Source organism: Larimichthys crocea, chromosome XIV (assembly GCF_000972845.2).
Source record: "Larimichthys crocea isolate SSNF chromosome XIV, L_crocea_2.0, whole genome shotgun sequence".
NCBI classification, from domain to species: Eukaryota; Metazoa; Chordata; class Actinopteri; family Sciaenidae; genus Larimichthys; species Larimichthys crocea.
The window spans coordinates 11,458,537-11,584,111 of NC_040024.1; the positions used below are offsets into that span (position 1 = coordinate 11,458,537).

Sequence of the window (125,575 nt, forward strand, 5' to 3'; positions counted from 1 at the left end):
CAGAGTTATGAGGCTAATAAATTTCTTGCTCCTGTCCAGTAGGTGACATTAACATCTTCCATGTCATGAATAGAAGTACAAGAATTATATGTGCTCAGAGGCAGCCAGCTAACATCTTGTGTGGGGTAAACAAGGCTTTGAAAAACACAAATGGGTCCTCTCTAAGGCCGGAAACATTTGTTCCAGCTTTTCCTCGCCAAAGTAACCATCCTGTACTCTGTAATAACGCCAAAGAGCCACATTGGTACAACCAACAGTATGTGTCACACACTCAAACACACACACACACACCCAGGGTTATATTTAGAAAGCTCTGCCTCAGCAAGACAACGGGAGGCGAAATTAGCCATGGCAGGGAAGATGGGAGTGTGTCATGGATGATGCTGAGATGATGACATAAGGATACACACATATGCAGTTTATTTATGGTCAGAACAATTCTAAAAACAACAAACAATCAAATCAGATGGCAACTGAAGGCATTTATACTTCTGTTAGTATGCAGTGAAGAGTGGCAAGAGGTGTCTGTGTGTGTGTCTTAGATTCAAATCCCTGATGAAGTAAGTGCATGGTATGTGTGGTATGTACCACCAGGAAGAATCTAGAGTCTATTGTCAAGTGACAATGAATGTTCAATAATGTGTTTTGTGTTGAGGAAGAGGAGAGACACAGCACAGTGGGGGTCTTTATGACACTGGGAGGCAGTGTGCTTGTATATGGTTGTTTTGTTTTTGTTTGTTAAAGGCTGTGTGGAGACATCAGCACATACACTTCTTACAGAACTGTATAGTAAGCTTAACTGTAAAAGTGTGCTGGGCAAACTGGAAGCCTTTGCAGCTGCTAGTGTGTCTATAAAAAGTGTGCAAAAATGAAGCAGCCACTTTCATTTCAGAGTGACTGTGGAATAAAAGCGAGTAGCAGCTAACAAAGTCCTCTTAGTATGTTGCTACGCAGTAAATTTCCTCTGGAAATGGGTAGAAGTTGTCAAAAAAAGCCAAACTGTAAGGTAATTAAATTCCAGATGATATAATTACATACTTAGAAAAAACCTGCAGCCATAATGTTATAATCAGTATGTATATTATAATACATCAAGTCAGCTGAAGCCCAGGACTTTTTATAACATCATCTGGAAGCTATTACACCCTGAATCACTGCAGTCCTTAATTACCTATCACAGAGTTGTAAACTGGTGCGTTCTGTATGTAGGCTATATATCATCTGCTTCTCACAGTTGTGTATGTCGTCCATTCTATTTCTGCACAGGTCTCTCCTGCACACAATAGACTGACTGACTATTATCTATGTAAATGTTATTCCTCTGTGTATAAAGCTGTTTTTTATTTTTGTTTCATATTGTATTCTCATTATTCTTCCAGCGTGAGAGACTACTACACCACATCTTCCATTCGGTGTGCTGAGAGAGTGTCTGAAGTTTCTCAAGACTTTGCTCGACTTTAGGCATGAGTGTGTGTGGTGGGAGACCATTAGCCCTCAAAATTGAACAGGAAGAGGAGTGCTGATTGATGTGGTCATGGGTGTGACTACTCTACCACACACATGGCCCCATACACACACAGCTTCTTCCACAGACTCCATAGATGTATTGTACTGTATATAATAATGGTCTGAGAAAATTAAATGTATGTCAGAGCTCAATTCCCATCCTTCCTCTCCCACAACAAGGGAAGCTAAGGCATTACAGTCTGTCCCGGGGGTCGAAAATGTGTGTGTGTGTGACAGGAAGGGACAATAAAGGGGAAAAAAAGATTTGTGAAGCACTGTGTGTTTAAGTTCTTACAGCTCATATGAATGGCTAGCAATTCTGTATTTATGTGCGTGGAAGCAGGCGTGTGTGTGTGTGTGTGTGTGTGTGTGTGTGTGTGTGTGTGGTTGTTGGGGCTGTGTATGTGTAATTAAAGAGAGGATGGTTCAGTTCTCACACTCCATATATATATATTTAGCAGCTCTCCCATGGGTACGAGCCCCAAAATTCCTGTCATACCAGTTACACGCACCCACACACACTCTACTTACATACTCTCTCTCACACACACACACACACACACACACACACACACACACACACGTTTAAAAAATAAACAGCATGTACTGATGAGGTCCAGACAGAGCAACAGTAGAAGAAAGAAAGTATGCATGGGAGCGTGTGTGTGAACGTGCTCTGCACTCGTAGGAGACTGTGTCCGTGGTACAGATTGTACTTCTCAGCCTCTGATATGTAGGCTTGTGTGTGGGACTGTGTGTGTGTACATGTGGCATACCATGAGTCAGCCTTTTGGGTACACTGAGAGACCGACAGACACGATAATAATCACCTCCACGCGCATACTCACACACAGTCACACCACGAGGAGACAGAGAACCACACAGGCAGTCAGACAGACTGGCTTAGCACACCCACATATAGCAGCCATGTAGACGGCTGAATGGAGCACTACAGCCCTGATAATTAGGGACCATATTCAAAGAGAGAGGGGCCGATAGGGAGCCCGGCTTTCCCTCTAGTTTCTCAAACAACCAACTAATCCCAACTGTAGCTTTATGATAAGCTAAGCTCTCCAGTCCTGCTTAATATACTCACTATCCCAAAGTTATACACAGTGAAGAAATAAAGTCCACTTAAAGGAGCTTAAAAATCTCAGGTAGCTCTTAAAGGAATACATCAAGTCTTCACGAAATTCTCTCAAGAAGTGAAAGCATGGACACCAAAATCATTCAAGTGTCCCTGGTTGGTAGATAATTGGCTTTGGTGCCACATGCTAACAGAAAGCATAGCTCAGTATACGCTATTACATTCATGGCGGCTAAACTCATGTGTCTACCCTTCACATTAAAAGCCTTCCACAGTACTTTTATTGTGAAGTCGTTATAGATAATGAACTGTGTTGATCACAAGTTAGCAGAGCTTCATTAGTGATTGTGTTCTTAAATAAAACTGGCTTAGCATGCTTCTGGAGTGTCTGGTTCACAGCTCAGCATAACTACACCTCCACTATGAAAAGGCTGTATGCTGTGTTTGTGGCAACAAACATGTATAAATGAGCTTACAGCAGCTCTGAAGCTAAAAGGTGACTATGATATGGATTAAGTATCTATCACTGTAACTGCCGCAGATCATCCTTTTATTTTTTTACTCTCGTATGGCTTTGAAGAGCAAAGAGGTGAAAGTTTGAGCCTTAAAAGTACACAACTCCGCTTTGAGAACTTACAAAGGACACATTATTCAAAGGCATTGTTGATTTCGTGAGAAAAGTAGCAGCTGTCCACTCACACCCATGATTTCACAACCCACTACCTTCTTAACTAATGAATAAATGCGTGTGTGTTAGAAATGTACTGTGTTTTACTCCTACTCCTGTCTTACTCACTCTATTTTGACACATCTTGCCATGTTGCTCTACCTGTTTAACCTACATTATATACAATGGAGCCAGTGTGAGTGTGTGTACCGACTGAACACTGAACATGTGCTTAATCAACTTAGGTATTACCCGTCATTACCCATGAAAAAAAACACACACATGAAACAGTACTAAATCATACTAAAAGCATACACTGCAGTACGTATATGTGTAGGCACAGAGCTGTGTCTTTGAAAGAAGTGACAGTAAGGCAGAAACAGAGGAAAAAAGATGAAATCAGAGGAGATGAAAGTGTGAACTGTATGCTAAAAGAAAGCCTTACCTGGTGATCATGGGCAGTGTAGTCCGTCTCTTTCAGCAGGCCACCATGACACGTCCCACCTCCTGAAACCACAACATGGAGGAACAAAGGTCAGTCTAGAGGTCGAACAGTGCCAACAAGCGAGCAAGGAGCAGGAAAACTTCAAAAGCATATTGTTACTTCATCAACATTCATACAAACACACACACAAAAGTGAAATCAAATAAGCCCTTTCAGTATAAGTCAGGTAACAATACTCAGCCATTTTAGTGTGGTTTGAAATCTGTGTGCAGCGGTGTGGTGTGAGAAGGATGAAAGAGAGTTTCTATTGTCACCTTCTGTCAAAACTAGGTCAAAAATGTCTGTGACATTCCTGTGTGAGTTGAAGCAGTGGTCAGCAATTCATCAGCACTCTAGTCGAGATCAACACCTCGTTCTGCCTGCTTGAGAGAACCAGAGCGCATTTTCTTCCATTCCCTTGTTTCATCATGCATGCGTGACGTCCGCTGACTGTCCTGTGGTCATGATGTTGTCGATATGTCACTCGGCGTGGCTTATGAAACCACGCTTGTGTCAGCCAAAATGCACAGCAGGGCCTGGACCAGGGATGTGGCCATCTGTGTGTATGTGTGTGTGTTCCTCATGTGCCGCCTGTTCAGTGATTCACAGTGTCAGTGCTGGGCCACATGACTGAGAACAGGTGGCACTCTGGTGTACACCCCACCCCCAACACACACATAAAAAACACACACATGCACACACCTCCGCTTGCACCCTGAGAACACACAGCACCTGTGATGATGCTCCAACACCAAAACGAAAGAGAGGAACAACTTGCATACACACGTTCTATCTCTCCTATACACCCTTAAACAGAAAATGTATTAAACAGATAGTTGTGGTTAACACTAGTCCCAGCCTAAATGTCATCACCTCTCCTGTCCTCCTACTCACCCTTCACATGTAACCGTTCAACCTGTCCTCTCTTCTTCTGTAACAATTGTGACCTTTGACTTATACATGTGACCATTTTGCTTTCATTAAGAATGCACACATACTTTGGTGACTGTCCAGTGGGTTAATGTCCATGCTAAGTGTAAGCATGGAAGAGCAAAGTGAATGATCGGCTAAACCCCCATAGATGAATTTGGTGTTTGTGCCTGCAAACCAATCTGTCTGAGCTGAAAACCTTTTGCTCTTTCATTCCTCTCATCTTTCCTTTCTTATTCTTCTATTTTCTTCCTCTCCTGTCTTTCTTTGTCTCGTTCTGATATTCTACCTGCAGGGCGGCAACATAAAACACGCCCACACATGGCGGCTTCCATATGTTTCTCTATTGAGCCTGTACGCACAGAACCAACGCAATACACACCGCCTAAGGCTGTGTGTGTGTGTGTGACAGTTGTGTCAATAGCAGGCAGATATAGCTGGCTCAGCCTTCACTGATCTTGGAGCCTGCTGGTTAAGGCCCCAAACCTTTGAACTCAAAGTCAAAGGTTACACCCCCTAAAAGGGCTACAGCTGGCCACACTGTAAAGGTGGACTGAAGTGAGGGAGTATGTGGGTGAGCAGGGCCACCTTAAAAGAAGGCAGAGACAGCAAGTGTGTGTATTGAAGGCTGAATTGTTGGGAGGCTGGAATATACTCTTTCATGACTCATCGAATAAATGTCATGAGCTTTGACATAATCATTTGACCTTGATCAATATCTGGACTGTTGGGGGAGAAAAAGAGGGAGAGGGTTACAAGAAAGATAAAGAGAGTTAAAGAGAGACACACATCTTGAGTGGGGGAAGGGGGAGTGTGGCATGGCCTTATAGGAAGACAAAATGTCAGAAAAATGTGATGAAATACACTTTGAAGTTACAATTGTGTAAAGACAGAAGACGACAGAGGGCATGTGACAGAGAACGTGAGCGAAATAATGAAAGTCTGAGTGAGAGATAGAAAGATAAAGAAAGTGGTGTAAAGGTTAACCAGTGGGTGCCTCTCTCTGTGTGTGCTGGTTAATGTCAAAGGGACATACTCAGGGGTGGAGCAAAAGAGACTCTGCCTAGAGGTGGAGAGCAGAGGAGATGTAGAGTCTGAGAGAGATGGGAGGAGGAGGAGGAGGAGGAGGATGGAGTAAAGGCCTTGAGCCAGACAAAAGATGAAAAAGGAGGAAAAACCAAGATGAGCTGAGAGAGATAAGGAGAGAGTGAAAACAGAGCAGGACTGGTTTGACAGAGACAGATAAAGGAAAGAGAGAATTTAGTGTTTGATTGTGAATGATTTAGAATGAACAGCAGCACTGCATTTAAAAGCAACAGGCTCTGATGGAATTATATTGCTGAAGGTACAGAGAGAAGATGACATAGCTTGAAGTCAATCAGTCAGCCACAAGGTTAGAAATATAGAGTTCATGTAACAAAGAAATCAGAAATAGCCCCCTATTTGATTGGCCAACACAGTTGGCAGTTTCTATTGCCACAGCGTGACCCTGCAACCTTTTTACAAGAAATGGTATATTTTTCTAATAATTTAAGGGACTTTGTTCTTTTAATGCTGTGTTAACATTTGTCAGAACAGGCCTTGTTCACTTATTATGTTTCAGTGCTATTGTCCAATAGTTGAAAAACATATCTCTAGACAATTGAAGGTTGTCTATTAGCTCCCCAGGTTTGTCAGAGAGCAGAATAACACATACAATACAAATGAAAAACTCCAGTTTAACCTTCTTAATTATTTTAAATTTGATTCGATTGATTTTGGGGGCATTTCTGCCTACTGTCTTTATGTGATTTCATTAGTTATGATAGCGAACAGTGAAGAGGCAGACAAGAGGAGAGAGAGAGAGAAGTATGACGTTTGAGGTAAGAATAGGTAATGTAGTCTGCACTGTAAACATTGGTGACCAGGCAGCCTGTAAACAACCTTTACAATGTATATGAACAAGTATCAGAGCAGTTCTCTATGTACATTGATACTGGGTAAATTATCCAGTCAGAGGACTGCTAAAACTGGTGAAATAACCACCTTTCGAAAATATACACAGTCATCCAGGTCATTAGGCCGACACACTTCATCTCTCAAAAAAAATCAGTCAACAGGCTACAGGCTACACACCAGGTGTTCACACCCCTAAAACACACACATCAACCTGTACACGCTGTGCCTATGCAATTAAACACACACACTTCTGAATGGATGCAAAGGCTTATATTTGCACAACCTGCTGTGTGCTCTGTGTGTGCAAATCCACCCATTGTACAATAAAAAAAGCTCAACATATTTACGTAACGGCAAAGACACATGCACACACATGTCCCCTCAACATGTGTAAGCCTGTATGGCGTGAGTAGAGTAGCCATGCTTGGGCTGCTCCAGCCCTTAGTCACTGGTGATTCAGTAGTGTCTCTTCAAGTTAGGGCAGCAAGCTTCATACCTTTACATATGCACCACACACACACACACACACACTAGCAGGCTGCTGCAGGAGTGGTGATAAATGACAGGGTTTTCTCCTTCAGTATCTTTTAGTCTACATTCACTGTCTGCCTGTGTGTCTCTCGGGACAGGTTCAATCCTTAAGTGAAGCTGTAGTGAAGTCAGCAGCGTGTGGGCGTATGCTTCAATATGAGCGCTGATCAGCATGCATGAAGGAGCTAAGCATGAGCGAGAACATTTTGTTTTGTAAACAACTTTAGATCTCCTTGGAATGCTGTCACACCATAACCTGAACTTGTGTGGGTAGACATTTGTTAGAGCGTAGTGCTGTTCGTGTTGTCTGAATGACAGGAAGATTACTTAGGTTACAATTAAGTTAAAGTTCCATGTAGTGTTGGAGATCATTTTTCCTTCCTCAAGTGGTTGGTTAAAACTGTACAGACTGGATGTTCTTCACGTATTTCCATATTTCTCTTACAAACCTCCAAAAACTGAAACAGAAATATTAAGACTGTATTTTCTTTCAGATCTATTACTATTTTTAAAAAAGCTACATGGCTAATACATCAAATGCCACATCACTCAAGCCCAATAAACTTGGTTCAAACTGGGTGGAAAATGTATTATTTTTGTGTGTATACATGAGAGAGAGGCAGCAAGTCTGTTTTCTGTCCCATTTGCTGCAAACATGCATGTGTTTGTGTGGCCAGAGTTGGCAGAGCTACAGACAGTGAGGAGGAGTGTCAGGTTGACTGTGGTTGGGGCTCTTTGGCTCAGTGAACTCTTGCCACATGGCTTCAGTAAAAGGTCATGGTCAAAACCAAGCCTGGCTCACAAACCATCACACCCACTCTGACTCCTACACACACACACACAAGACATAGATGGATAGATGAACTGACAGACAGACTGACTTCCTCTTTGGGGACAGGCAGGAAAATGACACCCACTTAAAGAGGAGGGTGACAGACAGACTCATCGACTAGACGCACACAGACAGTCTGAAAAATCCAGCAGGCAACAAATAGGAAGACGGTGAGACAGAGAGAAGGAGAAAAGACAAGAATGAACAGTTGGTAATAAATCGTGTCTAGACAGACGCTAATGAAAGCAGCCGGCTCTGGCTGCTGCCAAAATCAAGACCTGTGAACAGTATCATTATGTGTATGTGAGAGAGAGTGTGTGCGTGTGTTTGTGAGAGAGTGTGTTAGGGAAATATATTTGTGCAAGCATGTGTAAATGAGTGCTTGATGAATATAACCTTTTTAACACTCGTCATGTTTTTACCCTTGCTGTCCTTTCTCTTTCTCTCACACACAAACACACACAGAAACCTCGCCACAGCAGCCAAGCAGAGTGCGTCCCTCACAGCTGTAGACAGCGTTCAGAGCCACAGCAGTCGACGCCAGCACAGTGCTGTGACGTCAATCCTCCAAAATTAAACATGGCTTTGCTGTCAAAGCCTCAAACTCTGAATTGTCAACTCCATCCCTAAAAACAGCATCTAACTTACCCGAGTGCAGAAACACAAACCTCTCTGGCAAAACATGAATAACACAGCAGCGGGATACTTGAATACTTCTTTCTCTACCAAAGTTTCCACTTGTACAGAGGAATAATCAAACATTTGAGGTGTGAAGTTTTTACAGAATAAATCGTTACAGCATGCTCCTGTGAAATTTGCTGAACATGTTCATGCTTCAAAGGGGTTGAAATCCTCAAGAAAACTTTGCTTTATTTGCCTGCCAGCAAAGGAAATCTAAAAATGCACATCTGGCTGCATAAATTACAATAGGTCTTCTTTAACAGGCTAAAACGGACTTCGTAATAAAAATAGTGGGGCTTCAGCTTGTTATGCAGATCACTAAAGTTCATGACATGCAGGTTACATTGTCGTCAGCAAGACAGCACAACACAACTCCCTGTGTATGCTGGCAGTTCAAAAACAACAACATTAGAATGAAGGTGAGCAGGCAGCCAGCATGCCTAAACTCGCTCCACACACATGCAATGAGATATGTGGCCTGAGGCGTCCCCTTACAAGCTAAACACACTGGAAAAAGAAGAAAAGAAATGCTTGTTTTGTTGAAGGTGATAAGTGGTAGGACTCTGATAGTCATAACAGCACCCTTTAAGGAACACTGTGTGTGTGTGTGTGTGTGTGTGTCTTTTTGTGTGTATGTGCATGGAACATGAGAAGGAATTAATGTATTTGTGAAGAAGGTGTGTTTACGGTTGTAGGCATTAGCTCAGGATGCACTGTCTCTGGGTGTGTGTGTGTGTGTGAAGAGTGGTCAGGCAAGCCCTGCCAAGCTCACATACCAGTGCAGAGGCGCTAAACTGTACTATCCAGTTGCACAATGCCATTTAAGTTAACCGTCACATACCAAAAAGACTGACTCAGGCCTTTATAAATCACACCGCTGTGTGTGTTTGCTCCAAACCACAATGATTTCATACCTAATAAATATAAAAGGCTGAAAATGGAAATTTCTAATTTGCTACCAGCCACACTGGGTGAGTTTAACAATGAGTGTGTGTCTGCAAGCAAACAGGACCTGAGAAACTTCATGTGAAAGAGCAGCAGTGTGTCCATGTCTGTGTGTGTGTGTGTGTGTGTGTGTGTGTGTGTGTATGTATGTATATAATGCGTGTGGGCGTGTGTGCGCTTGGGCTGCATCTTCAGCATGTGCTCACAAAGACACCCTTTATCTGCTGTGGCACACGTGATCCCCACATGGTGGCTCATACCGTCTTCACAGGACCACACACACACACACACACACACACACACAATATGACAAGCACTCAATCACTTTCATGAGCAAGTAAGCATAAAACCCCATAATGTATACATAGCAGCCCTCCTATGGTACGTCTCTTCCTATAGGTAGAGTTCTTAAAGGCAAAGTATCAGTGTCTGGGCATTTAAAGGGGCGGGAGGCTGTCTGGCTGCCCTCCAGACACTATGACCCCATACTTCCTGCACTGGGTAGGCGCCACACACACACACACACACACACACACACACACACACACACAGATCCAACCATAATCACACAACAGACCTCAACACATATATAGAACACAGAGTTTACCAACAGTGGAGGGTGTGTGTGTGTATGTGTGTGTGTGTGTGTGTGAGTGCTTGTCACCATTCAGCGTGCAATATCTATCAAGGTGGAAATGCCATAAAGAAACTAAGTCAAGCGAGGCGACAGAAAGCAGAAGAGAACAAAACAGAGAGAAGCTTTACAGAAATCTATTTCATGGTGTGGATGAAAGACATCTCACATCCCGTATCTCACCCTACCAAACCTGAAGAACATACGTGAAGATAATAAAACCTGGCTTTAGAAAATCCAGGGTTTCATTCTATCCACAATGAAGAGAAATGTGACCCAATGATTTAATCTTGCAGCCCTTTTAAGCACATTCTGTTATATTTTTACATCTCAACAGAAACAAAGCAGTTAATTTGGAAACTCTTTGCACTCCCTACTGTTGGCTGATTGTAATACTGGTGATAAAAGGGCTGAATTTCGCTCTACTGTAGCACTTTAAATAAATCAGCTAACTAAAAATGGTAAATTAAAGTGGGGAAAATGCTTGGAGTACTAGAATTATTTTGACCAAGTCCTCCTAAGGCTTATAAAATTGTGCCCTGACATCAACATAAGAGCTGCTGATGTCAGCGGGAGGCAGTGGTGTATGTGTATGTGTTCAGGAGTCTGTGCCATGCTCATAATGTTCCTTCAGTGTTGATAGACCTGATATGAGCATGAAAAATGGACAGCCAATATGAGCTCAGTCATGTCAAATATGGGTGAATGTACTGCTGTGTGTGTGTGTGTGTGTGTGTGTGTGATACAGTATGAACATAACATTGTCAGTGGGAGGGACCTAAGCGACTTTATACTCAAGGCAGATTTCTACCATTCGCAAATCTGTCAGCGTCGCCATGGAAATACTCTGCCAATCGTGCTGTAATCATTGCTGTAATCCTCTTCCATAGGCATTCAAGTGAAGGCTGCCTTATAAACATAAATGCACGCACACACGCACACACACACACAAACACCTAGTTTATGCTAATGCTGCATTTGATCCTCCTACATCTTGGATTGTGTCTTTATTTGAAGTGTGTGCAGTATGCATGTTTCTGTCCTTGTATTTGAAGTGTGTGTGTGCATAACCATGTGTCAAAGACATGCCTGTGTGTGTGTGTTTGTGTGTGTAGATGTGTGTCCTTGACCAGCTGCACAGGGCAGAGGAAATGAGGCGGAACTCAATCTGGTCCACACCTGTCTGTCTGTCTCTCTGGAGGGAGGAGCCTAGGGCCTCACACACACACACACGCACACACACACACACACACACACACACACACTGCTCAGTGCGCTGTTCACATTCTGTATGAGCAGATAGATTATGCATGCAGCAGCAGCTAAGGAGCGTGGATCTATTAATGTATGCACCGAGACAGTTTTATGTTTGTGTATGCTTCATGAGAGCGAGGGGGGAGAAAGAGAAAGAGAGAGAGACAGAGGGTGAGAGAGCAATAATGTGTATTTGGGTTTGTGCTGCATTATAGGATGAGAGAGAGACATAAAAAGAGTGACATACATTAAGTACAGGGACAGGGTGGATAACAGAGACTGGCGAAGGAAGATGTCTTTAGGACAAAGACAGGAGCAAGGGATGAGGTGGATGGAGAGAAAATAATGAAGAGATCGGGGATGACAGCCTGAGCCACACAAGGACAGAGAGAAAGAGAGAGAGAGAGAGAGAGAGAGAGAGAGAGAGAGAGAGAGAGAGAGACTTGCACTGGTATGGAAGGGTGGGTGAGGGGGGTTACTCTGGGACGCCAGAACCCAGTGACATGACACAGATGCAGTGTGCTACTGTGCAGAGAGCAGAGGGGAGGAGGGTGTAGAGCGAGAGAGGAGAAGGAGAAGAAGAAGAGGGGGGATGGGTGTGTGCGAGCTTGCTGTCTCTCTGCTCTGTTTCCACACTGTTCTGTGGAGAAGATGGTGGTGGGCTCACTGTGGACATGAAAATGTGTCTTTTCATGTTAAATGAGCTACATGTAACATCAGCTCATTAATATAATTACTGTACACCTGGTACAAGACACAGCTGCTAGACTTTCAACTATTTCAGTGAAATGAGATCATATCATCTGATGCCCTCCTCAATAGTCAGTTTTGGAGTTTAGACAGTTGCGAAATCTCAGTTTTTCAGTCAGCCTTTTTTAAATATGAATCTGAATACAAATGTGACCATTGCTATCAGCAGTCCATGGACTTTATAATGTGTGTCATCAGGTTAGAATATAACTGAAAAATCTGCTCTGATATGAGAAGATCAACTTAAAAATGTCATACACAGTGTTTATTAAACTGAATTTATGCCTAAGAGATGTTGACTGAAATCTCTGTTTAAACTGGGTAGGGCTTTGCTATGTTAATTTGATCGCATTCAATAGTCTTTGAAGTGTTACAGAAATGTTACTAGGTTGGACACAATAAGATTTTTCCGTAGAAGTGATTCGGATGCTCATTTAGACAGCAGACCTACATATTTATAATTGCCAACAGACTGGCATAAATGGGTGCATATCTCAAAAGGAGAAATTGCCTCCAACATGTTTATAGCGCTCTTTGAAGCTTCAGCAAACATCAGGGAGGGATAGGGAAAGAAGAAGTAACATTTATCAACGTCTTTGTGGCAGGGTGTATAGGAAATGTAGTTTTAATGATAGTCATAGAAACAGTGCGACATAAAGGCTGCCAATCATCTCCACCATTACTCTTATTGGTTTACAGTAATTATACTGACATATTACAATGTGACAGAAATGCTACAGGCGACCACAATGAGATGCACAGGTTGTGGCATATAGAAAATTATATATGCCATCTCGTCTGCTTGATAACACACACCCACTCACATGATCTAATTTTCAAGTCTCATGTAGAGGACCTTACAGCACAAGAATGTGCTTCCACCCACCCACACTGACACACACACACACACACTCTCTGTATTTCTTTTCACTACAGAATGCCAAACATTACCATACATATATGTATGCAGGCAGGATATCAGTCTGCCGACATATAACAACAGAGCCCTCCCTTCCATCCATCCATCCATGCATCCCTCCCTTCACTGTCTCCTCCCGTTCATCTCATCCCCTGTTTCCCTTCATCCCTCCCTTCACACCTGCCAGGCCTATAGCAAGGTCACACACCTCAATTACCCTGCACACACACACACACACACACACACACACACACACACAAAGAGCGAGAGAGGGTGTGTGATAGGGAGAGAAGATAAGAAAGGAGGGGGTGAGAGTAGATTTCACGCTACCCTGAGCACTGGCTAGCATGCACCAGTGTTTCTGACATTATTTATGATGTGCAATGTTCACTACCTGCCCTCTCCTCTCTGCTTTATCTTTCTCTTTGTGTCTCTGGTTCAGGCGACCATAAGCATTACTCTTTGATAAATACCTCTATCAGCCAAACACATGGATAGAAAGAAATTATAGTATCTGCACATATTCTGACACACAGGAATGCAGCTGTTACCCTCACAGATTTGTATAGCAGCATTTTAAAAAATATAAATAGCAACAATCACTTAATATTTCAATAGGTTATTCTTGGGTTTTTTTCATTAGAGGATACATTTTTAGGAGTCATGTTCATATTGCAATGCTCACAATAAAATGTCTCTCCCTGCAGCAATGTAACGTGAGCAGCCATAGACAGACTTAATAACCACCAGCTTAACGTCACTAATAGTCTGGATATCAGGCTGCAACATCGACACTAATGTGCCTTACAAATAACACACCATGAATCCCAATGTGCCTAATAGCCATATTAATGTACTAGCAGTGAATGTGATCCTCCTATTAGGGCTTTCTGTATCTGCAAGCAGACTGCTGTTCACCCATGCAGCCACGGGAGGCAGCCAGCTGTGTTTACACTGTGGGCTAATACAGCCGCCATATGGCAACAGAGTACAGGACACGCACACACACACACACACACACACAGCTCCTGGAAAAAACACTGCCCAACTAGCACACAGTGCACGTTCAGCCTCGTATTAAAGCTCTAGTTTGATTGGAAACTTTGAATAAAAGACTCAGAAGAGTTGGTCTGAGCCTAAAATGTATGAAAGAGCAAAAACAGATTTCTGAGAGAATATTTTGCAGCAGTGGGCGGTGGGAGGGTGGAAGACTACAGTTTGGGCTGTAACGCTCGTTAGAACCACAACAGTGCTCCAATATATTACAACCACCTACACATGTCGGCCTGTGGCCATCAGCTGATGAATGTAGGAGTTTTTAATGTCTTAGCCGTCTCTTATTAAAGGCTTTTCAACTCCCAAAGCCACTTGAACGCATGGACTTGTTTTAGTTTAATGCCCGAGGAATACATTTCGGGTCATAGTTTTTCCTTTCTGCAGATTTTCGATGTGCCTGTTGAATGAAAAGAGAAGGAAGAGAAACACTGAATATGCAGTGTTGACCCTCTGACAGAGAGGAGATCGAGTACACACACTGTGAAGCTTGTAATTCTATACATCAGTGATAGAAATCCTGTGGGAGAGAGTCAGCCTGTCTCATGACCTCCTCCATCACCCTGCCCCACCCAACCCTCTCACACTCACACACACAATCTATATCATATCGTATCAGTGCAGTACACTATAAGCAGCTACCAGAGTGTTTCCAGACATCTAACACTAGTCAAACAAAGGAAACAGAGAAAATCAATTACAACACCAACACTGACCCGCTATCAGACACACATACACACGCACGCAACTTCTCTGATCTCTGCAATCAAAGCCATCTGATCACAGTATGTCACTCCCTGACTCTCACACACACAAACAGACTCAGGGAGAGAAAAAGATGACAAAAGCCAAAAGGGTTTGGATGGATGTATTTCTAGATTTTGGTTGACACAGATTTACAAGTTTAAGGCTAGGAGGATGAAAATGGGACATGTTGAGGGAAAGAGGGATGAAAGACAGGAAAAGGGGCAGACAGAAAGGAGAGACGGCTGTGAATGGACAGGAACATACAGGAGAGAGAGAGAAGGAAAGGCAGGGTGAAGACAGACAGAGGAGGGATGGAGGGCTCAACTCCTCGAGACAGATCATGTTACAGGTCTGGGGGCAAAACACACACACACACACACACACACACACACACACAGACCCATAAAGGTCACAGTGCACCCGCTGCCCTCCAGACACACTCATGCAGAGACACAGAAATCCTCGTAAACACTCCAAGACAGACACAGCTTTGATTTCTCACACTCTGTTTTATACACACACACTGAAGGCACACCTGTCATTTCTACAAATGCATAACTGACAACTGCAGTATGAAATAATGTCTACAAAAACACACACAAGAATCTGTTAAAACACACTAAAAAAATGAGGCTGTTAATAAACTTGATAGTTTTAAGTGGATCTTGACAGCTCAGCTATGATTTGTGACTCACATATTGTAAAAAAAAAAGTGGATCGACAGACTTTGTGGGACACACACACAAAAGCAGTTATCATAGAAGTTACACAAGTGAGAAGGGTCAGGGTTCAGTCTGCAAGTGGGTTAAAGAAAAAGGCAATGTAACACACAAGAGGGACAGAAGGGAGGATAAGACAGCAGAGAGGGGGTAGCAGGTTGGATAGAAAAAGAATTAACAAAAAAAGAAGAGAGGGAGAACAAGAGGGTGGAAGAGGAACAGGTGGAGCCATAGTACAGGAGAGGAGAGGAAATGCAGGGTGGAAAAACAATTCAAAGTAGAAGAAGCGATATAAGAAGCCAAGTTAATCAATTAATTACTGCTGTCAGACTCTCCAGACAGAGACACAGACATCTTCATCTTCCTCCTCATCTCCTTTTACTAACCCCCATCTCCTTAGAAACATAATCGGGTTAATGCATTACTGTAAGTCAGCTGGATCGATTGAGGTCACTGTGGGGTCACTTATCTCATAACTAGTGTGTGTGTGTGTGTGTGTGTATGTGTGTGTGGGAAGGGGGGGGGGGGTTCACGTGAGACGTTAATGAGCATCCACAGGTATACTAATCTGATTACTGGAGTCAGATGTGGAACTTAACTTGTGTGTATGACGGTTTTCTCTCTCTGTCACGCACACATCATTGATCAGCTGTACATGGCTTTTTAAAAAAACCCATTATATATTACATTTTCTATTCTTTATTACTATTTTACTTCAATAACTGGTAGGACTGATGTTACATTTACACTAGGATTTATATGTACGATAATATGTAGCAATTAAACTTAACTTGAACTTGAACATGCTCACATTAAACCAGTAAAACCAGTGAGACCAGATAAGGCAGGAGTTCTGCATCATTAAGCAGCAGGAGCCAAACATATTCCTGTCAGCAAACTCAACCTTGAAAGAGGTTGTGAAAGACACTCACCTTTTTCATTCACAAAGATTCCCAGGCGCATGCGCATACACACACACAAGTGCAAAACCTAATACACACACATTCCCCTGACTCAAGTATAGAAATAACATCCCATGTACACACAATGAGAAGCTGGGCACGGTCACATTACTTGATAAATAAACAAATGAGACAACAAAAAGGAGAACAGGATAAGAGCAGAACACTTCAAAGAGCATGCACATTTGCTGCATGCACAATTACAGAGTGCAGTAAAAACACAGAGCATGGGCCAATTTGTGTGTTTATGTGAGGGTGTGTTTGTGCACTTCTATTATACATTCTATTTTATGTGGTTTACATTTAAAAGGCGTTTAACAGCTGCTCATACCCAGAATGCAACAGTAAGATAAGCTTCAATGCAGATATCGCTAACATAAGCAGCCAATAATGAATACAAGTAATACAACAGAGGGGGAAGAACACATTCCTTTATCTGGGGAACATTCATGCATCATTAACAGGGAAATAAAGACGTTCTTGGTGCAGAAGGGAGACAGGACGTCTAGTAAGAGTCATGCACAATCAGATACCTGACAGATTTCAGTAGAAAAACTAGACACTTTCAAGTGTTTAACCCCCCTCAACATGTCTCTTTCTTCTTCTCTTCCTCATTGCCTCCCCTTTCATCATGAGCTATAAAGAAGTCTGCGTCCTTCATTACAGAGCAAGCACACTTTAACAATCTACAACCCTTGACACATATTATGCAAGAGATACTATAAACATACACAGTTCCACCACTGACCTTTGCCAAACAGTGATAAAATCAGCCATGAAACGAGGACTTGTGCACACACACACACACACACACACACACACACACACACACACCTGTTTCAGTCAGTCACAAGCTCCATGTTACAGAGGCCAACACAAGAAACCCATATAATAGTCACACAATCTAAGTGTGTGCATGTGTGTGTGTTAAGGATTTCGACTTCATGCACGCTGCCAATCCCCTGTCTATCCCCAGCAGTAGTGACACAGCCCTCAGCCCTGACTGAGACAACTGGAAGCCATTACCTTAAATCAACAAACCCCAGCCCGTCTCCATCACACAAAGAAGCCATGTGCACATTCAGCATACTACCTCTGCCAATGGCTAAGTGTGTGTGTCGTTCAAAATGTCTCAGCATTGCTATTTTTCTTCCACTTTCCCAGATATCTCTTCTTGTCCAGACCGTTTTCTTTCCTCTGTCTTGTTTCTCTGACTGCAGCACAGATCCAGAGCAACTGGAATAAATCAGGAAGTCAGGCTGCAGAACGTGGATCTGACCTTCCACCAAACTGCCTGGTCTTTCTGTCTCTATCTTTCAGCACGTCTCTGTCGCTCACTTTGTCTTACACTCAGCTAATCAAATACAGCTACATACACAGGCTAGTTTCTATGGTGGATATTAGCTTCAAGGCCAAAGCTAATCTGCCTGAACCCTTTGACCCTGCATAATAGAATTAACCACCTAAGCCTTATCCCTCTGTGCATTATCAAACTCTGCTTTTGGATGTAAAACTGGTGTAGATAAATATATATATATATACATGAATATATGTCTGTGCCGCAGAAATCCATGCTGAGCAACAGAGCTTGGATCCTAAAGGAATTCACACAAATTCTGGCAAATGTGCTCTCTGAGCAGCTGACTGTTGTGCAAGGAGAATGCTGTTAGCACTCGCACCAATGTATATGCGTTATTAGTACAGCACATTGCACCTTGGAAATCTTTTGGAGACAATACAAGCCAGCTGGTACCACCCACTATACATACACAGTTCACTAATGCATGTATCCTTCCAAACTAAATAAATACTGGACATCTGTGTAATATCAGTTTAGTACAAACCGCCAACACAGTCCTACACCAATGCAAAATACGTCAAGCTATACTCGTGTTGCGTATTATAACCAAAATTTGCTTTAAACACACTGTTTAAATAGTTACTTGTAGATCGGAATATAGATACATGTCTGTTTCATCTGCTCTCTGAGAATACAAGATGCTGCACAACAGCTGCTTTCCTAAAGTTTTTAGATTTCCTGATCAAAACATGTATAAGGCTTTATCCCTCTGCTGCAGAAGTACTGATGTGATAAACAAAGCAGGGCTTTGAGAGCAGTAGCCATCATGGCTCTGATGTGGTCACAGCGAGGTAAGCTCTGACTCTGTACTACATATTAGAAAGAGATTGAAATCAAATCCACTGATCTAGCACCTAAGGCAACTAAACAACTTTTCAACAGGAATTTAACACACATCAGCTCCTGTTTAGCATGTCGGGGAAGCTCTACATCATGCCATAAAGTTCAGAGCTGCAGAAAAAGATTTCATGAGCTGGCTACAGGTTTCAGTCAATCAGAGATACACGTTAACAAACACACATTTATTAACATCAAAGTGTCTCAAATTATCACTTGAACATGAGCTGTTTTTAGCCCAGCTGCAGCCCCTCTATCCACAGACACAACCCAGCCACGGCGCCAGCCAGCCAGCCAGCCTCCCCTCACCTCCACCCCTGAACCTCCTCTCCTGCTTGTCTGCTCCTCTCCTTCTCCTCCCCCTTTTCTCCCTGTTTTTTAACACAAGGCAGACCACCCCTCCCCCTCTCCTTTTCTCTCTCTCTTCTTTCTGTCTCCCTTTTTCTTCTCCAGGCAGCACACTCAATCACCCTCCTCCTCCCCCCTGCCATCTCAGCCTCCATTCCAATGAATGCACAATCTCCCCCCTTCAGCCGTGGGAGGGAGGGGGGCTGCCCCGGGGCTGAGGAGGGGTAAAGAGGAGAGCAGCACACATGCAGACACAAATTCAATCACAAAACTCACTCCCCCCGACCTCCTCTCTATGTGTGGGTTTGTGTGTGCACATCTGCAGAGGAACACAGGAGCATGGTGGGTGACAGACGGGGGTGGGCTTGGGTGGCGTCCTAATGGCTCTCAGTGCAGGAAATGGCTTGTTGCTACACAGACAGCTCCAGAATCAACTGTCATCACGGGCCACATCCCCATATTTCATCTGCATCGGCAAAACACACACGTTCACTCACAGCTGGGCCGGGTCACCCCCTCCCCCAACTAATGACTATGCAAAACTGCAGCCTACAGAGAAAAAACAAGAGCAGCCATGAGGGAAAATAATGGAATCTGTCTCACCCCATTATAGATGCTATTACACTGTAATACTTTTGTGTCCAACTAAAAACACAACCCCTTTGTTTTATGCTGTATCTTATATCTACCAGTATATTTTTATATTGTTTTGTTTTCTACAGAAGAAGAGACAATAAAAAAGCACTACATCAGGATAAACTTTAGGCATTTGTTTGCAATATCTGCACATAGACATGATTTATTTTGAAAGTATTTAGAAATATGTATGTATTTATTATGCACCACATGGGATTATGAGACACCACTAGATGTCAAATATCAAATGAGGACACAGAAATAAAAACAAACTTAACAATGAAAAATGAATTTCCATTGTGATAGTCTTTTCTGCCATACATACTTTATACTATCAGTTCTACCACACATCATAATGTTCTCTTGTATGCCAGATGTTTTTCATCTCAACATACAATTTCTTATTATACAGTATAATATTCCCTTGTCAATTGTATTCACTTATGAATCAGTTATGTTCTACTGTTCAACATCTTTGTATCATATTACGCTGTCTTATAATAAAAATCTATTTAACTGTACAGAACATTTTATGAAGTTACTCTCTTTGATCAAACATACAGAACTCTATCAAAAAGTAGTCCATCTTAGCATAATCAATTCTGCCATACCATAATAATAAATCATGTCACATCATATTCTCCTGTAATACACTACTGTACACTCTGTATTCAGCATGGGAACCAGCAGCCCAGTATAAACAGATTAGCACAGCATTAGAGCTGGCTGTGTCCTGTATACAGTATTTCCTAATCAGGGCAAGGCTATGTCAGGTAGTGAGCGAGCAGCTATGATGTATTCCAGCCCACAGCAGGCGACCCTGGCTGAACCGCGCCTGGCATGCCACTATTGGATAATCGCAGCTGGACAGGAAGTGGTGGAGTCATAAAAAAAGAAAGACAAGAAAGAAAAAAAAGGAAAAGAGAAATGTCAGAGAGTAGAGGATGCTCTTCTTCCGCTGGTAATGAACTAATGAAAAGAGAGAAAGGAGGAAATTCCCTGGAGGCGGTGGGGGTGGGGGGGCAGGAAGGGTGGGGGCGGCAAATGGAATAGTAACAGTAATTTTGCCTTGTGTGTGTAAGTGTGCGTGTGCGCATGTGCGGGCCGGGCGCTCACGTGTGTGTGTGGAGGAGTGCTGTAGGGATCAGTTTACAGTAGTACGCGTGAGATGTCTTTCTAGTGAGGCTTTTATTCGAGGAATGTTTGTATTGGTTCAAACAAGGAGGGGGGGTGGGGGTGCATGGACTTAATTAGGGCAGGGATGGATACACACACACACACACACACACAGTCACACACTGACACCAATATTAGCTCCAGGCAGACGTCGGCACAAGTGTGGTGTTTCTCACACACTCGTGCAGGGAGGAGCATGCAAACACATGCACACATACATACACATACACACAAACGATGCAGAAAGCCGGCTCCTATTAGCTCTCTATACATCAGTAACACACATGAGCACATGCATTTACAAAACGGATGCCGACCGCAGAACAAACTACTAAAAAGAGCAAGCTGAAAGCCCCCAGACCACAGCACACTGGACGGGACAACACACTTTGTAGCGCTGGTCTCTGAGTGTTTATGTGTGTGTTTAACTGTGTGTAAGAAGCTAATGGGACCCGGCATCTGTGTGTGTTGTGCAGATGAGATAGGCAGTCACTGATTAATGCTTAGGCAGCAAAGTCACAAGACCTATGTTCAATAAAGTCACCTGTCTATTTCACGATGGAGAGATAAAAGAAGAGAGATACTGATGGGGAAAAAAGGAAAGGAGAGATAAGAGGAGACGAGGAGGAGAAAGAAAGAGAGAAACCTTTTGTGCAAACTGGCATTCAAATCAGCGAAGAACGAAGGGCAATGATGAAAGAGAGCGAAAAGACAGCAGAAGGGCGCTAAAGGAGTGAAAATGGAGACAAAGAGATTGAGAAGTAAAAATTAACTACTTTTGTGTTTTGTTTTCCGCGCCGGTGAGCCAGCTGGCTGTGGAGCTGCCAGGGGTATTTAAATCGCCCTGCTCTGACATGAACCACTGGTTTTTAAACTAACGTGTTGGGACATTCAAGACTGTTCCTGATGGGGTTTCCTTTTGTTTCACAGTAAAATGACATTTGCTTTAATTTCTCAACATTTGCTTTCATGTGCAGCACTAGCAGACACTATGACTATGACTAATCTGAGAGGAGATTTCAATTTCTCCATCTGCAGCACACAATCAGCCAGGACAGGACAAATCTACCAAAAAGGAGCTCTGCAGTCCGGTGCTTGTCTATTTTGGGGCATCCTTCACATGCAAAAGTTTGGGAAGCCCCGTGACATAAACATTCAAGCCTGTCCACAAAGACACACACACACACACACACATACACACAGCCCCAGCTGGAGCACACAAGCTCCCTTTGTGCTGCATTCCTCACGCCTTTTAGCCTTAGCTTCAGCCTTTAGCTTAGCTCCTTTCCATCTGCACACACACATACACACACATACACAGCAACTTTCTCCTGCTTTTGTCTGCAGAGCGGTAGCGGCGAAACAGCTGAGAGCTTGTCTTACCGTGGCCGGGCTCAGGCTGAGCTCAGAAGGAGAGACAGGGTCGGCTCGGTGGAGTAAAATCCAAAGGAGGTTTGTTAGTTACAGCGTCAGCCAGCTCAGCAGATTTCCACTACCTTTTCCTTTCCTTGCTTTGCCTTTCCTGCTGCCTGCCTGCCTGCCTGCCTGCGCTCCCAGCTTTGTGTGTGCCTTGTATTTTCCCTTTAAATTGCACAGGCTGCCTCCCCCCACCTCCTCAGTGCACACACACACGCGTACCGAGCCAGCACACAAAACACACACTGCTCCTGAATATGACACTGTTGTCAAAAGCATTCAGTGCTGTTGTCGTTGTTGTTGGTATATATTTTTTTCTTATTTCACAACCTGCAAGGGGGGGAAAATTAAAAAAAGACCAAAATAGAAATCCTTTGTCTTTCTTCTTCTCTCCCTATCTCTAAAAAAAAAAAAAGTGACTCTCGTTTTAGATTCTCTTCTTCTTCTCCTGTGTCTGTTTCTCTTCCTCACTCTCTCTCTCAATCTCTCTATATTCTGTCTCGCTTTTTTCCCACTCAGTAGTCAAACAAAGAAAGGAAAGGAACAGAGCAAACGCACACACGCGCACAAACACACAGACATACACAACACACATTCGCGTGCTGCTTTCTCTCTTTCTCTCTCTCTCACATACACATGCACAGGCTCGGAGCCCAACCCCCCAGCCTGCCTCCCTCCCTCTGATTTTTTTTTCACTCCCTGCCTTTCTCTAAACAGCACCTCCCCCCTTACCCCCCCACCCCTCCCTCAGCCTGATCTGGCCTCGTTCTCATTCGTCTACCACCCCTCCCTCTCCCCCTCCCTCTCTCACCCTCTCTCTCTCTCTCTCTCTCTCTCTCTCTCTCTCTCTCTCCATCCTTCCCCTCCCTACCTCTGTGTGTCAAACAGATGGGATTGGAGAGCAGAAGGAGCCTGTGTGTTCACTCTGTACCTCAGTTTCTCTTCTTCATTAGTGTGATGTAAGCCTGATGGAGACATGCTTTGACCCACAGCACACGCACACTGATGATTTCAGAAAACTAAACGAATCGATACGGATGCAGATAACCTTCGATCAGGGTTATAAAACTCTGCAGCAGATCTGTAATTGAGCAGATGTGAATTTATTACACCAACATCTTTGCACCAACAGATGTGTGAAGCCAGTGATAAGGGTTTAGCATAAGAACCAGCTAACATGTGGCACGATGAGAACAATGGCTTCCAGGTTCAGTCTCCAGATATGGTACAACATAGCCAGTGGAAGACTTCCTCACTTCTGTCAGCATGCATTTAATGTTTTGATTAGATCTACTACATGTACTCTCTGCTTCTAATTAAATGGATTAGATTAGATGATTACTCCTGTTTCCTCTTTGCAAACTGAGTTTTGTGGACTTTTTTGGGTCAGTGTCCGGTTCATTACAACATTCATGATTACTCTGTACTTACCAGAGTAACTGTTGAGATGGAAAAATGAAAACACAAACAAACATATATTTGGAGGTGAAAACCAGAAGTGATTGCACCCAAAATGTCACAATTGCTCACTGCAAAGAAAAATGACTAAGTAATACTAATAAGTCAAGTTGAATCAGGAAGTCGTTCTGTTAACTGGATGTTTACGACAAGCAATTTGGGTATTGTTTCCATTTTCCATCCTTTTCTCTTCCAAGTACATTTGGCTGGCTTAGGGGTTGTCGTGCATGTTTCTTGCTCAGTTGTACCTCTTTTTTAAAATTATTGATATGAATACTATGAATGTATCCCTTAAGAGGATGATTGTCTGTTCCTTTTGCGTGGCATTATGGATTTTTTCCCCATTCTCCCACTGTTTTATCAGTGGGTGATTTCTAGTTTGTCTCCTGAAGGAAATCACTTGACATTTGTGGAACAAAGAAAAAGCTTTCCAGATCAATATTACTTAGCGTGCGATTTGAGAGGGCAGATAAATGAACTCAAAATGACATTTAGAAAGTCTAATATAATATTTCCTTACAAATAATCTTTTGATTCCCTGTACTAAATGTGTGTGCACAAAATGTACTATGTTTACAGTGGGCACAAAAATTATGAGCTCTACAGAGCTATCAGGCTGTGGAGACAGTGGAGCAAGTAGTGCCCACCTGTTAGCAGGCTATACACACACAAAAATGCATGGTTCATGTTTCCTTTTCTTCACCAAGAGATGTTTCCTATAGCTTGCATTCAGACACACAAACCCTCACACATGCGCGTACACACACACACACACACAGCATGCCCTCTTGAGTCCTGGCCACGTGCAGGAAGATGGAATTCCAGAGCAGAGAGAAAAAGTACAGTCGGAAAGCCAGGAGAGAGAGAGAGAGGGCGGGTAGGGGGTGACGGTATGGAAAATACAGCATGAAGCCGCTGCACTCTCTGACCAGGGCATAGGCTGGAGGAAATATAGGCACTATTACTGCACTCACTGACTCCTATAGACTGCCCCCCTCCCCTCTCTTCATAAAGAAGCCAGGGCACCAGGAGCCACAGCTGCAGACTGCATGACCAGAATGGAAAGGTAACAAAGAATACTGAGACAAAAACCTCGAGGGCAAAACGAAGGAGTTTCCATAAAATCAACAGCTGAGTTTGTGCCACTTGCCGAATGTGCTGCCCTCAAAAAGAGGTTAATGTAATTTCAGTTCCTGCTGTATAGCATGCATGCATGTTTAAAAGCTGTCTTTTTGAAGTGAAACCTTTCATCAGAGAACATCTGCAATGGAAATGTATTACAGCTGATAGCCACTTCTAATGAGTCTGATCTCATACCATTGAGTCAGAACACCCTTGAACTTTGAAGTCTGCATTAACACAAATGTATTATTGATTCATTTTTTAACCTGCTGGTAAAGCTGTTGGTATCTAATGCTGTGTCAGTTTTCATCTGATGTGTACCCACTCAATGATAAAACTTATTTTCCGTCTTGCTTCTTGCTACCATTTCCATCAGTTCATATGTCAATCAACATTTTAAAGCAATATATGTAGAAATAAAGTATCACTTAAAGTTTTTTGTTCTACAGAGTAAAACAGATTTCAGCTACTTGTAGTATTGTTGAATAATTCATTAGTATCGACAGTCCTAGACATTTAACTGAGATTTCTGTAGTAAGCTGACAAGCCTTCAACAACTACACAAGGGCACTAGTGGAGGCATTCATGATTGAGGAGTGCAATTATGAAATAGTTTTGCTGTCTGTTTACATGGAAAGACTAGGAATCACTGGGTGTAAAATGTTACATTTTTGTATTGAGTTCAGGCTTCTGTCAAATAAGTGTTTTCTGAGTTGGGTAGAACCCAAAAATAAAGTTAAACAATGAACCAGTGTTTCATTAAGTTTGATTAAATTATTTAAAAACTGCAAGAAAATCAGTGAAGTATTGCTTGGACAGCATCTAACCCACCCTAACTCTTATCCACCAGACCCCTGGAGCAGTGAGCAGGGACCAGCTCCAGGCTGAAGCCAACACTTCTGTCAAGGAGTGTGTCCCTAACAAACATCAGGAGAACCTGTAAACCTCACACAGAAAGGTCAAAGCCAAGATTCAAACCTAGAAAAATGTTCTTTTCATTGAGCCACCACTGGCCAATAACATCTTTGCTTCAGGTGAGGCTTAAACTCACAACATAATCTTGCAGATGATTTTGCACAAACCCACTGTACCTCTAGAGCATGTACACCAGCCTGTAGTTCATGTTTTCCATGTTTCATTTCTGGTGTACTGCCTGGGGTGCTGGGTGTACTGTAATTAAGCACTGCACAATAACAAATGAACCAGCATAACACGGAGCACCTAAAAATCAAAGATCACAATGCTGTTGCCTTCTAGACAAAGTGGTTGGTTTCTAAAAGTTTAGTAAAACTTTGGCTTTAAATTTCTACTTTTTAATGATTCCCATTGCTGTCAGATTTATCACATTTACACTAAGATGTTTCCTCATTCTCTGGTAATTATTCCCCTATCACTTCCAACAGGTGATAATTGTTTGCCGACAGTAGTTGTATGAACCTGCATGTCAGCGTACAGAAAATGCCTTCACCCCAAGACTAACCCTGAGGCGAAGGCTGCAAATAAGACTTTGACAATTTATCTTGTTAAATGAGGACAAAAGGCAAACAAAGGGTAGTAAAACAAGGTGAGTTGATGACAGGAGTAAGGGAAGGAGGAAGAAACCACCCAGGGAGGAGGGAGCAGGAGGAGAGAAGACCGGTCAATATGGTGGCATGTTACATAATTCTCTTGCTGTATTGATTTATCGCCTTGCTGATTTGGCCTCTAGCCAGTACGCAATAGCATTTGTAATATTTGAGCTGGAGCCCAGACGGAGAGAGAGGGAGGGAGAGACAGAGAGACTTAGATGGTGAGGGCAGATAGATGGCGACTGATAGAGAGGACAGTGAAAAAGAGAAAAAGAGGTAGAAGGAGAGAGAGGCTGGGAATTTTGGGATGCAGCCAAAGTGACATAGATAAAGAGAGTGAAGAGAGAGGAAGTAGCGTTGAATAATCAAAAGAGACAGAAGGAAACAAAGCGTTTAAGAGAGCGTTTAATTGGGCGAGATGGAAATAGCAAGTGAGAGCAGGGATAAAAAAGATAGCGACAGATCGAGGGAAGGCGGGAGAGAAAGAAAGTGTGTCAGCAAGTGCACTGCAGGTTATCCCTGTTGCTGTAATCAGTACTGTTATATAAGAGCCAGCAGCACTGAGCAGAACAGTCCGACACAGTGGATCTGCAGGACAGACTGGGTTTACTGCACACACAGTATGTCTTCAAACACTGAGAACACAAAGTGCCTGTGGCCACATATGTTCGGTATAAACTTCAACAGCAGAAGTTCATCCACACTAGCTGGCTAAATTTGTTTCTCTCAGTTTTGGCTCTCTCTCCACACACCTTTTTGACATTGGCTTGGGGGGCCGTGGGGGAATGCATCTTTTCATTTTTGTAGTTTCTTAAATTGACAGTTGAACACACATGTACATTTCATGCAGTGACTGGTCAGGTGGTCAAGCTCTCTTTTTTCTCCATTTTTTACACAACTATTTCTGACTTTTCATAACAGAGCCCAACACTTATCCTCATCTGAATATTGCATCTCACCAATCTGTATGACAACAGGCTGTCACCCCACCTTTGAGAGTGGCTGTTAGGAACAGACGTGATATGACAGCATGTTGTACGAACTAGTATCTTTCAGCAAGACCAGACTTTTGTAAGGTAAAGAATTACATCAAGCAAAGACCTGGTTGGGGCTAGCATGTATGCCCTGTGATTAAATCCCTAATTTCTACTTATTGACTTGTAAAATATGTAAATGAGAACAACTCAACCACTTATTGTGGGTTTGGGTGTATTAAAACACAGTGTGGATGGTCATGGAGAGCAGATGGAGACAGAAATGAGGTTTAACAAGCTAGGACAGTTAACTGGGCTATGTCTGTCTCCTACTTGTTGGCTTGCAGGACTAAAAGTAGGACAAAGAATACGCACTTTAGCAGTTTTCTTTCTGAAAACAGCCTCACAACCCTGCAGGATGCACATCATTTTCACATGTAACATGAGCAAAATGAGCTGAAGTGTGGACGTAGTCACATATAATATCAGTGAACAGCACTGGTATTCCTGTTCCTCATGATTCCCTTCATGCCGAAGCATCAGGGCCTCTCCTTCCTCCTCCTCCTCCATCCCTCCTTTCCCCTCTGGCACTTCCTTCTTGTTGTGACATCTCTCTTTCACTCGCTCTCTCTCCGTCTCTGGATGAACTACAGACGGGTGAGTAGAGGGAAGCGGAGATAAAGGCAGAAAACTAGATTAATGGGCTGAATGGAGCAGAGAGAGGAGAGAAAGAGTGAGAAGATGGAGGAGAGAAAAAGTAGAGTGAGAGAGGGAGAGGGAGGCTGAGCTAGAACAGGCTTTCCTTGTGCTACTGTGAATAATTTACTTTATTCCCCACTCTCTCTCTTTCTCTCTCTCTCTTTTAAAAGATATATTCAAGTTACATTCAACTGTGGAGGGGGGGAGGTGTGAGCTGATTAATTGCCAATTAATGTTTAACGAGGTACAGCTGTGTTCAATTAACACTGGTTTAGGCACCATCTCTCCCGACAACCCCTCCCTTCTCTTCCTCCATCAAATATCTCACCCCCTCTTCCCTTCTGCTGTTGATTCCTCACTACAGCAAATCTTACTCGAGGGAGATGAGGAGAAAAAGAAAGGTTGATCTATTGAAATTAAGAGGCTGACAGCAACGTTCGATCAGTTACTGTGGAAACTTGACGCACTGTTTAGTCAGTGACAGAATGCTTCCAATAAGGATAAGTAAATCTGTCAGAAAAGGGCTGCGACATGCTTGTCTGAGTTTGCACTGAGGTGGATGTGCCTGGTGTTGCTTGGAATTGTCTGCGTGAGCGTTTGTTTAAATACTTTATTTGAATATGAATATTTATATAAATTTGAGTGTAGTGTTGACCTGTTTTTCCTGTCCCACATCGGAGCTGCCTCGTGACAGGAAGTTGGCTCAACCAGTCAGCTCTGTTTGACATGCAAGGCTGCACAATGCATTGCTAAAATTTTTACCTGTATTATCTATCTCTGTCAGGAGGCATGTAAATGTCTGTGGACAAAAAAACTTAATAAGATCCTTAAAGCAATAGTTTGGGAATTAAGCATATTTCGCTTCTTAGCCAAAAGCTTCAAGTATAAGAATGACAAGTCGTGGTTTTACATGGGTTATGTTCCACCATTTCCTTGCTTGGAGCAGTAACCTTCTGAAGTCTGTTGGTTGCTTTTCATTTATGCTAGGCAACGGCAACCCGCTACTGGCCGTAGCCTTCGGCCCAATTCAGACCAAATCCGACAATGCAGCAAAAATGCAGGTTTCCTATTCATCTGAGTGGGGGTAGTGTGTTTTGGCTGTGACTGAGTTGACCACAGGTGGTGCTGAAAATAAAAAAAGCAGTGACCATTGGTGGAGAAACTGAACGAGATTCAGCTTTGAAAAGAAACACAACCTGGTGACATGCTGCGGTGGCCAATCAGACTGGTGTCACTGAAACTATCCAGGTGGAGTTCATGGACTAAACTCTGATACTCTACCTGTTGTGTTCTGGTTTGGTTTTTCTTTCACGCATTATCTTCTACTTCTTTGTCAGTCTGAATACAGCCTTATGTATAGACCAATATGAGATGATAAGTATTGATCTTCTGATGCAAATTCTGGCAAGAAATGATATATGTGCATTGCCAAAAATGTCAAAACTATTCCTTGGACTCTTTGGTATTGGTTGTTGCAGTAAAGTTAAGGGATGGTTTGGAGGTTCTGAAAGATTTTAAGATATCATGTCCAAGAAACGGCAATACTAATCAGTTGTTATTGAAAGACTTTCCAGCCTTCTAGTGGATGTTTCACGAAGCTTATTTTCTTCACTTGAAACTCACTGATGTAAACACACCTCTTTTGCATTCCAGTTTTTTGTAACATTTTAAAAGTTTGCATAAAATTCACTTGACAGCTGGATGTAAACATAGCTAGATTTGAGCGAGAGGGTGGTCTGGACAGAAAAAAAGTAAATCAAACTAAACTTGTTTGACTGAGAGCACAGAGTTCAAGCTGGCAGTACATTTGACCACCGTGACCGGCAGAAAGCTCACAATGTATAGACTCAGTGACCATAGAAGCACACGTACACACACACACACACACAGACACATACACACACCTGTAACTTGTGGTCAGTCAGACCGAACACATTTCACCATGCAGACTACTTCTTGCTGCACTATTAGAGAAACAAGCACTTATTTTGACAAAATGTGCCCAATTTACCCAAACTGCATGTCTTCTAAATGGTACAAGGCAACGGCAAGAAAAACTGCCACGTTGCAAGTGCTGTTGAAACAGTTTTGCATGAAATACAGCCAACCTGTCAGCCTAAAGTGAACACTCTTGCAGTTTTGTCGTATTTGCCTTAAAGAAATACTGCTGTCATAAGTAAGAAATCACCATGTAAAAGAGACAATCAGCTGAATTAGTTTAAAAACGTAGTTCAGCTTTTCAAAGCTGAATTTGGGGACTCATCTCATAGCTTAAAAACTAGGTTAGGTTTGATCACATGAAAACATCCAACTGCTACTGAAGTTAACTATAGTCTCTGATACAAGACTATGTACATACTATAGTACAAGAACTATTATTACTAGTATAATATTTGTATCCACAACTGTACAAGCATCTCAAATATTCCATTTGTCAACAATCCATCTGACTTCTTCGTTATCTACTTGCATAGAGCAACTGTACTATGTACAGTTTACTGATGTGTTAAGGTGAAGTTCTTAAATGCCAAACTGTTACCATTGTGTCATATCTGAAGCTGTCAACACAGAAAAGTCCCCCAGTGCAGCTTTAAAAATGCTCACACATCAAACACAAATTTCATCAGTTCCAAGCTCACACAGGACTTTATGTTGTGACGTGTGATGGATTCAGCACAGATTGCTGGTGAACCCACTGACACAGACTTTTGAATTCTCCACCATGTCTCCATTTGCCCTCCACCCCTCCGCGAGCAAAAGACCCACAGGGCTCACAAGTTTGATGCCTTCTTTTTTCTCTCCCTCTCATCCTACTCTTTCTTCATCCTGCCTTATCTCTTTCTTCCCTATGTTCATCTGATTCATCATGTGCCTGGAGCCTCTCCCTCCCTTTCTGTGACCGTCTCTCTGTCCAGGGAAAAAAAAACAACATTTACATCACTAGGGCTCGATTCAGATTTGTTGCACTGTGTGTACAGTGAATTCACTGCGGGAATCAGATTGCAGAACTTTGTAGTCTTATCCATGATCACTACACACACAAACAGACACACACCGAAGTGTACTCATATCATACGTAAATATGATCGTATGGAAAAATGAGGAGCAACAAGGCATGCAAATTACTGCATCTGTTTAGTGGAGTGAAAGTGTGTGTGTGCAGCTGTATGTACAGTATGTATGTGTCTGTCTGTCCATCCATCACTACACTTTGGTTTTCCTCACAATCTGATACCTCCACCCATCTGTTCACAAAGGAGAGGGAAAGAAGAAGAGAGGAAAGGAGGGAGCATGCAGAGTTGGCTATCACTCTTCATCCCTGCTCCTCCTCTTCCTCTTTATCTGCTCTCTTTCTTTGTCCTCTACCTCTCTGCCCATCTCCCTCCTCCTCCACCTGCTCTTCCTCCTCTCCTCTAATCCCTCCTCCTCCTCTCCCTCCTGCCTGTCTCTCCTCTTCTTCTCCTTTCATCTTCAGATAGAGGCAGAATGGAGCTCAGCTTCCTCTAAAGACCCAGCAGGTGTGTGGTGTGTCTAATTGTACGTAAGTGTGTGTGCGTGTGTGTGCAAAATGTGCTTTAAAGTCCTGCGCATGAGAGCTTTTCTTTTTATGAAGTCACATTGTGCCTGTGTTTGTAGCTACTGTATGTGTGTGTTAGCTGTGTGTGTATTGGAGATATCTTGTTTCCTCAGGGGAGTCCAGGCCCATTTCCACTGTCTGCTGTAGCCAACCAACCCAGCAGTGCATCGATAATCTATTAGGGTAGAAATACACACACACACGGACACACACACACGGGCATGCTTGTTCCTCTTACCTGCCACTGCTGAGCACACTTTGGGTGTGTACTGACTGTAACTGGGTGGGCCAGATATTGGCTCTACCTGAAAAGCAAGCACACCACAGAGTTAAGAAATCATACATACAACATTTATCAATGGCACTGGTAAATATATGTAAACCAAAAAGGCTGGAAGCCACTGTTTTAATCTTTAATGATATGTATGTTATAAACATATTTTTCATCTTAATCTGAAAAGCAACTAGTAATTGTAGTTGTCAAATGGAGCAAAAAGTTAAATATATATTTCTATCTGGACTATTGTGGACTTTCAACCACAAGAGCATTGGTGAGATACAGCACTAATGTTCGGTAACAGGGCATAGCTCACAGTCGGTGCTCCAGTTCATGTAAAAAGTTGTTGGGGACGAAGTCAGAGCTAAATTTTTTTCCCCATACCAGGCTCATTTCCTTGCTTTGTAGACAAGACCTTAAAAACGTCCAGGGACGAAACCTTGTTACATAGTCTGTCATGTACTACAATGTCATTTTCTACCTCATCACCACTGATATCATGGCAAACTGGCTCAGGCGTCATGACTGAAGATATCATGCTGAGATATCAGTTTCGATGCGTATTTGTGACTTAAAATTCTAATCAATGCAAACAATAGCAATAATGGGAGCACTTTTTCCTTTTCCTCCTTTTTCTTTCAATAAGTGACCTTGATGACACACATGCCACACATGTACACCCACAGTCAGACAGTCAAAATATTAATCAATCACAAAGATACAGAGAATAGAGCAGAAAGTACGCAACAACATTTAAAAAATACACAGGATCTGATGCAATTCTCCTTGTACATATGAAAACAGACAGATTCCACACAGAGTGGTAGTGATTACAGCTACCAGACAAGACATACACCCACCGTCATTATATCCTTAGACATCCAAAACACACACGCTTGGAGAAACTATGATGGACACGCACAAATGCACGCACAAATAACACACGGCCAGACAAAACACAAGATACCAGCATGATGTAAGAAGGCGCAATATCAGACATCACCATAATTAAAGCTAAAGCCTGTTTATCGACCAGTTAAGTAGGACAGGAGAAGCTTAGCCCCAAAGATGCAGCTTGTTTACAATAACACAGCCATACACAGATAGTGTAACAGCATTTTAAACGCGGTGCTGCTGCCAGCCTATATTTATTGTAGCCACATATGGAACACCACCAGGTTTTTTGTGCCATGTACAGACGGTCAAGTAAAGTCCAGAAGGATTGTGCAGTAGTAGTGGAAAAACACTACATATTCAATACACATACACAAAACATAATCATTAAATGCAAAGACTAGAATGTATAGTGGTATAGTGGTTTGGGATGCGAGAAATAATTTTTATTATTTATTAATTTGGTGATTATCTTCTGTCGGTTTTCTGTTGATTCTTAGAAATTGCCAGTAATATTTAAAAAATGTCTCATTACACTGTCCCAGAGCCCAATCAACTAACCAGTCCAGTTCTATTTTGGTTTCAATAAATTGACTACAATACACTGATATCTAATTACCTGACAGCTAGAAAGCATTTAATCACTTCTCACTGGTGAAATGAATACCGGATTACTATGATTGGAACCGACTTAACTGCAGGTTTGAGCAGATGCATGAAATATCATAAAAGTATTAAGAACAATATTGATCAGGATACACACTACACAATTTCTTATGTTAAAAAAAAAACAACTCACAAAATACTGGATATCTACTTAAAAAAAAACCCCACTTTGCCTGAATTTAGAAAATATAACATCCTGTCCTGTATATGTTGTTCCATTATTTTTTTATCACCTTATTTGTAAGCTGAAATTCAAACAACCAAAGCCAAAAACCCAAGCAATTATTTCAAGTAAGCCCTCAAATATTCCATCATCTACCATTTTCCTCAATGGATAATCCCTGGATTCCTGCCTTTTGGAATTCCTCCACAGATTATCCCTTCGCTCAAGCCACTCCAGGGCCAAAGAGAAGGAGAGGAGGGGCAGGTGGAGGACAAGGATGGGGAGGGGGAGAAGAGGGAAGTCTTGTTTTAAGAAGTTGGATGTCTCTGAATCTTGCTGGGCTTGCAGTTCCCCCTGCGGACATGTTTTGCGCATGTCGAGGAATACGCTCACTCCATCCCTGTGTTGTAACCCCCCTCCTCATATCCCCTGTCTACCTCCTTTCCTTCTCCTCCTTTCTTTTTTCCTTCTTTAGGAAACAGAGGCATGTAGGTAGGCACAGACAACCGGGCTAACTCACAACAGCTCCCATGAACTGCCTGACAACAGCCTGAGGGCCCACACATGGGCTCACATACAGATACACATGAACACAGTCACAACAGAGAGGGGAAAAAAGCGACCAAAGAGGGGCCCCGGGACTGAGCCTTGAGGCACTCCAATCCGGTGACACAGCAGCAGCAGTAGCTTCCCTCTGGGCCCCCGGCCGGTAAGCCCAACTAACCACCGGTTGGAAGCTGCTCCACTCCTGTTTGCTAAATGCCTTTGTTTGGCAGAAAACAATGACTAGTCCCCCACTCTTTAATTTACAGGGGAGTTGTCTCATTCCACTGAGTGGAATGTACAGTGGGAGCAGCTTGCATTTCATGACGGGGTGGAGAGATCCGTGATGAGGGGGGTGGTTATCTGGCCAGAGTGGGGCTGCATTGAGGGAAGGGTGAATGAGTTTAGCTGCTATTTTTAGATGACATGTCATTTTAAACTCGTGGTCTGTTCCTGTACTGCGGTCAAGGAATGAAACACTAGTATACGTGGACGTGTACTGTACTCACAAGTCTGTAGAACTAAGATCAACCTGCAAACCTACAGCGACCAAACCTGCTGTACTCTGGCAAAGCTGCAGTCTTACCCAAAGCACACTGAGAAATCCACTTTCAAACAATAAGTAATGTAAACAAAGGACAAGTTAAACAATGAAAAAAGGAAAATGTGCTAGACAAATAGTGAAATCCGTATCTAGAGCACCAACAGCAAATAGAAATCCCCAATAAACACACCTTAGATTGTGAGGACAAATCGTGGAAGCTATTGAGCCTTGCTCACAAAAGCATATGCAAACAGCCATACAATCACTCTGTCTCACCACCGCCCACTCAATCCCACTGTCACCTTACTTAACCTGCAGTGCATTGCATCTGCTGACAGAATGTTGTGGAAGATGTGTAACAGGGGGAAAGGCAGTCTGAGATCAGCTTTTCTCAGTGAGCTACTGCAAAGCCAGAAATGAAAGGGAATGAAAGAGAGTAAGAAGAAAGAGAGGAAGATGGAGAACATATGGTATATGGGGACCTAGTTTCCTTCCCCTTCCCTCATCTCCTCTGTTTCCCCTCATCTCACACACCTGGGACCATTCCTCCTTGTGGAATCAACACCCAACTAAAACTCTACTTTCTTTAATTAGTTCTCTCTCTTCCTCCCCCATCCATATGCTCTCATCTCTCCATCACCTTTTCTCTCTTTGTCTCTTCTCCAATATACTCCATCTCTTTTAGTCGCCTGTTGTTGTGATGTCTTGCTGACTTGGATTTGTTTTCCTCTCTGACTTCACTCTGCACTTTTTCTCACTGACTCTCTTGGATTTTAGAATTACTGTACTGAACAAATCAGACATTGTATAAAATATGTAGGGGTGGTCTGGAGTGTGAGAAAAAGCATTTAGTGTGAGGGTTCCCACATTCTACAGATTAACTAATCGATGGAGATGGGAGAGACAATATACTGCTGACAAGGTAAATCTGTGTCTGTATGAAAGGCAGACAAACATGACAGAGCACTGCAGGTAGAATGAGAGTAATCATTTAAATCTCAAATCCCAATATACTAAAATAGTAAAAGTTAAAATACTGATCTTTGACAGAAAGTGAAATATTAAAACTTAATGGTGCCCGTGGAATGTACTAATGTACTAAGTAGTACAGAAACTTCTCCAGTGAAACATTACCTGCATTTAATCCTTTTTGTACTTAGATCTAGGAATAAATTACTAGTTGTATGGTTTGTCTTGTAGCCAATCACTGCAAGTGTTCTTTGGTTTAATGTGACGTGATTGGCCTGCTACTGCAGCTACAGCTAGCAGCTACATACAGTCTGTGGTGGTGAAGTCAAATGTGATTTTTTTCCAACACCACATATTGAATGAAGTACTCTATTGATATTGTGCTAGTGTTGGTACTGTATTGTAATTTTTCAAACGATATCCGTCCTACCTCCCTCTGCACTGCAAGGGAACAATAACTTCTCTACAAGTTAAATTGATTAATTTGTGATTTTTTTGTTTATTTTGATAATTTCATTTCCCCATGCATAAGAAATGATTTTAAAAAATGCTTTTTTGGGTAGAACAAGATGTGTGTGCAATATCTCTCTAGTATCTCTCAAGTTATTTGTGCTGTACCCTATTTGTAATTGCATTAAATTCCAAATTGAGGCCTGCAGCACAGAAATGTCCTTGGGTCCTGGTAAGATTTCCAGGGTGATTCTTGCATAAAAATGACTCAAACATGATGTGGCCACATAAAATTGCCAGCACATCTACTGAGAAAAGTGCATGTCTGAAATTGCCTACCAACTTGGCAGTCTGCTTGGCTTTGATGTCTGCAACTCTGACCTCAAAAGGGACAAGTCATTATGTGTGTGTGTCTGAGAGGGACATAGACAGGGCATGAAGGAATTTATTGCTTACTTAAATCATAGTGACCTTAAAACTGTAAGACCACATCAAAGTTGTCTACTTGCTATGTACAACATGTGGTGACTTTCTCTTTAAATTAGAAAAAAACATCCCCTTATGAATACCATGTGTAAGTTCCTGAAAGAAAAATAAAGTGTCAAAGAAAATGCACACTTTGAGCAAAGAAAAAAAAAACGACTTTTAACACTTCTCATAAGTGTCAAGAGTAATTACAAGACACCTTAGGAGGAAAGCTGTTGTAAAACTTTCCGTTTTCATGTATTTCATGGTAGAGTAAAGCTGTAGATAAATGCAAAAATTGAAAAAAAAGCGTAACGGAAAAAGCAAATGTCTTTGTCGGGATGTATGTAATTTAATTATGGGATATGAATAGGAGTTATAAATACACAAGAGACAAGAGTAACCTACCACCTTGTGATTTATGCTTCCTAATAAGGCTGCAAAGCTCACATGGGTTCATGACAGCCATTATTATGAATTATGGTGGTCTTAATAAGAGCGCTGCGGCAGTGTCTTTACTCATGGCCTAGGTCTCAATAGTGAAATAATGCAGACAAAGGCAAAAAAACTAAAACATGACCAGTCAATTACCTGACTTTCTATAACACAAATTAAATTTCAGTAAAAATATAATTTATTTATTACTTTTAATTTAGTTATACGTATCATTTTTCAGAGTGTGAAAGGCAAATTAAGGCAAAATCTGGTTCTAAGAAGAAACAAATATTAAATTAGATAAAAGTGAATTTGCATTTGTTTTTAGACAATTTCAGGGGAAGTTAAAGCCAAATGTAGTGTCCGGTTAGTTTTGTCATTGCATCGTGGCATGTCACATGACTATGAGTATGCAGTGGATGATGTTGTACTGTGAATGATGCTTTTTTGTTGTTCTAATTAGAGGATGGAATGCAATGAAAATCAGTGGGTGGAGGCGACCAAATGACGCAAAAGCACTAAATCACACTGAGAAGGAAAATCCCACAACTGTGTTCAATATGTTGGATCGTGTGTTGCATAATGGTTCTAAATGTGTTTTTAAGAAAATATGCGTCTCTTACTGTTTACATGTACGTCTTCACCTTGCTCTGGCTGGCCTGGTTGCTAGGACACCTGCTTTGGGCACGTGGAAGGGCTTGACTGTCTGGCCTGACCTTTGACCCCACAGAGCTCTAACCCCATGACCTCAGCAGTGGATTGGCACTTCATCTTACTGACCACTCCCACCACACTTCTGTATGTATGCGTGTGTGTGTGTGTGTGTGTGTGTGAGACAGATAGAGAGTGAGCACTTCTTAGATATGCACTGCATTGAGTGTGTGTCAGCATAAGAGGCATGACACTTGGTTAGGAGTTTCTCTGCAAGCATGTGAAGCTGCACAGTGTTAAACTCTGAAAACACAACCAGGGAGACTATGAGACACAAAACAAGGTCCAGGCAATGGGGTCACCAAGACTGGGTGGGGATCTGCTACACACACACACACACACACACACACATACATACATACATCTAGAAATGTACATGGCTGCAGATGCACAGGAAAAGGTAGAATTCTGGGTCAGAGTATCGCAGGCCACCAACATTATTCCACTGTGCAAATATAGCCCTGCAAACAGAGTGGGGGATAGTGTGTGTGTGTGTGTGTGTGTGGTGTCATTCTGTCTTGCTAGCAGCAGACACAGGCTCGCTGGGGAGGCGTCATGCCTTTATTTATTCATCAACCTTCTGGGAACTGGCAAAGAGAGACAAGGTCAATACAGTACATTATTGCACACATGCATAGACACACATACACACATACAGCCCTTCAGTCCACCTATAGAAGGACCACATATACAGTAAATACTTTTTCCAGGATACCTCTGCCAACATATATACTGTAATGACTCGTGTTAAAATGGTATCACAGTGTACACGAGTCTCACACACACACACACACACACACACACACACACACACACAGTATTCAGAGTCTTGTTGGCTGACTGGGCCATGAATCTAAGCCCAGAAAGCACACAGACCCTATTAAACGCTGCCGGATCTGCAACACACACCCTATTAAATGCTCCAGATCAGCTGAGTCAGCACGCCAAAAGAGAAAAGACTGGAGGTTTAGACAAAACAACGAGCCCCGTAACCAGGAGACACAGCACGCGCGTGCGCACACGCACAAAACTTTACCCATGATCACAAGTAGTATGCTGACAAACTGCGAGCCCACAAGTACAGAAACGTGCATACAGTTAAAGAAACACCCGGGAACAAAGAAAACCTACAAACACAAAGGAACAGACACATAAATGCAGAAAGGCACAGGAACACACATACATACACACACACACACACACCATGGGGAACACAACCATGTGCATGTGCTACTTCGCATCTGGCTCCTCTTAGACCAAGACACAAAAGAAGTAGTATGTGTAGTGAATGTGGCATTGTGTGTGTGTGCGTGTGTGTGTTCGTCATTTGGTCAGTGCTTTGATAGCTGGCGAATGAGGAGGAGGGCTCACCATGAGTCCAGAGAGGATAGAGAGGCTGGTCGCTGTCAGATACACAAACACAAACCACATGCAGCTGTTCAGCATCTTCCTGAGAGGCACATGACTGACACACACACACACACAGACACACACACACACACACGAACACAAACAGACATCGTAGCAACAGAGGCAAACAGATATTTTTGTGACTTGGGCAGTGGACAAGGGTGTGAGACTTTTTCACCACCACGTGCATCTCAGTGGAAATCCTCAGGTCGTGTGTGTGTGAGAGTGAGTGTGTGTTTGGCTCGTAGTGACTTGTGAGTCATCTAGTGGGTTGCGGGTCTGACTGGGGTAAAAATAGCCCTGTGTGTCAAACATGGATCCAGAGTGATGATGAAACAACTGGCTGTACCAGCTGCTTACACACACATTGTTTTGGATGCACACCGCTCCATAAAGTCATTGTCTCAGCTCATTGCACAAACACTGTTACTTGTCTGTGTGCGTGTGTGTGTAGGGGCGTCAGTATGTCTAATATTACTTGGCCCCACTTTATCTGCAGGACACTCCTGTGCTAGTTTCTCCAGATCACAGACAGAGAGAGAGAGAGGAGGGGGTTGATGGGAGGAGGAAGACGCAGACATGAAGGGAGGGTGGGTTATCTGAGTGTTTGATGTTAAAGTTTGGAGCCGACCAAAGGAAAACTTCAAACACTGCATAGAATTAAAAAGATTACCTCCCCTGTACACACACACATACACTTCTTTCTCTGCTAGAGCACGTGCACACACACAGACACATAATAACTATCAGTGGGTAACAGGTCAGCATGCCCTTCAGCGAAAGACAGAAAAAACAAAAAAGACAGAGATAGAAAGAGAGCCGTTATCTGCCCTGTAGTCAATCTCTCTTTTGTCTGTAAAGTAACTTTAAAACTGATCCCAAAGCAGCCCTGCATCAGTCAGCTTTGTAAAGAAATACTGACCTGAAGCAACAGAAAGTGATCCCAAGTAAGTTAGTGAGAGCTCCAAGAGAGACGGCATCAGAATCATGTAATATGAGACAGAATCCAACTGAAGCCTTCAATACAAAACCATATAATTCAACTTATTTGAAGTATAAGCACACCGTGAAACTGTAGGTCCACGTGTTAATGTGTTAAGTACTGTATTGTGACATGAACTGTGACATGAGCATGGCAGTGGAAAAAGTGTCCGAGTTAGAGTTATGCATGGCTGGTGTTTAGTGTATTATACTATGCAATCTCTTTGCATACACAAAAAAAATCTTAAAGATCCATGCACTAGTATGGTTTTAGTTTGACACCAGTTAATAAACTGAGATCACTCTTGCCTCTATTGTTAATGTAGTAACAGCAACCTCAACTTCTATTTTATGGCCATGCTCAGCGGTGCACACATACGGTTTTCCTGTGAAATGTTATCACCAACATTTTGGTTTGCGATTTGTAAAAAAAATCTCCACGAGGATTAATAAAGTAAGTCATAAATAATGTCGTAGATAATCTGTCTTATCTGCTGATTTGAACTATAGCAGATAAAATCATGTCCAATACTACAAAAACACAACCTAGTGGGTTTTTTCTTGAAAAAAGGATGTTAAAGAAGCCTGTTTCAGGTCTAATCAGGAACTGTGATGGTTAGAAGCCAAGGCAAGTGAGGTTGCGAGGTGAGGGTGATGGGGGCGGGGTGTTAGGCCACATCAGTTCACAGTGAGGAATGCAGGCTTAGCAATAGTTGTGATGCTCCCATTTGTGTTTTGTGACTGAAGGAGTATGTCTGTGACCATGAGTGATAAAGTATTACTCACACATCCATGAAGGTCTCTGTGTAGGACAGACATTTTCTTTCTTCCTCCAAGTTTTTCTACATCTTTAGTAGGATTCTTCCATTTTTAACACTTTTGCCCATTATCGCCAATGTTTCCAACGTGCAGCTATTCTTGGCTAGTTGAATGTCTTGCTCAAGAACATGTGGACAGTGAGCAGAACCTCCATACAAGTCAGAGCTATAGTATAACCACCAGAGTAACAGCACTGAAGGCTTTTATACTGGTGGTCACCATGTGACGTCACACAGACTCCTTTTAGGACCGCCCAAAAAATCCTGGACTGAAAAACAGTTTGAACCTCTAAATCCACATTTCAGTAATGTATCGTTCAAAGTCTTTTCACAACTATTTTCCAACATATTTATTGTGTTTTGAGAGAAAACATGGAATTGCCTTTACATGGACTTTAAGTTTAAAAATATACCGCTGTAAAAATAATCAGGTACAATGCAGAGTATTCAACTTTAACCTTAAGAAATAGTGTCACCAGATAGGTATAGGAATAAGTTAGCGAGCTGTGTGAGATAACTGTGGGTGTGTGAACACTAAATTTTGCACAGCAGCTTGTGTGTGTGCATACTCTTCTCTCACGTGAGGTGTGAAGTTTGTGGTTCGGAGTCAATATGAAAGCAGCAGAGTGACAGACAGAGTGGTAATTAGAAAGTTATGGGAGAGGGGAAAACAGGAAGAGAGAATGATGAAGATTAAAAGAGAGTAAAACAAATGTGAGATTAAAAAAGGTCAGTGTTAAAGAAAGAGGTAGGGAAACCAATGAGCGCAAAAAAGAGACAGCAAATAAATGAAAGTTGAAAATGAGTGTGAGGGAAAGGGAGAGTGGCAAAAAGATAGGCAGAGTGAGAAAGAACCACTCATCTCCACAAAAAGTACCCGAGTCAACCAGAGTTGTTAGCAGCAGCACTGTGGGTGGTTGTGGAGGATGGAGCACGAGCACACACACGTACACTCACTCACAGAGTGATGCATACTAGCCGGTCTGAGCCTGGTGGCTAACACTAGCCTTTATTGGTTAGGCAGCTGGTTTGATGTGGAGCCCACACACAGCGACAGGATGACAGACACACTGTAACACACACACACATCACAGAGAGAGGGAGGGGGTGTATGTGTGTGTGTGGGAAGTGGATGTGTTGAGTTGGGCTATATGAATGTTTATATGGGAAAGCTGCAACAGTACATCTGTGTGTGGGGGCTTGAAGAGAGACAGAGTGTGTGTAAATGTAAAGTTGGTTGCAAATTGTGTGGGAGAGATAGAATGTGTGTGTGTTGCCTATGAGCTGTAAGTGTGCAGATGTATGGAACAATAACTGTGTGTGCGTGTGTGAAATGATGTGTGACATGATGTGTGACAAACTCTGGACACTGACGAGAGATTAGGAGCGGTGCAGATAGAGTGAGATGGTAAGATAAACAAGGCCAAGAGATGAAAGACAAAAGGAAAAGGAAAGAAAAATAATAAGTATGAGGGGATGGTGTGATGAAGAAGGGAAAAAAAATCAAAGAAAAATGGTTACAATGACCCCTAATGATTGAGAGGGAAAAGAAAGAGTGTAGAGAGAGAGAGGAGGGGAATGATGGAGAGATAAACAGAAAGCGTGGAGTGTCTGGCCGTGTCCCAGCTTTGTCTTTGGTCTCAGGGGAGGGAGGCTGGCAGAGGCAGGCAGACTGGCTGTTCTGGCCCAGCGCCAGGCCACACACTGTGCCACACTGCCCAGGAAAAACCCCGGCCTGAGAAGGACAGGGGGTTTAGGGGGGACCCAGAGTCCAGTCTCTCCCCCTTGAGGCACTTCAACAGGCCCCGGGGGGCCCATTGTGCCCCCAGCTCAACCACTTGACACATCTGGTCCCCTCCGCCTGACGAGGACTCGTTCACCTTGGCACTGTGCTATAGCTGTGGGGCTACAAACCTGTCTGCGGTCTAACGTGAACTGGAGTGGCCTGGAGCTGATTATACAGACACAGGAGTAAATACTTGCCCCCAAATTACTTCTGGCTCTACAGCACAATATCGCAATTGAAAGCTTTAAATTATGGGTGATTACTGGCAACTAAGTTAGGCAATATTCAGTCAAATTCAAAAGTACCCTGAAGAGTTTTCTTGGAAACAAACAGTTCTGTTTACGTTGAATGTTTCATTCCCATCTTTTGCTGTTGTATTGCCACTTTTCTTGGCACATTATCACCGTCATGCACTGTTGGTGGTAGTAAATAGTGTAAAACGTGCATTGCATCACCAGTGTGCTCCTGTGCGAGTGATGCAACACATAAACAAAACACCACTAGTGCTTAAATTCTCCAGTGTACAAGGGCTGCATCAACCCTATTTTTTAAATTAATTTAATTAATTATCAATGAATCTAAAGATTATTTGTCTGATTTATGGTCAGTCTGTAAAATGTCAGAACAAAGCAGTTAAAAATCCAGGCATATTCATTTTACAATATAGAAATTGTATTTCCCTGATGAGGGAAAAGTAAAGACAGAACACATTTGAGAAGCGAGAACCTGCAAACATTGATATTCTATAATCAGCTCATAATAAAAATAGTTTTCAGCTTATTCTCTGTTGATTGACTACTTAATTGACTTTCAATGTTTCAGCTCCACATTGTCCGATTAAGTAAGTGTAATAATTACATATACAAAAGCTTCAACAGCAGTTGGTCTAGTATAAAGAGTCTAAAATAAGCAGAGAAAGTAATACAATGAGCAGTTATGAACAAACCTGCTGAGCACACAGAAATCAGAAGTAAGAGATGTCATGGCACCACTGCTGGATTTACAGGTTATCTGTGGAAATTGCACACATCTATTCTAAAAAATAAGAATAAAATTATGATCCTAAAATCAGCACTTGAAACACTTATGGTTAAATTAATCTGAAGCAAAAAAGTTGTTTAATAGTTGGGCCTACCACAACATGCATCATTTTTTATGCATGTCGTGAGCACATCAGATGTGTGTATGTGTTATGTTACAGTTTAAATACATAAACTGTTCTGTGATCATTAGATGTGCACTAAGTGGATATTTTACATCAGCTTCCAACAAAACTTAATGATTCGATTCTAAACGCCTCATGTCTAAGAATCATCATGTGTTGAACAAGTCAAGTCGAACCAACTCAGGATCAGGGCAGGCGCGGCAAACTTTGATAGACTTCACATTACGTCTCTAAACTTCACATTATACATGAGTGAAAAAGTGAAAAGTAAATGTCTTTGAATCAAAGCCAGAAAGTATATCAGACTGGGATTAGTTCAGGAGCTGCAGCGGAGCCCATGAAAAGTTCAGATTTTAGTTGAAAGTAACTTGAAGGTAAGAAAGCAACTGCAGCATTCAGCCCAACTAAAAACTAACTAAGAACACTTGGTATGATTGAAAGCCAATGAAACCTCCGTTATATCAGCCTCTCTCTAGATTTCTTAGAGTTACACAATGCTTGCAGTTTTCTTTCCTGTGAACTTTTCATTTCCTTTTAAACTCTGTGTCTCTGTTTTGTCTCTGTATCTTTCTCCCTTTCCTGTTACTAATTCATTAAGTCACTTACTGGTATGAATGCTTACACAACACATTGTCAAAGCTGTGTGACAAACCTTCTAAAAGCTGACGAACCATAGTTTCCTCTGTTCAGACTAAGCTGAAAATATTTATTATTTGGTTTAAAAAGATGTAATAGTAATACATAATGCTCAACAGCTTTTTGCTTTGCTTGTTTATCCCTCTGAAAAATGAATCTTTCCATTTCCCTTTTCTCCTTCTCTCATCTGTCTGTGTTGAGTACATTTACTGTATGTACATTTGTCTGTGTGTGTGTGTGTGTGTTAGAGCATGGAGCAGCCCGAGGGCACAGAGCTGACTAAACTCCATTTTCCAGTTGCATGGACAAGCCAATCAGCCATGAACCTGAGAGCCTCTGTTTCCGGAGGATGGGAGAGGACAATCGCCACGGCGACGACGTTGCATTGGGATTACATCACTGATAGGGGAGAAAAAATATGCTTTTCCAGTGTGTGTTTGTTGGATGTATACATACATTTTGGCACAGGAAGGAGACTGTGAGTGTGTGTATGTGTGCGTTCACTCATATCCAATGTCTACAAAAATGACCTCTGTGTTGAATGTACAATCACTAAAGCTCAAGTTACTACCAACCCTTCCTCTCTCTGTCTCTCTCTGTTGAGATATAAGGTTACCACTGGCTCCAGACAGTTAGGCTAATACTCCTCCTCCTCCTTCCTCACCTCCCTCTCACCTGACCGGAGGAAGAGAGGAAGGCAGAGGGTGGGACGGAATAAAAGGATGAGAGACCAGAGACAGAAAGGGGGAGAAAAGGAGGATGAAGAAATTGAATAGGGGGGTGGAGAGATAGTAGACACACACAGCCAGGCAGAGATTTTAAAGAGGGAGAAACAGAGATGAGAATAAGTGATTGTCTCGTCCACCTGCAGGCTGCCATGAAGAGAATGGACAGGAGATACAGACAGTGCATGCACACATATACACACGAGAGGACATGAGATCTGGGGTAGCTACAGCAGTCAATAGACGGAAACCTAAGATGGCGGAAAATGGGGGGCCCATAAGTCCCCTCCCTGCTTGTCTCCCCCTCTCTCAATCGAACTATGCTAGGGGCCCCATCAGGGTCATGCACACACAAACATAGAGAGACACACACACAAACCCCTGACCCTGCCCTTCCCCCAAATGAGCCCCTTATTGATGAGGTCACTGGCCAAGAGGTCATATCTCAGTGACAGAAAGAGAGATGGAGAAAGAGCAAACATGGAGTATTGAGACAAAAGGAGAGAGAAGAAACAGCAAAACCGACTTTTGCTGAACTATCTAGTACATTTTCTACAAAACATTTGTTATTGCACAAAACATAATAACAGGCTTCTATATGTGAGGGAATTCTCACAAACTTGAGATGAATTGAAAGTCTTTCATATTACTGAGTAACACTGAGCAGCTGACAAACACCTGCTTCCTAACCTATTTTAAGTGGCTCAAACCTACACCACCCACTTCCTTCACCTAGAATTTAATGTTGTTCATGTGTGAGCAAAAGTTAGAAGAAAATGTGTCTTTTGATCCAGCCTACATGTCCATGGTCTCATCCAATATGTCAGTATTTCACTATGACAAGTGTGTGATTACAAGAAATAGTGACTTCTTTGAAGCTTGTTCTGCCTTCCTGTCTCTCACACAGTTACGAGAAACACTCACATCGTGTTTTTCTCTCTGTCTCTTTCTCACACATGCACGCATGCACACACACACACGCTGACAAACTGACTGGCATAATGCAAACTGTATAGCATACATCTGTACAGATAAACATTTAATGGGACAGTAGTGTTACAGCGATCACTATGGTCTTGAAGTGCTCAGCCGAACCTCTGAGACCATCATTTGTTTTTAACAGGACAATGACTGAAAACACACCTCCAGACTATGTAAGAACTATTGACCAAAGTCAGAGTGCCGCGTCAGATTACCTGGTCTAAATCCAATTAAGTTTTGGGATGAGTTGGACCGCAGAGTGAAGAAGAAGCAGCCAACAAGTGCTCAGCATGTATAGGAACAGCTTTAAGACTGTTGGAAAATCATTTCAGGTGACGACCCATGGAGCTGATTGAAGAAAACGCCAAAAGTTCACAAAGCTGTCATCAAAGCAAAAGATGGCTATTTTTCTAGCACTTGTTTTGTTTACCACATAATTCTATATGTGTTATGTCACAGTTTTGATGTCTTCAGTACAATCTAAAATGTAGATAAATAGATAGTAAAACAAAGAAAAAAACACCGAATGAGAAGGTAATGAATGACATTAACAAGTCATTTCTTGGCGACTGTTTAGTGGAGTGATACTTGTTATGCTGCGGAAACAATCTACAGAAAGGAGGATGAACATTTCAAGACATGTATTTAATGCCAGGGCATGTTTCAACAGATTCACTTTTTCTTTTTTCTATGATTGTTGCTGTTGAAGAAAAACTCTCTCTCTCAAAAATCTATTTTTGAAATTGAGGAAAAACAGGCTTTGTCAACTCCACCATCATGACATGACTCCATGGCATTGACAATGCTGACTTTTAAAATATTTTTAACTGATCTCTTAAAAAGAGAGGCTGTGAACAGGACTGAAAGAAACAGTGCATGCGGACCCCACAACAGACCCAAACTCCATTAACCTCTTTTACCACCGACATAAGAATCATGCTGAAAAGCAGAAGAGACACAGAAGTAACGTTGAGTGCTCAAAGCAAACCCCAGGCGTTACAAGAGGTTTCTGGCCACAGCACTTCATATGATAAAGAATTGTTGAGATGGGAGGCGATGACGGCTAGCATCGTGACTTATATCTACAAAGACATGTCATTGTAGATGACATGAGGGTAGAATGTAATAAGAAATATGCCTTTCTTTGTGGTATTTTTTTCTAAACTATTTAAGATAAATATACTTTATTGTACCCAAGGGAAAATTTTACTTCGGCAATACACACATCTGCAATCAACTGAAATACAATATGTAGCCAACAACCAGTATAGTGGTAAACCAAAGACACAATAATAATTACATACAACAAAAACTAAAGATGAGTAAAATATTGCACATGCCTTGGGAGATAAATAGATGATCTGATCTGACAGTTGTAAATATGCAAACAATCTGTTCTCTGAAATCACATATGTATTCCTTATAAAAGGTCTAATTTCCACAAACCGCTTATTAATGATGAGTTATATGACAGCTTCTGCTGCCTTACTCATCTCTAGACTGAAGACTAAAGTGTTTTTCTCAAAAGACTGACTGAGTTCATTTCTGTTTTGATATGTTTAATCATATGTGGGAGGCTGTGTGAATAAGGAGAACTATTACCCTTGTTGCAACTTATGTGTCACTGAAACATTTCTACCTCCACTGTCTTTTGTTGTGTCATTCCTGTGCAGCTCAACTTGTAATGATAGTAGCACATCAGAGGCAGTGAGGAGTATTTCATCCTGTTTAATCTGTCTGCACTTGAATTTAGAGTTTTTGCCTTCACTGACGCTCATTTGGGAAAAAGAAGTATTGCCATCTACATTTTTATTGTAAAATATAGCTCAACATTTTCAGACAGCCAGACCGAGTCAGAGATAAAAATAACTCCATAACAGTGCTAAATGGAAGAGGACAGGATGAGTGCAGGTGAAGGAATAAAGAAAGAAAATTCATTTGTGTTAACTTCCTCTTTCTTTGTCTCCATCTCTTCTCTTCAAAGCCAGCATTATCTTAAACTTCATAATCGTCTCCTCTCTCCCCTTCGCTTCATGTTCCCCCTCCCTTTCTTGTCTGACATCAAATTTCTACTTCTTCGTCACTCCTCCACCCCCCATCTCTCTCTCTCTCTCTCTCCATGCAGGGGCAGTCAGTAGTGATCAGAGGAATATTAAACTGTCACTGTGCTGCATAGAAAACACACACAGAGGAGATGGAAAAACATGCAGAGTGAAGGGTACTTTTCTGTGTAAACAGATAAATATTGGCAGTAACTATGTGTTCTGTTATTCACCATGACACCTGCTCTACCCTCACACTCAATCTTTTACTCAATTTTTATTTTATTTATTTTTTCTTCCATCTGAATCTGAGGCTGTGAAGCAGAGATATTACTGAAATTCTGCCACAGACATTTCAGCATATGCAGACGTTGCTGCTTAAATGCACACAGCAACACACTGAAGAACATCAAACACACTCACGCTTGCATGTGGCTGTGACCCAAACACATGCACGTGGCACTGCGGTGATACAAACTTGGCATGTTTGATTCCCACGGATGCTTGTTTTCCATTTAACACTTCTCTCTCTTTTTCGCTCTCTTATCTTGTCTTTGCTCTTTTTTGTCTGCTGCCTCTTTGTTTTCTGTCTGAGACGGATTGTGCAGCGAGCAAAAGAGGAGAAGGAAAAAGCCAGAAAAGGACAAATGAGACAGAGCAGGAAAAAGAAAAAAACAGAGGAGAAAAGAGAAAAAAAAGGGGGAATGAGACTGAGCTCTGCAACTCAGATGCTTTTTGCTTCTTCTATTTCTGAGCTGCAAGCTGAGTGTGTCTGAGTGTGTGCGTGTGTGCGTGTGATGTGATTTCTATTTTTAAACCACTGCACAGAGGCTGGCTGCTTGATTCTCTTCCAATAGGTCCCACTGACTGCACATGTGCACACTAGGAAACTTTCTGATTGTTTGCCCATGCACATGTGTATAATGTTTTCCACTGTTACAGACGTGGAAACCATGTGCACCTGTGTGTGTGAGTGTTCTTGAAAACACACACACCTACATTTACGAAAGCATGTCTAAATGCTCTCACTCCTGCTTATTCTTGATATTTGTGCTCCCATTTCAACTTGTTAATACCATACGAATACCCACACACAATGCATATATAAAAACACACACATACAATCTCACAGTATCAATGGTGATAACCCAAATGAAAGCAGTGGGAGAGCTAAGAGCTCAGCTTCAGCCCCAGCTGGGGCTCTTGCTTTTGATCTTATTTTCTCTCTCTCTCACTCACTCACACACACACACTCACACACACACACACACCTAACATGACTAATAATGCCCATAATTGCTTTGTTTTCACATGAAGCGAGTGAGTGGCACCCTCTCCCTCCCAATTATTCACTCACCCCTCTTCTCCCTTCATCTCTCATTCTGAATAACTGATTGTGACGGTTATTATGAATGAATGATTGGGGGCTATGGGACGGCCACAGTGTGCGCATGTGTGTTATGTCATCTCAAAGCCAGCCATGCTCTATTAGCGGAGTTTGATTCATAAGTAGGAAGCTTCACTTCAGTGATTCCCCTGGCAGCCGTCGGCACAATAGATCTATTACACACACACACTTAAAAAAAAAAAAAAGACAGCGGAAGGAGAAAAAATGTACCCGTGAGAGAGAAAGCTGAACAAAGAGAGGATGAGAGCCAGGAAACAGGAAGTGTGGAAGGAGGAAATGAGAGGAGGAAGGAAACAGAAGGGGGAGAGACAGAAAAATGTGTGGACAGAGCGGATGCTTTGTTTCTGTTTCTGCCCACTTGTGAGGTGACGTACAATATTCCTGCCTTTCCAAAAACGAACAAAAAGGTCATTCTTTGTGCTGCTGCTGCCTCTTGGCAAAGTTTGATCATTGACTACCACTGAGTATAACATGACTCAGTACTATAGCACACACGATATTAAACTCTAGCACTGCCTGGAGAAAAACTAGCAAATCAAATGCTGTACAAATAAAAGTCAGTTTACAACTCGCCCCTGCTACTGTGCCATAAATTAATAATTGATGATGAGTCTATGTGACTGATGCTAACCCACATTCTCATGAGTGGATGCACACGCAATACCTTAGCCTACTCCTATGCACAATGTGGGACATTAACCCACACTACGGCTCTGGAGGCAAACTGAGGCTACTGTAATTTGATTTTATGTTCAATGGGTGGGACATTAAACAGCAAGAGACTCATTTTCATTTACAAAGCCAAATATTACAAAATTGTCTCAGAGCTTTACCATCTGAACGACATACAACATTCTTATAATTACACCCGGAAAATCTCCACTGCAGGCAATAAGAAAAATGACAAAATCACATTAGAGTTATGGCTTTAATACGCTACTCAATTATGCTTGTGTGCTGTGTATCAGTAAAGCTGCTGTCCAGGATGCATGAAAAGCTACAATAAAAACCTGAGAAACAAGAGTGTACAAGAGTTGGCATAGCAACCACTAAAGCACATAGAGCCATGCACTATGGGAATCAACAGCAACGAGTTGAAACATGGCATTGACATGTCAGATTTCTTGAGCCTAGCCATCCTGTACTGTATATGTTACACATCTTGGAAGCCATACTTTTACATAGAAGCTAAGGATTTACAATGAATAAATATGGAGTTTTCTGTTTTGCATGATTTATTATTTTGAATACTACCATTATTATTATGATTAGTTTATCTTCTAGTAATAAAATGCCTACAGACTTGACGTAACTTAACTTGTACTAGAGGGGTCAGCAGTGGTGTTCAGTAGGGTACATAGAGGGTGTGAAGTGAATAGGGGTAATGACCCAGCAGTTGGGTATGGGGTGTTGAGAGGATGGAGGGGGTTCAGCACTACGTGACACCAGGCGCGTACCCAGCGATGCCTGGCTCATGTTCAAATACACCTCACTCTAGCTGGAGAGCCCTAAGTCCCTGGGGAGCTGGCCGACATGAACCCATATACACATACAAAAATATACTACTGCTTCACACACCTAAAAGACCAGAAAGGAAAACAGAGGTATAAATGCACATGAGAGCCCAAGCACAAAGAGAAAGGTACAAAGAAAATAACACAAAATGAGCATGAAGACATGAATCCAGACTGAGGCACATGCTAAGAAAACACACACAATAAAATAAACAAACTGATGCAAACTTACAGGCAGGCACACACAGACACACACACACACATACACAGTCAACTTTGTGTGCAAAGCTTCTTTGGATATGGCCCCAGCCCCACACAACAAGCTGCATGAAATATTCAGTGAATTTTTCAACATGTGCTCTTTCCCCTTTCGCACGTGTAGAAGTGCAAAAAAAAAATGTAGGGGGAAGAGCGATGGGGAGACAGGAAGGAGGGGGAGAAGGAGTCAATGAGGGCAAAGGCAGAGCGAGCAGCAGGAGAGAGAGGACGAGCAAGCCAGAAACTGACTGGGAGACGCAGAGAGCGAGAGAGAAGAGAGAGAGAAAACCCAGCTGACTCTGTTCCAAGCTACTCCCCTTAGCAACAGCCCTGGCTCAGCCTGCATCCCATTGGCCAGCTGACAGCATGCATCACAATCCCATGCATGGCTCCTCAGCCAATCAGGGGTTTCCTTGCAACTCTGCATTTTGGATTTCATTTTCACCATGGCAACACAACCCTGCTCTTGGCCCTGGATGTGGCCTGTGTAGTGTATACACACACATATACATATTTATACACACAGTCCATACTGTACATACAGTACAATGATGACCAACCCTTGATGAGCTCAGGCCAAATGAATTACTCTGAAAGCAGCAGAGCTCTAAACAAAACTCACATGGCAGACAAGCTAACTCAAACAGCTAACTGTGCTGTGTCTCCACACCTGTGAATGTGTAATTGCATGTGTCGAAGTGTCACACACGCCGTCACACTCTAAAGCATTAATCTGAAATTCCTTTCGCTCACGCATGGATCTGTAAATAGCTCATGTTTTAAAAGGGTCTAGTTTTCTGTAAAAAGTTTCTCTTGCAGTTATCCTGCAGAACCTGGTGACATTTCAGCAAGTCCTTTTATAAACATACACTCAAAGTTACGTCTCAGCAAGGTTATTTGACAACTGTATTTACTCAAGTCCAACATTTACAGTATGTGACTACAACAGGAATTACACAAGAGGTCTATCGATCTGTGATGTGATGATGTTGTCCGGGTCTTGAATAGTCACAAGAGAGGATGCTTTTAGTTAGTGCATGAAACTGAATATGTCTCACAAGTTGCTGAAAATATATTTTCTGTTCAAACATTCAGTAATTTATAATAATTCAGTCGTTCTATTTCTACTGCATGTCCCAGCTGTAATGAGTTTGAGCTGATATTGACTGAAGGGCTACAGCAGGCTACATAGCAGGTGTCTGTTATGGCTTCTTAGTGCTCTGTAATCCAGAAAACACTAAGACCTGTTCAAGTGATTTCTGTCAGACACTAGCTTACCTGGACGAGTCCTTAACATCACACTTCATACATTTCAAACACACATGCAGGCAGAGAGACACAGACAAGGTAACTAGCTACGTCCTCTTTGTTCTCTCAGTAAGACGTGATGTATAAAGGGTGTGAGAGAGGGAGGGAAGAGTATCAAAGATATAAAGACAAGAGGGGAGAGGGATGGAAGGGGGGCAGTAAGACAAAGAGGGAAGTAGTGAGAGAGGTAGAGAGATGTATGAGACAGGGTGGCTCCTGAAGAATAAGCAGGAGGAGAGACAATGAATAGTAGCTCCTCTACGGACAGACACATGATGAATGAGTCTGCTGCCCAAAAAAACAGCATGTGTCTGTTCACCCCACAGTGTGCACGTGTGTGTGTTTGCGAGTATGTGTGTGTTACTACAGAAGCGATCCATCTGGGCCATTGTGGCAGTGTCCACACCGGAGGTGAGGATATCCACTATCCCCTTCCCCTCCCACAGGACGAAATGCAACCATCATTTCCAAAAACAGCGCTCGGGGTCAGTTGTCGAACTTAACAGCAGGTAATTAAAAGTAATAGCAGAGCTTCCCCTTGGGTTTGACGATAGGCAATGTATGTATCCCACCAACAGCAATTAGTCAGCCAATTACCCCAGGGCCTAATTATAACCGCTGTCCATAGGAAGGCATTGGGAGGTGCAATAATGGGCTCTTATGATAGCCTGTGTTTATCTAAGTGATCAATGATTAGCATGATCACTGGGAAAGGTCAGCACCTCACATGAAAGGCTGGCTGCCTAACTGACATTTCTGCTATGCTGTGGTTAATTGGTACAACATTAGTAAAGAGATGTTTTCTATTACCGTTTTATAAAAGTACACATTAGGGGGGGGTCTTGGAGGCTACATCGTAAGCAATAGCATTAAAAGACCACCACTCCAAACATTCCTGAAGACTAGAGTCATATTTTTTATTGCTTAGTTCTTCTGAAATGTGAACAGTGAATCTATATTTTTCATGGCTAACTAAACTAAATGTATTTTTACTTGAGCTTTCCTGGTTTTGTATATGTCTCAGGCAGTTTTCTGTATAATATACTGTATATAAAATACATGTGAGTCATGGTGCTTAATGGCACAAGCTTTAAGTGCAATGGTTTTGATGTTGCATTAGTTGGCGATTCAATGTACTTTATTTTGGCTGATTTAATCAAATCGAGTGTAGGGGTCCTCCACTGGGTGTATGTGTAGGTGTGCGCATGTGCTCACGCATGTTGCAGCTCTCAGAGCAGAGGGCTCGGAGGCAGAAGCTCCTCTAATCGAGTTAGCTGTGATAACAGGAGTGGCAGCTGGCTTTCCAGGAATATACTCTCCTACTGAGCATGCACTCCCTGCAAGTAGATTTTACACATAAACACACACACACACACACACACACACACACACACACACACACACACACACACTCCACGCAGATAAGCAAGCACATGCAAATACATGTAGTGCGACATACCTTTGAGTTCCCTGCATTTTAAAAATACATGTGTGGTGCTGTGGGTATCTGTATGTTCACACACCAGCTTCTATTTCTTTCTCACCCTATTACACTCTTAACACCCTCCCCCCATACACACATTCGCTTACATGTCACTCTTTCTGCATGTATGTGTTGTTTATTGTGTTGACATATAGGTAGGTCAGTAGGTGAATGATGCCTTCAGTGTCTGGCCACCTTTTTTTGGACACAAACACACCCTTTGAAGCCCTCTCAGCCACATGATGGCTCCTTTCCACTGTCTGAACTCAATGACCTGTGCTAAGTGTGCAGTTTTGTTCATCTGCTTTGAATGTGTTTATACATACAGCTCTCTTTATTTGTTGTCTAAATTAGGCTACTTGGGGTCTGACTTCTCAGTCCATTTAAAAAAAAATGTATTTTTTAATTCTAATTGGTCTACAGAAAGACTGAAGACCACATCACCAGATGTTGCTCCAAAGTAAATAACCATTTGTACTTTCTTCTTCAACATATTTGATGAAATTTATGGTATTTGTGGATTGCTCATATTTGATATCACACATTCTTTAAACTAAATATATTTTTAAAGTACAGTGGAAACACAAAACCAAAACTGACATCAGCATGCAATCACTGGACACTACATAGTGCTGTCAATTATATTTCCAATAAACAAGAAGAATGTCTTCGGCATGTGTTTTTCCACTCAGGACACAGACAGTACAATGTGACATTAACATGTACCCCTACAATGTCTGTGACTTTGGTATACTGTATTGCTCTGTATCGCCCCCTATTGAATCCTCCTTGTACATACTGTAAACATAAAATATAGTGGACACACACACACACACACACACACACACACACACACACACACACACACAAACACCTTTAACTGCAGCTCATCCACAGGTTCATTAAGTGTGTTTACAGTGTATGAGTGCTTTACACAGGGAACAGTAAGAACCTTTTTATGCATGTCTATGTACATATGTTTGCAAAATACCATGTGGGTGCGTGCATGAATGTGTTCAAGTTCAACACGATTTGTCAGTGCTACTCTAACCCTGTCATGCATGCTTGTGTGTCTTCTTCAGAATAACCCTACAGAACCTATGGCATATGGTATTCTGTGGCTCTCCCTGACATCCTGTTTTTATCATTTGTGTTTGCACTGTACGTGTTTAATATTAGTATGAGAGAGCACAATACAATACACACAGAGGCTCAGCATGCAAGTCAAAACAAGTCAACTATGAAAAGCTATTCTGTAGCTAAAGTAAAACTTTGGTCTTTCTTCACCAGATATAAGCAGCTGCAATGAAATCAATATTCCTTTCTTTGGCGTGAAATTAAAGTTTTAATGTTGCTGTTACTAAAACTGTGAAATCTACATACAGTGTTGAATAAGTGAATGTTTGCTTCTTTTCTGGTCTGTTCATTTGCCTGTGTATAAAATGCAGAGTGTACATTTGATACTTTATCAAATACAGTATGTTGACATATGAACATCACTCATTTTTTGTACTGTCACACAAATTTGGATAAAGGGACAAATGGGAAAAATGATCATTAGTCTTCATTAGACAAAACAAATACCCCTAAAAGAATTGAAAATTTTGTCTGGAAAACTAGTTTACGCACTTTGTTTTAGCTGCTGTCTTTTTTAAAAGGACATAGTTGATTCATGGCATGGTACATAAGGTCAATAAAACTCATAAATTCAAATGATATGAATTGTAATCATAGATAAGAACATGTGCAAATATCTACAGTACATTCGTGTTCACACACACACACACACACATACACATATATATATATATATATATTTTTTTTTTTAAAGGAAAAAAAGCACACTGACAATGTTTCAGCTCGGTAAACACAAATTAACAAGTTCAGTAAGAGCATGTCAAAATAAAAAGGCTTCAAACTCTAGTTTCACATCTGATCTATAGGCTTCCTCTCTTCTAGCTCCTCTCTCCTCTTTCCCTTTGCTGGCCTCTCACACACAAAGGCAGGAGGAGGCAGAGGTGGAGGAGGAGGGAGGGGGAGGAAGGCACAAAGAGCTGAGAGCTGTGGGCTTGCCCTGGGGAGAGGGGGGGTGAGGGGGGTGGATGGGGGGTAACAGGGGGTCAAAGGGGGGGCATGGGGGTGTAAAGGGCTAGGGGGTGGGGAGAAACCTGAGAGTCAGAAAGCCAGAACAGGAGCTGGGATAGAAAAATCTGGAGTGATGGTGGGAGAACAGCACAAGACAGCTTATGGCAACAGTGTGGGGTTTTGTTTTGTTTCCACTTTGACGGGGGGTTGGCAGTGGATTTGTTAAAGAGAGGGATTTGGTTTGGGAAATGCACATCCTCTTTCTGCTGAAGCCTGTGTAAGTGTTATACTCACCTCTGATTTTTGTTCCCCTTTTTGCCACAGTTCTGTTTCTTCCTCAGAGCAACAATAACTGCATCTACATTTTCTTCCCATAACACAACATAAGGGCAGAAGGTGGCAATATATTTACAGTGTAAGAAAATCTGACAAAAAAGAAAGTCCTGACAGACAAATGTGTGCGTACTGTCTACAGCTTTGTATTTCCCTTTACAAAGACAAATCTTTCTCTCCAAGCTACTGGGAAAACTGGTTTATCTACTAGACGATACGACTGATCAAGTGATATCTGAGACAAATTAAAGATGATCACTCTGTGGGTGCTAATTTGTGAACTACTCCCATAGCAGATTAGCCAGTCCACTGCACAGTCAAAGTCATGATGCACCTTTATGAACACATAGGTTACATACACATTGCAGGTGTGTCTCTACAGCATGTGGAAGTCACATATTTAGCATGTGTTATATTGGTAGCTGATTGTAAAACCTTTACAATCAGCTATCGATATAAACACACGCTTTGTTTATTATACACGGCAGACTGAAGATAAGAATAGCAAATTGACCACTGTTATTCAGAAGGAAAACCAAAATCCTGGCCCTCCAAAATCTAATGTAAAAATCCAACTTCATACTTCATGACTCCATCTTGATTGCCTGTTACTACTGTAGGTCACTCTGTATGGCTCAAGTTCTCATGGTTTTGGTGTCTTGCTTTAAAAAAGGTACCAGACATTAAGACTTTAGGTCTCTCACACATTGCCAACTTCAAAGAACTAGTGCCAACATGACAGACGGCTGTGTTGCCTCAAGTCACCTCATGTCATGTCTTCTATTAGAAGATGCATTTAAATAGACTGCAAAGATTAAAGCCAGCTTCCATCTGGCTCTGCACATGTTTGAGAAGAAATAGTGAGTCAGTAGTTATATGTGTCTTGTTTATCTCTTTGCAATGTCCATGTTTATGTAATAAACTAGCCAAACATTTTTGGGCTACTATGAATCTGATAAGAGTTTTGTCATAAGCTCAGAATATATCATGAGAATATGCTTGAAAACTGGGGAGGGGACCAGGGGAGTTAACAACATGAAAGTTAATTTCACTTTCACTTTCACTTGTGGAAAAATAAAACACTAAGACCCACTGGGAGGTACTCACACACAGTCAGGTGATGTTCAGTCACACACTGCCCAAAGTGTCAGAAGGTGGACTTTTCAGCACTTAGGCCTGTAACTAATGATTACTTTAATAATCAATTAATCTGCCAACTATTCTATAGATGATTTATAAAATGACAGAAAACAAACAAAAAAAGTGTATATCCCAAAGACCAGGGTGATGTCTTTAAATGTCTAATTTTGTCAGTCCAAAACCCAAAGATATTTAATTGATATGATAAAAAAAAAAGAGAAATGCAGGAAATATCCATATTTGAGAGGCTGTTTTGTATGAAATAGACTAGCTTTAATCAATAGACCAGGACAATTATTTGGATTATTTTTCATTTATTGGATGCATTTCTACAACTCCAGAACAAAGACTGTCTGGCATGTGATAAGACTTATATTTGCAACATTATAACTGGTGTGTATTACTTTTGTTTTCCCTAACATTACCACTCTCCCCATTCATTCTGGATTATTCAGAGGGAAAGGTTGTTGAGTGTATTACACTAACAAGCAACGTCACTTGTATAGTTTTTTTTTACACCAATACACCCCGTTCAAATCGCCACACACACACACACACACACACACACACACACACACACCTCATTCCACAATTACCACAACCATACTAATCTTGCACCATCTGACCTCCCCTAACTGTCTCTAAACCCTCTGTGGGGCCTTAAGACACAGGTGCACACATCAACACTGAAACACACATCACAGTACTAGACGTCAGAGTATATACATAGCTGCACTATTAAAACACTGTTCGGCACACACTAGTAAATGTGCCAGCACACACACATACACCTAACAAACACATACACCCACACAAATACACAGCATACCAACAGAAGCCTGTGACAGCTGGGTAACACAGGCCAAACAACAAGCACAGCAGAGGACAGGAGGCATGTTGGGCATCTTCTTCTTTGCAAACTCTGTCACCCTTACACACAAACGCACAGAGCCAACAAAGAGAGCTCACATGAGAACTAGCACACACACACACACACACACACACACACACACAAACTCAATGCCCTCTTTTGCAGGAAAGTTATATAACCAGAAAGGCAGAGGAGCTCTCTTGCTGCACACCTCTTTCTTTCATCACATCGTTCCATTCGTCCTATCTTTAGCTGTTCATCTGTTCTGTTCTCTTATTCACTGCCAGTTTTTTTTTTACATGGATTCAGCATTTCTTGAATTAGAATTTCTTCCCTTTCCAGCTGTAGTTTAAATGCATTAAAGCGCCTTTGATGGCATAAATGTGACCGTTAAAAGCTTTAACAGGGAGAATGTGGTAATACGCCCTCACAGACCTCCAGGAGGTGGATGATGTCAGCTCCACCTCTCCTCCTTCCCTCTGTATGCCACTCCTAAAATCAATGACACGGCTGATGATGACAGAGGAGGAGGTGGAGGATGATGAAGAGGAGTCTCCCTCCCTCTCTTTCCTGTCCTCCTCTTCACCCACTGCTTCCTGCTGTCCTCCCCCTGGCCATCCTGAGTCAGCTCTCAACACCTCTCTTCCTCAGTCTCTCTCAACATATCCTCAGTTTAAATCTGTTTTCATTTGAACAGCACTTCTTTCTTTTTAACCCATGCCCTTCATTCTCAGGGTCTGGGGCCATGTCACACTTCTGTCAATGGACAATTAATCATATGATGTAACTGAAATATCCACACACATCTTTGACTGCTGTGACAAATTGAATTTAATAAATAAACAAAGAGGAAGATTTTTCTATTAAAACACCACTGAACGTTCTAAAATTCTTTTTCTGTGCTGCCTCCACAGGGTGTGTGGCACATGTTGATGGCACATAGATTACTACAAAGAAAAGAACAAGGAGGAGGAGGATGTAGACAAAGCAGATGGGAAAAACAGATGCAAAGTCCTAAAGTCCTACACTGAACGCTTACAAATTGTCACCGCCTTGTATGAAACAGGGCATAATGCAAACTGGACAGTAGGTGAATTGAAGTTACTTATGGTATTGTCGTTTCTGGGGCCCGTAAAGTGCCAATCAAGCTTAAAGCAATATTATGTAACCTCTCTAACATAAAACAACCTGTTAATCATTTTGATGCTACACTGACTTGTAATCAGGTCACAGTTGCATCTGTCATATCCACAGTTCTATCTGTTCTAATGCTATGTAACTTTGTGCTCCGGATCCGATCTCCTATGAGAAGTACTCAACGAGCAAGTGGGCAATGTAACTGGGCTCAGCAGCCTCTATGGACAGAGGAAGCTAAGAAGACAAAAGGAGAGAGTAACTAAGCAAGAAGCTGCCAGACAAGAGTAAATCTGGGACTGACTTTTAGTTGTAGGTGAGAGCGCTGACTGGCTACTTGTTGTTGGACTAGTAAATAATATTAGCTGGCTCCTATGTCTTGTCTTGTTGCACTTGGTTGTTGTTTGGCTGTTAAAAAAGTGATAAACTCTTTTTGATCATTAATCAAGTCATATAATCATTAATCAAGTAATCTAATAAATACATGTATGCGTCTGTCCATATTTATGAAAGTGGGGCTGCTAAATCTCAAAAATACCAATTTTTGCTGTTATACATAAAATGAGATTAGATCATTTTTTTGAAAATCATTTATTTTTCTCATATTAAGGCTTACAGTGGATTACCCATTTTTAAAATTTAATTTGTGAGTTACTCTTTCGATTAACATCTGCAAGGATACTTACTGGAGTCTATGGACTCCTACTGCTCTGCAAAGCACAATTGTGCAGCTGAACATATGCCACTCATCTACCATGTCTTAAACTAGATCCCTGTCCAAATAAACCATCTGACAAAACTAGTTCCAGGTGCAGCATATGGAATTATTTCACTTACAACCAGCCAACATCAAAACCCTGTGGCAAGAGGTGCTGCCAAGCCCTGCAAGTATGATGACATCATCATAGTTTAAGATTTATTATCAGTATTAAAGTCGACTTTCTGGAAACATAACAATGCTAGAGGGAATGACACACAAAAAGGTTGTGAACTCAAACCTACAACATTTAAGGCACATAATAAATAACACATCTTACTTGGCCAGCAGGATACAATACCAGCCTTGTGGTGCATTCATCTTTGTAACATTGTACAAAAAAGCTACAAGCTAGAATTAGATGAGAAACACTGTGACACCCAAACCCTAAGGGAAGGTGACATGAGGCACCGTGTCTAAAGGGTGAGAGGGTTCATCTGTGTGTGTCGGGGACAGACACAAGCTGACTGGCTGTGCTTCTGTACAGTAACTCTTTCTCTCACAAATATATTAACATATTCAGTCATTCATAAGCTCTGACCTCCACTAAATAAATGAGCATCAGCTGTGTGTGTGTGGTGACACAGGGACCAATGATGTGCACGACATGACAGATTCATCTACAAACCACTCTCACTTCTTATGTCCCCATGGAACAAACACAATCAATGGATGGAATATAAATATGCACCAACTGTCATATGCAAAGTAGGACTGCTTAATTTATAGTAGTTAATAGTAATGTTGTAGAGATTTATGTTCACGGCATGTTTTTTCTTTTTCCAACAATCTGTCCTCTCTTTCTCCTTCTTTCTGCTCAGTAACATCTCTTCTTACAGAAAGGCTTGCAGTCAGACAGCCTAATATGTATATGTGTATCTGTCTATAAGCAAAACGGAGAGTGTCTACTTGGCTGTAAACAGGATTGTGTGTATATATGCGTGTGCATTAATGTGTATAATGGATCTGATTCATGACCAGCTGTAAATATATGTAATAAAGCTGAGCAGGGTAAGTGATGGAAAACCCCAGGTGTGTGAGACTTAGCAGGGTCCTGGGAGACGCCGGCTTTAGAGTGTGTGTGTGTGTGTGTCTTTTGTCCCTATGAGAGAGATCAAAACAGTGAGTGAGAAGGGTGTTAGGGTGTTTGAGATGTTTGTCAGAGAGTGACTGAGGACTGTGTGTGTGAAAATGAAACAGAGCTGGTGTTGGGTTAGGTGTGTATACACCTTAGAAAGAGTGTTGAATGTGTACAGCTCAATTTAAGTGTGTGTGTGTGCGTGCACTTGTCTTTGGCTTCAGCCCCAATCGATTTAATAGCTGCAGTGAGAGAAATACTTGTGCCCACAAAAACAGATGTACATGTTAAACATTTAAATCTTCAATGGTCAGTAAGTCATGTATTTAATCCGTCACTGCAGGAAGATGAAACTAAAACAACTGGTTGCACGGTCTAATCACATTGTGAGAAGACAAAATATAACAAATCAAACCGGTTCAAGACACATGTTTGAGCAAACAGCAGGCCAGCACAAACTTTTCATGAGGCTATCCATTTTAAATGTGTGGGTCAGTTAATCATCAGGCCTGAAGACCAGGACCCTCAATCATGTTCAATCCATGTAAGGTGCATAATGTTTCACAGAGGTGGCTTCAATACCCCAAATACACTGTAGACATCAAAACTACCAGCCTATTAAAGTAAAAATGATCCAATACAGTGGAACAATGTTGGAATTTCCTTTATAATGGCTACAATTGAAGTGGATTTGTATCCTTTGAGCAGAAGAGGAGACAAAATAGCCAAAGTATGTTTTCTTTTCTGAAACTGCAAAGGAAGCTGATATGGAAATAGCAGAGAAGAGGAGCTTCCATGGTGATTTCATCACCGTATCAGAGACTGCATGTGAACATACCCATTTGCTGGATATTTCAAGGCATCTGAGCAAATCAAACATTTCATTGTTCCGAAGCAAGCTCAGACAAACACATCTACTGGACAGACAAAACAGGAATGACAGACATCCTGACATGATTAAAAAGTGAAGTCATGGGCACATCCCATGTGTCACTGCAGGCAGGTCAAAGTCTGGGTAAGAGGTCAAAAGTCTTACCTGGGCAGGTGGGTGCTTGCAGCAAAATGAAGAAGGCTCCCCTGCAGGGACAACAGTATGCAAACAATTAGTCTGATATGGATCAGTCCAGTTAGTGCGTTGGTAATAGCGGTCAGTTGTGGGGGGAAAACCATGGGAAAACATTAAACGTTAGTAAACGGTCACCTCTTTGATAGAAAGTATTGCAAATTTGTTCAGAACATATTTCATATTTCTGAGTAGATACTATGAATTAAACACTATCCTAATTAACAAACCTAAAAACATGAGATAAAAGGAAGTTAAGTTTTGTGTGACAGTTGTGTATAAACCCAGCTCTAGTAAAACAACCAAGAATCCAAATATTAGCTGGCTTACCATCACAATGGAATGGGATCAGTGTTCTCCATTCCCAGACTGTGCAGTCCATGTTGACAAGCTAGGCTGGCGATTTAACGTTTGCCCATTCCTGCCTCGGTCAGTAGGTCAGACACCCAGTAAGACATTTTACTTATGGCTTCAGTCAGGCACTGGTGGTTCTTCAAACATAGCACGGCGACGCGTGGCCATGTTCCAGACTTCATCACTGTAAACAGGAAAGATATACAGTATGTTAATATTTTTGATCAGGGATTTGACACAGTGATCAAGAAGAGGATCAACAACATCGATATGGAAAAGTACCCCGAATGTCTCAGTATGCCCATCATGTACATCAACATGACCATTTAGGTAATATAACGTTTGGTGGTTTCATCTTCTGGTCAAATTCAGACAATTTAACAACAATATATATTCAGAGACCATAGTTGGCCTCGTGAGAAATGAACAGCTGTTCACAAAGGACATACACAGGTCAGGGTTGGACTGGAATGTATCGCCATCTAGGGGACAATATACACTCTTACACTTCACCAATGTGTGCAGTTAATTTACACTGGCGCATGCACTAGTGTCAGCATGTAATGCTTTTATTAAGTTAATGATGATTTCACTCCTCAAATATGTCTATCATAGAAGAAGGGATATATGGCAATACTGTAATATCTGCCTCATGTATATATATTACAATCTGCTGTACAGAACCATATTTATTTCATAATGGTTTGCACTCTGCCACCAATTCTTTATCCAGTGTACAAATGCTATCACAGTTTTCATATACATACACATACTTTAATATGTTTCCCTGTCAAGTTACTAGGCCTAATGTTATGTTAACAGGTGTTGCTTAGGTGTCCTTAAACAGTGACGTAGCACTGTGCTGCTCACATAGTAAAAGAGGCACTGCAGGAGGTGTCACATATAACATGCTCATACTACTACTTCAACTTTATTTATTTATATAGCACCTTTCATACTCAATTGTAGCCCAAAGTGCTTCACAGAACAGAGTAAAAACAGAATAGAGCAGTTTCATAAAAAAATAGAAATGAAAAAAAAAGTATCATAAAATTACAACAATAAAACAAATAAGAACCTATAGGATAAAAAGCACAACAGTCGCTGTAAAAGTAGATATGACCTGTACAGTAAATGTGTTGGTGACATGTCAGTGGTGTGACTGTACATTATAGGGAACCGTTTTTCAATGTCGTAATTCGACATTAAAGTCACAGTTTGGACGCAGAGGCATAATAGTTTAATTTTAATGCAGCCAGTGTAGCAGTAATAGTTAGCTTAAGTACGACAAAGTGTACATTAACCTGACAAACATTACATTAATTATAAATTACAAACAGCATTAAGGCTAGAACTATGTGAGCACCAGACTTTCAAATATATCTAAATACCATGAATTTAATATTTACCTGGACAGAGACATTTCAGTTTACTGTCCCACTGTCGTTACAATTTCAGGAAATAAACTTTACCGTTTTCGTAACACAAAATGTCCGCTCAAGAACTTCAGTCTGTGGCTTTGAAAAACTGAATGTAAATATATGAACTTCGGAAAAGTAATAACAAAAATAAAGCTACGTATTTATCGTAAACATTCAGTTACGTCTTTTTTTCTTCTTTTCCCGCCGCTGCCCTTAATTAGTCTTAATTTCCTGCAGCTGTGAGCGGCTTTTCGAGTTGCACTGCATTGTGGGACAAAACTTCATCAACAGCACACGCCAAGAATAAGAGGATTCATCCTTCATGCTGACATTAGAGTTGATTTCATGTTGTCTCACTACATACTCACTCTCCTTAGTAATTACTCAAAAAAAAAAACCGCAAATGGAAATCTGGTGCTATTTCCATGTGCGCCACAGGTGCGCTGCGCTTCGCATCACCTTGTTGAGCCGCATTTTGTAATAACGGTGCATTTTGTAATAATCGTCCAAAATGTAATAACTTTATCATTTCATTTTGTAATAAACTGCCCCAACGCATTTTGTAATAAATTTTGCCGCATTATGTAATAAGTTATTACATTTTGACAAGATTATTACCAAATGCAAAAAATCTGCAATTTAAGTAAAATTCTCTGTTATTGCAACCTTTGAATAGTGTACTGATACTGTGTAAAGTACTGCTACTAGGCTAATACAGTGATACTAATAATAGGCCTAGCTTTTACAAATACTTTAAAGTAAAATAAAATACAATTAACAAACAAACTATGCTTTAGAATTGTTATTACATAATGCACCATGTTATTACATTTCCTAGAAAATAAAAAAGTTGCAAGTGCATTTTGTAATAATCTTGTCAAAATGTAATAACTTATTACATAATGCGGCAAAGTTCATTACAAAATGCGTTGGGGCAGTTTATTACAAAATGAAATGAAAAAGTTATTACATTTTGGACGTTTATTACAAAATGCGGCTCAACACACCTGTTCCTCACACGGACAGGTTTACCTGCTCACCAATCCACTGTCCTGTGTCGCCACCCAGTGGTAAGATCCCCGAAGTGCAAGAGGAACAGCAAGCAGAGGGGTGGAGACAGGGGAAAAAAAACCGAAGGGAAGAGAATTCAAACGCTCTTCCTGGAAATAGTAGAGAACCCGCCACAACTTCACCACATGACATTTCAGAAAGAAAATGCGACACTCCTTCCTCCGACACCAGCGAGCCCGCATTTCATTCAACAATCCGCGATTTAAGCCCAGAAAGCGGCGGAAAAAAAAATCGCGACCACGCGTTGTGTATCACACCCACGGACACGATCCATCGCCACATTTTCCCGTGCATTTTTTTTTAGAAAACGTGTAACCGAGATGAACGCGATTGGGGCGATTGCGACATCACCAACTCCAGACCTACCTTCCCGTAAACTATTCCTTCCTTACCGTAAAAAACATGACATCACCGACGCCAGGTTCAATGTGAAATTAGGGGGAAACAGACACAAGAGCAGTCAGCAGCACAGAAACATGAAACTGCTGCAGTATGGAAACTTATGGGCCCTATTCATGTAAAGTTAGAGTTGTGTAGCCCATTATACCGTATACGCATATATTATATAATGCGATCGCATCATCTCCTTTACACAATAATACAGCTGCATAGTGTTTCTATTTTGCTATATCTTGAGGTTGTTCCCAATCCAGAGATACAAATAATCTGTAGTGGCTCGTATTATTTGTTATGTTGGCCGTGTTCTTTAAAGATTTATAACAGGATGATGATACTGTAGTTCAGGTTGTTTTCAGTGGAGTCCGATTGGCTCCCCTGTTACAATTAGGTAACACGGGCTGTACGGGCTCACATGTCAGCATGTATTCCTGCCAGTCATACTGTGCTTACCTTTTATGTGCAATCCAAAATGTTGCTGGGGAGGTGCCGTGCTGACTCTTCGGAGTGGAATAGTGGAAAATCTGCAAAGCACTCCATCTCCTTTTCTCAGCCATGGATGACGCAGCCCCCTAAAAAAGCCCTCTCCCAAAAAAAAAAAAAAAAAAAAAAATCCATTCAACATCCATAACGCGTTTTTAGGTGCAAACGTCGACACGGGAAGCACTGCTGTACACGCACATAGATCACAGAGCAGGCTGAGAAAACGTGGATGTGTTCGCCCATGGGCAAGGCATGACGGATAGACTCATCACTGCTCTTGCATCTCTGCACAGTCATATCGTCTTTCTAAATGATTGCACAGCTCGTTTCCTCCTCTGAAGACCATCTGGTAAAAAAATCGCCAGCTCCTGTTAGGCAGCGGGTGTTGCAATGGGCACGGAATCCCTAATCATCCAAAAAAACACAAACTGATATCCATTTCCTAGAGAGGAATGGTCCGCTGCGATCAGAGCAGGCAGTCCTTAAAGAAATTGCGCAGTTTTTATTCCATTGAAACGGAGACTCTTTCCCTTCTGTCCCCGTTGAAAGGCTCTTTCCCTTCCTCCTACTCCCTCCCTCCTCTCGCTTTCTCTCTCCTTCTCTCTCTTCCCTCATGCAGGTTTATTTTCGGTGGAAGAGTCTCGGACATTAACTGCCCCGCCTCCATAGTCACTGGCAAACACACTGTGCAACTTGTCCAAATTCCATTATTAACTACTATTCAATGGAGAACAACTGGACCCCAGGTTTTCCCCCTAGAACTATTTGGTTCAAGAGTGAAACTCTCGGTTGGAGGTGGTTTCTAAGGGGGCCAAGAGCCACTTGAGGAATCAAAAGTTGTGCTTTAGAGATGTCTGGTAATCTTGTCAGGTCCTTGTCATTTCCCAAGAAACTGAAAACTAGGGCAAGAGCATGTTGGGAAATCAAATTAAAGCACAAAGCAAAGCGATCAAGGCCAGTAGCTCTCACACAGAGGTTTGCTTGGCTCCCCAGGGTGCTTCAAGTGTTGTCAGGGGGGCCCTAGCAAACTAAGCAGATTGATTTAATTTCACTGGTAATACATTCAATGTGATTAGACATTTCCCATCAATGATGCACAGGCCTGCAGAGAATATATCATATGTTGATACATGAAGACGTCTGGATCCCCTCATCGCAGATATTCAATGAATGTCTACATTTCTTCAAAAGGCAGGAATTTTTAGAAGTGGCTGTTTTACAGTTTCTGAGTGGATAAGCAGATGGAAGGAGTTGGCTTTCGATGCCCTCAAGGAGTGAATATTTCTGCGGACTGGGAGAATTTAAAAAGCTTGGCTCTAATCTAATGCTAATATAATATGCAGAGATACCGCCTCCTACAGAATGATAAACACTTCTTGAAAAAAGCGTAGCAGCCATAAAACTTTACAATACAATAATACAAATCTAATTCACATGTAGGACAGGAGGCTTAATTACCACGGCATAATGAATCCATCTAAACTGTGTCCACACCACATTTACATTCTACTTCATTTTTATTCATAAAACACCTCCCAAGTCTGATATTTTTGTTACAACCAGGCCTGAGAATAAACCAATTTGAATTTGAATTCAGCAGGTTGCCGAGTGCCCCCCTCCATCTCCCACCCGACCAGAGACCACTAGTGTACACACACACACACACACACACACACACACACACACACACAGACCTGGGTCTGATAAAGAGGCTCTTAAACCCTGAGGAAGTCTGTGTTCAGTCTTTCAGGGGGACAATCCTTACGTCTGAATACAACCTTGAACTCAGCCCCCCCCCCCACCTCCTCTCTGGTTCCCCTCTCTCATTACTGGACTATTCTTCCTCCCGGCTCACTTTCTCCAGGGTCCTTCTCTTGTTTTTCTCTCCCTCTCTTTCAGGAGTTTGGGCTGAGTTCTTTCCAGTGGGGAAGTCCGGGCCTTCTTTCTCTCTCTCAAAATGCTGACTGACTCCAAACGTCTTGTCTGCGACGCTTCATTAGAATTCATTTATTTGAATAGGTTCATTTCTCCTTCAGTCGCTCCCTCCCTCCCTCTGTCCTCTTTTTCAGCTTGGGGGAAGCGTGTATTAGCATGAAAATATCTTTTACCTCACCTTGATTAAATGCATTGTTTGCATGTGTGCCTGCATGTGTGTGTCAAATCAAGGATGAATCGAATTTCCACAAAGTAAAAATATTCTTTCACTTAAAGACATGGACCTACCAGGAACTGTAGTTTTTATATTGTATTTCCAGGACTGTGTGGTCAAAGCCAGGAAGTAACATATCACAGACTTCATTATAACTTTGGAAATGAGGACTGTCTTCATGTAAGTGCTTTGTCAGTTCTGTTATGTTAACACTGAATAGATGAATAACAGCTCATCAGATTACCATCAAATTCAGTGAGCACAGCGGCCACTTACATGACCAGACAGTCACTTGATCCAGATGTTGAAGAAGCAAGTTTCCAGTAAAAAACAACACTTCACTGTAGATTCCCTGTGTGTGTGTGTGTCAGTGTGTTTATGTGTGAGCAGGGTAAAAAGGGGGTCAGCATGGAAAGACTGATGCGTGTCTGTGAAAAGGAGTGAATAATCAGTCAGATGGCGGCAGAGAGGGGAAACAAAAAAGAAAGAAGGGTGGAAGAAACCTTGCCAGATCTGTGTCAGACTGACTTCAAAGAGTTAAGGAGTGACTCAGTCCATTTATTGGTAAGCCCCAGGTGTGAATACCTGCTTCATGGAATCCAATACATTTCAGAAGTAACACACAGTTTTCATTGGCTGTCTATTGTAGACCTGTGGCCTTTAAAACACGGCCACACATGAGGATATTATCAAATTTTATCAACAGCTTATACAGTAAGAAACAGCTAAAATAATAAATAATATTGTGTCAGTGTCAATGTGTGAGTGTGTGTGTGTTTTAAGGCCTTCAGTTGTCCAGGCTCATGAGAAGAGCAGTCCCTCTCTTGATCCAGTGGTCTGGGGTCACAGCTCCAGATTTGAGCTCTACACTGACCACAAAAGATGCTCGGCCTGCCCCGCCCGAACGCACGGGGAAGTAGTAACAGGGACACAGGTACATACCTACACACACACACACACACACACACACACACACGAGAGAGAGACAGTGTTTAAGACAGACAGAGTTTAAGATAGCGAAACCACAGGGCATGACATCACAAACTTATACAAACAGAAAGAGAAACCAAAGATAGAATAAAACAAGAGAAAACAAAAATAAAAAAAGAACGGATGGAAAGAGAGACGGAGGGATGAGTAAAGAAATTCCTGAAAAAGAAAATGTCTCAAAGAACTCACTCTTGGACGTCTTCTTGCGGTTTTCCACAGGTTTGAAGTGGATGGTGGGAATAGGACAGACCATCTGCATGGGTTCAGCTTCCACCAGACAGGAGTTCTTTTTATCCCAACCAGCCCCTTCCAGGTACAGACCTCTGATAAAAACTCCATCCTGGAGGAAGGGAAGAGGCGGGGAGGGGTAACGTGAGACATACAGACACTTGTTTGGAGGTGACATGTTGTGTAGAGCTTTGAAAAAAATGTTTATGACAAACAGCCATGTCAATTAGGTAATGAAACTGAGAGAGGAAAGAGGAGGGGGAGGACTATGGGAGGGGGAAAAAGGAAGAGGAAAAGAGGAGCGAGCCTGGAAGGAAGGAAAGAGGAGAGGAAAAACAGGGGTGGCACAGAGTGAGGGAAGAGATTGGGCCAAAATTGCAAAGGGGAAAGATGGTCACAAGAAAAGGAGTTAGAGGAGGGAGGAGAGACATGACATACAAAGAAAGAGGGAGGGAAGTAGAAGATTGGCAGAGAAAGGGGAAGAGAGGTGAAAAAAGAAAGATCAGTTTGGACAGAAGGAAGTAGAGTCAGAGTCAGAGAGCTAAAAAGAAGCAAGAGGGAAGCAGCACAAAAGACAGGAAGGGCTGGGGGTGTGCACTGGTTTTGGAGTAGCAGAGGGAGATAAAATGGAGAAAGAAAGAGAGGAGCGAGGGGAGGCACAGAGGAGTTGATATATGAAGAAAGAGTAAAATAAGATGAAGAAAGTGAGGAATAAAGAATTGCAGTGATGAAGTGGCAGTAATCTGACAAATGAAAACATTTTCCTCCAGTGTCAAAATTTGAATTGTAAAACTGCTTTGTAAAAATAAAATAAAAAAGAAAATGCAAGAGAAGATTTGAGAGGAAGAGGAAGAGAGTGGCACACAGTGGTGTGCTGCTTTGAATTGAAAATTCAGGAAAAAACCACACAGAGTCAATGTTTGAGCAGAAATGAAAAATGTGATGGGAAGTGGCGATGACAGCTGAAAGCTAATGGCTCAGAAAACTGGCTAGTTTATGGAAATCTGTATGGAAATGTGCATATAGGGAGTCACCTTGGGCGGGTAAAGGAGGTTGCTGTCATCTAAAGTGGACACTATAAACTCCCAAGACAGCGTGTCCACTGATATCTGCAAGAAGATTTTCACGTGTTAAACGCTGTTATTATCACCAGTGCAAAAGTCCATTTGTTGCAGTAGAGCTGTATTAGCATAGCTTTCTCATATGAACAGAGTGACTGGCAGGCATGAGTGCATATCTGTTGGATACATTACTCAAGTTTCTTAATGTAACAACACTAAGTGCGGTGGTTGTTGGCTGTGAGATGCTGAGAGGCTGAAATTAATGTATGGACTCAAAGGAGTGAGAGAAAAGAGTGTGCAGCAGGCTGGCTGTGCCAAAACAGCACAGGGCAGTGACTGCAGTGTTTCCCAGGGTGTTTATATGTGTACTATGTGTGCTGTGAATAAAACAGAACATAACTGACATTGAAAGTTATGAATTGTCACGCAAACATCTTGTAGTTCTTATTTTGTTCATCTTTCCCAGTTTAATCTTAAGTTGTAGACATGTAGTTGTTTTGGGTCTGGGGAACATCTATATATATCTATATTTGAATATATATCAATCACAAATAAGACATTACAAGCAGTGTTTCATTATATAACTGTCTTTGTGCATGTGATTGTGTGAACTCTCACGTTGTGCTGTCGAGCAGAGGACTGCAGCACAGCAGTGAGGAAACCGTTGGGAAAGGTGAAGCCGGACAGCCAGAACAAGTTGGGGGGCTGGGCCGTCTCTGCCCAGCGTGCAAACTGATTGACTCGCTGGCAAAGATCCCTGGTCCATGCTGCCAGGGGCTTGAGTGAGGGGTACGCCTAGTGGACAGAGAGAGAGAGAGAGCGACGCAGAGAGAGTGAGAACGAGACATGGCAAATCTACAGTCATTTCATGCTTCCAGCTGTTGGCATCCATTCACAATGGGAACGGGTTCAGGACAGAGCAACAGCACAGAAGTCTTATCGACACATGTACAGAGATGGGTGTAGTCAGGTGTTAATATATTTTTCATTTCTAATATGGCAACTTTTGCTCCCTTTGGTTGTCATAATTTGTAGAGAACCACAGATGATGATTCTAAAGGATGATATGGAACAATCAGCGGTCCCAATTTATTATGTAGTATTTAATAATTATCATTATACACAATAATCATTAAGTATTTATGTAGTATTATCATGTAATGAGATAGGGAGAAAGGCCAGCCAAAAATCTGACACAGTTGAACAATCTGACAAAAGTTAAAACTGCATATGTTGTCTGACAGTTAGATAGTACAAAAAAATATCCAAAAAAGGTTGGCACATTGTATAAAATGTATGAGCTTGGGCCCACAGAAGGTGGCAGCATTTCTGGAGGTGGTTTGTATACAATTTCCTCTTTGCATGGTAGTTTCAGCTCGAGTCTGAGGATGCAGCAATACGTTTTGTTTATGTACAGCGTTTTTGGAAGTGTTCCTTGTGCTGTACGAGAGCTTGCAGATCACGGCCGTCTAATATTCTAATATAGGTTTTCGGCCATGTCCCTTGTGTACACAGATTTCTTTTCAAATTCTCTGAATCTTTTAATGACATTATGTACTGTAGAGGATGAAAAGCCCAGATTCATTGTCTTACATTGTTCTTAAATTGTTGCACTATTTGCCAGACTCACAGAGTGGTGAACCCCTCCCCACAAAGACTCAGCCTCTCTGGGATGCTCTTTTTATTCCCGATCATGTTACTAACCTGTCGCCAGTTATCCTCTGTAATTGCAGGTTCAAAATTTATAAATATGGGGTTTCACATCATCACACTTTATTTCTATTTCAATTTTACACAGCGTGACAACTTTTTTGGAAATGGGTCGTGCAAAGATACATGACAGAACAGCAATTAGACTGACAGTCTCGAGCAGCATTGGTAGCGCACAGTTGTTGCAAAAAAAAATAAGTCTAATGTGTGTGAGAGCATTCCAGATTACTGTGAAGACATTGTTTTAACAACATAACTAATATAAAAAAAAACATGCTAATATTAAAATAACTGTGCTTTGCGTGTATTGTCTGGTTTAGACATTTCCTCAGTGCAGTGTAATTCACTATTCTCCACAGTCAGCCTGGCAGTGTGGTCCTGAGATCAATGAGATCAACTATTTGCTTAATCGTGTTCTATTTTCACAATTAATTACTGTATATCACTAGTCTACTGTCTGACAAAGAGGATCAAAGCATTTTTGCATGTTTGCCACACAGGAGGGAACGACCATGGCATCAGTGACATATCATTACCCTTTAAACATTCACATAAAAGATATGCATGTCTCTTAATTTTTTTTTTTACATGCACATATGCTATACAGTTACTCTCATGCAGAAAAACACACACACACTGACACACACATACATACAGCAGAGCGTTGTGAAGAAACCAGATACAAAATGGCCAGAGACTGAGAAGAAGGCAGGCCAAAATTAAAGCCATGAGTCTGTGAGCTCAGAACTAATGACAGGCTGCCATGCCAAGGAGGGGCGGAGAAGAGAGGGATGAAGGGATGGAGGGATGAATAAGCAGGACAGAGAGTCTATGAGGGGCTGTTGTTGCTGCTTAGACTAGATGAGGCATGAAGACACAGACAGAAAGAAGAGAGCAGAATGGAGGGAACACTAGATGGAAGATAAAAAAAGAAACAAGATGCAGACGGGGATTAATTGGAAGGTGAGTAAACCAACGTGAAACAACACAAAAAGAGAAACAGACCAAGTGGTCAGCAGAATAGGGAAGCTCAGCTGGAGGCAGCAGCCCTAATAGTCGTGCAATACTCCTATAAAAGGAAATAGATACAGTACGCACACTCACACAGATGCACATACGGTACATCCAGCAGTAATAAGCCGCTGGCTAGAGCACAATGAGCTCAGAGTCTTTTTAGGAAAGTGGAGCAGGCCTTGGAAGGTTTACTTTGCTTATTACACTACGATTAGCCCACAGACGCTGGCTTTGTTCAGCCATCGTAGGCCAAGGTATGCTCCACCTGATGAACAGCTACTCATAAATACATGCACGCGCACACACACACACACATCCGCATACATGCTTTCATGCACAGCGCATTACAAGGACAGAATCAGACACTTGAAGATAAACACGAACTACCCCGAATGACCCCGGCTCACACACACATTCCACTGACTCATACACTACACACACACACACACTTGTAGCCAAAATCTTTTCTAGCCCCTTGACCCGAGTCGACAGCACCCTGTGTTCTTTCCCCACTGTAAAGAGGTCCAGTGATAATGAAGCCAGAATGGAGGTTCAGACAGAATTACAGCTGGAATGCTGCCACATCACTGTGTGTGTGTGTGTGTGTGTCTGTAGTTGAACAGAGGAGAACAATAAGTGTGTGTCTGTGCAGCCAGGCAGAGTGATGGATAAATACACCTTTAATAACAGACCAGTGAGTCAGTAAAGAGACAGACCTGCAGCTGTTTGACGAGGTGAAGTAAGCAGAATAGATAGTGAGCGTTGATCAGATCACAATCACAAAGATCAATACACTAGCAGTGAAAAACTGAATGCTCTGTTAAAGGGCAGCACACCACAGAAATCTGCCGTACTTGTAGAGAAAGAGAGACAGACTTAGCTGAAAAACGAAGTCAGAATACGTAATGGAAAAATAAACATAGCTGTCTGTCTGTATTGAGACATTATCTGTGAACCTTACAGATACATGCTTGGTCAATACTTGATTATACAGCACAGTGCGGCCAAACCTATTAAAACTGCATTTGTTTCACTGTTTACCTTGGATGTGCTTTTGATTTGCTACCTTTTCCAAAGCATTCATTTTAGAATTTAATCCTGAGTCAGCACAGTCTTTTTTGTTTTGTTGTTCAAGTCCACTCAGTTCCCCAAAGAGCAGCCTCAGTCTCGATATTATTGATCCTTACAGCACTTCTTCTTCTTCAATTCTCTGTCTGCCCACCTTATGCACTAAGATAAAAAGGAAGGCAGCAGGTGCAGTCTCACTTCTCACTTCAGGTCTCACCTCATACTGCATGTGCATCACACTTCCAGTATGTGCGTGTGCAATGTTTACACTTTGTAAGAAGCAAGAAGTTGAAAATTATGCTAAGGAGAAAACCAGAGAATAAATGAATCCAGTAAAGTACATTTACATGTTGTTACATTTTCTGTAACTTTTTAATGATAACATGTATTACTGTGGATGCACTGTGTGTGTATGTGTGTGTGTGTGTCTGGCACCTTCTCCCACAGCGGTGGTACACGGGCGTCATAGATGCAGTGGAAGGTCTCCTCCAAGCTGGATGACATCACCACAAAGCCTTTGATCCCTTTCTCCAGCTCCACCAGGGACAAACTAACAAACAAAATAACAACACGTCTGTCATTTTTTAGCCCATTTTTCTCTACGTGTTTAGTAGTCACTGCTTCCCAGTCTGTACCATGCACACACAGTGATACAAACAAACAGGCTAAAGATTGATTGCTGATCATTTTATACTGGAGCCAACACAAGCAGTAGAAGTTTGCTTGAGTTGTGGCTGCCAGGATATTTGTATACAGTTAAACATTTCTCCACTGCCTGCTGTTGCACCTCTTGAAAATGGTTTGTTTTAATGTTTGTATTGCAATCAAATACACTTGGGTGAACCCACTAGTTCCCAACCTGGGAGTCTTGAGCTCGCTAGCTTCACGGGAGGTCATGAGACCCTCTTGATTTTAAGGTTAGTAGGAAAACAAAACAAAAAAATTATACAATAGGCCTAAATGAAACTGTTATTTGTAGCTTATTATTAAAGTTAAAGAAAACCTCACAGGACGAGGGCACAAGGAAGAAACACAAACTAAACACAAGCTATGTGAAACAGCTTCTTCCTGCATTAGAAACGGATTTAAAACAATCAAAGAACTCCTAGAACAATGGCAAAGCATCATGAAGAAGAAAACTGAATTGAATTTTTTCAAAAAAATAAGCCTATTGAGTATGTATGAAAACATAATATAGACAAGGAATTGAATAAAAACATCAGGAAAAGTAGCATCTAATGCAAAATTCACAGGAAATAATTCATCCAAATCGCTTGTTTCACACAAACCTACAGTTATTTCATTTACTATTTGGGCTAATTGTTGTTGTCATCAGTTGTTCTCTATTGTTATTGTTGTGCACTACATATAATATATAAAATGTGGTCACTTAAGGAAAAAAGTTGGGAACCACTGGTTTGACCACAATGTTGGTAAATCATCTTGGAAGAGTTTGACCAGACATCATGAATTCCTGACTGTAACTCTATAAATTGTCGCTTGCAGTTAATTTTATTTGGAAAACAAGCTAATGTCTTCCCAAGACACTGAATGTACAGCACTCTTTTCCTTGACACATAAAGGCATGCTTACTATAACACATATGGCTAGCTGAGAAAAGGCCAAAGAAACACAGAGTTCATACATAATGGTGTCCAGTAGGGAGTTGTATCTCTGGATCTCTTGCAGCAGGACCACATTAAGCGGCGAAGGATTGTCCTGGAGGAGTGACCTGGTGCGCTCGTAGTCAATCAGTACTGGGATCTTTCCACGAATGTCTGCCAACAGCTCTAATACCTGGAAGCACCAATGAAAAGACGCACAACAGCAGACGAGACAGGTTAACTTACAAAGGCACTGCTGACACGCAAGTATTTGCAGCGAAGAAACTGCAGAGTCAGATCATGGAGCTGCATAAAGGACAATAGTTCAGGCTGTGACTGTTGACAGTCATCTTTTCCAAAACACACACACACACACACACACACACACACACACACACACACACACTCAAACATACTCCAACAACCACAAGAACCACTAAAAATGAGTTGGGTGATGAGATTGCATTGCTGAAAGTCATCAGCTGGACCACTTACATGTAATTTGTCTCCACCATTACACGACTGTAACATTCACTTACATGTAATTTGTCTCCACCATTACACGACTGTAACATTTAAAACACTGAGAAAAATCCGAGCCATTGTTATACAGCCAGTTTGTTTTAATGGAGAACACAGAACTGGTGATGGTTTCAGAGGGACCAGAAAAAAATAATGTTCTGTTAAACTCAAAACAAAGCAATATCTGGCTTGACCTCAGCGGTTATAAGCTACATAGAATAGGAGATAAAACTACACCTGAATGCAAATCTTTCCATACAGAGGTGATTAAAAAGATGTTCTATGTGTGTGGGAGTTCTGTTGAATACAATCTGAGTTATAGTTAAATAAGTGTCCTGACCTTTGTGGACTAACAAAACATTTATTATTTCAGTTTAACTTTCAATTCTGAAGCATCTAACCTGTCCTGATCCCCAAACAGAAGCACAGATTCATAGATCTGTATCTTATTACACTGATGACCATCTGTCAGTGTTATGTAACCATATGGACGTCTCAGTATTGCTGGGAAATAGCTGTCAAATATAAACATTGGCTTCATGAAGAGAGCCCATTCAAGCTAATTGCTCTGAGTATTGACTGGTCTGCCTCAAAAACAGACTTGGCACTGACACTACGGCCATGACTACAGCCATGCCAAAACATTTGAATCACAGACTCTTTGTGGCATGTTATATGCAGTGGTGGAAAAGAATGATCAGTATGTGAGCAAGCTGCTGTGTAGGCAATGTTTAACCCACACAAGCCCCTTCCAAACAAAGAAGAAGAAGGAGAAGAAAAAAAAACCCTGAGCACTGGGGAGGTGAGGAATACACCTGAAGTTAAGATGCTGGGTGTTTTTGCCACCAGGTTTCCCCCTGACCTCACTGCTGACAGATTATATCTTTGTATAAGACAAGCTGGGTTGACAGGTGACATGCCTAAACATGAAAAACATGGTACCCAGATTGGTGAGCATGATGAGTACAACCACAAATACCATAGGTCAGAACTAATCTAACATACGAAAAGGAAAACAGTGTCAGGCATAGTGGTGATAAAACAAGCCACCTTGTAGCTGTAGAGCAAACAGGGTACTGTTACATGTTGAACCTGGCTGGAATGAACACTTGGCTGAAGTCCACACCACTGTGAGGGAGAAGTATTTCACTGTTGCTGATTTAACTGAAGGCGTGATGGTGAAATCTGATGAAATGTTGTAAATGTTATGAAGCTACATGATGATATGACACCATTGCTAAACATTTTAAACTACTGCTATCAGTGTTGATATTTCTGTGTTGTGTTGTGGTGACTACCTTTCCAAGGTGATGGCTTACCTAGGTATGTATTTACATACTATATATTTATATAGTATATACATTCATCTTCAAATTGTATATGCCTTGGGCAGTTAAATACTTATAAAGCAAGAGAGATGCTTGATAATGTCAAACATTTCAGTTGTATGTAGATCATTTTGTTATGTATTCTCAGTGCAATTCTCAAATATAAAACCAACAAAAAGCAACACTTATTAGATTTAAAGAGAATTTTCAAACAACAAACCCCACATACTCAAAATAAAAATGACACTTGTAAAGTGTAAACTATGGTGGAGATAAGGCTGTCTAGTCTAAGTTGTAAGGATGCCACTCAACTCGATCATCTTCACCTTGTCCCCACCTCACCTTATCTTCTCGACTGGGCCTGGCCCCCGCAGCACTGGGATTGGTGACTTGGGGCTGCAGGGAGAGCAGGGTGTCAAACAGCGTCCTGGTCTCCGCGATCTGGCTAGCAATGTCAGCATTAAAGTGCTGGCCAAACACTTCAGGGTGCTCTGTGGACGGCAGCGCGCTGATGTATTCCATGTATGAGGACTGGGGACCGTCACGGGGGATGTAATAGGGTGTTAAGGGGGACAACCTGACAGATAACGGGGAGAGACAGAATACAAAGTCAGAGATATATATTTTGTTTATAAAAATGGTTGAGCAATAATATAACAAAAGTTTAAATGAAGAATTAAATGTTCTGGACTAACTTAATCTGTATATAAATGTTACAATGTGAGTAGTTGGCAGCACACATGAGCACATTTTGAACTTATTTCAGGACAGTGTGAATTCTCTCCTCAGACACCTAATCATATAAATAGCTAGTGCTGCATCTAACCTGTGATACAACATACAAAGACAGTGCATCTTCATTTGTTTCATTACCATCAATAATGTTTCACTGACAGACGGATGGTAAATCTTTTGGAACACAATATTACAGCTATTATTTTTGGCCCGTGCAATAACCAGTGACCTATTTTTCCCTGTAGCGACTATTTTCCTTTCACCAAATGTAATTTGATGGAAAAGTACAATACAGCAATACAAAGACGTTACAATTTAAGATAAGATAGCTTTTGGAAGTGGCCACTGTAGGACACTCGCTGTCCTTCACCACAGCTGAAAACAACCCTGTTCTGCTTGCAGTGCTAGAAAACCTATTCTTCAAATTATACATGCTTTGTGTTGGTTTGAGCTGATAGACTAAACGTTTTTTTAAAGATTTCAACTTAAATATTTGAAGCGGTTGGTTAGAAGGAAACATGATTATTCGATGTGACTGTCTGTATGGGTCTGTTCATTATTTTGTCGATCCATATGTTTTCTGTAACCACTTATCCTCATCAGGGTTGTGGGGTTTGACCCTTTCTATGCATTTTGCTGTTTTTGACAGTGTTCAAATGCAACACTCTGTATTTCTTAAGATGTAATAATCTGGCTGCCCACTTGATGGTGCTGGCACTCTGCGACATGCGAGGCAGTTAAATTGGAAGCTGGAATTTCCCTCCATCAGAGAAAAATGTTTTTTTAGGGTCACCGCATCCATTTAATGACCACCGAAATGTCTCGGAAAGTGCACATCTGAAATATGTACTTTTGTTTTATTGAAACTTAATCATTAGCAGCTTATACTTGAATTCAAGTGTTTACATATATACTAATACAGTGAGATGAGGTACAATAAATATGTGTGTGTTACAGTGTCTTACTTAAAGAAGGGCTGGTTTATGGCAGCATCACAAAAGTAATCATTGATGTACGTTGTTAGAAGACGTCTGTCCCAGTCGTCTGTGACATGACCTCCATAGTTGACCCCGGCAATGAGGTACTTCAGTGCATCCCAGGGAATCTCCTCATACTCATCCAGGTACAGACTCAGCAGACTCTCACTCACCTAGGGGGGGTGTCAGACAATCAATCAATGTGTAAGAGTCTAAGTCTAAGTCAGTTTAAGTAAATATGTTCTGCTGTAGAAAGTAGGCAGAAACAGTATAAATAGACAGGAGAGGAAGAAATGTTACCAAATACAATATGTGGGATTCAGTTTCATGTATTAGTTTAAATCCATGATTGTCATTCAGTAGTCCAAATGACCCACAATCTGACATGGTATAAGACATTTTGAATGAGTCTATATTTGTAATTTGAGCATTTAGAGCCAAATTATCAACCACAGTCACTTCACTTCCATCATAACCATTACCACATTACCACCAAAAACATCTTCTCTGGACTGAACAAGAGAGTAATCTTTCTATTTTTGCTCTGTTCTTTCCAACAGCTGTCACCGTTTCCTTCAGTATCAGATGAGGTCCTGACCTCAAAGTCGGAATCGTTGAAGCCATAGACAATGTTCCAGCCCATCTGTAAAAACTTCTTCCTTTCCAGCAGGATGCTGTGAAAAAAGCAGAGGGAGAAGAGCAGCTTCCTGTAGAGGACAGGTTTTAAGCAGCGGCTGAACTGAGCCTCCGTCACCAGCTGGTACAGACGCTTCATGTTGGCTTTCACACCCTGAGGACAACAGAGGTCAGTGATGTGTAAGCAAATAAACCTCAACATTGTGCATAACGCAAATATTTATGTAGTTTAGATTTCTTAAGTCTGGAACATGCACCTTTGGTGGCTCAGTGGTCATCTTGATGCCAGCCTGCAGGATGGTAATGGGGAATTCAGGGTGTGGTGAAGAGCTGAGCCAGAGTCTGAAGTTTGAGTGGGGCTGCTGCACCTGTAGCTGCTCCACCAACTTGTCCAGCTCAGGCATCCATGAGAGAGAGAGGTGGCAGTTTGCAAGGAACACCCAATGACCTGGGCACAGTAAAAGATGGTATTCAACATTCACTGCTAAGCAACAGAATAAATCAGTCTAAAGAGTCTAAAGAGCAAGCGTGTCGTACCATTCTTGACGCCCTCCTCTATCATGCTCTTGGCGATGGGGGCCTGTCCCTGACCCAGAGAGAGAGCATGAAAGTCTTTGCTCCTGCCAGAGGCCTCAGCCAGCTGCAGCAGGGCTCCTGTGGGGTCCACTCCAGGAGACAGAACAAAGATTAGAGGAGTCCTACAGGTGGATTCCTCCACAACCTGTGGAGAGAACAAAGAAAGTGAGAGTGAACGAGCCAGCGTGGTGTGACACACTTGACACCTCGAATTACAATCGACACAATCGAATTATACAAATTAAATGTATAAAACGTTATTTTCATTAAATTCTTCACAATAATTATTCAGGACAGAAGATGCAACAGGGATTAAATGCATAGCAGGGTGACACTCACAGCCTTCATGTCAAGAACAGGTGGCTCCACAAATTGAGGGCCGAGGTTCTTAACAATGAAAGAGGTGACGCACAAGGAGACACGGTCCTGGCGCAGGGAGCGCACTATCAGCATCTTCTGGAGCTCATTGCAGGTATTCTCCCAGTCAACTAGAAAAAAACCCCAGAAAGAGTGGTGATGGAGACATGATTAACGTGACGTGGATTATTAAGCGAGTTGAGCAAACAGAAAGTAAAAATAGTAGTGAACAAAGGATATAAATGAAGCTGAAAGAAATTTACCCGTGGCAAAATGTAATTTATACTGAGCCGAACATTGTCAAATCTAATTTCTACTATTTCGCTTTTCTGTGATTAAATTCTGTGGTTTAGGAACACTTTCATGAAGCTGACTTAGACTTTTCTTAGGACTAAAAAAAGGACACCCATTGTTCCTAATGGGAAGAATTCTCTTCAGTAACACAGTCCAAAAGAAAAAAAAAAAAAGTTCCCACAACCCGCTCACAGACCTGGTAGTGTGGCATTCTCTGGCTCAGCACTGGTGAACCAAAGGTTCCAGTCTCTGGGGTGCTGTTCAAAGGAGACCATGATGCCATGGAAGTTGGGCAGCTTATCCAGCTCTGTGATGTTGTCCCAGCTGGAGTCTGCCAGCCAACTGGTACAGGGGTTGTCCATCTGATCCTCCTTATCAAGTACCTAAAAACATGTCCAACACCTATCAATTAATCAGTAGTCAAACTATCCTAAACTATTAATAAATAGACCAAACACATCAATCAGACAGTATCAGACCGGACCCAGGGGATATTAAGAAATTCATTTAAATTTAAATACATATCAGTATGTATTTTAGGGCAATAGGTGTGTTCTAAGTATTTGAAATTAAAACATTGTATCTTGTTGAATTCACCTCAAATCAAATTAGGCAAAACAAGATGTTTGTGTGTGTTCTGTGTTTTCTTACAAGTCCTCCTCGGAGAAAGAAGTTGTACTCATCCATGTTGAGTTTGCCAGCCACCTCCAGGATTTTGGCACACATCTGGAAGCTGAAGAGCAGCTTGTGAACCTCAAAAAGACCACGACACGTGTACCTGCAGAGGATAACACACAGAGTTAGCTAGAGTTACTCCACAGACATAGTCTTTGTTTCTAACTGAGTTCATAAGTGGACTGGTAAGTACCTTTCTATAACATTAAGGGCTATGATACTACAGTATGTCCACAGTTAATTTTAAGGTACAGTATACCTTCCATTTTTAAACCTCTAAATAGAGTATAACCACAGAAATTCCTATTCCCACAATATTTAGATATTTGAAATATTTGCTCAGGGCTGTCCACAAAATGCACAGCTGGCAGTTTGATCCCTGCGTCCACCAGTCCACATGTGAAAGTGCTGGGCAAGGCACTAAACGTCATGTTGCTGACTGATTCCCACTTACTCTGCATGAAGACATGACTCATGAAAAGGGCCTCTCTTAATGCTCTTGCTTACCTGTACACTGCATGTGTGTGATAATCGTTGAGGTTGGCAATCCTTTCCTCCAGCTTGTGGCTGCGCTTGCTCTTTTCCATGCTGAGGTTGAACAGGTTAATGTAGGCATCCAGTGAGAACTGGTACATTGGGTCAATGCGGCCCATGTCGTTTAGGATGAAGAAGAGAATGGAGGCTCGCTGGGCACATGGACGGTAGGCCTGTTAAGAGAGAGCACTTTTAGTTTTATACACATACTCTATACAAATGAGCCATTTTCTTGATCAATTACTCCCTAAAAATGTATGCTAAAATGAAAGGCTAATCATAATTTTTAAAACCCAGAGACGGCTTGTGATTGCTTACTTTGTCTTACCAATGGTCCTAATTAGCCTAAAATCCCCAATCCCTTCATCCATACACCTCACCTCTCTAGCAGAGTCGATCTTTATCTCGGTCTGTTCACTGCTCTCCAGCTGCTCTGAAACCTCGGTGGCTGTCACTTTGCTTGTCTGCAGGGTGTTGACCAGCTGCACATCATCCAGCAGGGAGCCAGTCGCCTCATTCAGCAGCCTGGTAGAGTAGACACACACATAAAACATAAAAAAAACCTAAACAAATAAATACAGTAAAACACTGGAAACAGTCTCCTCAGTGAGTCAAAGAAATGTTATAATTGTAGATTCTCTTCATCTTAACGAGGTAGGTAGTTTACAACATCTACTAATATGTAATAATAATCTATGTATGTTTTCGAAACAGACAGCTGAACAACCTGAGGATCTCATCCTCCAGCTCCTGCAGACTTCTCTTGCCAGAAGCAATGCTGATCACCAACGAGTCTTTCTGTTCTTCTAGCTCTGGACGTTCCTTACGCACCACAATTCCCAGTAGTTGGTCTTCCAGACCCTGCACATACACACAAACAGACAATTAAAGAATTTAAGGCAGCAGCTCATACTCCCAAACTGTATGTGCCCGTTTTCGACAGACACACACTCGTAGAGATTTACACGATAATAAACTAGAGACAAAACACGCAGAAGACACATTCAGTCACAGACATACATGTGTCGCACACACACACCTGCTCCTTGACAGCAAAGTTGACTATGGTGGTCTTTGTGGAAATCTCTGGAGTGTAGTGGGGGTTGGACAGCTTGGTGGTGATGTAGAAACGAAACTCTGGATTGTACTCCACCTCCTTATCACCCAGCTTCAAGAGCAGCCTGCCACCTGGAAAAAAAGTGCACACAGATGTACACACATACACACCCTTCATATTTAACTGAAGATATACTTCAGAAATCCAATTTGTGAATTTGTTTGTGTGTGTGCGTGTTTGTGCATGTGTGCGCGTGTGTGTGTGTGTGTGTGTGTGTGTGTGTGTGTGTGTGTGTCTGACCTATCTGTGTCAGGGACTTGTTAAGAACTGGGTTCAAAGAGGGCTCCAACTCCTCCTGGACATTCTGCAGCAAAACAGGATTCCCAAACTGGATGGCATTCTCCAGCACCCTCAGGTAGTCTGGCATTTGAAAGTCTATTACTTTCAGACCCTGCACATGTGGACACACATAAATGGTATATTTTATAAAGCAAAATACTGGAAGGCAATCTTCCTAAGTCAGTCCTGGAATCTGATCTGATGAAGTGTACTTTGATATTTCAGAAGAGGCAGCTTCATGAGGAGACATTTATAAACAAAAGTCATATGGTCTAGTTTGTGAGGACTTTTTTTTGTGGTTATACTTTTTTCCTGTAATGAAACACAGGGAACTGTGGTGAACTGTAAGATGTTTTAAGGTGGAAAGTCAAGCAAATTACTGTTAAAAAAAAGTTTGATTTGAAAATAAGGAACTTGGGGGGGAAAAAGAATAGACAGATTGAGATAGACAGACAGACAGAAAACGGCTATAAAAAGAGAAATAGTCTTCAAGATAAAAAATAGCACTCAAAAAACACTGCACTCGCAATCTGCTGTTTTATTGCCGGAGTTCAATTATCCCTAAATGTCACGCAGTGACAACAGAGCACAAAGAAAAGGAAAGTAAAAGGTCAGAGACACCAAAAAGGGAAAATTGCTCTGGATAGCACATGGTAATAAAGTGTTGGCCAGAAAAAGACAGTAGAGTGAGAGAGGTGCCATGGAGAGAAAACAAAAGTTCAGTCAGAGCGGTTTGGTAAAGTCTATTATGTGGACAAAAAAGAAACTAAGGCCTGAACGAGTCTCAAGTTTTCATGTTAGATCTTTAATATACTGATTCCTATCTTGATCTGTGAAAGGCTGAGGTTAAAGGGTCTTCATCCCTTTTCTTGTACATACAGTATCTGTGCTGCTGTTTCAAAGCACTGTATATCAAAACTCACTGTACAGAAATTTAAAAGATTTTACATTTTTATCATCAGTGGCAAGAGATAAGAAACAAATTGTACATTCATTTTAATAGATAGAAATCAGAATATGATTGGCTGAGTCAGGACTTACTCTCTTCATCTCCATATTCTTGATCCACTTCAGAGCTTGGCCTTGAGGGTCCACCATCAGCGGCCATCTTGAAAGAGAAGAAAGAAAGTCAACTTCTGTGTACAGTACGACATGTTTTGTACAGTGAACACAACCGATCCAAGAATAACCAAAGCATTTTTAGAATAGTATGTTAACTAGACCACAGCTGTCTAAGTTGATAAACCTTTTAACAACGTGTGTTAGCATGTACTGACCTGTTCCCGCGGGTGACGATAACTCCGTTCTCGGTAGAGAATGCGTCAGAGGGCAGACCCTGAATGTTCCAGTCCCTCACTGCTGTAGGCTTAGACATAAACACTGCAAAACTGAACCCTGGTGTGCAGTGGATCTGTGAGTCCTGTACCTGAGTTGAGGGCAAACAGAGAGCAAGAGTGAAAGAAAGAGTAAGAGAAGAAAGAAAAAGAGAATTATACATTTCAAAGTTCAGCTGAACGTTTTAAGAGACACTTCTCCTTCATGGCTTGCATGTAACAGTGAAGGGAGTATCGGTATATGGCAAGCTTTTTACTGGGCATCAGGACATGTTTTTATGAATGTGTATGTATCTGTGTGTCTCACCTCCTTCATCCAGATGGCAAGCAGCTCATCTCTATAGTTGGAAAGGAAAGGTCCCATGTAAGACAGGAAAGATGCTGCTAGCAAGCAGTCTCCTACCAGGTAGCTCATGTTTTCATCAAGACCCTAGAGCACACACACAAATTACATAGGTATGGATATTCATGTGTTTGGGTTATGTACTGTATGACCTGTGTGTTTCTAAATTACCCCAGTAGGAGAAATGCTGTTACTTGTGTGTGCATGTGTATGACCTACAGCAGCTCTCTCCTCCCAGCGAATCCTCTCTCCAGCAAGTCCAGTCACCAGTTTGCCAGCTCTGTCCAATTTCACTTCCATCTCTTCGGACTTCTTCCGCAAACTCTCCTTCATGGCTAGTTTCTCACCATGCTGCTTTTTCAACTGGTCTAGCTTCTCCCCCACCTGCTCACACAAACATAATGAGCATTATATTCAATTATTAATTTGATCTTTTCATATGAACATTTGACTTACTACAATACTACTGTAGTCGTGTATAAACTCGACTTGTCTTGACTTGAGCTTGTGTCTGAACATCTATCGGGCTGGGTGCAAGATGAACTGGGTTCTATACCTCTCGTAGTTTCTCCTGGGCCTCAGCCAGTGCGGCTTGTTTCTCAGCCAGCTGGGCCGTGGCAGTGTTTAGTTGGGCCCGCTTTGGCTCCACCACTCTGTAGATACGCCCGTAAACCTGAAGAAAGAGTGTACATCCATGGATTTAGTTTTGCTACCATTTGTTGTCCTTTCTGCTGCTGCGATGCAGTAATGCACTTAATGCACACAAAATAACTAACAAAACTCAATTACAAACGTTTGTATGTGCTTGCGTATCTGTAAGCATGTGTGTGTGTGTGTGTGTGTGTGTGTGTGTGCTGGTAGCCAGCAGGCACCCTCTTACCTCCATGGCTCTGACCCACATGCAGAGGGATTTGGCAGCAAGCGATACTTTGCCGATGATCTCTGGCTGGAAGTCTACCTGTCTGCAGTACTGGCCGATCTTCTTCAACACGCGGTCAGGTATATTGTCCTTGTCGAAGTTAACTAATGTTTTGATAAAGTTGGACTCACCTGCCAGACACAGGTCAAGGTCAGATATGTCAGAAAACCATGAAAAAACAATACTTTTGTATGCTCACTACTCAAGTGAACCATTAAAATCTAAATAAAGTACTGTTGCCATCTCTCACCCAGCTGTCTCTTGGCCTCTGTCCAGGTAGGCTCTTTGCCCTGAAGGGTCATGACAGCCTGCATCACTGTCTCCACCAATGCTGGGGGACGCCCATACGACTTGATCTCTGTCATGTCCTTCTTATTCAGAGACTCCAGGGCCTGTGTGCAAAAACAGGAAGGAATAGAGAATGTGTGGATGTGAAAAAGTACACAGCTCGCTGAGTCATGTTTAATTCACATTTAGATAAAAGCACACAGTCAAATGACAAGGTGGTTACATTAGTGCAGAAGAGAAACAGGTTTCCAAATATCAAAGAAATAATTCAACCAGACGTGATAATAAACACGGTGAGCACAAAAAGACAAAATAATCAACATACATAAGGACTGGCAGGGTTAAAACACTCAACAGGTCAGAGATCTACCTTCATGGCCTCCTCCAGGGCAGGCAGGGCCTCGTCCAGGTCACGTTGTGCATTCTCAGCCATGGCTTTACACTGCAGCTCTTCTGCTGCGATTTTCTCACTGTTAGCGCTCACCGCCTCAACACAAACACAAAAAAATATACTCCAATGAGTCATTGACAGAAATAAACCACTAACGTAAACTTTGAGGTCAAATCAGATGATTGGTGAAGTCAGGTGGTTGCATATCTGTTTAGTAATTTGTGTGCATTTAAACATGTTTGTGGTGCTTACCTTCTGCTGCTTGTCAGCCTCTATCTTCTGCTGTACAATGACAGACAGGTACTCGTCACACTGTATCTGGAACTCTGCCACCTGCTTCTTGGCCTCCTCCAGCTCTACAGACATGGCCTCCACCTTCTCCCGCGTGTCACTGATCTTGAAAAGGCCGTTACGCAGCTTGGTCACCTGTTCGCCCAATTCATTGCGTTTCTCTGCCAACAGTCTGGATGGATACACATACAAACACTATTTTGTTAACAATCCCTCAAGACACAAATGAAGCATTAAACGGTGGTGTGAAAAGAGAAGCAGGAGTAAATGAAGGAGAAACTCTGAAGGTGCCTACTTCTTGTATCCAGACACCAGCTCCAAGTAGTTGGTGGGTGTCACATAGTTATGTCTGCGCAGCTCCAACTTCATCCTTTGGGACACCTGTGCTACCGACTGGTGTGTGGTCACAAAGATGCTGGCAACCTTTGTCTGGATCTACATCATTCATCATACGTAAAAATAAAATAAAAAAGTCAGATATTTAGACAATAGGAACACAACTTCATCAGTCAGGAGTTTGTAGTGTGAAATCAATATCTCCAAACGTGTGTGTGTGTTCCTCACCCCCTCCACGGAGCCCAGCTCCAGTCCATCCAAGTACCTCTCAGCTACTTCCAGCAGAGCGTCTTTGGGCCACTCACAGAACCAGTCAATGGAGGTGCAGTTGACGAGGGCTGGGTACTGGAGGATACGGTTCCTATTGGCAAATGTTTATTCAGATAGAATTTGTGGATATAATGATTCCCACTATAACCCTGTGGACACAGGGTCTGTAAACAAGTCCAGGTAAGTTTGGCAAAAAACATTAAGGAGAAAACAACCTAAGAGATAATAAAGCCATCGCGGACATGATTCAAACTCGTTCAAAGTTTTTTTGTTTTTTGCTGCAAAGGCTGTCTTTCCTGAGGGGTTACCTAAAATAGATGTTAATAACACTGGCTAGCTTTAGGTAGAATGACACAAAAGCTCTTAACAGAGCCATTTTGAAACAGCTACAGTACAGCAGAATATCTTCGAGACCTACAGGGTGAGTCAGTGAGTTTAGCTGGTTAATTGGTGCAGCAGGGCTCCCTGAGCTCTGGCAATGTGATATGGATCCTGCTAGCAGCTAGCGGTCAGAGGGTCGAGGACACTTTGTCACCCAGAGAATGGTGATTAGCTCTATGTAATGGTGCCTGCCAGCCCAATTTAGCAGCTTATGTGTGACCACGACTCTGCACCACTAATTACAACCAGGCCACCGATGCTTGAAGAGGGGTTTTGGGAGAAAATGTGTGTAATAAGGGAAAGAGAGAATAAATAACAGAAATAATGTAAACTACATCCATGTGTGTGCAGACAGCTGGCCCTCTCTGTTACAGCACCCACACTATAAATTTATGTCCTTGCTATTGAGTCCCCGAATCACCTAATCATGAGCCAATCAAAGCACCAATCAGCCATTAATACACTGTCTCATGGTGATGCATGACTCACTGTCTACATGTCTCTCAGTACCTCTCAAGTGCAGAGTACTGCATGTGCAGCAACAAGCACATTATTGGTGGTTGTTATGGCAACAATGCACATACTCGCTCGAAAAGTGCTGTGACTCTTGTGTTGTTTACATGAACGTGTGTGTCGACGACAAGAGCACACAGAGAGAGAGGAGAACATGTGAATCATGATATATCATATATCATACCTGAAGGGCTCTCCCACTGGGCTCATGCAGAGAACTATGTGCAGGTTGTTTCTGACTCGCTCTATCAGGTAGCTGAACAAAGAGTCAGGAGTCTCCACCACATTGTCCTTCCTGGCAGACTCTGACAGAGCATTGCATACCTGAGGGAAGAGCGGCAACAGAAACGTGTCGTGACAGTTGGAATTAGGTTTTCTCACTTGAGACATGTTTTAAGATAAACCTGAATGATCTACAGATGCAGATGATCGTACAGTATGAGTCAATATTAGAGGGTGTGTGTTACTTGTGAAAGATATCGAGCACAGACTGTTTATAAAGAAACTTGACAAGTAATAGTGAGGTTAATTTGTAACATGCAGTTACAACAAGATTCTTGCATAAAGAATTCGAATGACGTGAACTCCATCTCCCTCTGGAGTATTGAACACCAGCATGGAAGCTAAGCAATATACTGCTGTGGACGGGGGCAGCAGCCAAGTTAAAAAAAAATCTATATAAATTCAAATGTATGCCATATTTAGAATATTTTCACTGTTTTACTTTACCATCAGACAGGATGTGGGCTCAGAGTCAGAGGAGGCGAGAGTTTTTTTTGTGCAGAGATATAGTTTGTGGGACAACTGACATGGATTTTCTTTTAGGACTGGTTCACAAGTTTTGCTGAATTTTCACAGTAAATGTCCAAATGTAACCATGTCCAATTAAATTTACAAAAAACAATATTTAAAATTTGGATTGAAACTCATTTCAACACAATTTTCCACACATATTAGATTATTGTTATGTACTGTACATATAATCCTAAATGACATCGTTAGAAAGTTATTGTGGAAAGAGAAACTGAGAAAATCAACAAAATGTTAAGAGTGTTACTTGATCATAAATCCTTGCCATTACCCAGCAAATGTTTTACTTATTTGAAACCTTTGCTAAGGACAACACCTAATGTAGGTCAAGTTAATTGAGCCAAATCAAGTAGTTCAAACAGATCATTTTCTTCATTACTGTCTGGTTGAAATTCAGTGCATTTAAACCAGTGTATTATCTGTTGACTTTATAAAAATAAATATGCAAATATGCAATGACAATACAGACCTCAACAAACTCATCCTGCTTGTACAGGTTAGGAACTTCTCCAGAACTCAGGATGTTGTTGATGTCCTCTAGGAAGGAATCGTCGACAATCTGGGTGTCATTGAACAGGAAGACTGTGGGCTTGTTGTCCACGCCAGTCAAACGGTACAGCTTCTTGATATCTTAAAGCAAGAACAGAAAAAAAAACACATATTGCAATGTAGCTGATGGGATTAGAGGAACTGAGAGGTAAGAGGTAATTTAATTTTCATCTTTGATTTGACTTCCAGAATAGAAGGCATTTGACACAGTCACCCTTCTCAAACACCTGTGAATGTAATAGTAGTGTGTTTAAACTCACCTTCTCGAAACTCCTGTTTGCGGTACTGCTTGGTGACTTCCACCTGGAATACCTGGTACTCACAGATTGAGGCGGCCATCTTAGACAGACTCTGCCTACCGGAGCCCCCAACACCAACCAGCAGCATGTTGCCCCTGAGCTGGCTGATCACACGTACTGCACGGGTTACTGTGGAGGAACCACAAAAGATCACCCAAGATACATAGCGTATGTCGCTGGAACAAAAATATTGACAGAGATTGTGCATGTGTTGTTCCATCCTGTTTCGGTAGTAATATAGCGCTATTGATTTGCCAGGGCATGTGGAAAGGTGGCATACTGACAGCAGTGTACAGAGAGCAGAGCCTTGTTTTACTGTCGCTCAGCTGCTGTCTGTTCTTAGCTTTTAGCTGTGCCTCACTCTGGATTGCTGCAAACTGAGCCTGAATCATAAATCATATTCTAGTAATGTTACTGGTTTGATTAGACAGAATGTGACAAATGTAATAGATGCCACAGGTTGATGCATCAGGGAAACTTCACGCACAGCGTATTGTCCGCTTAAATGTGTGTATGAGAGTGTGTGGATGTGTGTGTTGTGTGTGCCCTCAAACGCACTGTGTTCAATAGCGTCTCGGAAGAGCACCAAGCTCATGGGGACTACCCCAGGTGTCAGGTTGTAGTCCTCCAGCTGGGTCTCCATGAACTTCTTGACACTCTTCATATCTTGTAAGTCCTCATACACATGAGACTCACTCAGGAAATCACCTGACACACACAAACAAATGTTAACAATAATAAAGACAAAGGGAGAAAGTAATTGTGCAAAGCATTAGTTATGTCATGTGGAGGCTGTTCACTTCCTTCATCACCAGTGTTTTCCTGTCTTCCCCCTCCGCTTTTTCTAAGCACCTAACCACCTGTGCCTCATCAACCTCCCAGGCTACATTATGGCCAGTGTTTTTTCTGGAAAGAACTGTTCTTGTCAAAAGCTATCTAATCTAATCATGATCTCCTTGTGCTCCAGGAAAACTTTCCCTGCCACTCACCTGCCACATCCAGCCCTGTCTCGTCTCCACACCTGCATCTTGGATTCCTGCCACCAGCCCTGCACCAATCTGGAAAGCTCTCCACTGGTTGTGAAACTCATTAAGCTGATTCAACTCTCTGGTTTGCGTGCAAACATAGAGTTTCATCCAAACCCGCTTCCTGCATAAACTGTAGCTGACATGGGTGGGCTTACACTACTGTATTTTAACATCTGTCACAGTGGTGGTACTTGGAGAGCAGGCATTGATACTGCTGTGTGCATGCATGGGTGTTTAGAGTGATAAATGTACCAAATATTGGTGATTGTTTGGTTGGGCAGATGCTGTGAAACGTGAGGTCAAAGAATGAACCCAGTTTTTCCCCCAGCAAAGCAACAAAGGCCTCCATGTCGCTGTAATCTACAAGCCGGTCTGAGAAAACTCTGAAATCAACCACAAAACAGCAAACATTATTCCATATATACACAACAAAAGCACAGGTATGTTTTAGGGATGTAGCGATTAACTGATTTAAATTTAAAACGTCACAGTTCTTTAGCTCAGCTACACTGAGTGCTTCAGTCATTTACGATCAACAAAGTAGTGTTAGTCTTCAAGTGCAATATAAATCAACAGAACAGAAAAGGGGCATTGCACCATTTATAACACTTGCATGAGTCAAAATCTTTAATCATTGCATCCCCAGTCTTGGTTAATAAATAATAAAGTAGAAAAGCATTCACAATTTCAGCCTAGGGGTAATGACGCATAATGACACTGTCATAATGAGGCTAGAACTATGGTAAACCGGGTTACCTGAAGCACTCATGGATCCACAGTCGTGTAATGTTGTTTTTGGTATCGTGGAAGTCTGGGTGAGCTCTTAGCAGACCCTGAAACACCTAGAAGGGGTGAAAGAGAAAAAAACAATTACATTGTGCCATAAAACACGTAACTAAACAGGTTAAGTTAAATTAGCCAATTAGCATTGTTGTGAAAAAGGCTCCAGTTGTATTTTCTTGAAAACAGACTGTAGGTATTGTATATATGTGTCTCTACTGTGGTTCTACCCCTCTTTATGTATTTTGTATTTTGTACCTTGGAGATATCCCTGAGGTTGAAGAGGTAGTGTATCTTCGCTGGAGTGGGGAGAAAACGAGCTGAAACAGCATAATACAGTTCTAAGGTGGCCTGAGTCAGAATCTCTCCAATGGGCTTCACATCCTCCTTAAACCCCTGCAGCTTTTGGTTGATCATAGTACTGTAGATCCGTCTGATCTGGGAGTCCTGCATGTCGGGAGGAGACAGGTCCGTTCAAGTTTTGTGCGTAAATGATACAAAGATACAAAGTTGTACTGGTCAATAGAAAACAGAACAGAATAGGACATTTATAAAAGGTTAAACAATTCTATTTAATGTTTTGTCATTATGTTTTTTGTCGATGCTGAATGCTGAAAAAAGATCAGCCAGGAAAGAAGTACAACAGTTATAATTGAAAAAGACAAAGTACAATACAATAATGCCAAATAAAACTAAATTAGCAGCATCTCTTTTAGGCAATCATAATCTTTGTGTTATTGAGAGATAGAGCACGGTTTTGCAGCAGTTATCATTACTATTATGAATATATTCAGAATCAAGGTGATTCCTATTTGGTGAGATACATTTACATTTAGTCATTTAGCAAACGTTTTTATCCAAAGCAACTTACAGATGGTGAAATGGTGATGGTACCTGTGATGCCGATTCAATATGTATTGTGATTCTTATTCTACAAGTGTTGTGATTCAATATTGCAATTTATTACATTTTGCTTCAGTTTTTAACACCATTTAAGTATGTTACTTCTGAGTGTACCAGAGACCACATTCCAGACTATAGATAAAATGTTCAGGGATTTTTTTTGGGCTGGGAAAATGAAAGGTTAACAAGACTACAGGCTGAAATAGAATGTGAGGGGCTGAGACTTAATATGACCTAATATGAGACTTTATGGGTAGTCAGATTATTCTCTCATGTAGACATAATGTGAGTAGATTTAGTGGAAGAACTGAATTTCCCATTCAGGGCATCAGATACATGTGAGCCAATGTCAAAAAGTTGATATCCAGAATCCAATCATTTCTCACAGCAGGCATATCTGGTTGCATTTGCATAAAAATGAAGGATCAGCTTCAATATGGAAGAATCCAAAATTGACTTCTGGAGAGAGTGGCACACTAAGGGGGTCAGCAGAACTTACATTAGGGAAGGTCATACTGATGAGGTTGAATCGACTCTGTAAGCGTCCAGAGATGTGATTCCTCCCTCCACCAGGGGGCCCCATGGACACTAACAAGAACATGTCCTTAAAAAACAAACAAACACGTAGTTGAATGGCCTCCAAGTGACACAAATCATAAAATTAAACATCTTAAAATGTTAAGCTCTTGTCCCATATACTGAAAACAAATGATAATCAAGAGGTAACTATGGAGGAGGCACTAAGAAATGTCACACACACCTTGAAACAGACTCACTCCTGCCCTCATCAAAATGCCCTTTCTCACCTTTACAAACTTTAGCGTCTGTTTCTGGCGGTCATACCAGAAGCCATAGTCGATCCAGAGGCGCAACAGTTCCAGAGGTGGCTGGGAGCCAAAGAGATCATTAGCTGGCATGTTGAGATCATCCAGGAAGCACAGCAAGCGCTTCCCACCCACTGGCACAAACACACCTTTGGTTCTCTTCTCTATACGGCTTTCCACAATGGCCTGGATGTTATTAGACGTGGTCTGGAAGGCAAAAAAAAATTAAAAAATCAAAAATCAAACAGAAGTTATCTCACGACACTTTCCATACAGAGCAGGTCCGTACTCTTTACAGAGACTCAACAATTCCCATATCTGTGTCGGCTAATGATGATGATGACTTTTAAGTATTCCACAGAGAAGTTCTGAAATTTCTTACAGCTACTCCACACCTCTGGGCCATAAAGCCAGCCATGCCAGGGATGTGACAATTGCCTCATTTAGGAAATAGCCCACTAGTCTGATACTCTTTGGGTCATGCACCCAGTCCTTCACAGTTAACTACAGGATGCAACTCTGATATATCTGAAATAATTAGGACAAGACAGAGTGAGAGTCTACGGGTCATGCTGTTAACACATCACACCTGCCGCCCCTTTTCACAGAAGACTTTAAAACAAGAAGAAGGTCAAGGTCCTCTTCTCTCTTTTCGCTTCTCATCCTTTGTTCATTTCCTAGACTTAAAAGTCCAAGCAGACGGACCAGCAGTCGCGCTTTTTCATCGCTGTTGTGTTCTTGTGTTAGTAATAAATGTCACAAAATATAAAGTTGTTAAGTAAGTCTGTTCACATGAAATGTACTCTACATCTCTATGGTATTATTTATGTGGCTGAGACATGCAGGGAGGGAAATCTTAACGCTTACCCAGTGACATCAAAATCATGAAACCTGTTGCTGGTAATGAGTGCATTGTGGATTGAAATATGGAATTTTTAGTTCAGCTTTTCTGGAGACACTACAAATTGTTTAATTAATGCCATTATGATGCTGTATGTGAAAAACAGCATTTAGTGACATCCAAGTATGAACAGCCTTTATTAATGTACTTCCTGATATATGAATAACATTGAGGAACATAAGGGAAGAAGAAGAAAAACTGTAGTGCATCCATTTATAAATGAAATGAGACAGATGCAGAAAAGAGAGGAGGGGGGGAATGGTGGGGAGAGAGTTGCCAGACTTGAGCCAGGCTGTGGGGGTGATGGGTGATTATTGTGATGGTGGTAAAGGTGGGGGGTTGATGAGTGCCTCCATCATCCCTGGCTCTCTGATTGCCATTCATCACTGCTATCCAGCGTTGATATCCGCCTTGCAGCAACGCAAACACTTTGAGTCTAATTGTAGTGAAGATGGAGGTTGTTCAAAGCCACGATGTGGCAGTTGCACTCACGTGCAGAAATAAACGCTCAAGCACACCCAACACCTGCGCTCAATCATCTCTATGTGACTGCATCTCATGCTGCGAGTGAGGGCAGCGCATCCACAGTTATATTTAGTGGACAGCTGAGAGCCGGTGCATATGTGGGTGAGTTTTGTGCATATAAGGTATCTAAAGGTTGTCCTGCATGTGTGCTGCAGCTTAGTGGACATGATGTTCCATAAATATATTCATATTGTGCTAGTTATGTCTTATATTTCTCTTTAATAAAACCAATTCAAAGATTCAAAGGATGTCTGGCACAGGAAGACACATCTGGACTATTCCAATTCTAACTTTAAGCTTCATGGAAAGAAAAGAGGGCAGACACACGTGCAAATAAAGGGCACATGGCAAAGTAGTTTTTACAATCACGATACAACAATCATACAGAACATGCAAAGGCACCAACCTGTGAAGACATGTTGACAGTGAGGGCGGACCACTTCTTATCTAATCCCTGCAGGACACTCTGGGCCACTGAGGTTTTACCAATGCCCACCGGCCCGGTGAGCAGCACTGGATACTGACCCAACACCAGAGCATTAACCAGGAAGTTGTACCGAACGGTGTCAACTGTAGGAACCATAATCTTATAGAATGGAGCACTGCAGCAGAGAGCAGAGGGAGATATTGAAGATGTTAGAGGTTCTCTAAAAGTTATGTAACTGGATTGGCAGAGAGTGAAATGGATAAGACAACCACACAAATTACAAGTACACTCAGATATATGTATGCAACAGCTGGTGTCAGGTACATAAGACTGCTTGATTACTTACCTGGCATTGTAGCGCCAGTCCTTGGGCAGCTTATCTTCAAAAGAAGCCCAAGTTTTGTTCTTGGTGTCCACATAGTACTCATAAACTGTGTCCTAAAAGAATTTTAGGAAACAAGTTCAGAAAACGTTGGTCCCTGCGAAAACAGATCCATTTAATTTGCAGATGAAAGGGCATGGCGTACCCTATCATCTCTTACTACAATTATGCCTGTGGTGCATTTAAAAAAATACTTGATACCAACCAAGACTTGCAATTATAAAACTATTCATACATCATACTAATGCAGTGTAATGGTTAGTGTAATAAATGTGGGAAAACTGGTTATTGCGTTTTACAATACAATTTGGCACAAACAAAATGGGACTCACTCTCTAAACGCTCATGATATCAAGCCGCCTCTACAATATCAGCTGTTATGGTCCAATTTCCAATCAGTATCATTATAGCCACCTATCCATCCATAGCTTGTGAGTGCTGAGTGTCATTTGACTAACTTTGTATGTTGTTAGTGTGTAAACAAATATGCTCTACAGACAACCTTGATGGGGAAGGTTCCGTCAATCTCTCGTAGGAAGTTGTCTAGTTTCCTGCGTCCGTCCTCGTCAACAGAGGCACAGATGGACCAGATAAGGCTGAAGATGAACCAGAGCTCCACTATCCTACCCAAGTTGTCTGTGTCTGAAGTATTCACCTGGAGAAAGAGACAGAATTACATTGTTTTGCACACTGGGGATGCCTATGAGTTGGACAATGCAATTAGAAACCAATCACAAGTCTTAAGACAGTTACACTGCCATTAAGGATAAACATTGGTGGGATTACAATGTGGAGTAGAGGATACAGATTGAACTCATACCCCATTGCTGGATGTGGCCAAGCAGTCATAGAGGCGGCAGAGAGAGGTAACTCCATTAAGGTCAGTGATGGGTATCACCTCCTTACAGTTGCTCTTCTTAAAGTTAAGTGTGCTCTCTATATATTTCTCAAACAGAAGCTTTAAATGGGCCGCTTCAGCCTGTGGAGAGATCAATAGATGGAGTGAAGAGTTATTCATGAAGGTTTTTTTTTAATACTTGCTCTTTATTACAAGTGGGTGCATTGTACCTTGGGTCGCTTGACTAGCCAAGACTGAACAAAAGGCTTCCATCCCAGATCACTGTAATCATTGTAGACCATCCCACAGCGAGACACTGTAGCTGGAGAGGCCATTGCCAGGTTCTCCACTTCAAACAGCAGAGACACCTATGACAAAAAAAATGATATGAATATGATACAGTAATACAATATTATCATTCATGTGATGTTGTTTTGTTATTAGTTTATCTGGGACCACAAACAATACTCTACTCCAGAGACAGAATGCTGACATGAATTCCAAATACAAAGCAAAGGTAATAACTTAAAACAATACCCTTTTGATCATGTGTATTAATGCTTATTTTGGCTTATTATGTCTAGCGTAGACAGTTTTTCAGCTCATTAGTTTGTAGGGTGAATTTTATTTAGAGCTCCTTCCCTTTTTTAATCATGCAAAGCATGCAGACATGGTGGTGATTTGTCGGCTGTCACTTTGTTCCATTTCTTACGTGAGCCAGCTAAATGGATTAAGCCACTTGAATGCTCTGGCTCCTTCTCACTTTTAAGCTATTAATCTAATCCCATCTTTGTGCTTTTGCTTTGTAGGATTTACTAAAAAGAAACCAAAACAGCCCAGCTTATTTCTTTTTACTTTTGTCCACAATAAAATATATTTTAGTCAATGCATATTTACTGCACTAGTTGGTAATGTCTAGTCCCTGGTTGTTTGAAAACATACTGTATGAACTAAGTTGACAGTTTTGACAGTCTAAGCCATCCCATCCAATGAAATGCCCTCACCTGTTCAGGCATGGAGATTCTCTCTCCATTTATGAGCGTCAGCACCTTGTTGTCATCCATAACAGAGTTCATACTCTCTATCCACAGTGTGTCAACGGGCCCGTCAAACACAATCCACTTCTCATCTGGTTTCTCATCTAAAGAACAGAGAGGAGATGCAGTGTGTCACAGAAAAAGTGACATATGCATACGTATGTAAACCTTCCTAGTATGTGTTCACTGATACTACATGTAGCATGATGCGTCAGAACCTGCACAGGCTGATCTCATGAGGGAGGACAGCACTCCGTCAGACCACTCATTGGTGGAAAGGTCATTTTCTCCGTAGAGCTCTCCCAGACTCATGGCCTTGGGGTTCAGAGGATATTCCTGTTATGCCACAGGGAGCAAGCAATGAAAGAGAAGATGATAAAAAGAGATCAAACATGCATTATAATGTCAGGCCATAATTACTGAAGACTTTGTGTCATGGATAAATGTCTTTTTTGTGTTTACTAACACTTGAGTTACATATGCAGTAATAAATAAGAACACTGGTCAATACATTACAGTGTACTCCAGACACACACACCTGGACCATCTGGAAGCCAGGCACTCCTCTGTGGTGCAGGGCAGTGAGGGCACTCTGCAGGGTCCTCCAGGTGACACTCTTAGCACTGCCTGTCTTGCCCACCAGCATGGAGGAGTGTCTGGAGTTTTTGGTTTCGTAAAGTTGGATGACTTTGGTCATGGTAAAAGGAGTCACTTGCAAACCACTCTGATGAAGTTGCTCCTCTATGGCCTTCTTCAACTTCAACAAAATGACAGACGAAGGGTAGACAGATGGTAAGTGATGGTGACGCCCTGAGTGATATTGTAAATATACAAATTATGATATATGGACCATGATATGCTAGGATCAATTAAATTTGTCCATTACATTTGAAAAAAAGTTGAAAAGATAATTAAATATATGAATCTATGTATCTGTTTATCAAAACACTCCACCAAGGTTAAAGAGACAGCATTCCAGTTTCAGTATTGGTAAGAGCTGTTTATGTCTATACTGGTGCTACAGTGAATATTAAGTGAAGCTGACAGCTCTCAGGAAAACCACTGGGATACATGAACTGCAGCTGAACTGTACTTTCTTTTGGATCTACTTGCACAGGCAAAAAATTAATATGAATAATGTTTTGCTATTTGGGAAATACAGTCAGAGCAAACAACTTCTGACTTACCTCGCCATAGTCTATAATGGGTGTTTCCACAGCAGGGAACAAGTCCTGGATGATGCCTTCGAACAGCGGCAGGTCAGTCGAGGTCAGCTTAGCAATATTCATGTCCTTCATAGCCATTAGCAGGATCTGAGGGGACAGAGGCAGACTCACTCACAATTACACTTCCTATTCTTTTAGTTTAGTTCATTTGGAGGGAAGGACAGTAGTTAGCTCAGTCAAAGTTACAGGTGATTGTTCTCCTGTGACATTGTAGTTAGACAAAGCACAGCTTGGGTTCACATTCTAGCTCATGCAGCCATAGCAACTGCCTGCTATTCCCATGTAAGTTTTTTTAGTATGAAATTCCATCTGATGTATCTACAATAAAATTTGCACAGGAACACAGGCACAGAAACCTACTTCTTCATCAGGAATGTTTGGGCAAGAGCGGCGCTTCTTTCCAGCATAGCGAAGCAAGGAGGTGAGAGCACGCAGGCCAAAATCATAGTGGTCCTGTTTAGATAGCTGCTGCACTGCCAGGGAGTACAGGGTGAACACCTTCTTAGCCAGCAGCTAGAAGGACAAAGACAGAGACAGAGAGGTAAGGTGACAGAGAGTAAAGACACAGATAAAAAGGGAAAAGGTGAATGTCAGCTTAAATAGGATTGAGGATTACAATCTGGTGGATATGAGTATGGGTGACTCAGCAGGGCAGTATGCCATTAAAGCACATTGCTGAACATAAATCCATCAATTCCTTCAGTGGAGATTAAAGACAGATCTTAAATCATACTGCTGTTCAACCATACAACCAGTTTGCACTGCAGCAAAAGAGAATAATGTGAGCTGTGCATATGTAGTGTGTGTTATATTTGTCACACCTTTGTCACACCTCTGTCACCTCTTCTCAGCTCTGTAGCAGGTATAACATAAAAAGGCATTTTAATTGAATCCATCAGATTGATTTGATGATATTGCAGCTACAGTATCAGTGAACTCAAACTCATCTGCTGATTGCATGAGCTCTTACATAAAAGAAGCAGGGATGTTTCATTAGATATACTTTAGAAATCAGTGCGTATTCAGAACTGTGTACAGAGTAAATATACCACCAAGACAGAAATTATCTAACTGATACATCAACTATAAAGACAAGGCCTTACTGAGAAGTGTGACTTAAATTAAGTTCCCTATAGCTACAGAGAATCTGAATACTTGGTGTAATATATCCAGATTTATGAAAGTAAGATATTACATTAAATATACAAAATACATAACCAGGACACACCTGCAGCACTACTAGTATATATTTTCTTTGAGTGGTAGTACCTTGCAGTTGTTGAAGCCCTCTCCAAACAGTATAATCTCAGCAATCAGAGTAGAGTCTGGAACCACCATGGAGATCGGTCTAAACATGGACTTAAGGTTGTCTGGAAGTTCAGTACGACCAGCATAACCTGAGAAAAAATACAGATTGAGAAGAAAGATTATAATTAAACGCAACATAATCCAATTCTTGTCTATCCAGTTACATGCTCACATATTAATATTTTAACAAACTTATGGTGACATTAAGAATAGTGTACACTACTGCTGATTTACCGGGATTCATGGTGATGAAGATGCCACATGACCACACCAAACGTATGTGCTGTCCATCGAAATGGAACTTGGACAGTCCGGCTGAGAGAGCGGACAGGATGGAGAGGATCTGCTGGGCCACTACTGACAACACCTCGATGTTGATACGGTTGAACTCATCGAAGCACCCCCATGCCCCTGTCTGTTCAGGGTTGACACAGTGAAATATAAACAAATTTGAAAGTTTAGTCACATAGACACTCAAATTCATGCAACATGCAATTTCTGACCAAAGGTTATAGATATCTTTTTTCCCCCCTAGCTGACTAACATTAAATGTGCCAATTTATCATGGGTTTAATGCACAGACCGTTCACCGTGATTACAACGTGCACAAGAAATAAATAAACCTACTACTTACTAACCTGAATGTAATGTTTTTGATCTTGGTTAGCATAAGAGCAGTGCTAGTAAAAATATTTTGTTACATCACACAATCATATGAAACCTTTTAACTATAGTCGTCACCATCATCATCATCATCGTAATCCCTTTTCTTTCCTACCTGTGCTAAACCAGAGTACATCCGCCCCATGGATTTGTAGTCCAGTCCTTCAGAACAATTGACTACAATGACGTACATGCCGAGAGCTTTGCCCAAGTCCTTCACTGTCTCTGTCTTCCCAGTACCAGCTGGGCCTTTGGGAGAGCCGCCTCGATGGAGATGGAGTGCTGTGGTCAGGGTCATGTAACACCTGAACAGAGTCAAACATGGACATTTCTTCATTTAACTATTCATGCAAAAATGCATCGTCATATGTAAACAATTATGATCAGAATATATTTGATGTTTAAGCAAACAAACTGAATAAAACACAAAAGGCATGACTTGGATAATATATCTTTGTGGCCCAAAATAGAAATACATTACATCTGTTAGCTTAATACCTACTGTAATTACTCTGTAATTACTATAATAACTGACACTCATCCTTTCATCTGTAAATGCATAAAGAGCAAAGGTGTAATCTGATGATTACACTACAGTAACAATGCTAATGATAGCTTCTGCCTGCTCTTATGTAATTGACTACTTGACATTTAATTACCCAAAATACTAATCACGGCGAAAATCTGACTTCAGTCACCAGAATGGGGGAATCATTCAGTCGTCTGATAATCAGCATCAATATTAAACATAAAAATAACATTTTAAATATAGAGATGTGACAGATTGCTTGATGTGTTGATGCACTGTTTGGTTGGTGCACTAATTGACTGATTGTGACCTGTCAGTCAGTGGAGTGATGACGAGTCGTCCAGAGTTGCCCAGGTACTCATAGCCGTACTTGAAGCGCGTGTTGGTCTGGCGGATTATGCAATCATCCACATCCTATTGAGAGAACAAACAAAAGAAGAAATAAACATGTTTAGTGGAGATTTTCTACTCATCTCAGCTCAGCTCAGTTCGCTGCTCTAGACAGGCCTAGTGAGAAATACTGATAATATGGAGAAAAAATAAAAACGAAACCGAGAGAGAGTATATGTATATCAATCTATATTACACATCAATATGCATCATTAAAACTATTTGTCTATACCCACTATCAAAGAATTTTGCTTTCAGCTTTACAGTTTAGAGTCAATTTAATTAAATATCAGTGATGAGAAAACTCGGATAAAGGGTAAGATGTATTGAGGTGTATTTTATGTGCAAAAACTCCAGCCTTCATCATACAAACCATGAAAGCTGAGAAATCTACAAAAAACAGCCACTAACATTTTTTGCTGAAATTATGGATTCATACCTTATCCCAGTATAGTCGCAGCTGGGAGAGCCACTCAAAGGCATTGACGTCATTGCAGCCCGCCTTCGCCAGCTTATCAATGACATCCCGAGCATGAACCTCCACTGTGACCAGCGCTACGATCTTTAGGCGTAGCACTTTAGACAGATTGCCACGAATGATCTCTGAATAGCTCTGAAGCATGGAGACCTAAGAAACAAAGACGGCTTAGGCACAAGAGCTAAAACTTTAGATCTCAACATAATTAGGTTAGCTATCCATGGTGCTGAGAAGGCTGATATGTGAATTGAACAAAACAAAGCTAATCGAATCATAGGTTATGCAAAATATTAAAAATACATTAAATTCTGACACACACAGTTGATACATGCCACTATTCTGACCAGAGCTTTCAGCTTTCTGTATGGAGCAGTAACAAAACTTAAAAAGTTCAAACCTGTTTCTTCTTCATGGACTTGAGGGAGGACTTATCAGCTCTCTCCTTGCTAGTAATGAGAGATCTGGTGACATCAGTGGTCCACTGGATCTGACTGGCTGTGATCAGCATCTTCAACAGACATACAACAAATACACATTCAGGGAAAACTGAAACCTTCAGTTTAAAGAACATAGTAACTTTATTTTAATTTGATGTTAACATTAAAATACTACTGTTCCTAAGTATAATATATTTTTACTCCAGAAGAGGATTCTATATTTGAAGTTATAGTGTACCTTAAAGCAAGCATATTACCACAACAACTCAATGACATGGATTAAAGTGAGAGAGAGGTCATTTTGAGTTCAGTGTCATTCAGTGGGATTTATAAATAGCAAAAAAATTGCTATTATGCACTGTTTTTCAAATTGTCAAATTTTCAAATAGTTCTAAAATGCAGCTTATTTTTCATGAGCTCCAATGACAGTAAAAGACAGGACAGCAATTAAAGAGGGAAACCCAAAGACCCAAATGTACCTGTCCTGGCCAATCTTTGACCCATTTGTCTCTCTGCCCTGTCATCCTCTTCAAAGCTACGAGGCAGTTGCTCAGACAGTCCTTTAGTGTAATACGCATGGTCTTCTCCACATCACACAGCCAAACCTACAGAAACAAAGCAACAAACTCTTTATTGTATTCATTAGCACTAATGCTATCATGACGACACTCATATTTATCAATGTAACACTCATCACTATGATCATGATCATAATCATCACTGCTGTACCTCCACAGGTCTGTCCAGTTGCACTGGATGGATGAAAGTAATAAACTCCCCATCAGCAGAATACATCCCGATGGCTTCAGGTTTACTGCCCTCCTGTAGAACACATACATACACAGCACAGCGTGTTTTGACGCACAGGCTTTAGGACCAGTTCATCATAAGAGTTCAGTGGATTGCAAGTGGAATCATCATCATCTCCGAATGGATATTTATGTATGTATGTTAATGTATAATGTTTAGTAATCTAATCTTGACTTAATAGGCTTAAATGGCTCTTCCTCAGTAGTAGTGTAGCACTGGTCATTGAGTGTATGTGTGCCTGTGACTGATTCTTCCTGCCTTTTCAATGCGCAGGCTCTTGATGTTGTCGAAACACTTCTTCAGGTGTGGCTGCATGGCTTCTGGGTTCTGTGACTGCCCCAGGATTTCCAACACGTCATCATTGGAGAGGAAATAGAATCTTGGGAAGATCTGCCTCTTGGTCTCCAGGTACATGTCCAGGGCCTTCTGGATCTCCTCCAGCTTGACGCTCATCTCTGACAGCTTCTCTGGCAAACCTGAAAGAGAGAAAAGAACCTTTTGGAACTTTTTGTTTGAGTTACAAAGAAGTAGAGTTTCTTTTCAAGGTCTAGGCCAGACATTGAATCCCTCAGCCTGAGCCTGAGCCTGGGTGGGCTGGGCAGCATTACTCCATCTTAGTAATATTGCACACCTGGACAAAAGAGATGTGAAGGACAATAGCGTATTCGTTAAAGAAACATGAGGTATGTTGTCATACCAGAGTGGTGTGTCCCCCGTATGGCATTGTTATCCTTGTGGAGACGGCCCATTATTGTCTTCCAACTAGAACTAACGTCTTCAAACTCTTTGCACTCATGAGGCAGCTGCTCCCTAATGTCCTTTCCTTGAAAAATGTTCTAGAGGGATTAAAATGGAGAGTGACAAAGAAAGGTTGCAGCAGTGGAAGACATTAATTGTATAAGCGACTGAAAAAAGAAGGTGATATTATAATTAAAAAGCAAGAAGAGAGCTGTGACGGACATCAATCAGTGGACAAAGTCAACCATAAAGCAATGAATGTCCATGTCTTATAATAAATCATATGACATAGTACATCACATGAGTGTTTTTCCTCTACCTCCAGATAAATCCACTGACGCTGCACAGTGAGGATCATCTCAATGACTTCCAGCACCTGGGACAGCCGGCGTTCCCAGCTGTCCACCTCCCGCTCAAAGGCTTTGACAAAGCGAGAAGCCTTCATTGTGGACAGGATAACCTGGTTGTCATCCAGGACCTGGAAAACCTCATCTGTGCCCCTGCGAGAGACAGGGAGGGAGGATTAAACATGGCTGAAAGTCAATGAAGCATACACTTAAGTTAATAGTTTATAGTTATATAGTTTATGCAGTAAATTGTGAGGATCATTACTATGTTAATATAAAACTGTGCCAAAAAGGATCTGAATCACCTTGGTGGTAGTTTTGAGACTTTAATAATTGTTACATTTGACTGCATAATATTAAGAGATGTTTCTAATATTCTTGTAAACATTATGGAGTAAATCCTGTGTCATTATTTGATTTTATATGAAGTTAAATAATCAAACTAAAATCCTCCATAGATAATTTGAGTCGTTTCTGATTAGTTATAAATGCAAAATAAAAATGTATTGTCTTAGAAAAAATACTTTACTACTAAGATGGACAAGAAGCTTATTTGTTGGCTTTTTATCAGCTTTCTCATACTGGTTTGGTAAACATCTTAAGACATTAGTCTGACAGAGGAAACTTTGTTTCACTGCTGTTGCTGCATGACTGTGGAGGCCTACTTTGTGTCAGCTGTAGACAGATTAGAAAAAACATGGTGTTCTCGTTTGCAGCACATTCAATTTTCTGTCTCCCATCATATACTTTTGTATCACAAGCACACTGTGTCTCTCTCCATCATGTTTACTGTGGGCCTGTTCCACCCTCACACCACCTCTTCCTCCCACTGACTCTGCTGAATAAGTGGCAATAGCTTGGGCTGCTAATTAGACTGGGTTGTTGTCTGACTATATTCATTTTTCTATGCAGCAGATGGCCTGGACAATCCTGTTTTCATCAGCCAGCCTGTCACTCACTTAACTATTCTGCTGAGTCACTCCCTTTTTCTGACTTCTCCAACAAGGCTGTTAACCGACAGATCATTCTCATGTCAGTGTCATGCTGTATACACTCTCTACTACAGGGCCATACTACTGAGGTAATTGATTTATCTATATACAGAGCTAGATTGAGACATCACCAGATGGCAGTATTGAGCTGTACTGAGCTGTGAGATCTAGTGAAGCAGGTGAATAAGACATAATGAGTGTCGGAGTGAGTTAGGTTCTCCCCTCAAGCGTGTTCTTACCTCAGCCGGTAGTGGCCTTTTTTGTAAGGTGCTATGTCCAGGATTGTTTCCTCCCATGTCTTGGTAATACCCTCTAGACCCTGAAATATCAAACACAAAGACAGGGCACAACACTTAGAGTTGGCTATTCTTTTCTCTTTCCACAAGCTAAGATTTGATAATTAATGACAGGAAACCTTAACTTTTAGTTCTATTGCCTGCACACATAAGAGATGGAGAGAAGTATGGATACCTCTCTCTTTTTTCATTTTACACAGTATGAATTGTCTTGTCATTTTTCTTCTTCTGCACTCTTTTCCTTCTTGTTCTGTATAAAATAAATCCGATGACATGACCTCCCCTTTGAGCTTCTCCATCACAGACAGACTGTCCCTAGAAAATTTCTAACTGCACCATTGTCTCTGGTTTTCTAATTACACACAGACTGCAATTGCAAATTGAATGAAAGGCACTGTGGTTCTCTGTGCCATAAATCTGATCCCGAAACCGCATTGATGTGACCTCTGCAAGTGCTGGGATGTATGGCTGAGTGGAAGGGTGCCAGTAAGTTACACTTCAATTTCTGCTCACTAATTTGCAGTCTAGTTAGAATGAATGGAAGCAGATGAAGCTATAAAAATGCCCACTAAGCATCAGTCTTGAGGAAGAGACAGCACCTGTTCTATGGAGAGTTCCTTGCTGGCGGCTCCAGAGATTTCACAGATCTTGTCAGCATACTTGTCGAGCCCTAGAAGCATGATCTTCTCCAGGGTGAATTCAGTGCTGGTTTGGTCAAAAGAGCACTGCACCTCTTCACAGATCTGCTTCCAATGCCTGAAAGAAAGATGGCATTGAAAAATTACCCTGTCGGTCAGATGAAATAAAGAAAACAGTGAAGGGGGAATGCTAGCATTTTACAAGTGGATCCAGGAGTGCAAAACTGCTGAATGAAGGACATAAACATCTCTCTTAGTAAACGTTGCAATGGGATGTACTAAAGTAAATGTATGTGCGTATCCTAAATATATAAAGTATGAAGTATACAAAAGTAGGGTATTTGTGGGACTTAGCAACATGCGCAATGTCCATCCTTTCAGTCATAGTTGTAAAAAGTGCCCATGAGCAACAACCAAAGAAGTCTTATAAATAAAGACAGAAAAACATGAACTAAAGTTTAACTATGACAGACTTATTCATCTTCCTGCCATGTCTTGCGCGTTGTAACTATTGCCAGATAATAACTGCAAAATACACTGAAATGACAAGTGTTATATGACAAGTAAATATACTGGTCAGTACCTGTCTCTCATGGCTGGGTTCCTCAGATCAGCAATAAGAGGGATGATCGTTTTAAACTGGTCAATCTTGTTCTTGGAGAAATCTAGTATGTCCCATTCCTTATCCTGCAATCAGAAAAAGATCAGCTCCTTACTACTGTGTAATGTAAATGTGAGAGCTGCTGAGGGGTATATTTTAGGGGAGCTGTACATTTTGTGATATTAGCAACACATTTTGTGCATCCTGAGGGAAAGACATAAATTTAGCTGTCACTGTAAATGCATTTTTAGGCAGAGTTTATGGGTCTCAAGCTAAAATTACTTCTAATGATGTCCCCAAAGAGTCTTCAAACTTTGTATTCATTATAAACGCAAAGTGTCCCTGTGTGTTCGCCAAAGCACAGCTTCTAGATTGTACATTACTAACAAAATGTATTGTTTTCACATTTATCTACAATTGATTTCAATGAAACAAACCTAAGCTGACACAGGTAATTTATTACAGCTGAACTGTGCCTGTCACCCTGTAGCAGGAAGCGAGGATCTGCAGCTATTTAATAAAGTCTTTGTGGCAGAACTGACCTTTAGTTCTCTCTGAAGTTTGTGGAGTTTTTTGAACATGTCCTGTGCTGTGCTCTCCATGCTCTCCGTCTGCAGCGTAGCAAACTGACCAACCTTCCAGATGTTCCAGTTGGCATTCCAGTCCTGTGTGATTTCCCAGACCTGCTGCAGGTAGTCTATGTCCTGTGCAAAACATACAGACAAAAGCTTAATCAATAAATACACCTTACATAACTTTATCAAGGTCAGCATTTGCAACAACCATGATTCCCACAGTAATGCGCTCTGGATGAACTGCTTATCATATCTGTATACGCTTATGCCAAGACAACAGTATATTAGGACAATGAGCCTAGCGTTGCATCAGACCTTCTCCAGCGTCCGGATGACTTTGGAAGGGGTTTGTTCTATTTTGAAGAAGCCCAGTCCGTGAAGGATGGTGCTCTCTTCCTCTTTTAGAATCTCCAGTTGGCTGCGATGCTCTGCTATTTGATTTAAAGCCAACTCGGTGCTCAGCGCACTGTCGAATGGACCTGGATACACACACATACATGTCCACACAAAAAACAAAACAAAGGGAAAAACATATTGTACAATGTTACTGTGTCTTATTGGTCAGCAAGAATAAAAGCAGATTTGAAATCATCATATAAACCATGGATGGCCAGGTGACAGCTCTGACATACAAAGAGTACAAAGAAAACACAAAACTAATACTTTGAACCAGAGATTTGTTGTCCATTAAAAATGTAAACATATTGCTCCTCTGTGTACAAACCAACATTTCCATCCCTCTCTATAAGATAGCTCCTTTCAATTATAGACTTATAATGGCATAATAAAAATGAAAGCTCTTTATATTAATGTCACGTTCCCCAATTTTGAATTACTGAGCAATAAGGTCAATATGCCTAAAACCCATTTCTTTTGATTTTTCTACAAATTCAAAAACTATATTAGCTCCAATAAAACTACCTTTCCTAGTGTACCTAACATAAAAAAAATAAATTACATACAAGATAGAAGGAAAAAGAGGTCAAAAGAATTGGGAAAGGCAGAGGGGAGGCGGAGAGGAGTGAGGGATGATGATAGAGCAAGAAATCAGTCATGATGTGTGTTCCAGTCAGGGACATCACTTATTCTGTGTAAGAGAGCAGTGCTGTAGTCATAAATCACCTGGGGCAGGAACAGATTAGATACAGGCTATTGGTTCTAAAGAGGCTTCGCATAGATCAGTAATGGCTCAGTAGGGACAGACGGTAACAGACAGAGCATCACTAAGGTGCACACACCACGGTGATGAAACACTTGCTGATAATGTATATGAGTGTGTGAAAGAGAGTGAATGTGTGACCTGCGCTGTTGAACTCCTCTAAAGTGGTCTGGATCTTCTTCTTGAACTCCTCGGAGGAGACGACGAGGCCGTTCTTAAACTTCTCCTTGTGCTTCTGCAGCATGATGTCACTGTCAATCAACACCTGCTGGTACCACACCCACTTCCCATTCAGCACCTCACGCATGTCCTGCACCTGTGGGTGAGCCAAATGGCAGGATTAGAATAATGACGAGAAGGAATGTTGCATGTAAATACACAGTTCCCACGGATACAAGAGAAGACATGACACGTATTTTACTTGGTGCTCATAGCAGAACAGTCCAGGATCATGTTCACTGTATGTGTGTATATATTTCTTTACTAATGAGTGAGGTACTTACAGCGTGTTCCACTGGGACCTCATATTTGTCCAGGATAGCAAACTGATCATGGATGAGAGGAATCTGAGCCTCTGTCTTAGCCAAATCACCCCGGAGAGTGTCCAAGAGTTTCAGGCTCTCATCAAGCTCTAACAGTGTCTGAGGGGGTTGTCTCAGCCTAAACACACACACACACATACACACACACATATACACACACACACAAACAACACCAATTTTAACACAACTCATATTGCAAATGTTTACAGGATCTAAAGCTTCTCCCTTTCCTTCGCCATCTCTGTAATCTTTATCATCTCTCAATGATTAAAGAGATTAAAATAGATTAAATCAATCATTTTTATTTTTCACCTGAAATTAATCTATTTCATGAAAATAGCAGGTGCACTAGCTAGTGTTTACACTGCGTGTAGACAGTGTATCCACAGTGTTGGCACGCCAGTCGTCCCACAACAACTGCAGCAGATGCTGGTGATGCAGGCTTTGGGCAGACAAACACTGACAATCATGTGGTTATTCATGATCACACATACATACTAAATAGCGGTTTTATAACTCTTTCCTGTTGATTCATCTTTTACAAAAACTGCAAACTTAGTAAAATGTAGGTTTATGTAACAAATTCTTCCTGCCCACCTTACCTAAAATCCATCTGGCATAAACTGCTTGATACAGAATGTCTCTGATGAAGACATTACAAAACAAACTGACTTGACTCCCCACCTGTCGGTGCTATCTTGCAGCGAGGCATGAAGTTCCTTTAGGCGGGTGCTGGCAATGTGACTGAGCAGCTGAGTGAACTTGGTTTGCCACTCGCTGCAGTGCTGCACCAAGGAGGACTTGAGTGGTGAACAATCCAGCATGACAAACCGGATGTTCAGTACCGTCTCTTCCTGTTCAACACTGTTGGCTTTTTCTGTGTACCTGGAGGAGTATGACATAGAAAAGCTGAACATGAATGCATGCTTCATTAAGGAAAAAAATCACATTTTAAAAATGCCTTATGACACAATAAATAAAACACAGTTAGAAATTTCTTTGTACATAGTGAAGCTGAAAACAGCCATTTACTGTACAAGGTACTCCATTACTTTTACAGCAACAAAAGTATGAAAAGTTTCATAAAGGAATAGGTTCATCCTTCCTAAACAATGCAGAATGATGTTTAGAAAGATTTTTTGTTGCCTGTGTATATCTGCATCAAAAGAAGTGACTGGTGGGTTTAATCTCTGGTAGCGTTGTATAAAGGAGTCCTTGTTGATCTCCCAGATGTCCCTGTATTTGTCCCAGGTCTTCAGATAGGCCTGCAGGTGACCGGCATTGGCTGTCATCCCTGTGGCAACCGCAGCTTGAATCTTTCTTATTTCCTCGTCTTGCTCTGAAGGATCAAAGACGACCAGGGTGATAATATGGACAAGAGTAGAAGCACGGACAGACAGACATGGTCACAAATAGAGACATACACAACTGCTTAGCAACCGATGTCTGTACATTTTTATACACACATCAGGTTAAATTTGCTCAGCTTGGCAAATAGAAAACCTTAAAATAATATTTGAAAAGAAGATGAAAGACCATATTAAAGTGAATAGTAATAACCTATGTTGATGTGTATGGGATTCCCCTGTGACTGTTTGGAGGTGAAAAGTTCAGGCAGTCGTTTTAACTCTGAGATGGTGCTGATGAGCTGTGGCATAATGTTCACAATCTGAGCAAGCTTTCCGAGCGTCGGGGAGAACTCGACCTGTCAAAACAGACACACATATACACAAACACACACACACACACACACACAGACACTCAGTTTGACTCAGATGGGTAAGCAGCATTTAAACTAGCATCACAGTGAGAGAATGCATTACTGTGTGTGTGTCTAGTAAGAATACAGCAGGCTAGTTTTATGGTTCCTACATCAGTGGGCCAAACCACTTCATGTCATATAATTCTGTCTTGTGTGCAGGCTAGCTGACACATCCTAACATATGTGGACATATTTGAATAGTGTGATAGTCCAAACAAATCACTGCCACATGACCTAATTGGATTAAGTGGGGTTGCAGGTACCTTTGGTGTGGTTTGGGGAGTTGTCTGACGCAGTGCGACCTGGACTTTGAACAACGGATTGGGTGAGGTCTTGCTGTCTCCATTGATGGCCCTGGATAGATTCTTCATGGACTGCTTGATGTTGCTCTTTAGAGCCTCCTCTACCATGTGGTCCACCTTCTCTGTGTAGGTCACCCAGTGGTCCTGGACCTTAAGCACCATGGTAAACAACGTATGTGGATCAATATGTTTATCCAGCTTCCCTTTACACTGCTTTAAACTTTAAAATGGAACTGACCACTTAACAGGTTAAGTGAAAAATCTTGCTTCTCTGTCCTCTAAGTTTCTGCCTCACCATTGCATACTTACAATATATGAGGTCTAAACAATTGCATAAATGTACCAGATTGAAACTCGTGTGCAATCAAAAACAAAGTTCAGGCACATTTTTGATGAAATGCTACCAATACTGAACAAAACAAAACAGCACAGACCTCAGGTCCATCATTAGAGAAGATGTTGTGAATGCTGGTCATGATATCGACAATATTCTGGTGTGTTGAACGCAACATTTGGAGACACCTCTGCTGGTGAGCCTTCTGGTCATCCTCAAACTCTAAGTTCCTATGAAAAAAAAAACACAAGATGCAACCAGCAAAGGAAACCAATGTGCATCACCAAGGTGCAATAAAAAAAGTTAAATGTTATAAGTAATATCTGCACACTTACACACATATTATTTATGTTTGTATTTACTGTATTAGGCATTCAATGCAGTGAGGAAGGAATCACACAATATTTGTTACCTGTACACAGTCTTTCCATCCAGTTTAATCAGCAATGTCTCACTAATCTGGCGACAGAGCTTGGAGATGGATAGATTGGATGCTTTGTATCCATCAACTACTGACTGGACCTGGAGTGTAATGAAGAGGAGAGAAGAGAAGAGGAGCTCCTCAGTGACAACAATCTAATATGGTTTTCTTACTGGACCAAGAAAAGGTTTCAGATCTGTTGAGGGAACTACTGCGTGATGAACTCAGACCTGTCATAACTGTGTCTGTGTAAACAGAAAAGCCAGTCAGGGTCTTTAATTCACATAATTCTCCATTCACTTAAAACCTACAGACCATGACTGCTGTCTGAATAAAAAGACAGTTGGACAGCAAAAACAAACAAAACCTTCACATAGCAAAAACAAAACTGTGCACATGCCCACATCAGTAAGCGATGAACTGTGTTCCAACCTTGTCTATGTGCAGGAGACAGTCTCGGATGAATACATTAGAAGCTCCTTTAGATAACCACACGAGCTTGGTGAGCCCCGGCTGAATCTTTTTATCCATGAACCGAATCCGGTCCCGAAACAGACCCAACTCATCAGGAGACAGCATTCCAATGATCCTAATATGCACATACACACAGATAAGGAGAGCATGACATAAATATTAGTGTGTTTCATCTATTTAGCAGACAAATTGACAAAGAGCGTGTGTCAGTGTGAGTGCTGATGTGTGTTTTCGTGTTAAATCCCCTGTAAAGTCTGACTTTGACAGCAAAGAGAAGCACAAATTCTAATGCATGCATTCATGTATTTGTGTGTGTCAGACCTGTTATAGTTCCTAATCAGCAGCAGCGTTCTCTCCCTTAAGACTCGGAGCTCCTCTCTGTCCTGGTAAATGTTACACACACTCTGAGGGATCTCAAACTTTAGTCGTTCCCAGTAGTAGATCTCAGAGAACAGGTTCAATAGGTCTCTGGAAAAAAAACACAGCATCATAAATGAGCACATGTATGTGTCATGTATGTATTTGTGTTGAATTGTTTAGACTCTGTGTAAGAGTGTATCTCCGTATCAAATTGAGAGTTTCTGGAACTGTTATGTGAGTTAACACACAAAAAACAGGTCTAAGTTTTTGTGTGTCACAAGACTACAGATCTATACATTACTGTGATGCCTTTTGTTGTGTTTATGTAACCCACTTGTCAAAGTTGATGTCCAGCTTGCCAGTCTTGTCCTTGCAGCGCACCATGAGTGGCAGCTCCAGTCTCTTGATGTACTGTCCGTCCAGGTTCTGGCTCCACTCACTGTAGTACTTCCTCACCGTGTCATCCAAAACCTGGACCATCTGGCCATAAGTCAAAACTAACTGCTTGCGGCTGTCTGAGTCAGGCATGAAGTGGGCCTTTTGAAGCACCTGGATGGGAAGGAAAGAAGACAAAGGAGAGGAAGTCCAGGAAAGAGGGTTCACTTGAGTCCATGAATGCTATCTGTTCACAATCAACATCTAGTTCAAATTCAAAGCAAAAGCAAGAGTTCTAACTTCTACCGTTCTTTACTTTGCACACTTCCCATGTGATGGCATAAGTTAACCAGTACCAAGACAAAACATCACTGTGGAGCTTAATAAACTCACCTCCATGGGTCTCTCTAAGCGATGTCTGAGGGCCGTCACCCAGTGGGCCTGGCCTGCTATTCGTGGCATATGGTCAGGAAAAGACCTTGACTTCTGGTTCAGCTCCTTTTTGACCAGTTTGAGCTCCTTGTTAAATATGTTGTATACTTCCTCCACCTTTTCATCTGTGGTGAGCTTAACAGCCTGGGGTGAAGAAAAATTAATAAATGAAATCTAAATACAACATAAACAAAGATACACTACACATTAGGCATAATAAGTTTTTTTTGCTCTCTGACTTTGGTACGGGATAGCTACTACAAAATCAAATGATGAACCTTTACAGCTGACTGAACAGGAACATTTGAGTAAATTGAACATGATCAAATATGTTTAAGTGAGAAAAGCATGTTTAGTAAGTGACGTAAATAGAATTTGAATGTGTGTGTGTGTTTGTTAGAGATACCTCTCGAGTAGAAATAGGCCTAAAAATGTCCAGAAGGCGAACTCCTTCCTCCACGGTGTACACCGTCTTAAAGACTGAACTGATCAGGTTCTGCACCATCATTTCCAGATCCTTTATCAATGCACGAAACCTGTGTACACACATAAAACCATGAAAACATATACACATAGTAATAAATACACAGGTATAGATTAATACTGAACTACTTTGTATCTGCACCTGTTTTGTAATTTGCTGGCTCCAAATCAACACGTTTGCGCCGAAGTGAAGGACAGTGAAGCTGCGTTTATGCTGATTAAGTGCTGCAATGCAATTTTGGTACTCATTCTGGCACACAAATTGTGTTTGCGTCAAAACCTGCTTAAACTACCTCATACTGCAAAATCCAAAACTATTTTTGTGGCCCATTTTTGCAGAAGTACATACACACTTCTCAGGAAAAAAAATATGACTTCAGATTGAAATGTACAGCAATTTGTGAATTAGGCAGAGTCCTACCAATCATCTACATAAGTGTAATCCAGTGACTGGAGTTCGGCTAAAATGTTAGTACTGATGTTTGATGTGTGAGTTTCCCACATCAACCTTTAAAATGTCAGATTTTTTCCACCGTGCAGTTGATTAAACACCTGCAGTCATCACACAGCAGCAGGATCATGTTTCATCTACAGTCTCTGATTTTAAAGCAGTTGTACGTAATGTCACACATGGATGGAGCAACAGCAGGAACTTCATTCAGTACTTAAATCTTTCAACACGGCAACGTTTTTTTCGAGACATCAGACCAGACATTACTCACAAACAAGTCCAACAGCAAAATCATTCAAATCTTGAATCAAATTAGTTTAGACATTATTAAAAGCTACAGATGAAAATCCAAGTCAGTTTTTTGCATGTTAAGATGATTTTTAATCCAGTATGTTTTCCATTTTGTCACTTCCAATCATGTTCATTAATATTTATGCAGTTTATGTGCACAGAAGCATTTTCACGAAACTACAACCTGTACCTGCACAGGCCTAGTTTGCAAACCTGTCCCAACCCTGCACCGGCAAAGCTCAACACGAACCTCTCAGTCAAAGCAATTTTGACTAAATCAATTCCAGACCCAACTCGAATCATTAATAAAAGACCTGACCTGACCTGACCCATAATGAAATACACTGTGGGCTCAGAGCTGTTGCTGGACAGGTAACTAATTACCTAAATAAATAATAATGCAATGATAATGAAGATTGTGGAGGCAGAAGCACTCCACTCCATGTTGTGTTTTCTAGTCTATTCAAATATGATTTATTTATTTATTTATTTAGAGTTTAATTTATTGGAGTTTAAATGTATGAATTAGCCTTTATTAAGTGCTTGTGCTACTGCAACTAGCACTTATTCCAGCAGCTGGTGCAACAATAAAAATCAGCCGTTGATTCTATCGTTGACAGTATATTTGTATATTAATATTTCATATTTGGGATGATGTGGATGAACTTTTAGGAGCTCATGTGACTGGTCATTATTAAGGCTAGCCCCAAGTCCACCTGCTGATTTGGATTCCTCCTATTAATAATGTATTCAGCCAGTCTTCCACATTGCTCCCAGCTGCAGCTGGCTGCACCTGGTTTGGGGTAACGCCCGTCATCACTAAAACTTAATATTATATTTAGTCTTAGTTTGAGACCTACCTGTTGAATTCATTGCACCATGTGGTGCTCTCAACATCAAGGATGCCCTTGTCAACAGAGCCCAGCTTCTGTAACCCACGATGGAAGTTGCCCTCTATCTCCAGGAGGGAGCGGGTGAACTCTGGTCCCTGGCAACTGCTGAAGCATGGCAGAGCCCTCTGCTGACCATCCTCCCAACGGGCAAACTGATACTGGCAGTCGCAAACCTGAGAGAGTTGTATTGTGCAGTTATGTATCTGTACATGTACATGTTAATGTCTGCATGTTGTGAGTCAGAAAATAAAATCACCTCAAGCAGGTCTCTGAACCTCTGAATGAAAGCATCAATCACCACAAAAAAGCTTGTTTGGTCCAGGACCCAGCCTTTTGAAGAATACCTGATGCAATGACAGCGTGTGGGACTGTATTACAATATTTGAAATGAAACACTTTTTTTAAATACTTTCCCAGAGGTTTGTTTCCCTACACAGGTGAGATTTCTCCTACTTGTGGTGAAGCTGTGAGGCATGCTGGTAGATTTCCTTCCAAGACAGGCAGCACTGGATACAGTCACTGAGGTTTTGCTTGCTGGATAACACGTAGCCCTCAAAGATCCTGTCCAGAGAGATGCTTTGGAAGCACAGGCGGATGATCTCATTACTTATCTGCAACACGGCAGTAAATAGTAAGTACTGAGAGACCAAGTTACAGACATTCATATTCACATTCACATTCATTAACATATATATGTTAGATCACATTCGTGAGCTTAAACCCCCTAGTATAAAAGCCAGTTGCTAGATGTGGAGAAAGCAGATTGCTTGTAATACTATTGTAAACAAAACAATGACAACGCTGCTACAGCTACAGAGGCAGAAAGGTTACCACGGCAGTTATCGACCACAAGTGTTCTGATTTTTTCTTCCTTCTCTTTGGTATTAGCTAGAAGAGCCCAGCCAAAAGTCTTTGCCCTGCAGCCTTGAGTGATTGAAAAAATGATATTAAACCAAACATTGTGTTCCCCAGTGATCTACAGTGCACGTATGTAGGTTAAAGGTGCAGCCTTAGATCCAGTGCTACAGGTTTCAAGAAAATCTCAGACGATCTGAAGGTAGCACAACTGCAGGAGTGCTTGTACTGTCAGCTCACCGCAGCCACAAGCCACACACTCACGATATAATTAGACTTGATGCTTTGCCTGCATGTAACATTTTATGTCACAGGCATTAGACAGCATGTGTTTGTGTCTGTGCATGTGTGTGTGTCAGAGAGAGAGAGAGAGAGAGAGAGAGATGAAGAAAATGAGGAAAATTTGGAAAATATCATGTCAACTTTAATAAAAAAAAAATGGATGAAGAAAACAGGCCTTTTATTTGGTGCATTCACTCATACTTATAGTAATCATGTTTTATCAGAAAAAGACAAAAACCTAATCCAACTGGAGAGCTGATCTACAACTGAAAGGACATTCTGACAGCAAAAGGTTATCTGTGGAGTGCATGCTTGCTTGTGCAAAGGTCCAGTGTGTCAGATTTAGGGGGCTCTTTTTACAGAATATGACAGAAACGGAATATAATTTGTAGAACTGTGTTTTCATTCAGAGAAACACAGCAGAGGTCAATAAAAGAAACATGGTATGAATTCTTATTCTGATGTAATAAAATGTATGTACCTTGCGGAACAGACCAGCGATCCTCTCACTGGTGTTATAGTGGGTGGAGTTGACCCAGATGATGCGAATGAGACTGACAATGTGTTGCAGCTTGGGAGCAACTTGGCTCGGCTTTAGCTGAGCTAGCTCTTCACAGGGCCCCTTCAACATGGATAGGTAGGTCAGGTTCGATTGGGCCTCCAGTGAGCAATCCTGGGCAACACACACAAAGGTAAGATGATGAATGATTATTATTATGATTAATGTTTCAGTGCTTCAATGCTTCAGTCAATCTTCGGTGAAGATTTGATTTCAATGTTTTCCAACTTTCTGGCTAGGAAGCCAGTGAAATGATCTTTTGAGTAAAATGGAATTTGACCATACACCATCAGATTCTACATATTTTTGGTAGCATGGAACTACAACTTATTGCAACAAAACTCAGTAATGTTCTTTAAGTTATGACACTGATTGTATTATACCCTTGTAAAGTGATGATTTTAGACTACCTGTATTTCCTTGGCCAGTTTGCAGAAGCGCTGTACATAGAGAGACTTGGAGAGCTCCAGGATGTTCTGGATGTGCTTGACCCCGGGCTTTTGCAACTGCTTGCTGATGTCTACCAGCTTGACAGAGCGACTCTTCCACAATTCTATCTCCTGCAGCGGGCCACATTTGTCCCTCGTGTTCATTATTTCTTGGTCATTCAGTAGCTCTTTGATCTGATCTGTCCAGTGGATCATGACAGCTAAAAACAGGAAAAACAAGTCAGTGGAATAAATGGAAAACAGAGGTAGGGAGAGATAAAAATGAAAGGACAAAGATGACCAGAAAGAAATCTATCTGTGTTTTTTCCCCCCTTGTTTTGACTTTTGGTGGAAAAAAAAGAGAAGCACAGTGGTTGAAATGGTGTGTAAATCACTGTGTATGACCATGAGCATGGACATGTTGGAATAAAAGCAGAGATTTGATGAGAGAAAGTAGTACAGAGAATTTAAGAAAGAAAGATAATGTGTGGACAAAGAGTAAAATACAAAAACAATGAACAAGTTGGACTGATGCAGGTGAGAGCCCAGTGCCTCATTAAACAACATATCGAAAGTGTGTGAGAGTGTGAGACGGAAAGCCAATGCTTCAGTTTGGATGATGCTTTAAACAGAAACTAACAGACACAGAGACAGACCCCCCACACACTTCAGGCTTACTTTCCATTCTTTGTACCAGTTTCTTGTTCTTTATGGCCTCCTCAGGGCTGGACTGTAGACCTTCCAGTGGAATGTATAGAACTGTCTTGCCCACCTTTTTATACACATCATCTGTTCAAAAATAAAATAACAAAACAAAATATTACATTGCAGCACATGTGCATGAGCATCACGTGCACACTGCACCAACTGAAGCCAAATGTATGCAACATCAGGAGAGAGGAGAGGAGAACGGTCAAATGTTTCTCATTTGTCCTCTGAGTTACACACCTGTGAGGCTGGCAAGGTAGCAGTGCATGTGGTTGGTATAGTTGTCCTTTATACTCTTTTCCCCATGGGCACTGAGGGCAACTGCATGGGCATGTACACAGGTCATGTCATGAAGCAGCCTCTTGGCTGGGTCGCCTCGCACTGTGCCAAACTGTATGACCACATCGAACGTCTCAGCTGTGATTATGGATCCTGCCACGCGGATAAAAAAGAACAGCTGCTCTACCACCTGAAGACATTTCAAGGTGGGGTGTTGGAAGTGAGAGAGGGAAAAATACAGATGGAGTTTAATTACAAATGAAACATAGTGTAAAGGGGCAGAAGAGACCACCTCTATCTGAAATGATCAAATAAAACTAATCAAATTGTGTTTTAGGATCAAAAGTGGAAAGTAAAGTATCCTGTACCGGTAAAGGCATGGAATACTCCACCCGCAGCCTGGCATAGGCGTCCACGTAGACCACCATGGTTGTGATAGAGTCGTTCACAATGAACTGATCCACAGCGCTGTTGTTCTCCTCCGTCCACAACTCCTCAGTCACACCAGGAAGAGCCACACAACGGATAAACAACTTTGAGTGGATGGAGAGGTGGAAGGAAGGGTTCAAGAAGAAAAAGGAGTGAGGAAAAGAGAGACGGGTGGTTATTTAGTGATATAAAGGAATGATAATGAAAGAAAAGGTAAAAGCTACTGAATGACTGGGCTTTACCCGACGAATGGTCTTAGAGTATTCTTCTTCCATTTCTTTCAGAGCCTCTTCCTCAAAGTCTTCTTCTTTCCCCATGGTTAGTGAAGTCTGTAAGCACACAGACAAACACACGAGATACATTTTAAACTTGCTTGCTGTCTTAGCTATAATGTCAAATGATTCATTTTCAGATTTTAGTGCAATACTTAGCTTAAATCATTAGTATTATTTATATTTGTAGCTTTTCTACGCGCTTATTAGACATTATGTAAATGAGCAAATGAAGCTTTGAAACTAGATTGGTTGATGTTGACATTACGGAGCATTAGCCAGCTAACAAACTTTTAGCAGCTCGCTACGTTACTCACCTGTCAGGTAACAACGCTCGAGTCCTCACGAGCTGTGTATTCAGAAGTATTCACTCTGTCAGTAAGTGTTAACTACTGTTTCAATGTTGCACTAAAACACTTACTTTTGGTTTGTGTGTCGCCTCAGTCAAACCTGTGGCTGAGCATGTGTGCATGTCTCCATGGAAACGTTTGGTTGCCCGGGTGACCACGCAGAGGGGGTAGAGACGAGCTCGCGCACGAGCGAGATAAGCACGCGGGCTATGGTCAATGATGGAGGTGATGTTGTTGTTTATTCTTTTCTTTACATGCCTTACAGATACAATGGACTTCCATTGACACATAAAATGATAATATATACGATGAACAAGTAATGGCATTTTATAACGGAAACAAGGCGTTTTTTATTGGACCTGTTTCCAGTTGGAAGTCGATTTTAAATCCTCCTTCAGCATAAAGTGTCTTTTTTTTATAGTGTACTTAATTCTTTAAGTCACCTGGAACACCCATCTGACATATGAGAACATTTTATCATTTGCAATTCAAACTTAATTAGATATAGTAGTACATGAACTCAGTAATATTGGCTCACAAACTTTTTAAACTCTGCACTTTCTTTAACAAATGGTTTGGTTTTATGACAGCTTTAACACTTAAACTGAATTTGCCACAGAAGACATTAATCTGTTTATCCTCCCAACAAGTGAAGTAGAGCAGTAGACATTTTCTAGCTAATATGGAAATGCCATACATTTAAGTATGACATAGATGTCCCCATGTGCTACTGACCCTCCAGAGGCCTTGATCTAGGTATCATGATATCATGATATCATGATATTGTGGACTGGATCCAGTTTTGTTGAGTCATAGGTAGTGTGACTTTTTGGTGGACCTTCTGCTGCAGTGTTTGTATGTCACAACAATGATGAAAATTGGTTGCAATTTGAAAAAAAAAAGAAGCAAACTTAGTCATTGTTTTGCAAAAAATAACGAGTTGCATTTAAAGACATTTTGATCATTCCAAATGATCCAATGTAACCTCTAGTAAACATAATAAGAAACATGTTTGCTTACATTTTTAGAAAGGAATTCACCACATTAACACATTAACATGTAGTAATATTACTCATTATTTGTTTATTAATCTGGAATTGCAGAAATTTTGCAGACATTCAACAGCAGTCTTCTGTCTATGCTTTACCTAACAACAGCTGTTCTGGGTCTCCATCTAGTGGCAGAAGGATTAAAGTGCTGCAGGGACAAAAGGGGACAGACGTGGAGAAAAATATAACCTTACCACTACTGTCAATTTGAAAAAGTTAAAGACAGACTTCTCAAATCACCAAACAACTATACAATTCACTTACATATTATATTAAACATACATATAAACATATATATATATATATTATATAATATATTATATATATCTATATCTATATATATATATATATATATATATATATATTAATATATATATATATATATATATATATATATATAATAATTAACTGATTTATTGCCTATTATATATGAAGAGATGGACATTCCACTAGAAAAGTAGAAATTAAAAAACTGTCAAGATGCATTAGAGAAAACAAACAAACAACAAACCATTTTATACTCAAGTCTTGCAACTGTTTACACTTTATTGAATTACACTAAACTGAAATATAGTTAGATGTTCATTTTTTATAGTCTCATTATGTTTCTGCTCTTCTTCTGATAAACTGTTTTCCACTAACATTAATATTGTATTAGTGGAAAATCTTCTTCCCCTGATGATGCTGCCTAAAAGGCCTAGTAACAAAGCACTCTCACAAAGAAAACACATTTATTCAACATCCATAAGGCGCTTAGGTGCAAACGTCGACATGGGAAGCAGTGCTGTACACGCACATAGATCACAGAGCAGGCTGAGAAAATGTGGATGTGTTTGCCCATGGGCAAGGTATGACGGATAGACTCATCACTGCTCTTGCATCTCTGCACAGTCATATTGCCTTTCTAAATGATGATCTTAATGATTGCACAGCTCATTTCCCCCTCTGAAGCATGCATCTAATAAATAAGAAAAAAGTAGCAGCAGATCCAGTAGCTCGAGCTTACTACTTCTAAACGTTGGCTTCCATAGTGACTCACAATGATAAACATTTCTCAGAGGAATAAGTCCAAGGTGACCAGAGCCAACAGTCCTTGAATACTGTGCACTTCTTACACTGAAACACAGAGCCTGTTACATCTGACCCCAATGAATAATTCCTTCCTTTTCCCTTCCTTCCCTACCTCATTTCATCTCTCTCCTCATGCAGGTTTATTTTCAGTCTTAGACATTAACTACTCGCCTCCATACTCACTGGCAAACACACTACACAACATGTCCAAATTCCATTATAAACTACCATTAACCTGATCTATATCTACATGTTACTGTGGGTAAATCTCCCTCTGGTACAGGAAATCTACATCTCACCAATCTTTCCTATCAGGTTCAAGAGTAAAGAAGGTATTAACTGAAAGCGAAAAGCCACTTTAGGAACCAAAAGTTGTGCTTTGGAGATGTCTGGTAATTTTGTCAGGTCCTTGTCATTTCCCAAGAAACTGAAAACTGGATCAAGAGCTTGCTGGGTATAATTGGGTTGGTTCAGAAATTAAAGCACAAGGCAAACCCATCAAGCAGTTCCAAAACCGAGATTCATTTGGCTCTTAGGGGCGCCTGAGGGTTATGTCAGAAATGATGTCCAGCAAACTGAAGATTTGGTTAAATTCAGTGATAAAGCATTCAGTAGTCAGACAGTATAATAACTATTTCAATCAGACAATTATCACGTTTTTCTACTGAAGTTACAGACATTTGCATACAGGCGTCTACAGAGAATTTAGTTTAGAGAAAAAGTGTTCAACTCCCTGACTAAAAACACATTTGTGTCCTTATAGCACCTGCTTGAAATATATTGGGCAAAAAAAAAACATACAGTAATTTTGTACTGGCATATAACATACTTATTGACTTATAAGAGAATGAACTAAACTATTTCCACACCATATTTACATCCTAGTTCTTTTCAGCTGAAGCTTTTATCCATAAAAACACCTCACAAGTCTGATATTTCTGTTACAACCATAATAAATCAATTTGATTGTGAATTCAGCTGGTAGCCCCCCTCAGTCTTCCATCAGACCAGAGACCACAGGTGCATGCACACACACGCACACATGCACACCCACACCCCCCAACACACACAACACACACTGACCTGGGTCTGATAAAGAGGCTCTTAAACCCTGAGGAAGTCTGTGTTCAGTCTTTCAGGAGGACAATCCTTACGTCTGAATAAAACCTTGAACTCACCACAGCCCCCCTCTCTCATTACTGGACCATTCTTCCTCTCGGCTCACTTTCTCCAGGGTCCTTCTCGTTTTTCTCTTTCAGGAGTTTGGGCTGAGTTCTTTCCAGTAGAGAAGTCCGGGCCTTCGCTCTCTCACGCACACAATGCTGACCGACTCCAAACGTCTTGTCTGCGACGCTTCATTAGAATTCATTTATTTGAATAGGTTCATTTCTCCTTCAGTCGCTCCCTCCCTCCCTCTGTCCTCTTTTTCAGCTTGGGGGAAGCGTGTATTAGCATAAAAATATCTTTTACCTCACCTTGATTAAATGCATTGTTTGCATGTGTGTGTGTGTGTCTTACTCTGTGCAGATTTCTGTGTATCTGGGTGTCAAATTAAGAATGAATCAAATTTGCGGTAAAAAATATTCCTCTGTGCTTCAGATATCTGAAATTCCCGGCAGCAGAATTGATCCTGTTGATGCCAAGTGACTACAGTGAATTGCCTGCCCAGCGGCCAAACCATTTCTCTGGTAGGTGATGCCAAACATACAGTGAGAAAATGATGGTTTGGAAGTTGAACAGAGGTATGCAAGTACAGTATGCTGACTTTCCATCCTGAAAAACCATGAACATATTAGATGCAATCACATGCACACATGTGGATGGAAACACCTAAGCATTCAATACAGCCATAATCTCTGGTGTTATGGCACATAACCACTGAACACACTGACAAACACACACATACATACTGCAGAGCGTTGTGAAGAAACCAGATACAAAATGGCCAGAGACTGAGAAGAAGGCAGGCCAAAATTAAAGCCATGAGTCTGTGAGCTCAGAACTGACAGGCTGCCATGCCAAGGAGGGGCGGAGAAGAGAGGGATGAAGGGATGGAGGGATGAATAAGCAGGACAGAGAGTCTATGAGGGGCTGTTGTTGCTGCTTAGACTAGATGGATCTGAAGATATACAACA

At 41.4% G+C, this 125,575-nt stretch overlaps 1 protein-coding gene across 2 annotated transcripts; it reads right to left on the reverse strand.

The window, feature by feature from the left end:
• Nucleotides 1–69,148: 69,148 nt before the first annotated feature.
• On the reverse strand, nucleotides 69,149–121,465 carry dnah2 (dynein, axonemal, heavy chain 2). Of its 2 annotated transcripts, none has more exons than XM_027288174.1 (89): nucleotides 121,392–121,465; nucleotides 120,941–121,027; nucleotides 120,638–120,802; nucleotides 120,231–120,459; nucleotides 119,961–120,071; nucleotides 119,265–119,503; nucleotides 118,777–118,968; nucleotides 117,612–117,769; nucleotides 117,415–117,502; nucleotides 117,126–117,331; nucleotides 115,447–115,576; nucleotides 115,002–115,184; nucleotides 114,568–114,782; nucleotides 114,195–114,341; nucleotides 113,832–113,988; nucleotides 113,391–113,500; nucleotides 113,079–113,208; nucleotides 112,606–112,794; nucleotides 112,141–112,285; nucleotides 111,727–111,919; nucleotides 111,265–111,465; nucleotides 110,542–110,698; nucleotides 110,180–110,354; nucleotides 109,195–109,358; nucleotides 108,847–109,008; nucleotides 108,287–108,390; nucleotides 107,665–107,821; nucleotides 107,009–107,088; nucleotides 105,750–105,930; nucleotides 105,390–105,528; nucleotides 104,951–105,168; nucleotides 104,612–104,704; nucleotides 104,362–104,487; nucleotides 103,843–103,953; nucleotides 103,407–103,595; nucleotides 102,888–102,991; nucleotides 102,164–102,353; nucleotides 101,620–101,800; nucleotides 101,347–101,474; nucleotides 100,438–100,590; nucleotides 100,039–100,164; nucleotides 99,390–99,608; nucleotides 99,070–99,187; nucleotides 98,819–98,955; nucleotides 98,045–98,182; nucleotides 97,797–97,955; nucleotides 97,479–97,631; nucleotides 96,941–97,032; nucleotides 96,574–96,769; nucleotides 94,724–94,948; nucleotides 94,417–94,521; nucleotides 93,273–93,461; nucleotides 92,991–93,076; nucleotides 92,487–92,617; nucleotides 92,196–92,279; nucleotides 91,765–91,914; nucleotides 91,168–91,335; nucleotides 90,828–90,988; nucleotides 89,733–89,872; nucleotides 88,613–88,745; nucleotides 88,344–88,483; nucleotides 88,010–88,220; nucleotides 87,737–87,853; nucleotides 87,329–87,470; nucleotides 87,040–87,209; nucleotides 86,716–86,832; nucleotides 86,379–86,543; nucleotides 86,124–86,246; nucleotides 85,760–85,908; nucleotides 85,524–85,590; nucleotides 84,444–84,594; nucleotides 84,126–84,274; nucleotides 83,814–83,947; nucleotides 83,467–83,611; nucleotides 83,060–83,259; nucleotides 82,529–82,655; nucleotides 82,074–82,260; nucleotides 81,566–81,714; nucleotides 81,188–81,371; nucleotides 80,908–81,098; nucleotides 80,613–80,804; nucleotides 80,003–80,187; nucleotides 78,645–78,879; nucleotides 76,494–76,645; nucleotides 75,284–75,398; nucleotides 71,675–71,851; nucleotides 71,030–71,104; nucleotides 69,957–70,107; nucleotides 69,149–69,719 (listed from the first exon to the last, which is right to left on the reverse strand). In XM_027288174.1, exons 1-89 carry the CDS (start codon nucleotides 121,440–121,442, stop codon nucleotides 69,565–69,567), a joined length of 13,503 nt encoding a protein of 4,500 aa, XP_027143975.1. In that variant the 5' UTR covers nucleotides 121,443–121,465; the 3' UTR covers nucleotides 69,149–69,564. The 2 variants fall into 2 exon arrangements, with proteins under 2 accessions (XP_027143975.1, XP_027143976.1); XM_027288175.1 differs by having other exon boundaries at nucleotides 121,288–121,420.
• Nucleotides 121,466–125,575: the final 4,110 nt, after the last annotated feature.

Bases quoted from the DNA above. Each gene is read 5' to 3' on its own strand.
- dnah2 (XM_027288174.1), bottom strand. From the start codon at position 121,442: ATGCACACATGCTCAGCCACAGGTTTGACTGAGGCGACACACAAACCA. The intron at 100,165-100,437 runs GTAGGTTTCTGT...CTGTCCCCTCAG, and splicing joins CAAACATTCCTGATGAAGAA to ATCCTGCTAATGGCTATGAA. The intron at 86,544-86,715 runs GTATAGAACCCA...TTGTGTGAGCAG, and splicing joins CCCAGGAGAAACTACGAGAG to GTGGGGGAGAAGCTAGACCA.